Source organism: Odocoileus virginianus, chromosome 2 (assembly GCF_023699985.2).
Source record: "Odocoileus virginianus isolate 20LAN1187 ecotype Illinois chromosome 2, Ovbor_1.2, whole genome shotgun sequence".
NCBI classification, from domain to species: Eukaryota; Metazoa; Chordata; class Mammalia; order Artiodactyla; family Cervidae; genus Odocoileus; species Odocoileus virginianus.
The window spans coordinates 14,230,024-14,361,648 of NC_069675.1; the positions used below are offsets into that span (position 1 = coordinate 14,230,024).

At 36.6% G+C, this 131,625-nt stretch overlaps 2 protein-coding genes and 1 pseudogene across 7 annotated transcripts in view; 1 reads left to right on the top strand and 2 right to left on the bottom strand.

Moving 5' to 3' along the window:
* Nucleotides 1-3,138: 3,138 nt before the first annotated feature.
* MEMO1 (mediator of cell motility 1) lies at nt 3,139-118,054 on the bottom strand. Of its 5 annotated transcripts, XM_070476523.1 has the most exons (10): nt 118,036-118,054; nt 117,253-117,330; nt 68,649-68,730; nt 56,740-56,808; nt 49,766-49,878; nt 47,402-47,513; nt 24,678-24,820; nt 16,672-16,748; nt 6,572-6,676; nt 3,139-5,041 (listed from the first exon to the last, which is right to left on the bottom strand). In XM_070476523.1, exons 2-10 carry the CDS (start codon nt 117,311-117,313, stop codon nt 4,910-4,912), a joined length of 894 nt encoding a protein of 297 aa, XP_070332624.1. In that variant the 5' UTR covers nt 117,314-117,330; nt 118,036-118,054; the 3' UTR covers nt 3,139-4,909. The 5 variants fall into 5 exon arrangements, 4 of the variants coding, with proteins under 4 accessions (XP_070332624.1, XP_070332649.1, XP_070332631.1 ...); XM_070476548.1 differs by lacking the exon at nt 118,036-118,054 and having other exon boundaries at nt 117,253-117,324; XR_011491180.1 differs by lacking the exons at nt 3,139-5,041; nt 118,036-118,054 and adding an exon at nt 19,765-20,064 and having other exon boundaries at nt 6,620-6,676; nt 117,253-117,324.
* Nucleotides 118,055-125,088: 7,034 nt separating this feature from the next.
* The window catches only part of DPY30 (dpy-30 histone methyltransferase complex regulatory subunit), a 9,096-nt gene continuing 2,559 nt past the window's right edge, over nt 125,089-131,625 (bottom strand). For both annotated transcript variants that reach the window (XM_020907969.2, XM_020907970.2), the window contains exons 4-5: nt 127,136-127,278; nt 125,089-125,442 (exon numbers count right to left, since the gene is read on the bottom strand). In XM_020907969.2, the coding sequence (XP_020763628.1) occupies nt 125,370-125,442; nt 127,136-127,278 (216 nt within the window). In that variant the 3' untranslated portion in view covers nt 125,089-125,369. The remainder of the gene's footprint in view (nt 125,443-127,135; nt 127,279-131,625) is intronic.
* Nucleotides 129,572-131,410, top strand: LOC110146896 (transmembrane protein 33 pseudogene; annotated as a pseudogene).

The window sequence follows — 131,625 nt, forward strand, 5'->3', positions numbered from 1 at the left end:
AATAACATCAGTTTATAACCTCTGAAAGTCAGTGTTAAAAATCAAAATCAGTGTTTACTTAAAAATGATTTCCCTTAACAGTTCCCTTAACAGTTTTACACAAATGAATTAAGTTTCATATTTGTCCTAATTCCGTTGCCTGTTTTTCAGCTTGGTGATCCATAATTTTAGGTCTACACAGGTAATACGCCCCAGTGATGCTGATAGTATAGGGATTCTACTTTGAAAACCACTGATTTGGCTTCTGTTTGAATACTTTCAATGATTTTATGAGGACAGGGCCTATTTTCATTTAGAAGTTCTCATATGGAACCTTAAATGTGGAACCAGAAACTTTCATTTCTTATAATTAATTTGTCTACCTAAAATAAGACAGAACAATTCTATTCCTTCTTATACATGGCCGTCACTCAAATGTCTGAAGAAAAACCCCCTCTTTATTTTCTCCAAAATAAATATCACCAATATCTTTGCATTCCACTCAAGCCTTTCTACATTCTGTCTGCCTTCCTATGAACACTACAGTTCATGTCACTCTTGATATGTGGCACTTACAATTTAACACAATAATATAAAAGCTTTAGTCTTAGTATCAGAGTGCATGTGGTTTATTACATCCTCTAGTCAATAATAATTTTATAATTACAGTAGACCTTTCAGCAACTGTATCACAGCACTTTTCAACTGAAAAGTCTCTAGACTGATACCACCCCTTGATGAAGTTTTCAGTGATCCAGAGTAAATAAGAAAAGAATAGTGGAGTAATTTTTCATCAATTTAAAGTCATTCAACTTAAGTTTAACTCTCTTTTATTCTAAGTTTATGTTTTTCCTAAATATGGAGGGAGTATGAGGGGGTCTTAAAATGATAGTGATGGAAGATGGTAGTTATTTTTTCAAACCCTTTCACAATTTCTCTTAACTCTGGTCTAGTGTCCTAGAATATGAAGGTAAAAAGGTTTATCTTATCAGGTAAAAAACTACCATCTAGGTAGCCAAGTGTTTAGAATAATTTATATAATTTTCAACCAATTACAACCTCTATTCTTCACTCTTTTGATTAATTATGGCAGAGAGGAAAGTTCCTAATCAGCTCTAGCAAATAAAAGGACTTCAAAATGCTTTAACACTAGTTCCTAAGAGTTTCTATGTTTCCCTTACCTACTTCCCACTTCTGTTTATAATCCTAAACAACATTCAAACCCAGCAACCAGACCATATATGGAAAATTAAGAGAGGGTTGGGATGACAGAAACTCACAACCATCTGTTGCAGTTTAAAATTACTAACCATCTAGGACAGAAAACTATAACCAGTGGACCAAATTCAGCTCACTATCTTTTCTGTGAAAATAATGTGTCAGTGAGTCACAGACACAATGACTTATTTCCACATTGTCTATGGCTGTGTTTGTGTTACAGTGGCAAAAGTGAATAGCTGGGAAGTAACTATATGGCCTGAAAACCCCAAAATATTTACTGTGTGGCCCTTTACACAAAAACATTTACCAACCTTTAATCTAGGATAGGGCTTACCTGGTGGGTGCAGTCGGTAAAGAATCTGCCTGCAACATAGAAGGCTACCTGCAGCACAGGAGACCTGGCTTCAATCCCTGGCTTGGCAAAATCCTCTGGAGAAGGAAATGTGCAACCCACTCCAGTATTCTTGCCTGGAAAATCCCACGGACAGAGGAGCCTGGCCAGCTACGGTCCACAGGGTCGCAAAGAGTTGGACACGACTGAAGTGACTTAGCATAGCACTGTACAGTTGGCCCTAAAAGACCAACTTTAGGATAATGAACTGTTTGCTACCAAAGAAAAATTTGAGATTTCCAACAATAACCGTTAACTAACTCAGGACACCTACTTTCTCTATTGGAATATCTAAAAGTTGGAATCTGAATGATCCTTTATTCCTACTCTGTTGCCATAAAGATCTGTTGCCCACCCAAGACAGAAAGCACTTACTTACCTGCTCACTGAGCTAAACTCTAACATACATTTCTCAAGGACTCACTATGAGAATAGTGAAGAATCCATAAATATACTGCTCTGTGCAATCTAAGGTTAAAAACAAGTTGCTGCAAGTAACTCAAAAGTATATTATAAAAAAGAAACTATAGAACTACATAAAATTTCCTTTACATTTTGTATTTCAAATAAAAACACTTTTAAAGGCACTTAAAGTAGGAAAGTTTAAGTTCAATAATTTAGGTAATATTAACTGCATTAAGTAATGCAAATTAACTTCCTTTTGTATTAAAAAAAGGATTTTCATGTATGCAGAGTTGAAATCAAAAGATAATACCTCTAATCCAATTCAATCATGTAATTTTTTAAACGTAAGTGACATCGGAATCTCTAAAGAGCAAAGTCACAACATCAAAGAACTTTGAAACTGTAAAGTGTTTAACAGACTACCTCAGTATTTTACAGCTAAAGTTTCAGTACAATATGAAATATTTATGGTGTGACAAATAATTAGTGGCAGAGGCAGAGTTAGAAACCAACACTTCGCTATCAGCTTGGAACTCTTTCTACTTTGTGACTAAGTAAGAAAGATAAGCTCATTCCAGAAAAAAGTAATATTGAAGTACTTCGGATATTTAAATGTACAGTAAACATATTCAGAGGGCTATAGCCCACTCAACTTAAAAACCCTCTTGTGTTTTTTTTATTAATCAATCAACTATAAAATTACAGAAGGGAAAAAAATAATTTATAAAGCCACTCCTAATAGAAAGATCAAAAGAACAACCAACTATTTGATTAACAAATTGTCAATGATTAGAAAAAATAGTAATAGTGGAGTAGGGGTGGTATGATGAGTACTTACATATTGCTAATTTGGTACAATCTTTCTGAAGAGTAACTTGGTCATATTTTAAAGGGCTTTGGAAGTTCTCACCTAAATAGAACTAGTCTAATATAGAATTCAAATTTCACATACAAAGATGTCCATCCCACTATTTATAACTGTGAAATATTAGAAACAACCTAATATCCAAAGAGAGAACCGGTTCAGTTATGTTATATTCATACAATAGAATAATAGGCAGCCATTTTTAAAAATCACATTTTCAAAGACATGGGGAAGTACTTATGATGGTAGGTTATAAAAAGCAGGGTATACAACTATATGGTCAGCAAAATCTCAATTTTGTTATTATGCACACACACAAACACATATACACACCCATACATATAAATAGCATAGACAAAGATTGAAAGGAAATACAAAAAATATTAACAGTGTTATCTCTGGATAGTGAGATTGCAGATAATTTTTTTCTCTTCTTTATATTTATCAATATTTTCTAAATTTTCTGTAATAATCACGTATTAGTCTTATATCCAGAAAACATTAAAAATTTACTCTGTAGTCAATTTTGAAATTTTTATGGTCTATATAATAAATAAGGAATAAATATTTACAATACTCAAAAGTATATCTGAATGATGGGAAATAAATCAATAACATGTAAGAATATAGTTTCCATACATGTATAGGTGGGTAATTTTGAATCCAAAAGATTACAGTATTTCATCTCAGTTCTTGAGTATAGAAAGTTGGTATTTAGTAAGTAAGAAATGCAAATCTTTAAATAAAATTGGTGCAAGGCATCTAAAAATTGTGCTATTCTGGCATAACACTGAAGATATAAATGCTCTCCAATGTGATATAAATACCCAGTGTTATATTAAAATAGGTATAATCTAGTACATACATCATGGCCAATAATTAGCTAATTGAGTTACATTTTTTTTTGCCAAAGTGACTAGGATTGATCTAGGCTAAAGAAATACAACACCATACCATTATTTTAGTTGGAAGAGCCGCACCAAAAATCATGACAAAAAACATTGCAGAACTATAAGAAAATCCAGTGGTTTTCTGTTATTATTAATGACTTCTTGCTAAAAATTCAAGTAAGACAGTCAAATTGCTTGGAGCACTAAAAAAGCATAGCAGCAGTGTATGGTCTGCAATGATTTGAGAAACACTAAGAACATTCTTCACTGTTTCCTCATTTGCAGACTACTGCCTATCAAACACTATCTGAGAATTACGGAACCACATCTGTGTTCTTTACCAATCTTGAATTTATATTGTATTATAATATAGTAATGACACAAAGTGATGTCACACATAAAAATGCAAACTGTATGTAATTTTAAAAACTAACTTTAAAATATGACTCTATTATCTGTGATAAAAAAATCACATAAATATGTAAAATATAAAAATACATCCTAACATAGTTTTACATAAGAACTAAAGTTTACCACTTTTAACATAAAAATTCTGAAATGGAACTAATAAAAAACAATTTTTATATGTACCACAGAGCAATAAGTTTAAATCAGACTATTTCGAGTTGTGTAGCCCTTTATTAGCAACTAAAATAGAAGGTATCTGTTGTACAATATGGGTAGTAATTGACTATAACTGGAGAATTTTATATTCTATTACAGATCATTTATAAATGCAACTTCTTTATTAAAAAGCTTCCACCCTTTTTGTTTGTGTACAATTTGCAAAACTATTCTGAAAGCAGAGTATATGTGCACAAGTCTGCAAAGAGTGCAAATTAGGATATGGTAAATGCTTTACAAGTTACTTTCAAAAAACTGACTGCCACAACTGTGCCTTTACATTGCCTGTTTTTTTTTTTGATCAAAATATTTTGATGCCAGCATTCCTTCCACTGCTCTAAACTATAAAGCATTTTTTTTAATGAGTTGAAATTAAGGAAGGACTACACCTACTAGAAAAGAAGAGAAGAAAGTTCTATTAGTTTGAGGTTTCAGAATCCCCCCAAACCAGGACCAGTATCTTGGTAAGGGTTAGGCTGGGACCCTGGACAGAGTATGAGTATGTGCAGATGGCATTCCTGAGGATTCAGAGCTTCAGTGAACCGTGAGTGCTCCAGCTGCATAACTCACTGAACTGTCTTGCCAGTTTCTACACTGGCTGGACTGGGCATAATTCAAAAACGAAAAACTCATATTCATTCCATTCTTCTGCAGCTCTGTGATAGCCTAGGAAAAGAAAAAAACTGGTTATGACAGACATCACATAAAAAAGTGAGCACTCTCTAAACGCACTGGTAGCTTAACTTTGTTCACTTCACAAACGAAGCCTAGATCCCTCCCACTCTACGTTTCTTGGATTTCACATCACCCCATTTAAATAGGAAAAAGAAAGAATTCTTTATTTCATTCTCTTAAAGAACATATCCTAATCTAGCTTCTTGATAAATACCAGTCATCTTCCACTCTATCTCTCCCTGTATTTAATAAAGCCACTTAAAAAATAAAAAATTTTTAAAGCATAGTATCTTTCTCTCCATTTGCTAAACCAAACCTTGGCCACTTTCGTCTTGAAATGTTGAGAGTCTTTTCTTTGTCTGACATTGATTAAATTTTAAATGTATATAAATTAAGTACCAAATCTAACAAGTATACCAGGAATTTAATCTAACTAAATTGGTTCATCATTTATTTTACTAAAATTTTACTTAGTGAAGTTTTATTTGATCCAATTCAAACTGCAGTAAATTAGTATAATTAGTCTTGTTTAAATTTCAGAGATCAATTTAAGCCCTTAACAGGCTCTTAGAGTCAATACTGCTTAAGAGGAGATCTTTCCTAAAAATCCACAATGTATTATCTTTCAAATTACAGTACAGTAACACTAGACCTTTAGGTTCCTAATGTAGTCTAGACTATTCTAGACTATTCGAGACTACATTACCAATTCCATTATTTCTCTGCCTCTCCAAACAATGAACCCATTATTCCTTCCTCTTTCCATTCCTGAGTACACATTTTCTTCTTTCTGAGTCTCACATTTTCTTCCAATTCCAGTCTTATTAGGGAAAAAATTAATGTTATTATCTCTTTAGAAAATCCAGCTAACCAAAAACATCTGCCTCTTTACCAGTCTTTAAATGAAATACTATTGTCTTCATTATAAGAAGAAAAACATACCATTTGCCTTGCTTTATTAAATTATCAATATCTAAAACTCAAGCACAGAATCTTCCATTTATTTTTTATGGAGTCAAGAACACTAAGCAAAACCCCCAAATTAGAAAGACCGTATCTCTTTTTTTTTTTTCCATTTATTTTTATTAGTTGGAGGCTAATTACTTCACAATATTGTAGTGGTTTTTGTCATACATTGACATGAATCAGCCATGGATTTATTTTCCCGGCTCCTTCCCCGACCATATCTCTTGAAAGCTTACTTTGGTTTATATTTGTAAAAAGCATACTGGAACTGGCTAAGAGTCAAGAGAAAAAAATGGATTTCGACTCTAAAAAACTCTATGTATTGAAAAGAAAATCTTGGCCAGTCATACAGTGATAAATAACCTCAAATAACCAAAACAATAAAATTTAAATTATCTTAAAGGTACTAGAAAGAAAATTGACTACATATACCTAAAACTAAAGCTAATAAGCTGTCACAGATGGTAGCAATTAAGATATTCTGAAACATAGTAAGATTAAATGTTTTCTTTTAAAAAAAAAACAACAACAACAAGGCTTCCTAAGGATACTCACATTTAATAACACCCCAATGGGATGTCTTCCACATATAGTATTATGGTATTTCTTCAAGTAATTGCTAAAAGATACAGGATCTAATTGTTCTATAATACTCATACCCTAAAAAAAAAAAAAAAGAATGAAAGAAAAAAGGACAACTTATTATTTCCTAATTAAATTTAATTACATTTTAAAACAGCTACTTAAAGCTAATGATCATAATTTTTCAATAAAGAAAACACATTACTTAGTGAAGTTAATACTTCACTCATTCATCCAAGGTACTCTCATTATAGTCAACTCTCAACAATATACACATTTTATTAACAAAAACATTTAATCCCCAGTTTAGTTTTCTCTAACCTCCTGGGATGTTTCTACACCACCTTCCCCAGTTGTCACTCAGCTCACAAATCCTCAAACATTTCAGGATTTTATATTTTTCATATGTGTGTGTGTTCACACAAGATTTATACAAGTAAACCTGCTTGAAAATTTTCATACAAAATCTAAAATTATATTTGATAAATGGTTATTTTTCTCATGTCCATTATATTACTCATACCACTGACATAAATAATCAAGAGCCGATTATAATTTTACTATTTCCATTACATATACTTAAATATCAACAGTGTGTAAGGCATTTTAATTATCAGTAATTATTTAGGTATGTGATAAATGAGACCACAAACTAAGAAAATAGTTAATATATTTTTAATCAATTTAAAGCTCATAACAGACTGATAAAAGCTTAAGCAAAATAGGTTTTTATAAACAAGCTGAAAAAATAAAAGTTCTCTCTCTCTTATTAACTAGAATGCTTTGTTTTCAAATTTTTAACTGAGAATAAAAATTTTTTAGACTACTATTGAAACAATCACTATGATTTGGATATTTGTTTACACTTAATTCTGTATTCTGCAAATGCCTTCAAATGTGTTCATAATACATCGACATAGAGCAACTTAACTCATCTAAATCAAGCAAATAAACCAATGATTCTAAACTCATCCATTTACTTACTACCTGACCTTATTTTCTTACCCAGGTGAAATACTTTATACTTATGTTCAATAACTGGATTAACATCCTCTGGGAGAAATGTAAATTGTGGTTTAACTAATGAATCAAGTGACATAATTTAATTGTATTTCAACATATTTTAACAAGCACAATGTAAAAGGATCTATGATAATCAGATGAACACTCATCTGGAAAATGATAGCAATTAGCAAGTGACATAGTACAAATATTGCAGTGGCAACATTTAAATCAAAATTTAATTTTATAAAGAATCTTTCTTGAGAATATCCAAGTTTTTCATAAACATTATCATATTTTTCTACAAATATATCTGAAAGATAAGCCTATGTGTGTGCAGTCAACTTCCAACTTCTTGCACATCAATTAGCCAGTCTCAAATTTATCCACAACCAGTGTTTAATGCTAAGTTGGTTTTCTCCTGTCAACTAGGAGGCTTCCAGGTCAACATCCTCCTAGAGAGAAATATGAACTAATTTAAAAGTTAAACCTAAGATAAATGATTAGTATTATGATTTTTGTACACAGAAAATCACTCAATATGTTTCTAAACCAAATAATAATAGAGAGATGGAGTTATAAATCTCTTTCATAAATATGAATAATCAAGGTATAACTCCCTAAAGATGAGGAAACTATACATTAAAAAGGCTAAAAGTTTGTCTCTAAATTTCTAATCCTAGGCTCCTTCTCATTTACTTACTCTGCTTCATATAGAATAATGAGAAATATCAATAAATCTTTAATACTCGCACATAGCTACAAGTGGTATACATCTTATAATTGAATTTTCAAAGCTCCTGGATGAAGTCTAGGACAGTTTACCCTAAATCAGATTCCACTTTGTAATAAATTATGTAACATTAAAGGTACAATGTGTACCTTAATATTAAAATCTCAAAGCACACTGTGAATAAATATATCACATTTATATATATTAACATGAATAATTCAAAGAGAAAACTAATGATCATATTTGTAGAAGACAAAGAATTCAAAGTGGCCAAGAAATTTCACAGAGAAAATATAAAATTATAAAGAAAACACTACTAAATAAGGTGTTCAAAATGAAGATACAATAGTTAAATTACAAAACAGAAAGCAAAAAATTGAGGTAATGAAAGTTAAGAGATTAAATTTAAAATTTTAATTCCCTGAAGTGCATTATGTACCTACCAGGGCAAGAATCAATTTTATTACAGTCAATTCTCTGACAAATACAACAGTTAAGAGGTATGCCTTTTTACAAGTAAGGGATAGAGAGAAAAATTAAGGCATTTCTCTTGAGTGAACATCTCCAATTAGAAAATTCATAAAGTATGCAAAAACAACAAAAATGATCAGTAAAACTGCAAAATGGAACACCCACTAATTAACACAGAATAGTGACAAATACGCTTCTGTATATATTTATGTTTTGATTCTAACAATTTTAAAATACTATTACCAAAATTCAAAGATAAAAAATGCTAGTTTGATGCTACTGCCCAAATTCCAAAAAGATGAAAAAAAAGTGCTCCCCAAATATGCCTAAAGAACTCTTCTATTTCTTAAAATACTGGAAGAGACGATCAGTAAATCTAATGTCCAGGTGATGGAAAGCTTGGTAGGGCCTGGTATATTGAGAATTTGAACTTAATCTAATGTGATTAAGAACTTAATCTAATAGGAAATAGTGAAGTGGGTCACTACTCATTCAGCTCTAAGATACAAAAAGACATTATAAACACCAATAGCCTATCCATCACAATGACCATATGGGTTTCTGAGGAATTTAACAGTTTTGGCAAGAAATCCTCCGACTGAAAGCTAACTTCCTACCTTGAAGGGAAGAAAAGCGAAGGGAATCTATCATTGTGCTGACTTTCCAAGTAATAAGAGAAGTTTGTGATGTCAAAGCCTACATGGTCATCCTAAACTGAACAGGCAGCTCACCTAGCAAAGCGGCAATTTCAGGACTCTAATAAGATAACAGAGGTCTTCCCCTTTTTAAAAGTCTACCTATATATAATAAATTACTTAAATTATACTTAATTTTAAGTACTATTACCTAGAAATAATCTCCCTCCAAAGAAACAAACACCAAAAAGAGTAGCAAAACATTTTTACAAGTCTTTGAGAAATAAGAACTGAACCGTATCTTTCAATTATTAACACATAACTAAAACTATATTATCATATCATTAAGCCTGTGGCCTTATTTTTTAAAATAAGGATACACATTTATGTTGGAGAGATGAGTACACATTTAGGAAGATGAGGTAGGAAAAGTAAATATTCTAGTTTCTTTAAGAGGTACCAAGATAAAATCTTATAATGAAAGAAATTTTAGAGGGGGAAGAAAACACTCTAAACACAGCAGTGCTAAGAACAAATGTACTAATAAATAGCCACCTTAAGGAAGACATTGTAAAACTAATAGCAACTACTAAAGAAATGACCAGGCTAAGTTCAAGAGAAAGAAGTGTGAGGGGACAAATATGAACAGTTTCACTTTCAAAAGACTAACAGGAAGAAAAGAAGTTAAAAGTTCAAAGTAAATAAATAAAGTGACTATTATAAATCTGGAGGAAAAGAAGTTAAAAAGATGACTACAATGACATGTTCAGATTTTCTTTGCCAATCATAAATGCCAATAGTCATAAGGAAACACTGGTCTACATTAAAAGCAGCACGGAAAAATAACCTACAATCAAATATACATAAAATATGTATAAATGTGACTGCTGTTTCAAGTATGTAATCTAAAAGGTTCACAGAAATCAACATCTTAAAATGTGCTCTGCTTTGGTCACTATACAAACTGAAATTGCAACGTGCTAATTACCAAAAAACATGGCCAGTAGTTAGTAATATTGTAAGGCTTTCAGAATCTACATCTCTTACAACTAGTTACTTTTTTCTTCCAAACTACAACATTTGAAAGATTCAGCTTGTTTTCCTATATTTTTCTTTCCTTATGTGTTTTCTTTACATAATTAATTTCCAAGATATCCAAATGCTAGACATACAATTTCTCCCGTCAAAAATCAGCTATTTTTCTTTTGATTTTGGAGCCTAAAAACTTTATTTTCTAACATTTTATTAACTACATTTAAAAAGACTTTTCTGATAACAAAAAAGGCATCAAAACTTAACATAACTTTCAAAAAAAACCCTACAATTTTATAATTTCTTATTTAAAAATAATCTTTTCACTCTATCAAACTTTCCAAAGGTATAATTACAATTCAGAATTGCTAACATTTTTGCAATACTTGTATAGAAGTATCCTACTACATTCTGCTCTGAAAAGATTGATTTATAGAAATTATGGTATTAATTCTTAAATGAAAGAAATTATTTACAATATAAAATGATACTCATAAAAAGGAATATACTAGGATATTCACCATTTGGTCACATAAACCAATTAGGAAAACACACTGTGTAAGAGCTGGCATAATAGTGAGTGTATAGATACACATACATGTATAAAATCGTATATACATGAGTATATGTATAGAGCTAACCATTCTTATTATTTTAATCCATTTATTCTAACTCCCAGAATGGATTTATAACTTGAACTAACAGCATGCAAATAAAAAAAAAAAAAGATCACTTAAGAGCCCTTTAAAAATTACATAGACATATATTACAGAAGTGTTTTCAATAAATGGACCACAAAAATCAAGTTCAGGTCAAATGTTATCTCAACTATTAAATTCAAGCATATTAAAATGAAGTAAATACTCAATATTTATTCCAAAATTCTATTCCAGGCTATTTAAATAAAATTTTTAAAGCTAACCTCGATAATTTTGGACATGTAAAGTAAGGTAGATTTGGAATTCAACCTAAAGCTTATTGGTTCTACTGAACAAAAATTTCTAAAAGTTTCAAAGCCTAAGAAGTGAGCAGAAGAGGCAAAAATTTTCAGAAGTTACAAGAATCATGCCAATGAGTAAATGTGACTCTTTTCGCTCTTCCTCAAAGTAAGAAACTAGGGTCTAGTTATCCAACTAATCACACACATCAAGAAAGACAAGCAAAGCTAGTCCTTTTAATATAACCTAAAAACCAACAAAGTTAGAAGGCAGGCTAAAAGAAATGTTAAGTATAGATGTTTGTAATATACAGCATACACACAGAACAACAAATAATATTATTTAAATATGCCCTCTATTCTAGAAAATTCCAAAGGATGCTATTATGTTCAGGAACTTCAGAGTACCAGGTAAACCAATGTTTTAGGGAAAACATTTCCCTTGTGCTAAAAGCATCAATTCACTGATTGATGACTTCTTACATTTGCAAAATTAAATGCTGTCTGAGTAACAGCCCACAAATTATCTACATAGCTGAGTAGAAAACAAATGGAAAGAAAATGAATAGGAAATTCAGTTCTATTTCAACAGATCAGGATCCATAATAGGCTAGCTCCAAATCACCTTCAAAAGGGGATCCCCAGGAGCAGGCATGGGCAAGTCTATTTTGAGAAAGTTCCACAAGAGATTTCAGTTGTAAAGATGGGGTTGAGAATTACTACAGTAGACAATCCCATTTCTGCCTTGGCTTTGATTAACAACTACATGTTGAAAACTCCCAAACTTACTCCAGATCTCTTCTCTGAGCTCCAAACCAATACCGTTAATCCATTAGCAAAGCCCTGTTGAACACAAGAACTCAAATCTATGAACTTCTTTCCATCTTCACTAATACCACCCTGGTTCAAATTATTAGCATCTCTCCCCCAAACTCCTGCCAATGCCCACTGTTACTACTCCTGATTCTTTTGTAGAATCCATTCTCTATACAACCAACAAAGCAACCTTTAAAATAATTATTTTTATTATTCCACCATTTCACTTCCCACTGTATTCACATAAATTTCCTGTCCTGGAAGTTAGAGCCCTAAATTATCTGATTCCCTGCCCACCTCTCTTACCTGAGCTGTATGATTCTTATCCCTCTCTCCTCTACTCCTACAACCCTGACCTTTTCCCCTTTCTTCTAACACACGAGCCTCTTCCCACCCTAAGGCTGTCACAATGGCAATTCTGTCTAGAAAGTTCTTCCCTCTGATCTACTTAGTTTGTTCCTTCTTATCATTTACACCTCAATTTAATGTTCCTCCTCAGGAAATCTTTTTCCAAGTATTCAATCTAAAGCAGCCTAGAATTATACACTTTTTCAAAACCCTATTAGTATTTTCTGCATAGCACACATCACTTTTGGAAACTAACTTATATACTATATCCTTAATTCTTTAAAAAAAAAAATGTGTCTCCTCCAGATAGAATAAAATTTTCAGTGAGATCAAATGAGTTTATTTATTGCCTTATTTTCACCAGTGCCTAGAACTTTAAATGCACTCAAAAATAATTGGTGAAAAGAAAATCCAAATGCCTACTTGCCTGCCATCTCCACCTGGATGCCTTGCTATTTGTAATAGCAAATATAACATATTCCTAATATTTGAATTTATGATCACCCTACCATGGGAAAAAAACTAGTCCTATCTTCTCATGATTCTGACCTAAGTGAACAGAACGAAGACATAACGAGCAGCATAAGCCACATAATTAAGAAACATCCTTTTCTTTTTAATTTTTAAAAGATTTTTTTTATAAATTACACCCCATATACAATTATTACAAAATACTAACTCTATTTCCCATGTTGTACAATACATCCTTATAAGCCTATCTTACACCCTATAGTTTATACACTCCCCGACCTATGTTGCCTCTCACCTCCTCCCCACAGGCAACCACTAGCTTATTCCCTGTATCTGTGAGTCTGCCTCTTCTCTGTCATATTCACTAATTTGCTATATTTTCTGGAAGGAGTTACCCTTGACACTTCCTTCTCCCCCAAGTTTTATCATCAGTTTGTCTCTAAAATATACTGGCCACATCCACTCTGTCCCTCTCTTCCCCATCACCAACCCAACCAAATCACCATGTCTCACTTGGATTATCAAACTCATCTACTCATTTCTCCTCCGGCCTCCGTCCAACCCATTTGCTGCAGTACAGCTATACGATCTATTCACATACAATCTGCTTTATCACTTTCCTATTTGATACCCTTTAAACAGCCTGTTCTAGATTCTCCAGTCTAATTTCTCACTCTCTCTCATCCATTCAGCCATTGATCTGACAGATATACATACCAAGTACCACAAACAGGCTGATACAAAACAAAGATCTTGATCTCATGAAGCTTACAATCTAATAGAGGAGGTTTTCACCAACAAATCAACAAATAAAAAGTCACACAGTAATAAGTACTAAGAAGAAAAATAGAACAGGGTAAGGTTTTACACTGAGTGACTGAACAATAAAAGGTCTTAGAATGGTAGATTCCCAGATTGCTCAGTAGTAAGGAATCTGTCTGCCAGTGCAGGTTCGATCCCTGGGTCAGAAAGATCTTCCCTAGAAGGGAAGATCCCCTGGAGGAGGAAATGGCAACCCATTCCAGTAGTCTTGCCTGGAAAAATCCCATGGACAGAGAAACCTAGCAGGCTAGAGTCCATAGGATTGCAAAGAATCAGACATGATTGAGCACATCATAGAAAGGTCTTAGAATAACTGTTTACCACAGGGGCCTAGTGGGAAATTGTGGGCATATTTCTAGGTGCTCAGATGCTCCATCATGTCCAACTCTTTGCAATCCTATAGCCTATAGCCCGCCAGGCTCCTCTGTCCAAGGAATTCTCCAGGCAAGAATACTGGAGTGGGCTGCCATTTCCTATTTTAGGATATCTTCCCAATCCAGGGCATATTTCTAGGTTGTGTCAATAATCAGAAGATGCTACTGGGGGGTTTAGAGGGTGGCAACCAGGGATGCTGACCGTCCTGCAATACAGGACAGTCCCACACACAAAGAACTGCTCTTATCCCTTAACACTTTTGTATGTCCACATACGAGAAAAACCTGCTTATAATTATCTACACTCTTAATACCACTTTACATACAGACACAAAGAAGTTTTGCATAATTTTAATATACAATAGATTTCCCAAAAATAAACTATCACATAAAGTGAGGGAAAACTATACTTTGTTTAATTTACAGTTTTCCTAAGAATTATTCACCATTTTAGAATTGGTGAATTATTCACTCACCAATGCAACTTGGTAATGTAAGTCACAAACATAAACATCTTTAAATAGATGTTTGTGTGCAGCTGTTGAATTAATGATACTCTGTAAGCATCTAACCACTCCACTGTCTCCTCCTGGAATACAGCTACCTGGGCATGCACATTATCAAATAAACACGTATTAATTTACTATAAATTACTTTTATTTTTATTTATTTCTCAGATTACAATTAGGGTATTTGTTTAATTTAATTATGTACACAGAAAGAATATATTCACCAACTCAAATCATTTGAAAAATATTTGCTGGGCCCCTACCTACGTTTCAACAGCTAGTCTGAGCACTTTGGATACATTAGTAAACAAAACATATATCCTTACATAATAAATAAGTGAAATATTTAATTTCTTAGTGGAAAAGTAAGGTGGACTGTGGATGCTGAAAGGGTGGAGTGTAAGATGTGCCAGTAGGCCTCACTGGGAGGGTGAAAACTGAGCAGTCATAAAGTAAGTGAGACAGTCCAGTGCAAAGGGCACAAGCTCTAAGCTAGGGCACATATATGGCATTACTGGGCAACAGTAAGGAGATGGGTGTGTCCATAATGCCTCCTAAACATCTTATGTCTTTATATTGTAATGGTTTCTTTTCTAAGTCTACGTGATGATGAGACTGTAAGATCGATTAAATCAGAGACCATGCTTCCTCTTCTTAGTATCTTCAATACTTCATATAGTATTAGAATATAGTAGACACTCAATAACCATTTGCTTTATGAAGAAAATAAATGACATAGAACCAGAAAAGTTTTCTGAGGCAACTGAGAACTAAACCTCAGAATAGCAAGATTAGAATAGTAGCCAGAAAAGAATTAATTGACTGACATGACAATATAATAAAGCAAAAAAAAAAAAAAAAGTCAGTGAATTAAAATTCAAACAAAATTTCAAAGGCAAAAGTATTAGGCTATAATCAGATTTAAAGTAACATGATAAATTTAAATATGATAAAATCTCCTGAGTAACTGCATTTATTCCACTTGGCTTTTAATAAAATAATATTACTCAATAGAATCTACTTATAGCTTCAGATCCAAAATCCTTACTAAAATGCTTTTCTATTTTAGACTAAATATTCTTATATTAAAACATATCCATAAAGCTTATCACAAACAGACTACAGAGTTAAAGGTTGATAAGGGTTTAAAGATAATTTAGAGACTAAGTCTCTCATCTTAGAGATGACAAATTGAGGACTAGAAAATTGAAACAATCTGTTGAAGATCAGAAAAAATTAGTGATATATTTCCTAGATTTATTATTCCATTATGAGTCAATACCAAAATGATCTGCATGTCTCTAAAACATTAAATATTACCTAAAATATTAAATACTAAATAGTAAAGCAAGTACTCTGACCACCCTACCTCAAGGAAAACTTGAGGTTTTGACTCAATAATCTGCAGGATATTTTGACTGCAGATTTTGACAATATCTGCAGTTTTGACTGCAGGATCAATGTCTACTATATTCCTGGGCTAGTAAAGAATACAATAATGTTTTAAAATTCTAATTTAAAACAAATCCAAATTCCATTTAAGAAAAACCCAAATAGCCAAAAAATAGAATTAAGTAATAAAATAAACTTAGAATTTACTATGGTTGTCTCTGCTTAGCAGTAAGTAATGGCATTAGTATCCTATTATCCCTAAAACCAAGACATTCCCCAAAGAGTATCTAAAATCTGTATCTAATTATTCAAAGTATAATTAATCAAAATTAAGATGAAGGAAATCTCTACTAATAGAACAGGGATTATTTTATAATCAATATTACATGATTACAATATATATTTTGCACATTTAAAGATAGGGAAATTATCAGCCCACTGTATACCTTAACTTAGTAAGTCTTGAGTCACTAATCTGAAATTAAAGAAAAAAATCTTAGAGCAGTAAAACCCCACACCTGAAGGACTTACCATTTTATCTAGATGTTCAATGGATCTATAAATCTCCCCCTGGGATTCATCATAGTAACTGTAACGGAACCTTTGACCTTGAAACAAATATCATGTACAAAATAAAATAGGGAAAAATTAGAAGCTAAAAAGAAAGCAAGCGCTTACCAAATAATTTCAGTTCTCATGGAAGGCAAAGCACAGCTTAAGCCTCTGAGAGAATGATTCCCAAGAGCCCTTGTATGAAAAATAAAAGGCATATTTGGGAAGGTAATAAAGAAATGATATATCACCAGTGTTTTACAAGGTTAAAAACTATTTCAAACTGTAAAACCTTAAAGTCACAAGCAATACAAAAGACTAAGGAAAAACAGTTTAAAAGTTAGAAGCATTGTTAAACATATCATATCGGTCTATAATGGAAAGTAAACCCAAAGAATATGATTCAAGAAAATCTGGCTTAAGGAAACTATCTCAATATAACAAACCAACGAAAGCTTGGCTTTTGTTGTACAAATGCAAAGATTTAATCTCTACTACAGAAAAAAAAAAAGTCAGAGATATATGTGGCTTGTATAATTTTTATGATCTAAATTTTAAAAATTTATGTCACTGTTGCAAATGCTAGAAAAGGATTAATACAAGTGCCTTTAAGTAGGATACACCAAAGTATAAATTTAACAAGTAGTTCTACTCTGACAATAAAATCTCAGTGAGGGTACAAGCACAGAACAGTCAATGTTTAGTTATTCTCCAAAGAACAGAGAGGGTAAATGGAAGAAGTTTAAAAAGGGAGAAACAAAAGGCTCAGGAGGTGAATTTTGCTTCCTACTATAGTCACATAAAAGCCAAAAGTTAAACATATTCATAATTAATTAGATTATTATTCAACTGATTATGTTGTATTTCAGATATATCAAAACTTGTTTTTCAGCAATGCCTTTATTTTCAAGAACTCATTATTTTTATATTCCTTATTTTCAAAGATGCACCAAAGTGCAATTCTGAAGGCATTAGAGTGCACTAATCGTGCTCACACATACCATGCATCTTGTGCTGAAATTTTATAGCAAAGTTCACATAGCCAATTATTATCCTCGCATCTGAGAAGATGGGTTTCTTTGACTGGATAATTATGATTTTTAAGTTCTCTATTTATCTCACTAAAAAATATCATCTTATAGATCACGAGCTATGTAAAATTATAAAACCCTTTGGATGTAGTTTTTGAGAGAAACCACACATCACAGTTTTTAACATTTCATTAACTTGTTGATGCTAATCATCTCTGATAGTCACCTTTCTACAATATACCATATTTCCTTAGCTTTCACATATTCACTTTTCACATACATTAACATGTACAACTACTCAATGTGGCAGTTCTTATCCCCCCACCCCTCCACCGAGCACCATTATTAAATCAATATTGCATCTTACAATTCATGATATCCTAGAATCAAGTAATAGGGTTATGAGACAATTACCTGCATTTTGAATATTAACAACCTTTTCTGGTAAACACTGGAGATTACTGTATGTTGCTATAACTATCAGATCTATTACAGTCCTTGAACTAAAAAAAATTCTTAAACAGTGACAACTCTATCACTCAGCATCTCTATATTAAACAATTCATCAGACACTTCCTTCAAAACTGAGAGTTAGGTACAGCTTTGTTTTTCTTTAAAGAATATATGTACTTACTCCTACCTAACACGCATTATATAATTCACCCTATTTTTCCAATTTGCCAGGTGGCTCTCAGAAGGTTCAAAGCCAAATCTAAAGTCTATCGTAATAACTTACTGATTCAATTCACTGATACTAAATTTCTACTTTTATTTCAAAGTTCTTTTGATAAAGCTGCCCCACATCTTCTGTGAAATGAGTAAACAATCAAATAAACAATCCTGGACAAGAAAAGTCTAACTCACTGTCACTGTAATCAGAGTAATATTCTTGGATGAAATCAAGACGTATATTCTTTGAACCTGAGCTGCTTCAGGTTTATACTAATACATTCTCTTTTTCTTACTTCTGATGATAACTGTTAGTTTTAGTTGTCAAGAATCCCTGTTACTGGGTCATAACTGTCTTATCTCAAGATGGCCACTCTCAAGTGCAGAGAAAAATGTGTGTACTTTGTGACATTTGCTATTCAAAAGTCTTTTCTACTTATTTTCAACTTTAGAGCTGCTGTTTCAAATTGCTGAAGTTGGTTAAACCTGCCCTAACCATATGTCAAAAGTGTAACTATTTTTAAAAAGGCTATCTTATTCATATGGACCATTTTCAATGAAACTTTCACTTAAAAATTACTTCTGAGGACAGAAGTACACAGAATGTTTAAAATAAGTTAAAATACTAAATCAACATGTGATTTAATAAGAATGACAAAATACAAAGAAAATCAATGAGTAAATGTTTTAATATTTTGCTATTTTTTGCTGTGTTTTAGTAGCCATCTCGAATTTAGTAGCTGAAGAACTGAGTAGAAATATTTGATAAGCATTAAAGAATTTCCATTAAGAAGCTAAATTCACACTGCTATAGCTACTACATTGAAAAAAGTATCTTACTTGTAACAGCTCAAACTGTCTCATGATAATTTAATTATACAAACATTTCAAAATTACTTCAGTAATTCATTCTGGTCAACATACTTAAAGAAAGCATCAAATTTAAAAGTAAATAGTTGCCATTATCCTAGCCTAAATGCATTAACATGTACATATGTATGTATGCATATACATGTGCATGCACATGAGTACATACACATAACAAGTTTACTTAAACACCCTTTGGAATTTGAATTCAAAAGATTTTTTGCTTCTAATTATGAAAATAAAGTTTATCAAGATTTATTTACTAAGAAATAAAAGAAACAACACTAACACAATACACTGCTCATTAATGCACCTTCAAATATTATTCATTTAAAAAATATTATGATTTCATGTACCTCATGAGTTTTGTTTTACAGTATTTCTAACATTCAGTAAAGCTTATGCATCTAAAGTGAACAAACACGGTTGCCTATGCACCTGGAGAACTGGACATGTGAACTTTTATATAAGTATGAATTAAGCATAGTAAGAGAAAATTACTTACCTGAAACTTATCCTTTCAGAAGGTACACTGGGAAAATGGATTCTTTGAGCCCCTGTTTCAACTCCAAGTATGAGCTTTCTAGCTTTAAGAGCCATTGACCCTGCCCCTAGGGGCAGCACAAGCTTTGGAACTCCCCTAGTGAGTATGTCAGTAGTTTCTTCAGGTGCCTTCCCTCAGTTCTTTTCAAATTCAAAAGATGAGAGGAAAAATAACCCAAGAAAAAAATCCTGTAAAGCAGAAACCTTACTCTTTGAGGGAAGGAGGGTAGCTCATTTGTGAATCCATTCCAGAGCACGCTTTCTGAGAAAAAGAAATACAGGTAAGTAATTTTCCCATCTCCAAAGGTGACTGGTGATTAATGAGTGGATTCACAGAGTGTGGAGAATAAGCTCCAGGGATGTCTGTTTAACACACAACAATCAACTAATGAGGACAAACATAACAATGAATGGTACAAGAACCAATACTACTTTTGAAATACCTCAAAACAAAAAATAAAAAAAAAAAATATTAACTATCTCAACATTAAGCTATATACTAGATTGCAGAAATAAACAATGAGCTTGGAAAGTTGTTCTATAAAGCCCCCAAAAGATCAGTGAGTAAGACAGACTTCCAGACGTATGTCCAGGAAAAACTGTACTGTTATACATTTACTTAATCACTTTATATGTTTAAATATTTGAGTTCAACCTCACAACACCTGTGAGATAAGACTATTAGATCATTCTACACTAAGGACCTAAACTAGGGGCATTTAATAGAAATCACTAGCAAAGAAAAAATGTTTCATAGAGAAAATATTATCTAAGTAGCATCAACTAAGGTATTCATTTTTATAAGCAAAATACTATAGTCCTTTCATTCTGAAGTCTTAGCTATAATGTAAAATTATTGGCTTTATCTCAAACCCACAAAAGATCAAAACCCTAAATATGTGAAATCACTATGTACCAATATTTGAGAAGACAAATATGATATCTTGAATATCTTGAATAATTCAGGAATTAGCTAACCTAAATCAATTTAAATATTTAGAATATAGTAATACCATCATACCCAAGAGACTAACAACAGAAAGGGAGAAGAGTATGAATAATCATATACTAATACATATTAAACTAGAAATGCCCATTTTAATAAGTAGCATATATTTATTAAAAATTATGTAAATATACAAATGCAAGTTTACAGATAAAACTCCAAACCTGCTGAAGTGACTGCAGTATAAACCTTATTCATATTTTAACAAAATAATTTATCATTAACTTTTACCAAATAAATTTACTGAAACTGATTTGAAATTAAAACTATCATTTAAAAGGAAAATTATTTAATAAATAGAAGTGTGAATCCACTTTAAAGAATCAACTTCTGTTAGATCCAGTTTCATTTAGAAACTTCTCAGAAGTTAACTGAAAGTTATGTTAATGAAAGCTGTCAATAATCTAAATTTGAAAGTATAAAGTTCGGGATGATCAGGAAAAAGCAAGTATTAACAGAATATATGGAAAAGAGCAAAAATAAAACTCAGGAAAACAGAATACAAATTCTACCAACTAGAAAAACTAAAAAGTCCTGACAACAGACAAAATTCTCTATAATGGAGCCATCCAACAGGATGTGGAACTTGGTAAGTGCACAATGCATGGGGACAGCATTAGTTAACCATGATAAAAGTCAAAAACTAGCAGCAAATGTCCTTTCGCTTATGTTACTATTCCTGATATTTAAACGTTATCAGAGAAACACCATTTTGGCCTCCCAAAAAGCAGGGAGATCCAAATGAGGGGACAGAAAGACAGGGCACAGTAGAATCTAGGTTCCAAACTGTCCCTTTGCTTGTCTCATCCAAAAAGAAAAATTGAGAGTATTTTAATCTATTTTTTCTCTTTCTCCAATCTCTCTCTCAAGTGTAAACAAGAGCTAAGTGGAATCAGAAAGATGAACATCTTTAAAGCAAACCACCCCTTTAAAAAAATAATTTTTATAATGGACATTGGCTAACAAATAAGGTTGACAAGGCAAAATCCTTCCAGTTACACACATATAGGTCTCTCAACTGTCTCTATCATCAAATTTTTCATTTTATTTTTCACAGAACCTGGACAGTATAAAAAGAGAAACAACCACCAGAAATAAAGATATCATTACTACCAGTACTCTAACATATTATTCAACAAAAACAAAAAAAAAATTCCAGTGTATATATCTGAGCAATTGGTCAACTGTACCATAATCAAATGACTTCTCTTAAAAAAAAACAGCTATTCAGAAATGTGAAGTGTGTTAAGAGCCTAACTCAATGAAACTTTTAAGATCTCTGAGTACTTGAGAAAATTAATCTTTCCTGTGAAATGATTTTGAATTCAGTGTTATCATTACTTAAGTACGATAAAATCAATCCGCATGGTATCATTAAAATAAGAAGAAACTAAGTATTGTAGTCATGAGAAAAGGCTAGATTTTTGAGCTGGAAATTACTGTTCATTCATATAGGAAAGAGGACCAATGCCACTAGAGCATGAATTTGAAAAATATGAAATTTAATTTAAGTAAACACAGTTTAATCCATAACTAGCCAACGATTCATATTATTTCAGTAAGCACGTAAAGGAGAAAAGGAAGCTTACTTTACAAGAGTGGCCGTCACCATTACAGTGTAGAAAGGAGTCTACCAATTTTGGAATAGTGTCCATGTAACTCTTTCCACTTACACCCAAACCTCCATCAAATTTCCTAACAAGAATTAGTACAGTGCTTTCCATAAGTACAAAATAAGCATTTAATTAGTATTATTAGCGACAGTTATACTGAAAAAATAAACACTTGGACAGGTTCAATTACTTAACCACTAATTGTAAATATAAATATGTTTTAGTCTGCTGACAATTTCAATAGCTAACATTTACCAGAATTTGGAAAGTTTGACTTCTTTTTTGTAATTATAACCAGAAAATTTGATCCTGCGATTTAAATTCCAAAATTTTCAAGAAATCAGTAGATTAAATGGCCTAAACAATTTTCTGAAGATGTAAATAGATACAAAACAAAATTTGTTTTTCTCTCTCAACATTCTACTTAAATACAGTAGTGGACTAGGATTTTCTTTATAATCATCAATGAGGTAAAAAGGATGAGTTCAAACAAAAGCAACATTAAAACATCTACTCGTCTTTTAAGTGGATTTATGTTGTGATTGTACTATACCAACCTTGAGGGAGAGTCTAGGCCCTGAAGAATACTATCATATCAGGGAAGTGAATTATTTAAGTCATGAAGTGATTTTAAACAATTCAAAGAGCCTTAAAAGTGAAGAGGAAGGGACACATGCTTTAGGAACTTTCAATTTCTAAAACATGCTTTATTCATAATGCTAAGAAAATTGCTTTCCCGCCAATAATGATATTCCCTAGTTTTATTACTAAACTTCAAAATCCCCAAAAAAAGAACCCCTTCAGATCTAAGTAATACACTTATATCCATAAAAAATAACGTCTGTCAAAGGTAGCAAACCAACTAGCAAATAAAATTTGTTATTAAAGAATCCTGAGAGCCTTTTAAGGAATTTGGCAAGGTAGCAGACAGAGCTACCTGAGTACCCTAAACTAGGGTTTTCAACCTCAGCACTATCAACATGTGGGCAAGATAATCTTGTACATTACAGGATGTTTACCTAACAGCTTTGCTGGACTCTACTCATTAGATGCCAATAGCATCCCCACCTCCTCCCCACTCCAGCTATGAGGACCAAAACTGTCTCCAGGCTTTTCCAAATGTCTCCTGCGGAGATAAGCAGCCCCAGCTGACAAATCAGTGATAAAATATTTACCTATACCATTAGTGAGAATGGTTCTCTTGAACTGAAATCTCAAGGCCACACACAGTGTAGCATGACGTAAGAGAAGAAGAAACCAGCCTATCCATGCCTGATAAATGGTGAATCAACTCTGGCAATCAATGACAAGACATGCAAAGTCCAGGGCTCCCTATAGCTCATTAAGGGTGTTTTTCTGCCCATTATGTAGCTTAAAATGTATGGTGTTGTGCCTTATTTTTTCACCATAATCAAAGAAACAACTGAAGAATGAACAGATATTGGCATCCTTAAACTATTAAATCAATGAGTCAAAGAGTGTCCTAAAAGGAATAGGATTCAGAAACATTCTATCACAGTAATGGATAAACAGAACAAACTGTATCCAAAGAATTCAAGAAAAAAAAATTTAACTAAAAGAGGCATCCATAAACATCTCACTTCCTTTATGATCTATTCACTGTGAAGATTCCTTATTTTTTTTAATTCATAATAATAACAAAAATCTCTTCGAAGTTCTTTTCCTTATGAACCAGTGAAAACCACAGCGCTAGTAACTAACGTGTTACAATCTTTGGAGGATACTTTGGAGGTATAATCTTTGGAGGCAACTATGAGCAAAAATTAAGCACCAAAGGCAAAAAAAGAAAGAAGAAAGGACTAATTACAAAAAAAAAGAAAAAAAAAAGAAATGTGGAGCAAGACTGGCATAGCACACAGTGCTCTTCTTCGTTCTAAAGAACATTTGTTTTATCTGCCAAAAAACTAACTTCAGAGAATCTATCACACAGCTCTACCTAGAAATGAGGTTAAAAGATCTTAACTCCTACTAACATAAGTGTCTAAGCAAGGATGCCCTCACAGTGTGAATCCAATTATACCAGTCGCCTTTGGAAATGTATCTATAATCCCCTATTACAATCTCATCCTTTTAAAATGACCAAAAGAGTTTTTCATTCACCTTTATATATTATTGCTAAAAGTTTAACTTTCCAAGGAAAGTGATAATAACTGAAGATCAGAGCTTAGAAAGAAAAGATACCTTTAACCACAAGTACATAATCTCTACCATGAAATGTTAAAATCTAGAACTTACCCCAATGGCAGAAATCAGAAGAAACCACAAAGAGATTACTAGGATCCGCTAGGTATTTACTGAAGAGTTTTCCGAATTCCTGTTCTTTTGACTCACTCAGAGCTCCAACCAATACAGGAATAATGGTAAACTCATCCTTATGGCTTAAAGAAAACAGAAGAAAAAAAAAAGTCATTTAAAAAATATAATAAAAATAGGTTTCCAATGCTTGGCACTAAAAAGTGGAACATTTATTAACAGTGGTATGGATAATATACATAATGCTGTTGAATCCTTAAAACCTATAAATTAATATTTAAAGAAAACCATTTAAAAATGAGAGGTACAGAATATTAAAAATATCTGTTTAAATTACAGAAATGTACAGTAGTTCTTTAGGTAAAGGAGCTCGGTAAACAAGGCTATTTTACTACTAACAATATCATCAAATATAAAAGTAACCTCATCAAACCACTATCATCAATCTTCTCAACTACCCATAAAAGCTACAATCATCTCTGCCCAATGCTTCTGCAGTTTAAAAGAGCATTAGATTCTTCCTTACTTAATTCTGATTGTAAACACCACCATTTCTGGCACTAGCTCTATAAACCTGCCAAGTGAGACCCACAAAACTTATCTTGGCTCCCAAAAGATTCACCAGCTGCACCTCACACCTAAACTAATTAAACAGATATAGGACAGTCTGAAGATACAACTCAAATTTCACTGGCATCTAGGATGGACATAGAATTCAAGAAAATAGGTATTAATTTCTGGCAGCAAGAAAAAGATACCACGCCCATCCACAATGTCTACAGCATATTTACACTTTTTCACTCTACAGATTGAAAGAGTATGGAAAAGGAACAAAGCGAATTAAGAATAATTGCCGGGCTACAGAAACAGACCTTTAACATTTTCATGTGGTGAAATTTAACTTACATATATTCAGTACTATTTATATTCTAAATGATCCCAGAGTTGACATTTTAGAAACATGACTCATGCTTGTCTGACTTGTTCTGAACAGGACTTAATAAAAAAAATCTTATAATATATGGTTTTTAATATGATAATTTGGCACTTAATTGATGTAGGGCAAACAGAATTTATAGAAGGGTCTGTAAAAAAAAAAAAAAAAAAACAACTAGGTTTAAGTATTACCAAAATAAATGTTAGCTCAATTTCATAAAGCTAAATTCAGGGCACCCAAGCGCCTCCCCCAAAAAGGCCCCCTTACCCTTGTCAATTGCGAAATAAACAGATCATACAGATCTCCAGTCCCTCTGCAATGCAGGGGCTTCTTGGGCAGAATCTGCATCTATGGAGTAAGAAAAAAACAGGAAGCTGGCAGAGGAAGCTGCCATGGGATATCTCTTTCTATGATTCTTACCACTGTGCTTCACAACTGCGTGAATGAATAGGGGCTTTTCAGTAAGGTAAGAGTGATTATCAAATGAAAGAAAAGAATTTGTACTCTAGCAAAAAATTCAAGAAGATTGTTATGAGTTGTTCTAACTTCAAGTACTACCTACATAAATAAAAACACTAAGATCATTAAAATGACACAGCAGGGAAGCAGAGTATAAAAAACAAGAAGTCAGAAGAAATGGGTTCAAGCATTGTTTCTATCACATACAAACAAATGATGAGTGCAGAGGGAAGTTACTAACCTAAAAATTTATCTTATTTGTAAAATGATCATAATTACAATACCTAATTCATAAAACTGTTACAAAGTGAGGAATACTGTAAGCAAAGTACTTCGTCAGTGTTGGTTTTCCCTGGAGAAACATCACGAGTCTACTCTTTGAGAGCCAACAAACCACCCAGTTAACCTCAGTCTGAGCTATCTACACATGGGCAAAAGTCTCATACTATGGAGAAATTCAACCTTTGAATCAAGATTCATCCATCCACCTCTCTGTCATTTCACTTTTCAAAAAATTATTGTTACTATTGTTCTCTATCCCCACAAAGCATAAATCAAAGAAGACAGCATTTGGCTTTGAAATGTGATATTCCTACAAAAAGTTCAGAACCCAAGTTGTGAAGCTCGTCTTCCCTAGCGAAGGAATATAAAATTCCGCCCTCAAACAATCATAAAACTGAATAAAACTGTCCAAAAAACAACCATTTTGTGCTCTGAAAATCAAGCAAAGACTGAAAAATACAATGAGAAGAGTTAATTCCTGAAAAATACAATGAGCTTTTTGAGAACAGTGCAAGTCTGACATCTTACCAGGAACTGCCTCTATCCTCCCTCCAACATTACGGTAAATGCAAGGTGAGGCTGGCCTCGCTATGAAAAAACCAGCAGCTTCGCTGTTGAAGGAGGCTGACTTTGACTTGGGGCAGAGAGCAGAATACCCACACCCAGCAGGAAACAGAAAGTCCTGCCACTTTTGTAGCCTGAAATGACCACACCATTTGAGGCAAGCCACAAACCTGAGGACTACCTAGAAATCTAACAGGGAGGTCCTGGGAAGGAGAGAGCCATATAGGGACAGGATAAACTCCCATGTTCTGAGAAGATGCCCTGGCTGAAGAGGAGGCAGCACACGTGTGCAGGGGAGGTCCAGAAGGCTGAAGCTCCCCCCAGAAGCCAGGGAGTCGGGAGGGTGGGAGCAAGCACAGAGGGCAGGGCAGCCCAGGGACAGCTCTTAGGGTCCCTGGCTGCCCGGAAACAAGGATGCACAACAGCACAGGGAGACCAGAGAACCCAAGAGAAAGCAAAGGAGGCAGACGCGCAAACTTCTAATGTTCTCCCCAGACAGTCACGGCCCCCCAGCTCATGGTGAAGGCTATATAGGCTCATGGTATTTAACACAACTTCCAAACAAACAGTAGCTAGCACTAAGCAGTGTAGACACCAGGGTGAGCTCTAGAAAGTCGAGGTAAAAACGAGTAAGAATGTTTTAAAAGCTGAGCAGATGCATCAGCAGCCAAACCCTGTGACAAAGATTCTGCAGACAGTCTATGAAAGGTCCTTTTTTTAAAAAATGAGGGCTTCCCTGGTAGCTCAGTGGTAAAGAATCCACCTGTCAAAGCAGGAGGTGCCAGTTCAATAGCTGGTCCAGGAAGATCCCACATGCCTCAGAACAACTAAGTCTGTGTGCCACAACTACTGAGCCTGTGCCCGGAAGCCTGGGAGCTGCAACTATTGAAGCCCGCATACCCCAGAGCCTGTGCTCCACAAGACAAACCACTGCAATGAGAAGTCCACACACCACAACAAACAGCAGACCCTGTCTGCTGCAACTAGTAAAGCCACGAAGACCCAGCGCAGCCAAAAATAAATAAATGAATGAATGAAACCACCACTACCATCATCTGAAGAAAAACATTAATAAAATTACAATAAAGTTGCTATAATATACTGTACTATGTAAAAGTTCAGTTTCAAGGAAAAAAAAATTCTGAGTCAAAGAACAAAGAAACTGTAACCCATTCCTGGAGGCAAGGAGAGAGCTAGCAGAAGTTGTACAAGTGGAATCAGACAGATATTAAGAGTTATGTGCTCACTCAGTCGTGTCCGACTCTTTGCAGCCCCATGGGCCGTAGCCTGCCAGGCTTCTCTGTCCATGTACTTTTCCAGGAAAGAATACTGGAGTGGGGTATCTTTTCCTACTCCAGGGGATCTTCCTGGCCCAGGAATTAAACCCACATCTACTACACTGGCAGGCAGATTCTTTACCACTAGCATCACCTGGGAAGCCCCTAAAGTTATTATAAACATGTTCAAAGAAATAAAGGAAAGTATGCTTTGAAAAGTTTAATGTATACATATATACAATGACTACAGCAAATATCAACAAAGAAATGTAAAACATTAAAAAGAACCAAAGGGAAATTTTGGAATTGAAAAGTATAACTGAAATGAAAAATTCACTATATGGTCTGAAGAGGAAAATCAATATTACATAAAGAATCAATAAAATTGAAGACAAAATAAGTTATCCAATCTGAAGAACAGAGGGAAAAAAATGAATAGAGCACTGGAGACGTGTACACATCAAATACATGAGGATGCACACAATGCAGGTCCCACAAAAGTTACAGGAAAAAAGTTAGAAAAAATAATGGCTGAAAACTTCCCAAATTTCATGGAACATTTATCTAGAGATCAAAAACACTCAACAACCCAAATTAGGTAAGTATAAAAAGATTCCCAACTTAGATATGGCATAATGAACTGATGAAAACCAAAGACAAAGAGAAAATCGTGAAAGCAGCAAAAAGAAAATGACTTGTTACCTACAGAATAGTCTTTTCAACAAATAGTATTGGGATAATTGCATAATCCATAGGACAAAAAGTGAAGTCAGAACTTTACCTTGTACCACACACAAATTGGATCATCAGTTCAGTTCAGTTCAGTCGCTCAGTCGTGTCTGACTCTTTGGGACCCCATTAATCACAGCACGCCAGGCCTCCCTGTCCATGACCAACTCCTGGAGCTTACTCAAACTCATGTCCATCGAGTCAGTGATGCCATCCAGCCATTTCATCCTCTGTCGTCCCCTTCTCCTACTGCCCCCAATCCCTCCCAGCATCAGGGTCTTTTCCAATGAGTCAGCTTTTTGCATCAGGTGGCCAAAATACTGGAGTTTCAGCTTCAACATCAGTCCTTCCAATGAACACCCAGGACTGATCTCCTTCAGGATGGACTGGTTGGATCTCCCTGCAGTCCAAGGGACTCTCAAAAGAGTCTTCTCCAACACCACAGTTCAAAAGCATCAATTCTCCTGCGCTCAGCTTTCTTCACAGTCCAACTCTCACATCCATACATGACCACTGGAAAAACCACAGCCTTGACCAGACAGACCTCTGTTGGCAAAGTAATGTCTCTCCTTTTTAATATGCTATCTAGGTTTGTCATAACTTTCCTTCCAAGGAGTAAGAATCTTTTAATTTCATGGCTGCAGTCACCATCTGCAGTGATTTTGGAGCCCAAAAAAATAAAGTCTGACAGTTTCCACTGTCTCCCCATCTATTTCTCATGAGGTGATGGAACCAGATGCCATGATCTTAAGTTTTCTGAATGTTGAGTTATAGCCAGCTTTTTTACTCTCCTCTTTCACTTTCATTAAGAGGCTCTTTAGTTCTTCTTCACTTTCTGCCATAAGGGTGGTGTCATCTGCATATCTGAGGTTATTGATATTTCTCCTGGCAATCTTGATTCCAGTTTGTGCTTCTTCCAGCCCAGCGTTTCTTATGATGTACTCTGCATATAAGTTAAATAAGCAGGGTGGCAATATACAGCCTTGACGTACTCCTTTTCCTATTTGGAACTAGTCTGTTGTTCCATGTCCAGTTCTAACTGTTGCTTCCTGACCTGCATATAGGTTTCCCAAGAGGCAGGTCAGATGGTCTGGTACGCCCATCTCTTTCAGAATTTTCCAGTTTTATTGTGATCCACACAGTCAAAGGCACTGGCATAGTCAACAAAGCAGAAACAGATGTTTTTCTGGAATTCTCTTTCTTTTTTGATGATCCAGCGGATGTTGGCAATTTGATCTCTGGTTCTTCTGCCTTTTCTAAAACCAGCTTGAACATCTGGAAGTTCACGGTTCATGTATTGCTGAAGCCTGGCTTGGAGAATTTTGAGCATTACTTTACTAGCGTGTGAGATGAGTGAAATTGTGCGGTAGTTTGAACATTCTTTGGCATTGCCTTTCTTAGGGATTGGAATGAAAACTGACCTTTTCCAGTCCTGTGGCCACTGCTGAGTTTTCCAAATTTGCTGGCATATTGAGTGCAGCACTTTAACAGCATCATCTTTCATGAGACACAACTATATTATAAGCTAAAATCGTAACACTTAAGAGAACAGGGTTCAGCAAACATGTTTTGAAATGGGCCATACTTTAGATTTTCTGGGCTATACAATCTCTTTAGCAACTACGCAACTGTTACTGTAAAGAGAAAGCAGCCACAGTCGATAGGTAAATGAATGGGTGTATCTATGCTCTAATAAAACATTACAATACAAGCTGTTGGCTAGATATGGTCTGCGGGTTGTGTTTGCTGAGCATGTTCAAGAAGAGAAAATCTATGTAAGCCTAGATTAGGCAAAGATTTCTTGATACCAAAAGTGGAATCCATATAAGAAAAAAAAAAAAAAAGAAATTGAATTCATCAAGAACATTTGCTCTTCGATAAACACCATTAAGAAAACAAACAAATAAGACATACCATGGGAAGAAATCTTTGCATATCAATAAGAAACTTATGTCCAGAATACAAAAATCTCTCATAACTAAGTAAAAAGATAAATTTTCAAATTAAAATGAGGGCAAAATATATGAACAGACATTTCACAAAAGAAGATACACAAATGACTATCATATGAAAAGTTGCTCAACTTCACAAGGCACTGGGGAGACGGCAAACTAAGAGCACAGTCAGGCTGCTACACAGCTGTCAGAAGGGTTGTAACGTGAAGACTGGAATTACCAGGTACTGGCCAGAACATGGAGAAACAGAACCCTCATGCTTTGCTCCCTAGAATATAACATGCTGCTATCACTATGAAAAACACAGACTTATCGTATGACTCAGCAATTCCATTCAAGTACCTATTCAAGGGAAATGAAAACATATATTCATATAAAGACTTGTACAAGAATGTTTATAACATTATTCCTAATAGCCAAAAATGAAGATGATCCAAATGTCCATCAACTGGTGAATGGTTAAACAGAATGGGGCATATTCATACGATGGAATATCCACTTGGCAATAAAAAATGAATGAACCATTAATACACAGTGCAACCTGGATGAATCTCAAAAACAGTATGCTAAGTGAAAAAGGACAGACACATGTTGTATGATTCCATTTATTTAAAATTTCCAAAAAATACAAATCTACAGAGAAAGAAGGTAAATGGATACCTGAGGTTGAGAACAGAAGCACAAACTGCCCTCAAATGAACACAAGGTTTCTTTTTTGGGTGACAAAAAAGTTAAAACTAGACTGTGAGGGACTTCCCTAGTGGTCTAGTGGCTCAGACTCCATGTCCCCAATGCAGGGAGCCCAGGTTTGATCCCTGGTTAAGGAACTAGACCCCATATGCTGCAGCTAAAGATCCCACATGCTATAACTAAGATCCAGTCCAGCCAAATAAATAAATAAATAAAAGTAAACAAAATATTCTTTTTAAAAAAACTAGATTGTGAAAATGTCTGCACAACTCTATAAACTATCATCTGTCATCCATAAAAACAAGGTTAATAAAACCCACCTTACAAAATACCTATGAGCACTTTAGTAATACAGATGAAAGTTTTAGCCCTTCTTTTTCTGCCCTACGCCTTAATCCATGCTGCAGAAAATTACTGTATCCAAGATGTGTAACAAACAAAAAAACTGAAATCACAGAACCAATAGTGAAGCACTTTTCTTAAAAACAAACAATATCACTCTTTCACCAATGCTTTTACTGGTACAGAGTACAAAAAAGTCTAAATTCTAATGTAAAAATTCTAACATAAAAATGTGAATTCTGTAGCTAACACAGTTCTATAGTTAATGTTATAGTTGATAATACTATATGAACATCTGAAACTTGATAAGCATAGATTTTAAAAGTCCTCATCAGAAGAAAAATATGAATTCTAATATAAGTATTCTAAGTGATAAGAAAATCATTTCAATGGCAGTTTTCACGAAATTAGTGGCACATAAATAACTGAAATCTTAAAAGTGATGACATTTTAAACTAGATCAAATACTGTATACAAATAGTTATTTGCTTATTCTTTTCATGGCATTTATTTGAATATTTTTCCTCTGAACAACATTGATGAACACGAGAATTTTCTTTTCTATACAAATCCTTCCAACTTCCCAAAGATTTTAGAAGCAGTCTAGAGCATCTCAGGTGAGAATTTTTTAAAAATCATAACTAAGCCGGTCAAAAGAAAAGCTATTCTTATCTCTAAGATGCTGAAGCTGTTGCCACAATAGCACTATATAATTTATTCTCCTCTCCTCTTTTAGATAGAAAATATTCACAGGTGGAAAAAAGAGGACAAAACATATATAGATAAATACTAAAAGTCTACTCTGATAGAAATAAAATATATTACAATCTTCTCAAATGTCTTATGGTACCTCTTGCTCATCCTTTTCATGGTCACAGAAACAAAAACTGTTCCATTACAATCAAATACGAAATTTTATTTATTTCAGAGATAGTCCATGCTCTGTAATTCTAAAAAATGCTCTCTTCCTGATATACATGTACTAATCCAAAGGAATCTTCAATGTTCATGAAAAAGAGAAACTGAGCAACATACAAATAAAACATACGTTTGGTCTAAAATCTCAATAAATGAAAATTTAAAAAAAAAAACAAGATATATGCAGAAATACACAACCAGGAGTATAAAAGTCACAGGGTAAGAACACATGTGAAAATCACACCGCTCTTGTGGCTGTCATTTAAGCTGGATGGGGGTAGAAAATCTCAGGCTGTTTTCCATGTCCACAGACAAGTCATTCCACTCTGTTAAAGAGTAACCACACAAGAGCATACCTTACTTTTCTCTGATGATCATTTTAAATAGTTGAAGACCTTGACTGAGGCCAAATCAGAAAGGAAAGAAGAATCTTAAGACCTAGTACAAACCTAAACTATAATAAGGGTTAAAATGGTATTCAGGTGAGTCAAAAATTCACAAAGTTGGAATGGCAATACGGCAGCCTGGAACTGAGGAAGTGGAAAGGGAATTCTGCAACTGGGTTAAATTCAGCGGATTTGTTGCTGAAATCTTTAGAAAGGTCTATGGAGACTGGCCTTTGGGTACCTAGCAACTTGGCTTCTGCAATGTTATTTAGATGGATTAAAGCTCTTTTTACCCACTTGGGACACAGTACCAGCTTGCCTAGATTGTTCATAAATTATGTGATTATGGCAAACACCTGCTTTCCTTCTTGGAGTCTGGAATTTCAGTATAGCTGTGAGTAGTTACACAGGCAATGTGTCTACATGACTAGCCCCTAACAAAAGTCCTGGATTTAGAATCTTAAAGCAGGCATCCCTGACCAGAAACACTGTACATGTGTTACAGTGCTGGAGGAACCACGTTCTGTTCAGCCCATCCCTATGGGAGGGAGAATGTTGGAAGCCTACATTTGGATCCCTCCATATTCTGCCTGACATGTCTTTTGTCCCTTGCTGGTCCTGCTGTGTATCACATCTTTTCTAATAAACCATAGTCATGATACATCTATGAGTCCTTCAAGTGAGGCTGGTCATGGAACCCTCAAAAAAGGTGTTAAAGGCACAGAGACAGAAAGAAATCATAATGTGGAGTTTCACGGAGCCCTACGTGGAAGAATTCAGCTAATCTTTTCCTCTTGATCAAATTCTCCTTCAACGACAGGGACACACATACAGATTAAATGCAGAATACTCTGACTTAAGAATAAACTATAAAGACCCAGAAAACATCAGGCAGAGCCAAAGAAACTGGGGAAAAAGAGAGGGAAAAGGGAGAAGGTAAATTGTCAATGACAACTAAAATTAACATTTAAGTCATTATAAATCTTTACTGCTTGATCAGGTAAGGGAATACAATGAGATTATCAAAATTAATTTCAAAGGGTATACCTTTCTGAATTTCCATTCCGATAGGAAAAATAGTAAAAAAGATTTTACAAGGGCAGGCATATTTCAGGTACCAGAGAATCTTACTGAACTCTATTATTGAAACTCAACTGTTTGAAGCAAAACAGTACTACGATGAACTGGCCCAAGTTAGCTTTCAGAATTATGGTCATTTCAGTATTTTGATAGAAACATTCCAGTATTTTGATAGAAACAAGTCAACATTTCCATGCCCTATGCTCTCCTAAAATTATACCTGGTTTACATCAAAAAGTTAACATCTTGACCATCTCTGATAACTGTACACTCTTAGACATTAAATGTATTTAAAATTATCTTACTCTCCCACACAGAAATATTTACGAAGTATTCTTCATTCTCCCATAATCTGCTCAGTTTGCCATCCTATCCATCATTATTGTAGTTCAAAGCCTCCATGATTTCTAAACTATTTCTATCAGCCTCCTCCAACTCTAATCCATCCTTCACAGTACCATCATGCCATCAAAGAGGAATACTCCTACAGTCAAGTTCTAATCATCTCCCTCTTTTTCTGAAGAACATTTACTAGCTCTATAACAATCATGGAATAAAACACAAATATCTTAAAATGACATTCAAGGTCCTTCATAATCCTGTCACAACCAACCATTCCAGCTTTCTAATCTTGGCCCTCTTTCTCTATGCCCCTACAAGGTTACCTATTCAATGTCTCCAAACGCATGTTGGTACCATATATGTGTGAAAGGTCAGATAAGGTATACGATAACAAGTGGCAGAATCAATATCAAACTAACAACATTCATATCTGTGAAAAAGTTTTTCTACCTATGAAGGTCCAATAAAAGTCATCTAGAGACAGACCTCAGTTACTAAACCAGACTTCTGTAACTCCCACAAGCTAAGTCAAATAGGTTCCCGCTCTTAAAATTAGCCCTGGGTTTTCTGACTTCTGCATTTTATATTTACAGTACTCTGTTTCCAACAAAAAAATCTGCCTCATTCTGTGAAAATTATAGCCATCCTCAAAGTCCACTCAAACATCATCTTCTTCATAATCCCCTAATTCAGCAATCACCTTCACCCCGTTTTTTCTGTTTCTATAAACTCTTTTGTTGAATTTATTACATTTTGAATTATATTACATTTATATACAGTTATCTCTCCAACTGGACTATATGCTAAGGAAACACACAATATTTACTTGTTTTTGCATCACTCATTATTCCCTGCACAATTAAGCAACTCTACTCATATCTGAAAAATTCAGATTAATCAAATTTTTTAATTTTGAAGGTTAAATTCAGTTCAGTCACTCAGTCATGTCTGACTCTTTGCAACCCCATGAATCGCAGCATGCCAGGCCTCCCTATCCATCACCAACTGCCAAAGTCTACCCAAACCCATATTCATTGACTCAGCGATGCCATCCAACCATCTCACCCTCTGTCGTTCCCTTCTCCTGCCTTCAATCTTGCCTAGCATCAGGGTCTTTTCAAATGAGTCAGCTTTTTGCATCAGGTGGCCAAACTATTGGAGGTTCAGCTTCAACATCAGTCCTTCCAATGAACACCCAGGACTGATCTCCTTTAGAATGGACTGGTTGGATCTCCTTGCAGTCCAAGGGACTCTCAAGAGTCTTACCCAACACCACAGTTCAAAAGCATCAATTCTTCAGCACTCAGCTTTCTTTATAGTCCAACTGTCACATCTGTACATGACTACTGGAAAAACCATAGCCTTGACTAGACGGACCTTTGTTGACAAAGGAATCTCTCTGCTTTTTTAATATGCTGCTAGGTTGGTCATAACTTTCCTTCCAAGGAGTAAGGATCTTTTAATTTCATGGCTGCAATCTCCATTTGCAGTGATTTTGGAGCCCAAAAAAATAAAGGTAAATATCTTAAAAGCAATCAGATCTTTACATCAATAACTAGTAAAACTGGACAGGAAGGAATTACCATGATGGAACCAAAATGAGTTTTGTTTACCAGCCCACTTAATTACTCCCTATAAATAAAATACATTATTCTTAATTTGTGATTAACAGAAACACTGGAAAAGGAAACATCTCTTGTGTGTTCTTGAGGAGGTGGCAAAGATAAAAGAAATCCTTTCTCCAACCCAAAATAGCAAGTTTTAAATAATAAAATCAGAGCCATGAACGGGTAAAAAGTCTTTCAGAGAGAAGGAAAACGACATAGTTCATAAGCTTATATCAACACAAAAGAAAAGAAGCACATTAGAAAGGAATAAAAGAATATAAAATATCATCTTTGGTTTATTTCATTTTATTTTTCTTATTCTTAATTGATCTAACATAATGATTTGTTCAAAATAATTACAGCAATAATGTGCTTGAAAATTATAGTTTATGAATGATAACAATGTTATAAGGGATAAGAAAAAAAATTGTGAATACTGTAAGATACTCGCACTGCATGAATCAGTACAGTGTTACTTGAAAGTATACTTGCATCAGTTGCAAATGTATGCTGCAAACTTTACAGCAACAATTAAAAAAGGTAAAAAGAAGTGTAACTTATGCTGAGAGGAAAGAAAATGAATTCATATTAAATGTTCAATTAAAATCAGAGGAAAAAGAAAAAGAGAGTAAGACAAGAAAGAACAAGAGCACTGAATAGAAAATGGTAAAAAAAATAACAGATATTAATCCAACGATATCGATAATCTGTTAATAGGTGAGTGGAAGGGTAAGCTTTTATTCCAATCCCTAAGAAAGGCAATGCCAAAGAATGCTCAAACTATCGCACAATTGCACTCATCTCACATGCTAGTAAGTAATGCTCAAAATTCTCCAAGCCAGGCTTCAGCAATACATGAACCGTGAACTTCCAGATGTTCAAACTGGTTTTAGAAAAGGCAGAGGAACCAGAGATCAAATTGCCAACATCCGCTGGATCATCGAAAAAGCAAGAGAGTTCCAGAAAGACATCTATTTCTGCTTTGTTGACTATACCAAAGCCTTTGACTGTGTGGATCACAATAAAACTGTGGAAAATTCTGAAAGAGATGGGCATACCAGACCACCTGACCTGCCTCTTGAGAAACCTGTATGAAAACCTGTATGTCCAGTTCTATAGAACTGGACATGGAACAACAGACTGGTTCCAAATAGGAAAAGGAGTACATCAAGGCTGTGTATTAGCACCCTGCTTATTTAACTTATATGCAGAGTACATCATGAGAAACGCTGGGCTGGAGGAAGCATAAGCTGGAATCAAGACTGCCGGGAGAAATATCAATAACCTCAGATATGCAGATGACACCACCCTTATGGCAGGAAGTGAAGAAGAACTAAAGAGCCTCTTAATGAAAGTGAAAGAGGAGAGTGAAAAAGTTGGCTTAAAGCTGAATATTCAGAAAACTAAGATCATGGCATCCGGTCCCATCACTTCATGGAAAATAGATGGGGAGACAGTGGAAACAGTGGCTGATTTTATCTGGGCTCCAAAATCACTGCAGATGGTGATTGCAGCCATGAAATTAAAAGGTGCTTACTCCTTGGAAGGAAAGTTATGACCAACCTAGACAGTATATTAAAAAGCAGAGACATTACTTTGTCAACAAAGGTCCATCTAGTCAAGGCTATGGTTTTTCCAGTAGTCACTTATAGATGTGAGAGTTAGACTATAAAGAAAGCTGAGCGTGGGAGAATTGATGCTTTTGAACTGTGGTATTGGAGAAGACTCTTGAGAGTCCCTTGAACTGCAAGGAGATCCAACCAGCCCATCCTAAAGGAGATCAGTCCTGGGTGTTCATTGGAAGGACTGATGTTGAAGCTGAAACTCCAATATTTTGGCCACCTCATGCAAAGAGTTGACTCATTTGAAAAGACCCTGATGTTAGGAAAGATTGAGGGCAAGAGGAGAAAGGGACTACAGAGGATGAGATGGCTGGATGGCATCGCCAACTCAATGGACGTGGGTTTGGGTAACATCTGGGAGTTGGTGATAGACAGGGAGGCCTGGTGTGCTGCAGTTCATGGAGGTGCAAAGAGTCGGACATCACTGAGCCACTGAACTGAACTGAATCCAACGATATTAATAATATTTTAATAGGTGAGTGGAAAGACTGACACAGCCATTAAATGGGCTATTATTCAACAACAAAGAAAAATAAGCTACCAAGCCATAAAAAGACTTGGAGGAATTTTGATAATATATTACTAAGTTCAAGAAATCAACCTGAAAAGGCTATATACTACATGATTCCAACTACACGATATTCCAGAAACTATATGGCTATGAAAACAATAAAAAGATCAGTAGTTACCAGGGGTTAGATGGATGTGGAGTGAAGAGAGAAGATAAATAGGTAGAGCACAGGGGATTTTTAAGACAGTAAAACTACTTTACATGGGACTATTAAAGGTAGACAGACATGAAATGAAGCATTTGGCAAAGCCATAGACTATACTAACACAAAGAGTAAATCGTAATTAAACTATCAACTTTATTTAATAATCACGTATCAATATTGGTTCCTCAATTTTAACACATGTATTATACTAATATAAGATATTAAGAACAGGAAAAACTGTTCAGTTATTAGTAATTAATACCATACAAGGCATTTGATAGTAGTTTTCTCACTCAGGGAACTCAGAAATATAATTAATAAGAATAAACACAAGAAATTACAAGTTAGGCTTAACAATATGGATAAACTATACAAAATCAATATTTTTTAAAATATATTTAATGGTATAAGTACTGAAGTTGTCAAATCTTAACCATAGTGAATTTCTAAGATTGACTTGAACCTATAACCTAAGATGAAAGATTTAAATACACAGTACTGTGCTTTTAAGCCATCCATGTTACAAAAATACTAGCAGTAACAAAAAGTATTATATGGCTAAAAATATAATCATGTTTTTACAGCGAACATAAGTATTCTTACAGGGCCATATTTCTCAAACACTTCAAAAGTTACTAAAGAATTCTACTACTTACTTCGCACATTTTTCTGAACAAAAAAGCACTAGAACTGAAGCAAAGGAATTGTTCTATATCTTGACGGTGTTGGATATTTACAAATCTACATTTATCAATATTTATAGCTTTCTATGTTATAAAGAATACATTTTACAGTGACCCAAAAATGAATTAAAATTTTAAACTGTAAACAAAGAATAAATGGGAATAATACAGAGAAAGGAATAAAAGGAGGGAAAGATAACAGAGTAAAATGCAAAGAAAAAGAAGTGGGATCATGCTGTTAATTTTAAGAGTGTGTATTAGTCACTCAGTCACGTCCAACTTTTTGTGACCCCATGGACTGTTGCCTACCAGGCTCCTCCATCCACGAGATTTTCCAGACAAGAATACCGGAGTGGGTTGCCATTTACTTCTCCAAATTTTAAGAGTAAATAGCTTTTTCAAGATAGATGATTTCTACATATCCCAACTTAACAATATCTCTCAAATGCAATTATATATAATATTAAAAATTATGAATTTCAATAGTAAAGATAATATATGGAAAAAAGGATCAGAATAAAATGCTTAAGATATGACCTCCTGTTTACATTTTAATTACATAAAAATGTGTATGTATAAGTCATATATATACACACACTCACACACACACAAACTTATATATGCATACATATATGTTAGCATTTCCATAATAATCTTCACTGTCAGTAAACACTGCTGAGGAGAATAAAAGAGGCTTTCACTGCTCATTGTGTATGCTTTTAAATCATGTACACCCATTTTTTAAAAGTCAACAAATTTAACTGAGCAAGGACATTACGGGTCATTTTATTTTCTCCTCTATATTACTCACTGTTTTTTTTTAAGAAAGCTCTAATGAATATCACTTCTAAATCTGCTTAATATAAGAGAATTATAAACAATACACTTAAGATATTTTTTAGCACATAATAATTTTCATATTAGTGAAAAATGAGGGAAAAGTTTTAAAATTAGTCAACTGAAGTACTACATAGTCATATACTGTAAAGTCCTATGTATACCTAGTTGAAAGGAGTTAAAAAAGAAACATGTAAATAGGTTCATGACATAAAAAGCAGCTAATTAAAAAAATCTGATCTCATTTTTGGGAAATATTTAATGAAAGTATTACAGACAGATTGCTATTAATTTATTCAACAATTAATTACTGAGAGCCTGTTGTTTGCCAGGTACTGAGATGGGTACAGAAGACAGAGTAGACCAGTTGCCCTGGAGTAGGGAATGGGTTAGGGAAGCACTAGAGAAGGGACACAGACCAATAATCTCCCAAAGAGCCATTTAACTGCAGGGCTACCGTGGTGGGCTACCTACAAACATAGTCAACAGAATTCCTCCCACCTCTGAATGCTCATGCCACTCCTCCCATTAGGTACAGAGTCAATTTTTCCTTGAATCCAGTCTTCCGATTTGCATTGCCAAGTAAAATATGGCACAAGTGATAGGTACTGTGCCATTTCCAAGCCTAAAATTTCTACTTACTTTCTTGCTACCCTGACTTGCCATGTACTTCAGGATAGATGAGCAGGAAACAGAAACCATGTGTAAAGAAAGGCCCTGAAGAAAAGTAACAACAAGCGGAGATAGGACCAAGATGAGAACTAAGGTGCCTAGTAGACAACCTACATTACAGCCCCAGACAGAAAGTGAGAGCACCCTGGAACCTCTAGCCTAAGTCAACCTATCTTAACTGACAGCAAATCAAACAGAGATGACTGGTCACCACTCATCCCTGACCACAAATTTCTAGCCCAAAGAATCATAAGGAATACCAAAAATATCACCAGAACTCATTAAAAAAAAAAAAAGGTACTTTAAGGTGATATGCCATGCTACTACTGATAACTGAGACCAAAAATGGGTGCCTGGAAAAGTGTATTACTAAAAGAGACACCTATAAAAGATAATATTGGCTTTGGGGACAAGAGATAGGTGGAAGGTCAAAGGGCAGCAAGGAGCCTGAAAAGTAGACAAGCAGGAAGGACACTGCTAGAAGGGTTATCCATGTTGCTTCCTGGCGGAAAACAATTAGCATGTAACTGTCACATGACATGACTTAGAAGATGAGAGAATCTATAAGTCTAACTAACATTAACCAACAAAATATTCAGTGTCAATGGCTTCTTCACAGCCAAATATGAGGAGATGTAAGAAGAAAAACAGGAGCCAAAGAACTGTAAGCACAATTTAAAAGAAATATTTCTAACTAGGAGTTTCTTGGTTAAAAAATAACTATTTCTCATCACTAGCTCCTATAGATAGCCAAACACTGTCAAGCAAACAGCCTAAGGACAAAGACCAAATACAAAGTACTACCAAGAACATGGGCTCAGAATCACCAAATCAAAACCACATCTGTAAAAGCCTGTGTTAGGACCGCAGGAAGACTTCAGACCATGCCTGCATGTTCTCTCAGGGAGGTAAAAGGGCTTCTGAGAAATTACACAACCCACGTTAGTGGGCTCCAAGGTGGAGAGAATCCTATCTCAGTAAGAAAGAGGAGAGAATCGTGTCTCAGTTAAGAACTGTGGATGTAACTTTTGTCTAATGGAATGCACTTCTAATCTTATATATAGGAAACCCACAAAGTGGTTAATGGAGTTCTATCAGTTTGTACTAAAACAAAACACTATCTCAAATGAAAAAAGCCTTTAGGCTTTTAACTGTCACATAATGCAGAATAAAACTACTACTCAGATGCAAACAAAGCCCACTTCTTATGAAAAGTAAAAAGGACTCAGAGAATAGAGCCAAGAGCCAGAAAGACCCAGCCAAGAGCTAAGAATAATACAGATCTTCCTCAACTTACAATGAGGTTAAGTCTAAATAAATTGATTATAAGTTGAAAATACATTTACTACACCTAAGCTACTAAATATCATAGCTTAGCCTAGCCTACCTTAAGTGTGCTTACAACATTTTCAATAACCTGCAAATGGGCAAAATTATCTAAAACAAAGTGTATTTTATAATAAAGTGCTGAATCTCTCATGTAATTCATTGAATGTGCTATACTTAGTCGTTCAGTCATGTCTGACTCTTTGCAACCCCATGGACTACAGCCCACCAGGCTTCTCTCTCCATGGGATTCTCCAGGCAAGAATACTGGAGAGGGTTGCCATGCCCGCCCCCAGGAGATCTTCCCAACCCAAGGATCAAACTCAGGTCTCCCGCACTGTAGGAGGATTCTTTACCAGCTGAGCTACCCAGGAAGCCCAAATTATTGAATACTGTACTGAAAATGAAAAACATAATTGTTTCTTGAGTACAAAAGGATGTTTAAGTGTATCGGGTGTTCACCCTCATGATTACATGGCTGACTGGGAGCTGCAACTCCCTGCCACTGCCTAGAAACATGAGAGAGTATCATACATATTGCTAGCCTGGGAAAAGATCAAAATTCAAAGTACAGTTTCTACTTCATATGTATCACTTTCACACAATCAAAAAGCCAAAAAATCCAAAGTGGAGCCAGCATAAATTAGGAACCATCTGTAATGAATTACGAAACCACTATCAGAAGATAGAACCAAGCCATAATCAAGGACATTTTCTGGTTAAATTTCAGAACTGCTTTAGAACAGAGACCACTACACGCTTTTCATTTTTCCACCCTCCAAGAGATCTCCTCAAGAAAATGAGAGATACCAAGGGAGCATTTCATGCAAAGATGGGCTCAATAAAGGACAGAAATGGTATGGACCTAACAGAAGCAGAAGATATTAAGAAGAGGTGGCAAGAATACACAGAAGACCTATCCAAAAAAGATCTTCACGACCCAGATAATCACGATGGTGTGATCACTCACCTAGAGCCAGACATCCTGGAATGTGAAGTCCAGTGGGCCTTAGAAAGCATCACTACGAACAAAGCTAGTGGATGTGATGGAATTCCCATTGAGCTATTTCAAATCCTAAAAGATGATGCTGTGAAAGGGCTGCACTCAATATGACAGCAAATTTGGAAAACTCAGCAGTGGCCACAGGACTGGAAAAGGTCAGTTTTCATTCCAATCCCTAAGAAAGGCAATGCCAAAGAATGCTCAAGCTACCACACAATTGCACTCATTTCACACGCTAGTAAAGTAATGCTCAAAATTCTCCAAGCCAGGCTTCAGCAATATGTGAACCGTAAACTTCCAGATGTTCAAGCTGGTTTTAGAAAAGGTAGAGGAACCAAAGATCAAATTGCCAACATCCGCTGGATCATCAAAAAAGCAAGAGAGTTCCAGAAAGACATCTATTTCTGCTTTGTTGACTATGCCAAAGCCTTTGACTGAGTGGATCACAATAAACTGTGGAAAATTCTGAAAGAGATGGGAATACCCAACCACCTCATCTGCCTCTTGAGAAACCTGTATGCATGTCAGGAAGCAACAGTTAGAACTGGACATGGAACAACAGACTGGTTCCAAATAGGAAAAGGAGTATGTCAAAGCTGTATATTGTCACCCTACTTATTTAACTTATATGCAGAGTACATCAGGAGAAACACTGGGCTGGAGAAAGTACAAGCTAGAATCAAGACTGCTGGGAGAAACATCAATAACCTCAGATATGCAGATGACACCACCCTTATGGCAGAAAGTGAAGAACTAAAGAGCCTCTTGATGAAAGTGAAAGAGGAGAGTGAAAAAGTTGGCTTAAAGCTGAACATTCAGAAAACTAAGATCATGGCATCTGGTCCCATCACTTCATGGAAAATAGATGCGGAGACAGTGGAAACAGTGGCTGACTATCTTTCTGAGCTCCAAAATCACTGCAGATGGTGATTGCAGCCATGAAATTAAAAGGCGCTTACTCCTTGGAAGGAAAGTTATGACCAACCTAGACAGCATATTAAAAAGCAGAGACATCCCTTTGTCAACAAAGGTCCGTCTAGTCAAGGCTATGGTTTTTCCAGTAGTCATGTACAGATGTGAGAGTTAGACTATAAAGAAAGCTGAGTGCAGAAGAATTGATGCTTTTGAACTGTGGTGTTGGAGAAAACCCTTGAGAATCCCTTGGACTGCAAGGAAATCCAACCAGCCCATCCTAAAGGAAGTCAGTCCTGGGTGTTCATTGGAAGGACTGATGTTGAAGCTGAAACTCCAATACTTTGGCCACCTGATGCAAATAGCTGACTCATTTGAAAAGACCCTGATGTTAGGAAAGATTGAGGGCAGGAGGAAAAGGGGACGACAGAGGATGAGATAGCTAGATGACATCACCGACTCAATGGACATGAGTTTGGGTAAACTCTGGGAGTTGGTGATGGACACGGAGGCCTGGCATGCTGTGGTGCACTGGGTCGCAAATAGTTGGACATGAATGAGAGATTGAACTGAACTGAACTGAATGTGATTAACTGTCTTTGTCTCAAAACTGTATACTAAATATATTGAGGGGGAGGGGTGGACAATGTGGTATCCAAATCAAAAAGAGCTGTACCCAAGGAGCCTCATCCACAACCCAACCAAATTCAGATGATAAAATAATGAACTCTGAACCTGATGTCATAACTGAATGAGATTTCTGGGCATCTTAGGAGATGTCCTCCATGTTGGAGAAACATGAATTGTCCACCACAGAAAGAACTGTGGTAGTCCATCAACAAAGAAGCCTGCCAACACTTCCTCCTAATCCTGTATACATATGCTACTCCTCCCATCAAGAGGTGGTATCTATTTCTCCTTTGGGAAACAAAATGCAGTGGAAATGATGATATGCAATTTTAGGCCTAGTCCTTAATAAGCCAAGAAATTTCTGGTTTTGTTGTATTACCCAGAATCACGATGTAAAGAAATCCAGACCATCCTTCTAGAGACAGGCCAAAAAGATAGAAAAGCCCTGGCTGATTAAAAAAAAAAAAAAAAAAAAAAAAAAAAACAGGCAATAGAGAACAAGTGAGGTATCTCAAGTAAAAGTCAGCACTAAAGTCATCTTGGATCCTCAAGGCCTGTTCCAATCATCGCAGCCAGTGTCTTGTGGACCACAGCAAGGTGCTCCCTACTCAAATTCCTGACCCCAAAATTGTGAGCAATAAAAGAGTTATGATTTTAAGTCATAAGGTTTGAGGCAATTTGTTACTCAGTCAAGGATAACTGATACAGGTAACTGTAGGCTAAGTGACACAAGGAGTTCTTGCAGCAAAGGTTACAAAGGAAAAGTACTGGGTACTTTTGAAAGAGTCAGTATTAGGGATCCTAATGTAATCTGAGAGATAAGGAAGGTTTTCCTGAGAAGTGATATACTTAAAAGTGGTAATTTAATGTTATTTAATAGGGAGGAAATTACAAACATAAATTTTGTTCACTGGTTTCAAATTTCTATTTTCCTACACTTCCACATCACACCTGTTTTACTTTTGAAATAACATTTTAGCCAGGAACAAAAGTCTTTTACTGTCCTGTTGCAGTTGAAGAATGGGATGCTCTGATGACACTAGCATTTAAAAAAGTAAACAGGCTATACTGCTTTAAAAATTTCTGAAGAATTAGAATGTATTAAAACACAATTAACCTAAAATTGGTAAAGAATCCGCCTGCAATGCAGGAGACCCCGGTTCAATTCCTGGGTCGGGAAGATCCGCTGGAGAAGGGATAGGCTACCCACTCCAGTATTCTTGGGCTTCCCTTGTGGCTCAGCTGGCAAAGTATCCGCCTGCAATGCTAGAGACCTGCATTCAATCCCTGGGTTGGGAAGATCCCCTGGAGAAGAAAACGGCTACCCACTTCAACACTCTGGCCTGGAGAATTCCTGGAGAATTATATGGGGTCGCAAAGAGTCAGACACAACTGAGCGCCTTTCACTTTCACAACCTAAAATTATACTGCTTATGATTTAATATCACTCTATTTTTGAAAACTTCTTCAGCTTATGTAACCCCTTATAGCTATTTTTGTGAAAAGATGTAGACAACATGAGACTGAGAGAAATAAATAATACTTTGATAATAGAATTAAGAACAGAAATGACTCCCAAAACTGCAATAATGGAATAAGACCAACATGAAAAAATTAAAATTAACTGAGGAGACATTCACTTTTAGGGTTAAAAAGAAATCAACCACTGAAGTACAAGAGGAGAAAATAATCTAGTTTAACAGTGTAAAAAATCCTTGGAGTTTCAGCTGACCACAAATATATCAGACAATAGTAAGTAAGCCATATCAGCATAAAAATTGTTAATCTCATACTTCATTAACACATTTAATTAACAAATATTTACTGCAAACCTAAGATGTACCACTTATTTTCCTAGGAGAATACAGTAATGAGGACCAGAGAAGGAATAATCTCACCATATTTAGAACTAATCAAACTAAAAACATATGGAGTATTAAGTCCATATGAAGGAAATGGTTGAAAAATTTACAGATATGTGACCTTCAAAAGAAAAATGTTCTAATTTGAATACTGCCCTAAAGAAGAAAGCTCTTAAAACAATTCTTTCATTTTACCAAAATAATGACTACTATGTGACAGGCATTGTGCTAGGCACTGGTGTATAAGTGGAAAACAAAATGTCCCTGTCTTCACTCTACTTATAGTCTAGTGAGCATGCTATCCTCAAAGACCTTTTAGCAGGTACCAAGTAATAATGTCAGCATTTTTTATAACAGAGATCTCTTTTATAAGAGATGTATGTTGTATATAGATTATCTCACTTATTATATATTACTATATAATAATTGCTTTTATAATAGAGATTCACATACTTTGATAAAGGCTGAAATAAATTACCTCCAAAGTTACTCCCAAATCTAAAATTTTATGATTACTTACTTGGAGCACTATACCATGAAAGAATGTAATTGTTATTCTGAGATAAATAAATATATAATGAATAAGATAACAGGCAAACCAATACATACAAACACATAGATAGACACACGCGTTTTCTTAATATTTCTACCTAATAAAACAACCATGCCACTTCATACATTTAACCTTCATAGGCAAACTACTCAAAACCAACTTCAATGCACATTCAGAAAAATCTAATCTCAAATTCTTTATTTCACTGTAACAAGAATTTTTAAATCTCTTTATCCTAGTGATCATCTTACCCTAATTAAAATAATTCCAAAGAAATTAATATCCATGATTTCTCTGGGATTTCTTATATTAATTAGTATACCTTTCCATGGCTTTAGCTGTATAAGGCAAATGCATTTCAATACTGTGTTCATCTTCATCTGTCTGCAGAGACATGCGTTCAAACATTCCTGTCTTCCATAGTTCTCCGTAAACTAGAGGTTTCAAAATATAGTAAAACAAATGTATTAATGTATATCCTCATGCTGTAAGACTACCCAGTAACACAAAACTACATGCTTTGGCGAGAGACAAAAGTACCACGTAATATTCTCCTTTGGTTTTAGTTTTTAAAAAAAGGAAAAAACAACTAGCTTCTTATATAAGACAAAACAGTCAGACACGTAATGATTTTCATATGTTACATAGTTACATAAAAAATAATAATTTAAAATTTTCATCAGGTCCTTTCATTATATCTAAAATCACCTCTAAGTTTAAAGTTTTCCTTGACCTTAATCAACCAGTAGATACTAACAAGAACGGCTGATCAAAACTCCTACTGAAATATGGAAAAATCCCCCAGTCTACTTCCTCATGAGGTTTAATAATACAGTTTTTTAGTTCTGTTTTATTTTTAAATAAAATGTATAGGATTATTGTTTTACACCGCAGATTTTGTTATAACAAGAACAGAAAATTCCTACTGAAAATGCTATTGTCCTCAATATTAAGAATTAAACTTGTCAGGTAGACTAGAATATAAATTTACCACAGTACCATGCCTTAATCTTAAATTTTTAAAATGATTTAGCAATTCAGACCCTTCTGATGGATTATACTTAAAACCAGATATTATATAGCAAGAAAACAATGAAATTTAATATGTTGAATTTTTATTTTATCATTGAACAGAACCAGCATTTTTAAAACTACATCCTTAAAGGGGTTTACCAATATCAAAGAAAGAAACAAATAACTGTATGACTTTTCTTCTATGAAACTGTATCTGATTAAAAATTCTCATTGTTAGGCTACCCAAAACCAAAATTTTCTGAATGCTCTAATAAGGTTTTACAAATTAAGTGTGACCCAGAGCATGGATGAAGGTAGTAAAAAGGTACAAACTTCCAGTAATAAAATCAATAAGTACTGGGGATGTTAAGTACAACATGACAAATATAATGAACACTGCCGCATGTTATACCTTAAAGCTGCTGAGAGTAAATCCTAAGAGTTCTCATCACAAGGCAGAAATATCTTTTTGTTTCTTTAATTTTGTATCTATATGAGATGACTTTCACTAAACTTATCATTTCATGATATATGAAAAGTCAAATTACTGTGTCATACTTTAAAATTTATAGAGCCGTATGTCAATTATATCTCAATAAAACTGGGGAAAAAAAATTTTAAGCATTTAAAAAATTTAAAAGTTACATACCCTAAAGCCATTCCAGGGAGTAGGGTTAGAAATATTCCAGTTTTGTTAATAAGCTATATCCTAACAACAAAATGCTAATACTGTATAAAGCCCAAAATTATGAAAATTTAAGCCTAAAGTTTAACTAGAGGTGACCATTTCCTTTGCAAACAACTTCTTTCATTCTACAAAAGAATTTGCTGAAAAATTTCTTAAAACAATAAACACTCAACATAATTAAAATATAATTTGATGAACTGGAAGGATATACACCAAGTTCATGAATGTGGTTACTTTCGGGAATGTGGGAATGTAAAGTGAGTTCAGATGAGAGGAAAGTCTGAGTCAAGTGTGAATGATAAGTACATGAGTGTTTGTTATAGAAGTTTCCATATTGTTTGGCATTTTAAAAATTATGTTTACCCATTCCTCCAAAAATACTATCAAAAGTCAGGAAAAGTTTTACTTTGCACATTCAATGTACAAAGTGAGACACAACTAAATAAAAAATGTGGTGCCTGGAATCTTATTTTAAAAATCAAAATAATAGATATGTTTTATAAATAAAATACACTTAAGATTTATGTAGCACTCTTCTTGCTGAGTTTCACAACTACAGTCTCATTTTTCCCCATAAAAACCATAAACAAGGAAGTAAAATCATTATCCTCATTATCCATTTACAGTGAGGGAATTGTTATACAGAGAGGAAGACTAACATGCCCAAAATCTTTCAACAAGTTGTTGTGGGTACCAATTTCTTTTCTGATGGTACAATGAGTACATGGTACTTCCCTGATTATAAATATAACCACTACAGTTCAGAGACTAGTGAATCTACAGATTTTTGTGGCTGGCAGAAAAACTGCAGTTGTCTTTTAGGCATATGGAAGATTTTCTTAGTTTTTGTTTTTTGCAGACTAGTTTCAACAAATTTTTTTTTAATTCAAATATTACAAAAGTAATACTTTTAATTTAAAATAAACTCATAATTCCTATTTTTTAAAACTTTGTTTACAAGCTTTAAGAGTTCTATATACTTACTCTTTTGGTCAATACGAAGGTCATACAGAGGTGTTCTATATATATCCACACTGGAAAGTGCACATCGAGAAAGGGGCACATGATGAGAAGGCCCAAGGATGAAAATTCTCCGGCTAGGAGATATACAACAAAAAACACAGGACAATTGCACTTCTACACAAACTTTATTAAATAAAAATTTAAAAAGTGATTTTTAAAAATTACGTGTAATACTGTTTTCCTTCTTGATTTCATCACCTGTTACATGTTAAACTGTGTTCCCTTGATATCAGATGTAAAGTCCACCCCTCTGTACCTTAAAATGGAATCTATTTGTAGATAAGGCCTTTGAAGAGGTGCTTAACTTAAAGTCATTGTGGTGAGGCCTGAATTCAACATGACTGGTGTCCTGACAAGAAGAGGAAGAGACACCAAGCATGCACACATGTAAAGCGGTAACTGACCACACGAAGAGACGTCAGGAAGACAGCCATCTGCAAGCCAAGGAAGGGGCCGCCTGAGAAGCCAACCCTGTCAACACCTTCATCTTGGGCTTTTCCATCATCCAGAATGAAGAGAAAATAAATTTCTGTTGTTCTAATCACCTAGTTTATGGTGTTTTTTTATGGCAGCACTAGCAAACTAGTGTACCTGATGATTTGCTTCCCAATTAATTAAGTTCAATTCCTTATCTCTGTCTTTCTGTTGAAAGGGCTTTAAAAGAACCATGTTTAATACCTGGAAATACCAGTTACTAATTATCTACAGTAAACCAACTGACTATGCTTAAAATCACCTCGTATTCACAATGGCTAGAACACAGGTTTTCAATAGCTACATTAATTACATTTTAAATATTCCAGCTATTAAATAAAATCTCAAACTTATAACACATCCTAAACTTACCTACAACTTTAATAAAACTACGTAACAGTATAAAGTCTGAAAATCCAACGTATCACTACAAAGAATTATTCAGATAAAGCTATTTCCATATTTCTTCCATGGCAGAGAAGAAAGGCATCTTGTTGAGAAGAATTCAGTGTAATAAGCTTTCTCTGTTCCTATTCAAGTAGAAGTCATTCTCAAAAACAAAGAAATGTAATTATGTGTTCTTTGCACTATAGGCTAAAGAAAAGAATGGCGCTAACTTGTAGCCTAAATCTTTACAATCCCTTTATCTTAAACATCAAGATTAAAATTAAGACGAATTCTCATTTTATCTCAAACATCTCTACGATCTGAATTCCAAAACTCTCCATTTTCTCTATTCTCCCAGATTTATATGAACAAAACTTTCCCCACCACACACACACTCACAGACAGGAAACTGTAAGAAAAAAGAATATATATATGCAAGCTATATACCTAGAAAATGAAGAGCTACTCATTGCTCAATTAAGGGACAAACACTCAAAGACTGAGACACCAGAGCTCTATCTGTTTCACACCAAAAACTTGCAGGCCAAGGAATGTGTGCTATATTGCAAAGTATTTATTTTGATAAAATTCTATTACAGGTAAAAAAAATTAACCTATGGTTGGGTGTGTCTTACTTGCTATCTGAGCTGTTGGGAGGGGTGAGGGAGATAGGAAAGATGTGGGTAAGGAAAAGGTGATTCTCAATTTAGTCACAAAATCTCCTCAAGAAACTGCAATCCTAAAGATGTCACTCACAGCAGACGTGTTAAGACCACAAGGCATTTCTAGTCAGAAACATAATCCCTTTTCTCACCTCCCCTGCTAATACTCACTTCCTGTCATCATCTCTATGATCAAATCAGTAACATTTAAGGGAAAAAAAGTCAAATCCACAGATTCCTAAATGAACAAAAAGATACCACTATATTCTCATAACTTAATGGCATATAAATAACACCACACTTTTTAAAATTAAAGTCTAATGTGGGACATAAATAATGGTATATCTGAGTGTTTAGGAAACTTGCCTAAGGATAGGTACTATAGTGGGGTGGCAAAAAAATTCCTTCGGGTTTTTCCACAGGATGTAAGCAGGAAACTCTAACAAACTTTTTGGCCAACCCAGTATGAATTAAGAATTAAGTAAGAAAAGAAAAGCATGTTTATGATTGAGGAATGTATTTCTAAGAAAAGAGGACTAGAATACTTAAAATCAGAGCACTCTTGGAAATCCAGGATAATTAAAACATGAAATGACTTTTATAATATCAATTGGGGCACAGATATATTTCATAGGTAAGTGTAACAAGGTTCTTCTGACAGAGACTAAAATTTGAGTATTATTTCAGAAATAAAGACCCGAGGTCAGAAAGCCTAACTGCTTCCTCTAATCTAATACGTGGCTATTCACCTTGCTTGGGTTTCCAGCAGACCCAACCGAGATGAAAAGATAAAGCCTAGGGCGGAAAAGAGCTCCCGTCAGTCTGAATTATCCAGCTGGGTACCCCAAGGGTTGAAACTCACCCAAAAGCAACATAGTGAAGTTCTGCATTTAGTTAAGAGAGATACCAGGAGAAAAAAGAGATTTAAGTCCCATCAATACAAAACCCTTAAAAGTGATATACCAAAAAACAAACCAAAAAAGGCTAGGTATTGTTGAAAAGAAGGAAAACCAAAGTACACACCTAATGAGCACTAGCCTCAGACTGAATCTCTGTGTTAGCTACATGCTAAAAGACAATTAGTAGCATAAGTAAAAAATAACATCTTTTCTCTTTCTTCCCCCCAGATCGCTAGGTCCATAAACACCTAAGCCATACACATATTTTGGAGAGAAATGGATAATACAGGCATTGGAAGTAACGCCACTTTCTCTCCCTTTAATTAATTACAAAGTGCTTTGTCATAAAGGGGTTACTTTTAAAATATCCGCATATAATCAATCACTGTTACCATACATACAAAATAAATTTTTAATATGAAAAAATAGGAAAAAAATCACTAGGCATTCTTTCAGAAATAATGTAGTTTACATAGAATACCTCCAGAGAATCAACATTTGTGGAGTTACTAAGAGAGTAGGGTAGTCTGTGCACTCAACACATGAGTCACCTAAGTGCCTGTTCTCATAAGTAGTCAACTATTTATACTAAATAATTTTTTAATTTTTCATAGTAAGTGGAGATATTTTAACTGAAGAATAAAATGTCATGTGGCCCCAAAGAAGATTCCTTTGGCTCTCTATTTCTGTCCTGCAAGGTTTTCTGAAAGATACGAATCAAAATCAAGTCACTATCTAAGTAACAATCTGAGTTTCAGTTTTTAAAAGTTGTAATAGGAAAAGACTTTACAACTATAAATATGGGAAAGAACTTAATGTATCATTTTAAAAATTCCTTAAACAGCCAGAGTACTCCTTCTAAAATATGAATCAGATCATATCACTCTCCTGCTTAAAACATCTTTCAAAGGTTTTTCATGGTCAGAGGATAAAACCCAAAATCCTTAAAACAGGTTCTAAAGTCTCAAATGAACCAGTCCCTTCAGTGTGATTCTCCCCCACTTAGATCACAGTACTTTATGCACACTGGTCTTCTTTGCAGTGCCCTGATGACAAGGATATCTTTGCCTATCTCAAAGCTTTTTCACATGGCTGGCTTTTTGCTGGCTTAAAGATCATCTCCCCAGAGATGCTGTCTCCAATATCTTATCCACAATATAAATCCAATCACCTTGAATTATAGCAGTTCTCAAAGTGTGAACTGTGGATTCCTCAATACCCTTTCAAGAAGTTCACAAAATCAAAACTATTTTCATAATAATACAAAGAAGTTATCTGCCTTTGCAATGTGTTAATATTTGCACTTGTGGTACAAAAGTGGGACTGTGTAAACTACGGGCTACAATAAAGATAATGGAATAAAAATGTACTAGTAGTTATGTATTCTTCACCTTCACCCATGCTGTTTTTTTAAAGCCTGTTTCGCTTAATTTCATTAAATGCTGAATTCTGAATACAGTTTTATTAAAATATGCTGTATGACAAAATGCATTCAATTTGTGGTAATAAATGCACATAGCACCTCTGCAACATACAGAAGCATGTCTCAAGGAAAAAGCATTTGTGTGCTTTTGAGTTGTGAGCTGAAGTAGACATTTTCCCCATGGAACACAATTTTTAGTTTGAAAAATGACTACAGAGAAATTGTGGTTGTTCCAACTTAGCTAACTGGCAGAAATTTTCTAGAAAACAAACCAAATGAGCCTGACACTTCCTAGAAAACATTTGACTTATTTGTTGCCAATGACAAAAATGAAACTTTTAAGTGAAAGTTAGGACTTTTGCAAAACTTGTATCACTGTGAGATTGACAGCTTCTCAATAATTAAAAATATTTCTAGTGAAATTGATGGTGATACTAACAAATGTGATTTTTTTTTTACATTGTATGATGAAATGTCAACATTTGAAAGACCTGCCTAACTCAATGAACAAGTATTTTCTAAATGTTCATGTAAGATATCTAAAAATCAAGCAAAGGTAAAAGATCCATTCAAATCCTACACACAAAAGATGATCCTGGTTGACATGTAGAGAATGGGAAAGTAAGAATCGAAGCTAGTGGTATCAAGTTCAACCTTCTCTCTTGGACTGTTATTTTTTTCTCTATACTTATTATTCCCCAAAGCATGTGTTCTCTATTTTCTCAAAGGACTCTGAAGACACTGCAAATCTCAGGGAGGGCCACTTTCAAGAGAACACAACTATAACTGTCAATGATTATAACACTCAGACCTTCAAATTTATTTATTCAGAATTCAATTCCAATATACTAATTACAAGAATAAGGTGATCACTCACATCATCCATCATTTGTCTTTCTTTTTACTGATCACCTTTACCATCACCTTCTCAGTCCTTGACTCTCTTTCCCTTTTACCATTTTTCCCCTTCCATTCTTACTGTCCGTTAACTTATTTAACACACAATTTCCACTTATATCAATATACACTCTCTATGTACTTCTAGGTCAAATTAATTCCGGGGTACCCTTTCAGTACATCATCAAAAAAATTCTGCCAAACAGAAAAAGGTTTGAAAAAAGCTGTTATATGAACTTGCCTTGATTATAGATGGTTCACAGACCAGGGTCAAATAAAGGATGTTTCTAAAAAGCTTTACAATCTAATTTCTACTTCACTCTTATTCATGAAACAAGTTAAAGTTATACATTAAATATGTATTATGAAATATCTGTTAAAGATGCTCCTCAAATCATCTGGCAATATTATAGTCTATTTATTATTAAAAATTTACTAAAAATAACTTTCAATAAAGGCCTGATAACAAGTGCAGGACAAACATACTACATAAAAACCAAAGAGAGCAGCTTTTTTAATAATTTGAACAAACTACTACTCAAAGGCAAAGAAGTAGGCTGAGGACGAGATTCTCTTTTTAAACTCATGGCTACTGTGAGTTACTTCTACATCTCACCACAAACGATTATACTTCATCTATGCTAGTACAGGTCTAACCAATCAATCAACATCTGACAGAATTAAAAGTTTCCAGCAGAAATTTTTGAAATTTCACAAGTTTCTTATTTTAGAGAGTGGTATACTAAGCTTTTTAAAGTTCACAAGTTTTTCATTTTATAGAGTACTATATGACTCAGCCTCAATTTGCCAGGAAGATTTTTTTAAGCTAATTTCAGAGCTGTCATTAAATTATTATGAGATAGTATACTTCAAACACCATATTAAATTCACTGTCAGATTCTAAAATAATTCAGATACCTTTTCCTGTCAATGAGAAATTATTCTTCATTCATTAACCAGAATTTAACAAGTACAATAAAAAATTTTCAATTATAAAGTGATTAAAATAGAACAATGGGCTTTGGATTTTTCTTTAAAAAGTGTTCAGGTTTTCAACGAAAATTTTAAAAAGCAAACTATTTAACTGGTAATGTTCCTGGACCCACTCCCACTGAGTGCATTCATGAGGGCAGGAGAGGGGCACACTCAGTTCTGACGTATCTACCTTGAGACAACATCAGATTCCACAGGTTAAGGGTTCAGTCCTACAAGAATGTCCCCACAGCCATCTCCCACCTCAGATGCCAGTCACAAGCCCAGGCTGTCACTTAGGCTTTACAGATTAGCGATTCCAACGACCACCTCCCTGAATTTCAATTCAGATGCCAATCGTAAGTCCAGGTTATTGCCTGTACTTCTGACAGACTGATAACAAGTCAAAGGTTCCCATGACCCCCTCCTTGGGTTCAATTTATTTGCTAGAGCGGCTTACAAAACTCAGAAAAACGTTTCACTTACTAGATCATTGGTTTATTATAGAAAGATGTAACTCAGTAACAGCCAGATAGAAGAGATGCAAAGGGCAAGGTAAGGGGAAAGAGCCAGGAATTTCCATGCCCTCTCCAGGCAGGTCATTCTCCCTAAATCTCCACACGTTCACCAAGCCAGAAGCTCTCCAAAGCCTGCCCTTTGGGGGTTTTAATCAAGATAGTGATTGATTCAACCTCCAGGCCCTCTCCCCTCCCCAGAGGAGGTCAGGAAGAGGGAATGAAAACTCCAACCTTCTAAACACAGGTTGAATACTCTGGCAACCAGTCCCCATTCTTAGGTGGGGTCCAAAAGTCACTTCATTAACATACAAGAAATCTTTTTTGTCAATGTCACCACTTAGGAAAGTTCAACAGTTTGGAGAACTATAGAAGAAGACTAAATACATATGTGAAATATATTATGATCATCTAAATGACCAAATATATATTTCTTACAAAATCACAATAGTGTGTTAACCATCTAACATTTCCAGAACTAAATATTTTACCATCAAAGGGAAGGTAATAACCAAAAGTTCAGATAATGAAAAACAGTATTAAAGCTTTTTATAACCTATATGTTATAATCAAATTGATAAAAAGTCAAATTCTTAATGAAATCAAATATATAATAAATATGTAAAACAAATTACTTCAGTGACAAAGCAAGTATGATATAATCTCCAATCACCTAATCAAAATGGAATCTAGCTATATTACTTACGTAATAGATGGATCCACTTGTTTGTAAGCATGAGCAGCACAAGACCCACAGTACGTATACCCTGCATGGCTACAAAACAAAAAAATGTTTAACTTAATGATCAGATTCAAAAGCAAATCATTCTGGGAGAAAAATAACTTCTGAAAGAAATATAGTAATTATGGTAAACATAACAGAATTATGTGTATAGATTAAAAAGCAATGTAGGGAATGATGCAACTTCTAGAATAGCACAGGGAACACATCATTGTTCTGTGTTCCAATTTTAAATGTTAAAAAGTGTTTTGTAATTTTTCTTTCTGATCTGAAGGAGAATTAGATTTGAAATTTTCTAGGCTTATTTGAAGTTGCTAATGTAACAGTAAGGGGCTTCCCAGGTGGAGTCAGTGCTAAAGAATCCGACTGCTAATGCAGGAGATGAAAGAGACTCAGGTCCAATCCGTGGGTTGGGATCCCCTGGAGAAGGGCACTGCAACCCACTCCAGTATTCTCTCCTGGAGAATCCCAGGGAGAGAGGAGCCTGGCAGGCTATAGTCCACAAGGTCACAAAAAGTTGGACACAACTGAAGCGACTTAACACGCAATGTAACACTAATAATAATATATGAGTTTTTAACATTCCTGTTCAATACCATCAACAGACTATCACATACACAAAAACGGTAAGATCAAAAGCAAGTCAAATCAGAGCAAAACAAATACCCTATAAGAAACAGCTCTTGTCCCTCTGCATATGTAGAGGTAAGAGAACTGACCTTGCCTTTTATGTATTATGCCCTTTCATTTTCTCTCACTATTATGCATTCTATCCTTCTCACCCTCTGGTCTTAGCTTACATTGGTTCTCTGATCACCCATACAATGACTTCGTTTCAGAACTTCAATTTTCTTTCTTGACTCAAGTTATGTGAGTCTAGAAATATTTTCTTTAATGCTTCTAGTGTGTGGCCAGTACATGTTTAACAAATGGCTCTACAGGAAAAAAAAAGTATATACATGTACAGAAGCTTATTATAAATTTTACTGAAATAAAAAGATATATATCACACAATTTACAAACAATGAAAAAATATGTAATATCCTTTACTGCAATGTAATATCCTCACAGGCAATTGACTGTCCCAGAATGCTTTCCCTGATTTTAGCTGACCTCTTTAATCATTAGCCAAATAATGACTGCAAATGACAAGGGTGAAACAATGAAGACATATGTCTGAATTTCACTCATTCAACAACTTGAAAAATGTCTTTGTTTATTAGACAGTAGTTTTTCAAATACTGGAAAGCATATTTCCTTCCTCATTTCTTTGTGCTAGTCACAACTGTAAAGCTTATAGACATAACATAATTAAAATTTAACCTGCATTATTAACCTTTCCCCATTTCTTTTCTTGAGTATAGACATATAATCAACAAAAAATAAAGTCCTGATTTGTAGCAATCTGCCTATTAATGTGGAGTAAATCATTCGCATCATGGCCAATTTCAAGATGCACAGTAAACTGAGAAGACAAAACACAGACTGGGGGAAAATATTTGTAAAGCATAAATCTGATAATGGATTTATATCTAAATGTATAAAGAAAAAGCAAATATCTGATAAAATATTTGTATTTGATATACAAAGAAATTTCAAAACAACCTAATGCTTTAAAAAGACACAGGTAACTATTTTACAAGACAAAAAAGAATTCTGAAGAATGGCTGCACAATAATGTGAATGCACTTAAAACTACTATACAAATGGTTAAAAATCCTTACAATGGTAAATTTTATGTTACGCATATTTTATTATGATTTTTTTAATTTTTAAGTAGAAAAATATGTGAACAGATCATTTCAAAAAGAACACCTGGGACGGCAAAAAGGCACACAAGAGACGGCTCTGCGCAAGGAGTGGCAGGTTAAAGCCACGAGCCCCACGGCACCCCCTAGAGTAGCGACAGTAAAGTGAGTGACCACACCAGTGAGGCAAGGATGCACAACTGACTGGCCTCTACTTGTGGAGATGCAAAATGGTACAACTACTCTGGAAAAAATGGTTTGGCAATTTCTTAAAAAAAAACAAACAAACAAACAGCTAAGCAAACTTCTGCCATATAACTCCTACCAGCTATTCCACTCCTAAAAAAAAAAAAAAAGCATTATGTGCACACAAACATTTATACTCCAATATGCACCCCATTTTTATTTGCAATAGCCAAAAACAGAAACAGTCAACCATCCCTCAAAAGGTGAACTGATAAACAAATTTCAAAATATCCATACAACAAAGTAACTTTTCAGCAATAAAAAGGAACAAACTATTGACACACTCAAAATAATTATGCTTAAAAAAAGGAATGGCAAAATAAAGCAAAATAAATATGCTGAGTGAGAGAAGACAGACAAAAAGCTTCACACTATATGATTCCATTTAAATAATTCTATAATTAAAAATGTTTAATTTTAAAAAAGAATATACACATATATGTGTGTGTAAAACTGAGTCACTCTGCAGAGCAGAGACTGACACAACACTGTAAATGAGCTATCTTAAATTAAAAAACAAAAGTAAATAATTCTAAAAAATAAAAACCACAGTGACGGAAAGGAAATCAGTGGACGTAGGAGGGTGAGGAGAAGGGCAGAGAGGTAAAGAAGGCACAAGGAAACTTCTGAAGATGAGGAGTAGGTTCACTGTCTTAACTGTGGTAATGATTTCACAGGTATATACATATTTCAAACTTATATATAAAACTATACACTTTATATGCAGCTGAATGTTAATCATACTCCAATAGAGCTATTTTAAAAATGGTACTCATCTTAACTAAACACAGAAAAAGAGAGTCACATAAGTCAATCACAGTCATACAAGATAGCAATGTGCTTCCTTAATTAGGACTAAAGTAACATGGGACACATGCTAAGCACACTGTAATCACTGAAGGCTTTACTAATCAGATTAATGGTGGTCACTCCATTCTCACATCTCTGTCAAGGGAGACTATCAAGCTGCCTCCACATACCAATATTCTCACAACCCAGTTCTAATCTTAGCCAGAAGGTAATATAAATTGTCCTGTGGCTCAGCAAACTCAGTTTTGCTGTCATCCTGTACTAATCTTGATACTCTAGACTAACCAGGGGCTCTATTTGATCCAATTACAACCCCCATCTTTCAATGCCCAAGACACCAATACCAACTGGTTCAGATTCTTAACACCTGTTCCTCATCTTAACATTACTGACTCCTTCCAATCAGTTCAGAAATACACTGTCTTGCCCTACCATGTGGACCTTAAAATTCATCTGATCCATCCGGACCTGTCCTGATCTGTCTCAAACGTGAATGACATTCAGATTTTCAACACTGCTTTGCTCTTAGTTGTCACTCACTTAACATTCCTCCACCTCTCAATTCTTATATCTGAAACTGATCTTTTCTCCTTAGATCTGCTTCTCAGACCTTCAGTTACTACGTGCTCTTCGTGCATTCAAAGGCCCTGGACCCCAATCTATGCTCCAATCCCTAACTCAAGCTGTCTTTCTGAGTCTCTCCCAGTTTTACCAATGCTGTTACTACTCAAGCTTAGTACTTTTTTTAAAATATATTTTTTAACTTTTTAGCACAACTCAGCGATTAAACAACAACATAGCCGATTAACAATGTTGTGATGTTTCAGATGCACAGGAAAATGACTCAGCCATACGTATACATGTATCCATTCTCCCCCAAACTCCCCGCCTATCCAAGCTGCCACATGACACTGAGCAGAGTCGCGTGTGCTATACAGTAGGTCCTTGCTGGCTATCCATTTTAAATATAGCAGTGTGTACATGCTAACCCCAAACTTCCTAACTATCCCTTCTACCAACTGAACATCTTTTCATGTACCTCTTGGCCATCTGTATGTCTTCTTTGGAGAAATGTCTATTTAGGTCTTCTGCCGTTTTTTTGATTAGGCTGTGTGTTTTGATGATATTGAGGCGCATAAACTACTTGTAGATTTTGGAGACTAATCCCTTGTCAGTCAAATCATTTGCAAATATTTTCTCCCATTCTGTGGGCTGTCTTTTCGTATTGTTTATGGTCTCCTTTGCAGTGCAAAAGCTTTTGAATTTAAATAGGTCCCATTTGTTTGTTTATTTCTTTTATTTCCATTACTCTGGGAGATCGATTGAAAAAGAGATTGCTGCAATTTATGTCAGAGAGTATTCTGCCTATGTTTTCCTCTAGGAGTTTTATAGTGTCTGGTCTCACATTTAGGCCTTTATTCCATTTTGAGCTTATTTTTATGTACAGAGTTAAAGAATGGTTTCACTTTTTTACACGTAGCTGCCCAGTTTTCCCAGCACCATTTATTAAAAAGGCTGTCTTTCCCCCATTGTATAATCTTGCCTCCTTTGTCATACGTTAATTCGCTTTAAGTGTGTGGGTTCTTAAATGCCAGACTTCTTAGAAACACTAGATTCTTGAAGAACAGGTAGGACAGAAATAGTAAGAGAAGAAGTGTAAGGGCATGCAAGAAGGGAATAAAGGCTGAAGGAAAAACATAAGCAAATGTCCGAATGTATGATGCAAATGAGAAAACATGAAATTGGCCTGAATGCAATAAGAGAGTAGTACTAAGACAGAATGAGACTCTGACTCATTATCAAGTCTGGACTTGATAAAACAAGTTTCTGAAAAACTGATGTATGCTCTTGCGCAGGGAAGTGACCATGTGAAACTGTTATCCTATACTGAAAAACACAAGCACAAAGGACATGAGGGACAGAAGTGCTACATGAAGCTCTCTTGGAAACTGTGGTTTGAGGTAGTAATGTCATGGTCTAGAATGGTGTCAGTGTCAGTGGGAAATGAGAAATCAATGCACTAGAGTCTAAAAAGAAAAACTGACGTATCTTAGTGACCAAGTAGGAGGAGGAAAAAGAGGACAGTTATGACTAACAGTGGTAACTAACATCTACTAAGTGCTCACCGCACTGTCAGGCAATCTTCTGTGTCAAAGCATTTCTTTTAATCCTAACAACTCTCTTAGATAGGAGTTACTATTCTTCTCTTTTTATAGGTGAAGAAACTAAAGCAGAAAGGTTAAGAAACTTGCTTAAGGTCATACAGATAGTAAGTGGTACTCCAGAATTCAAACCCAGGCAGTAGAGTTCCAGAACCCATTCTTAACCACCAAAATAGACCTTTACATATTTGAAGGAAAAAGGGGAAGAGTCCTGGAGTTGGAAAAGTAAAGGTCCTAACAACTGAAGAGTATTTCCAGAATCATAGATCCTTTAAGACGACAGGAAAAGATGATAGCTTTGATAACATGATTAACTAAGGTAAACTTGTTTCATAATAAGAACTCAGAATTCACGGTTTTAGTCCTTTCTGAAGCTGAAGGCTTGAAATTGTGCTTGAACTGAAAGACAAAATAGTGGCAAAGAGAGAGGAGTCTTAACCTGGATAAAGAATACATTGCACTGTATCTTTTTTTTTTTTAATCATTGTGTATACCATCCCTCTTATTCCCCATAGTGAGGAACTCTACTTATATGAAAGGACTAAGATCACAGTCAAAGAAGAGAATATCTATTACTTTCCTTTATCCTGGCCCAGATATATGGTAAAGAATAAAGTCATAGTAATTATCATCAATTCTCACCAGTGAGTCTCTGTCCCTATACCCTTCTCTTGCTAGTAGAACCTAATTCTACATGTATGTAGAAAGAGGTTCCATTAAGAGATCACACACAATAAAGAAGGCTTTGCTAAGGGAATGGCTATTTTCTTTTGTTCATGACAGCCAGAAAAGTAATGAAAATTTGCGCTCTACAGATATTTGACTATGCATCATAAAAGTGTGTCCAGGTCAGTCTTTTTAAAGTTTTTAAAATCCTTAATACAAAGACATCCTGCTAGCAGTTACAGGTCACTCTGATTCTTAATGTAACTTCTCATGAAAACAAATACAGAATTATACTGTAATATCTATAATCTGTCATTAGGCTAAAGCTATGCCTCTAAAAACTGATTCTTCTTTTAATGCAGAGTACTTCTGTTTCTCCCTTTACGCCTACATGGCAGACCCTTTGTATCAGCGAGTCCAGTTCCTAACCTACCAGAATTTGTGCCCCTTACAGAGCTGCTATTAAATGAGGATGCAACATCACTGTCCATGATCATTCACTGGTTAAGTGACAGTTTTCCATACAGCAACCTTGCAGTGTGATATAATTTAAATTCCTACATCAGGAAAATTACCAATCACTACATGGACTTTCACTTGTATCAACCATGAATGCCAAGAGTCTACAAATATTCTATGTAAGGGCAGAATATTCAAATCTACAAATATTCAAAGAGGATATAAGGAATCATAAAAGTACACTTATTTGACTTCAACAAAGTCAGAATCTAGTAGTCCTAGTTCTACTGAACAGCAGCAAAAAATGCAAAATAAAGACCGCACTAGATGAAATGAGAAGACTGGACCAGATAAAATGATACCTCCTTTTTAAGAGATTTAAGAAAAGTCTGCAACCTTAAGTTATGATCTACAAACCTAGAATCTAAAGTTATAAAACCCCTGTGAACATACACACTACTATATATAAAATAGACAGCTAATAACAACCTGTTGCAGAGCACAGGGAACTCTACACAATACTCTATAATGACCTTCATGGGAAAAGAATCTTTAAAAAAAAAAAGAGTGAATATATATACATATAAAACTGATTACTTTACTGTACACCCGAAACTAACACAACATTATAAATTAACTATATGCCAACAAAAATTTGAAAAAACAAAACAAAACAAAACCAACACCCGTGAGCATACAGGATCAAGCTGAGGGACAACTAGACCCAAACAGTTCACAGAAGCAGCAACCTCCATACTGCCCTCTCAATTTTATTCTGCTGCACCTAACTTTGTATTCTTTTCTTTCATAGGCACGGCTCCATGGCCCTAAAGATTCCAGCTTCAATAAAAAATATCAGTAGATTGTTATACCCAAAAAATATCCAAGTAAAACAGCCACTATTCAGGATATTTTATTTTTATAATTGGAACCTCACAAATATTAAGTAAACAGTGTTATGAGCTAAAAAGTCAAGTAAGAATAAACTAACCACAATGTTGCATGTTGAGTTTCTTTTACTGCTAGCGTATATATGATGTGAGATGCTGCCATGAATAATCTGCCACTTAATATTACCAAGGACTGCATATCTCTAAGAAATTAAATTAACTAGATAATTTATTAAGATTCACTGTCTCATGATATACACTGGTAGAGTGCTATAGGTATGCTTCACTATATACAACCTGGTCTTCTATATAAATGTTTCTTGGCTTTCAAATTTTTCAAACTGGTTTTTACACTAAAGGTAATACATGTCCAGAGTAAAAAAAAGAAAAAAGAAAAAGTCAAACAATGAAAAAAGGTACAGAATGAAAAGTAAAAGTATCCTTTATTCCATACTATTCCTACTAGATTAGCCACTAAGAAATCAAACTCTAACAGACTTTTCTGGTGGTCTAGTGGGTAAGACTCTGTGCTGTCAATGTAGAATATGCCATGTTGTGTAGCCAAAAAATTTTTTAAAAAAAATCAAACTCTATTGTAAATGTCTGGTGGGAGCCTTCAATAGTCATTGTCTGTGCATGCGTGCTAAGTCACTTCAGTAGTGCCAGACTCTTTGCAACCCTATGAACTGTAGTCCACCAGGCTCCTCTGCCCTGGGATTCTCCAGGAAAGAACACTGGAGTGGGTTGCCATGCCCTCCTCCAGGGGATCTTCCCGACTCAGGTGTTGAGCCCGAGTCTCTTATGTCTCCTGCACTGGAGGCAGGTTCTATGCTTTACAGCAAAATACAGTTTCATCATGTAAATTCCCTTCCACAGTCATCAGCTTATATTTTTTATATTCAGTAAGAGGTTTCTTAAGTGATGCATACCTGTACAGCTCCATTTTAAGGGTTGCTGAGTTATTCAAGAATACTGCAAGATAAACAATTCTGGCATCAAAGTATCTGGCAGTCATGGCTTTTGGAACTCCTAGTTCATGAAATCATTTCAATATATATCCCTGGGCCACATACTGTCTCCTGTGCCTTAAGTAACCTGTAGTTCTGTTTCAATCAAAGGATAAGGATATTTTTAGTCAAATTCTTTTGAATCCCTCTCCCAAATGTGCCTGCTTATATGTCATACAGATTAGAATTCTTTAAGACTGATCAACAGTTAGTTTACATGTCAATATTTATTCTTCTAATAATGTCAATAATAAATGACATTATTCTATTTAATCTACATCAATATAAAAAGGACCAAATGTTTAAGCATTTTTGAAACTGTGCTACTTAGGTTCTGGGTTTGTTTTTTTAAGGTTCCCCTTGTATGATTTATTCTTATGAAGGCACAGTCTAAGAAAAGGTGGTCCCAGAGAGCTAGAATTTCTAAAATTTTAAAAATGTTTTTGATTTTAAATAAATACAGAAATCTTAAAATTTTAAGTTGTCTAACTACTATATAAGTATGTTCTTACAAAGACCTTTTTGTGTCTGTGTCATGTCCAACTCTGACCCCATAGACTTTAGCCATAGCCATGCTCTTCTGTCCGTGAGATTTTTTCAGCAAGAATACTGAAGCAGGTTGCCATTTACTCCTCCAGGGGATCTTCCCAACCCAGGGATCAAACCCGAGTCTCCTGTGTCTCCTGCACTGGCAGGCAGATTCTTTGCAACTGAGCCACCTGAAAAGCCCTTTGTGCCTATTTAACAATAAAATATTTGTATTTGCTTTTCTATCTTAAAAAAAAAAAAAGGTAACTCTGGAAAGGTTACCTCTGGAAACCATATAATAAGATGAACTTAACTATATTTAAAGTTTTCATATACTAACAAAGTAGAAATTATTTACATATAAGCATTAACTACAAAGTCACCATACGGCAGAAACATGCACACCAAAGCCAAAACTATTTTCAATATTCATTTTGAAACCTCAGGTAACTTAGAAATCTTTTACAAATCAAAGTATTTGTAACTCAGGCCCAAATATCTCATTTTCCAGGCCACTTCCAAAGATTTCAACTTAAAACTAACTACAAGAAGGAAACAAGCATAGCTAGTTTTTCATGAATAACTAACCTCATTTTATGTTGACTCAGTTCAGTTCCCACATTTAGAATAGGTTTTATCTAGGAAGTTAGTATACCATAATAGTCAAATATCAGCATAGACATGGGAATGACAATAGGACATATATTATGAGATACTATATAAAAAGATGATTACTAATCCATCATTTCTCACCCAACCAAGGATCTCATTTATACAAACTTCCCAACTTATCCTTGCATCAATTTTTCTCTACTGGACTGTGTCATCAACATTATAAACACTTTAATAATTCTCATTTTAAATTGATACCATATTCCCATTGCCCTATTTCTTTGATTTATAGCAACATTTCTCCCCAAAAAAACTGTCTATATTCACTATCTTCATTTCCCTCCTTGATTCTTTCTTGAACTCACTCCAACTGTGCTTTCATCCCTAACACTCCACAGAAATTGTTCTTACTAAAATAACCAGCAATCTCCACAGTATCCAATTATCAATTATCAGTCTTCATCTTATTTGACCTACTGGCAGAATTTGACACACCTGATCATCTTCTCCTCCCTGACACATTTTCATCCTTTTACTTCCCAGAAACATCACTCACTCTTGGTTTTCCTCCTTCTTCCGTGGTCCTCCTTCAAAATCTCCTTTGCAAATATTCATCTTCATCCTGACCTCTAAATAAAGATGGCTTGCCTAAGGGCTTAGTCTTTGAACTTCTATTTTACTCCCTAGGCAACTACAGTCCAATTAGAGTTTAAGTGTAATAAGTTACACACTTACCTGTGTTAAGTGTGATACACCAACACAGCCTAGCCCTTCTTCCCTGTACTCCAGATTCACATAATTAGCTGCCCATTTGAAATCCCCACCTGGATACCTAGTAGGCATCTCAACATTAACACAGGGAGAATAAAATGATAGATTCTATACAAACACTTAAAATTCCACTCCCCACCTCCACCCTTGTTTTTTCCTTTAATTAATACAAACACAATTCCATCCTTTCAATTTCACAAGCCAAAACTTAAGTCATCTATCTATGACTTTTTCTTCTATTTTATTGGCCCTACCTTCAAAAATACCCAGAATATACTGCTTCTTATCACCTCCACCACTAGCTCCCAGCCAAAGCCATTATGTCATCTCTTTTTGGTACTAGAGTAATAAGCCTCCTAAACAGATTCCTTTCCTCCACAAAACAAAAAGTCCAGACCACAGCAAAGAGTAATCCTCTGCAAACCTAAGTCAGATGGTACTACTTTTCTGCTCAAAGCTTCTCCTTACTTGCCATACAACTTGGAATGAAAACCAAAGCTTTCATGATCTCCCACGAAGCCTCCTCACAATCAAACCCCCACTGCCGATCTCAGCCACTACTCTTCCCCACACACATGCCTCTCCAGCTACACTGGCCTTGCTTTTCCTCAAACACACTAAGCACATTCTGTCCCAGAGCCTCTGTCCTTGCTGCTTCTCAACCTGAACTCTTTCCTGGGTATCTGCATAACTCCTCTCTCACATCATTTAGGCTCAATTGCTACTTAACAGGGAGAGTTTTTCTTATTATTCTATATAAACTAGCAACTCCCAACCCATGCAGTCACTCTCAATCCTCTTATCTGCTTTATTTTTCTTAGCGCCCAACAGCACTTGACACAGAATTATTATTACTGACTGCATTCCCCAAACACTAAAAGGCAAGCACTATGAGTAGTGATTTCAATTTATTCAAAGAGCAGCACAAAGAAGAGCATCTAGCATTTAGCCTGATAAACATCTGCTGAATGACAAAATGAGTAACAGCAAGTCACTATGCTAAAAGTTTTATAAAGATTAGCTCATTTAATCGTTAGAAAAACCATATGAAGGTAATATCATGATTCTAACTTTACCAATAAGACAAAGGCACAAGAGATTAAATAACTTGTATGTCACACAGTTGGTAAGTAGTGTAGTCAACTTCTGAATCTTTTAAATGAGATCAAGTTAGATCTCATTTAACTAAATGTTTGGCACATAAAATATGCAACATTTATGTAATACTTATTATGTGCCCAACATTAATGTAAGTTCTGTATGTGTATTTACTTGTTAATTCTCATAGTGTTTAATGAGTGGTTACTATTATTATTTTCACTATTTATTATTTATCAAGTTACCAACCTGAACTTGAGAAGCCACATAAAAGATGCTGCTGTGAGAGAAGTAGCAGAAACTCCAACATTTACCAAATCAAAATTAACTGAATTCATACCAAACAAACAGTTAACTGTGTTTGTTAGCTTGTAATTCTCAAAAAGTCCTCTAACACAGACAATAGATTGCCTTCTAATAGGCAATAGACTGCCTTCATTTAAAAAAAATCTACCCATCCTCTAAAATCCTGGCTGCTATTCCATATTGCACCACATTATGTTTAATACACTTTTATTTGTAAGTTTAAAACTATGTGATTAAAGTAGATCTTCTTAATGTTTAAAATAGAACTTACTCATTTATACCAAATACTATTGCAATCACCAAGGTTACCTAATGTTTAAACTGTTTCAACTAATGTTTAACTGTTTTAAAAGTCAGTTTTATTACCAAAAATAAAATTTGAAACTTCTGCATCTGAGAAAATAGCCAATTCCTTTATCCTTGAGTTAAAGTGAAAGCCACAGCAATCATGAAATTTAGTGACTATAACGTCAGCATTTGATTTTTAATTTTTAATTCAATCAATAGATATTCATCCTTTATTAATAATCAACACATGAAAGATTATGGGTAAAGACCCTTAAAACTTACGGTGCAATAATGGCTCTAGCAGGTCTTTTTGTAGACTGCACTTGTGAAAGCCAACCTTCTAGCTGGGCATTCAGCTGCGGTCCTATAAAGAGAGAAAGAGGGAAACTGCAGTGAGCAAAGCAATACAGTACCAATAACCATGCACGACACAAAGTCCTCACTGAACTTATTTGGGACTAACACAGCTTAATGGGCAGTGGATCATCATTTTAGATGTTAATATCTGAAACTTAACCAATTATAAGTTTCCAGGAGCAAGCCATATGATAAAGACAAGTACTGATTAAACAAAATTTGCTTTAATCCACCAGTTTATTTATTTACAACCATCTTCGTTCGAGAACAACACCTCCTCCTCAATCCAAGGTACTGATCAAACAAAATAAAACAACAAACAGAAAACAACAGTATATGAAAAGAAAATAACTGAATATTTCTGGAGCACCAAAACTTGCCTTAATCACTAAAATCACATCCATAGTGTGATCATTACAATACTCAATGACTGTTTCTGCCATCCACGCCAGCCCCTATTCTCGTATCATATCAATAACCAGGAACTATACCACCTCAAAAATCTCAGGTTCAGGCATCCCACTCTCTTTACTTCCTATCATTCCAGTTTACTCTAAAAGTCTGTTGGAGTCATTTTGCCAACAGTCCTTCATCCTCTCTCTCACTCCTTATACCTTTCCTGAGATTTGATGATCCATCACTATAATCATTTCCTTGCCTGTGGCCTCCTCCTTTGCTCCCCTCTTCCTCCATCATAGTCAAATCATAATTAAAACCAGCATTCCACCTAACATGGCACCTCCACCTGAATAGCTGAATAAGACTGTAAAGAAATACAATCATAAGAACTTTGAAATTATGTTCATAAATTTCAGTAGACCCTTAGGAGACAAAGCTCAGAAATCATACCACAATAACCTAGTGAATTTGCTCCTCCATCTTTAAGATAAAGAATTACTTCATATAGCTTCTCCTTTTATTTTAAACTGTCATCCCCTCCCCATTCCCAGCAGATGATCACTTTGTTAAGGAAAAACAAGCAGCAGCAGAATACCCAACCATCCCGGTTTGCTCAGGACTTAGCCAGTTTTAGCATTGGAAGTCTGGTGTCCTGGGAACTCTCTAAGTCCCAGGCAAACCTGAATGTTAGTCACCCTAAACTCAGAAGAGAACTACTTCCTCTTCCTCTTTTCCTGCTCCTATCAAAAGAAAAACAAACTACTTCTGCACTGGGTCCCAATTTGTCTTCCTTATTCAAAGACTCTGCTCTCCCAACTACCCTTTTCTCCGGCCCTAACTTGTCCCTTTGTATGAGATCATTATAATCGGCATGCAAATTTAAATTTTTTTAATTAAGAAAAAAGAAACGCTAAACAAGCCTCTAACCAGCAACTCAGGACCATCTTTCTCAAGGACCCAGTAGCCATCTCTTTGAGGTGTGATCATCAAGGACGATAGGAGCCTAACTTCAGAGGGTCACCTAGCCCCAAGTTGCTAAATTACTTCCTATCATAAAAATACATAAGTTTATTTTTCCTTTGGATAAAGCAATTAGCTAATACATTATGATCACCCTGATTACCAAGCGAATTTAGAATGAACTATGTGTGACAAATAGTTGCTGTCAAGTCCTCTTTCTTGAGCACTACTTATTATTTATCCTAAGAATATGCATGTAATGGATTTTATCTGCTTAGCTATATAAAAGGATAAGTGTTCTTTAGGTCTCTGCAATCTCTTAGCAGACAGCTGGTGATGTACATCGTATTCAAGCTTACTACTTGTCAAAAATAAAATTGTTTCCTTTCTCAGAATTTTTATACTTACTGAAAAAGTTCTTAAATTTAGATATGAATTTTCATAGGACTCGTGTTTATGTAAAAACAAAAGCAAAATGAATTCAAAAATCTTTAAAATTTTTTCATATTCACAATCTGATTTCTAAATTTCTTTTTAACTCAGTCATCAATGACTCTGTTTAATATCATCCTCTGTACCATTTAAGGAAGTAGTGATGTGATATTTCTTTTTAAAATGCTCCTCTACTGCCTCAGAATTCTCCTTCAAGCAACTGAAACACATTGTTCAAGTTGTGATGCTACACCTTTCCTGATGTTACCAAACCAAAAGGTATCACCAGAAAGTGCAACAGGTTTCGGAAGACAACACAGGCATGTTCATCTCTTCCTTAAAAGATATGTTACCTGAAACACCAATGGGTAGCATTATCTAGTCATACCAACAGGATTAATTATTGAGTTTGGGTATATATATGTAGGCAGTGATAACCATTTCACAACTGACAATGATTTAAAGATGCCACTGACTGCAAAACACATTTCAATTTCAGAAATATTAAAATCGGGAAATCTACATCTTTAAATCAGTGAAATATAGTAGCACTATGAAAACCACACTCTCCACAATGTTCTGGTATTTTTATTTCAATGGAGAACAATGAAAAAAATCATCAAGACTAGCATCTGGGAATGCTTCTCACTGTAACCAAAACTGTTTCTCAAAAGGCTTACTGAATATAATCATCTCACTTAATTTAAAAAGTAACATTTCAGCAGTTCTCCCCAAATCCTTTCCCTCCTTACTGTTGCCTTACCTTGATCATATACTTAGAATTTATTGCTATACTTTTTACAAAACTAAGTATCTTATTTTTAGATACATCTCAAGGGGTGCTATTTGTTTTTATGTATCTATGACAAGACTCCTCACACAGAAAATAACATGCCCTTGGGAACACAAGAACTGTCTCAGGGAATCTGACCCCAAGCCCATCCAGAGCCGTACTGCAGCAAACCCGAAACACAGAAACAGTCTTCTCCTTTATACAAACCTCAAACGGTCAGACCAAATCCAAATATCTTGGATTCCGTATTACCCACTAAAATTACAAACATAAGAATTTGTTTATAATTTTTGCTAAATTCTGTAGTTCAGAATACAATTCATCAGGGCAAATAACTATCCAGTGAACAATCTTCAGTGCATACCATCCAACTCACATCTAGCCAAGTGGCTATCACTTAATCACATTCCTGCCCACTCATATAGTCTTTCAAAAATTTTCATATAGTTAATACCAATTCCGTTGGATTTCATACCTAAAAGGGATTCAAAATTTGAAGGATCACAGTGTACTCCTCCCTTGAGGTGATTTACAAAACCATAATCTGAATAATGGGTTCAGCATTGATTCCTTTAAGAGTTTCTTAACTTGGAATCACTATTCTGAATCTATTTATGAACAAATTTCCTATCCCTATCAAATGTTGCCACTGAATTCCTTGAGAGTGCCTGGTTATAGTATCTCACCTCAACTTTTGTTAAACATCAACATATTGATTTATGTCTGCTATTTCTTCATTATAAAAAAAAATATGGGAACACATATAAAGACAAGGGTAAAACAATAATCCTATAATTATAAAAAAACACCAAAATTAATATTTTCCAACTTTCCTGCTAGTCTTTAAAATGATAGATAATTCTGTAAACTGCTTTTATTTAAATAACAGTACATAAGTATTTTCCTATATTACAGACACTTGAACATTTTATAGTTAAATAAGATTTCTTTGTGTAAATGGATCACTGGTTTCCTTAAATGTTACTCTAATATGTTTTTGTGCAGTTATAAATAATTCTGTAACACATATCTCTATTTTCATATTTTAAATTATCTCCTTTGGAGATTCTCAGAATGGAATTACTATGTAAATCAATGTGAATCTTTTTAAGATTTCAAAACATGTATTAAAAATGTTATCCAAAATTGCATCCCTTCATAATTATGCACCATGCATGAACATCACCTGTTTTACCATACCCTCACCTCATTTCTCTCATTTGATAAAAATTAAAATTTAATGCCTGACCTCAATTACATTTGACATTTTAAAATAAATCATTCTATTTCTTCAAAGCAATTAAAATGACTAAAAAAAAATATATATATATATATATAGTCTCTTAAGATACGTATTTTCTACTCAGACCATGGAATAGCAACATGATTGTTAATAACAGATAACTTGTGACTGGCAGGAATGCTTGAGGTTTAGCAAACAATTACCATCTACTGGCCTGTACAGTTGTTGCTGCTGTTCAGTCACCCAGCTGAGTCCGACTCTTTGCAGCCCCATGGACTGCAGCATGCCAGGCCTCCCTGTCTCTCACCATCTCCCAAAGTGTGCCCAAGTTCACGTTCGTTGCACTGGTGATGCCGTCCAGCCATCTCAACCTCTGACACCCTCTTCTCCTTCTGCTCTTGATCTTTCCCAGCATCAGGGAATTTTCCAATTATTTGTCTGTGCACATCAGATGACCAAAATACTGGAGCTTCAGCATCAGTCGTTACAGTCAATATTCAGGGTTGATCTCCCTTAAGATTGATTGGTTTGATCTCCTTGCTGTCCAAGGGACTTTCAGGAATCTTCTCCAGCACCACAGCTCGAAGGCATCAATTCTTCTGTGCTCCGCCTTCTTTATGGTCCAGCTCTCACATCCGTACGGGCCTACTGGGAAGACCATACCCTTGACTATATCGACCTTGGTCAGCAAAATAATGTCTCTGCTTTTCAAAATACTGTCTAGGTTTGCATTATAACTTGCTTACAGCTATCCTTGGATTTGGGTCAAAGCATCTTCCCACTAGAAATAACTGCCAATGGAGAAAAGTTTGTTAGTTGTATAGTGTCCAGTGAAGAATATTACTGTCTTTTAATTTTGGAATATACTATGTTTGCTGGTGCTATTTTTATACAGTGAAGCAATAGCCTTGCAGGAGAATAAACAATTTAATAATAAAATATTCAACTTCTTAAAAAAAAAAAATACTGTCTAGGTTTGTCATTGCTTTCCTGCCAAGAAGCAATCATCTTCTGTTTTCAAGGCTGCAGTCACCATCCACAGAGATTTTAGAGCCCAAGAAGAAGAAATCTGTCACTACTTCCACCTTTTCCCCTTCCATCTGCCATCCAGTAACAGGGCTGGATAACACAATCTTAGTTTTTTTAATACTTAGTCTTAAGCCAGCTCTTTCACTCTCCTCCTTCACCCTCATCAAGAGGCTCTTCAGCTCCTCTGCTTTCTGCAATTAAGAGTGGTATCATCTGCATATCTTAGATTGTTGATGTTTCTCCTGCCTATCTTGATTCCGGCTTGTCATTCATTCTGCCCAGCATTTCTAATGATGTGCTCAGCATATATGTTAAACAAACAGGGTGATAGCAGACAGCCCTGTCATACTCCTTTCTTGATCTTGAACCAATCAGTTGTTCCACACAGGATTCTAACTGTTGTTTCTCGACCCGCATACAGGCTTCTCAGAAGACAGGTAAGATGGTCTGGTATTCCCATCTCTCTAAGAGCTTTCCACAGTTTGTCATGATCCACACAGTCAAAGGCTTTAGCGCAGCTGATGAAACAGAGATAGATGTTTTTCTGAAATTCCCTTGCTTTCTCTTTAACCCAGTGAATGTTGGCAATTTGATCTCTAGTTCATCTTCCTTCTCTAAACCCATTTGGACATCTGAAAGCTCTTGGTTCACATAATGATGAATAGCCTAGCATGCAAGATTTACTAGCGTGGGAGATGAGTGCAACTGTCCGATAGTTAGCACATTCTTTGTAACTACCCTTCTTGGGAATTGGGATAAGGATTGACCTTTTCCAGTTCTGTGGCCACTCCGGAGTCTTCCAGACTTGCTGACATAATGAATGCAAAACCTCGATGGCATCATCTTTAGGGATTTGAGTAGTTCTGCTGGAATTTCATCACACCCACTAGCTTTATTAACAGCAGTGCTTCTTAAGGCCCACCTGACTTCGCACTCCAGAATGTCTGGCTCTGAATGACTAACCACACTATCATAGTAATCCAGTTCATTAAGATATTTTTTACACAATTCTTCCATGTATTCATTCTACCTCTTCTTGATCTCTTCAGCATATACTAGGCCTCCACCATTTTTACCCTTTATTGTGTCCAAGTTATCCATTATACCAGTCACAAGTTATCCATTACTGAAGTTTAGCAAACAGCTACCGTCTACTGGCCTTTACAGGAGACAGGTCAAATGCAAAACCAAGCCTATTATGCTGCTGCTGCTGCTAAGTCATTTCAGTCGTGTCCAATTCTGTGCGACCCCATAGACGGCAGCCCACCAGGCTCCACCGTCCCTGGGATTCTCCAGGCAAGAACACTGGAGTGGGCTGCCATTTCCTTCTCCAGTGCTTGAAAGTGAAAAGTGAAAGTGAAGTCGCGCAGCCATGTCCGACTCTTCGTGACCCCATGGACTGCAGCCCACCAGGCTCCTCCATCCACAGGATTTCCCAGGCGAGAGTACTAGAATGGGTTGCCATTGCCTTCTCCAGCCTATTACGTTGTATTATGCTAAAGCTTTAAGTCACTCACAATCATAAATACTTTCATATTCTCCTACCATTAAATCTTTTTAAATAATGGGTTTTTTTAACCTTTTAGTAACAATAATTCTTTCTCCTATGATAGTTAAAAAGTGGTCTACAGACCAGAATCATCAATGTGTTTATTTTAAAAAAGAGATCACTATGTCACCACAATCTCTGGGGATGGTACCTACAGCTTTTAACAAGCTTTTAACAAACTTTCAGGTGACTGTGATACACACTAAAATGTGGGGGTCACTGCCATAAAGGCATTCATGTGTACAAGAACATGCTATATGAATGAGTATATGAATGAATACAGCTAACATAACAGACTCTTGGTTATAAACTGTTTTCATTACATAAATAAATCACATAATCTATAAATTAACAATATAAAAATGCATGAATTCTTGTCTCTAAACTACTTGAATCCATAAGTGATCCACTATTCCTTAAAATATGCATAAGTTTATTTTTAATAGTGTTTCTAACCTTTCACTTCAATCAATACCTCACCAGCTTTTCCAGTCAAACACCCCTCATGACAAAGGAAAATGAACTCAAGATTCATAGAAACTGGATGATAAACAAACTCTTTTACATCTTCTTAGTCCAAAAATTTATGTGAATGTAATAAACTAAATGATAATACAATATACACAGTAATTTCAAACTCCCATGCTCATACCTGTGATTTAAATGGAGGCCCTAAGAAGATACACCACCTTTACCCTCTAACACCAGGGTCAGTACTCTAATTAGGAAACATGAATCAGAATCATAAAAAGCAAGACGCTAAAGTGGTACAAATGCTTAAAGTTGAGTCCACAATACTTCTTTGATGCATATCTAACCAGGACTTGTTATCTTCTCCCAACTGCAACTAACTTTTTTTTTTTTTAATGTTTCTTTGGGTTACAACCAACCAGTTGCTACTACCCAATCTGGATAATTTGATACCAAATGCAAACACACAATTTATGGGAAAATAAAACAAGTCTGCCTGAGTGGAAAGAATCAGAAATAGGATAAGACTTTCCACACAAGGAAACAATTTTCAGCTAACTGCTCAGAATAAGTTTCTGATACCAATGGTCAAGATGGCAAAATAGGAAGACATGAAATTTTCATCTCCTAACTGGTCAGGGCTTGAGCCTAAGCCCCTCTGGTGGTGGTTATTGCTTACTCAGTCATGTCCGACTCTGCCACCCCATGGACTACAGCACGCCAGGCTTCCCTGTCCTTCACCATCTCCCAGGGCTTGCTCAAACTCATGTCCATTGAGTCAGTGATGCAACCATCTTGTCTTCTGTCATCCCCTTCTCCTCCTCCCTTCAATCTTTCCCAGCATCAGGGCCTTTCTAATGAGTTGGCTCTTTGCATCAGGTAGGTCAAAGTATCTGAGCTTTAGCTTCAGCATCAGTCCTCCCAATGAATATTCAGGACTGATTTCCTTTAGGACTGACTGGTTTGATCTCCTTGCTGTCCAAGGGTTTCTCGAGAGTCTTCTCCAATACCACAGTTCAAAAGCATCTGTTCTTTGGTGCTCAGCCTTCTTTACGGTCCAAGCCCCTGTGGTAGGAGCACCAAGTCCAAGCTGCTGAACTTACAGAGTACTTCAACCCTAAGAAATATGAATCCATGTGAGCTCTTCCAAAGGCCCACATCTCAGCACCAAGACCCAGTTCTACCAACTGCCTCCAAACTCCAGTGCTTCAGGTCAAGCAATCAATAAGACAGAAACACAGCCCCACCCACCAACCAAAATGAGATGACAGAAGGAGCAAGCTAAAAACCTATAAGAACAAATAAATGAAGGGGAACTAGGCAATCTACCTGAAAATGAATTCAGAGTAATATTAACAAAGATGATCCATAAACTCAGAAATAGAATGGAGGCACAGACTGAGAAAATACAAGAAATGTTTACAAGGATCTAGAAGAATAAAGAACAAACAAATGGTGATGAAAACACTAACCAAAATGAAAAATACACTAGAAGGAATCAACAGCAGAATAACTGAGGCAGGAGAACGAATAAGTGAGCTGGAAGACAGGATGGTGGAGATAACTGCCAAAGAGCAGAGTAGAGAAGAAACAATGAAAAGAAATGAGGACAGTCTCAGAGACCTCTGGGACAACATTAAATGCACCAATCTTTGAATTATACAGGTTTCAGAAGAAAAAGAGAGTCTGAGGAAATATTTGAAGAGATTATAAGTGGAAAACTTTCTTAATATGGGAAAGGATATCAGGCAAGAAAGAACTGGCAAGATATATTTAAAGTGATGAAAGGGAAAAACCTACAATCAAGATTACTCTACCCAGCAAGGATAACACTCAGATTCAATGGAGAAACTAATAACTTCACAGATACGCAAAAGTTAAAATAATTTAGTGCCACCAAACCAGCTTTACAGCAAATGCTAAAGGAACTTCTCTGGGTGGGAAACACAAGAGAAGAAAAAAGACCTATAAAAACAAACCCAAAACAATTAAGAAAATGGTAATAAGAATATAATATAGGTTATTATCTTAAATGTGAATGGATTAAATACTTCAAACAAAAAACACAGACTGGTTGAATGGATACAAAAACAAGACCCATTATATGATGTCTACAAGACACCCACTTCAGATTTAGGGACATACACAGACTAAACGTGAGTGGGTGGAAAAAAGATATACCATGCAAATGGAAGTCAAAAGAAAGCTGGAGTAGCAACACTCAAATCAGACAAAACAGACTTTAAAATAGACTATTAGTAATACAAGAGGCAAGGAAGGACACTACATAATGATCAAGGGATCAATCTAAGGAGAAGGTGTAATAATTATAAACATTTATGCACCCAACATAGGAGCACTTCAATACATAAGGCAAATGCTAACAGTCAAAAAGAGGAAATCAACAGTAACACAGTAATAGTGGGGAACTTTAACACCCTCATTTATACCAAAGGACAGATCATCCAGACAGAAAATTAATCAGAAAATATAAGCTTTAAGTGACCCATTAGACCAGATAAACATAATTAACATATATAGGACATTCCATTTGAAAGCTGCAGAATATACTTTCTTCTCAAGTGCACATGGAACATTCTTCAGGAGATCACATCTTCAGTCACAAATCAAGCCTTGGTAAATTTGAGAAAACTGAAACAGTATTAAATACCTCTTCAAATCACAATTCTATGAAATTGGAAATTATAGGGGAAAAAAAAACTGTAAGAACACAAACAAGAGCAGGCTGAACAACATGCTACTAAATACCCAAGAGATCACTGAAGAAATCAAAGAGGAAATAAAAAATACCTAGAGGGACTTCCCTGGTGGTTCAGTGGTTAAGAATCCATCTGCCAATGCAAGGGACACAGGTTTAATCCCTAGTCCAGGAAGATTCCACGTTCCTCGGAGAAATGAAGCCCAAACACCACAACTACTGAGCCCGTGAGCTCCCGGGCCTGCATGCTGCAGCTGCTATGTGTAGCCGAGAGCCTGTGTGACCCAAGAGACGTCTCCTCGGGGAGGCCTGTGCGCCACAGTTAAGAGTGGCCCCTGCTCGCCAAAACTGCGGAAAGACCACTCGCACCAACAAAGACCCAGCACAGTCAAAAATAAAACAAAGAAATAAAACAATTTTTTAAATCTTCCAATAAACAAAAGTCCTGGACTAGATAAATTCTATCAAACATTTAGAGAAAAACTAATAACACCATCCATCTCAAACTCTTCTAAAACAAATTGCAGAGGAAGGAACACTCCCAAACTCATTGTACAAGACCACCATCACCCTAATACCAAAAGCAGAAAAAGAGATCACAAAAAAAGAAAGTTACAGACCAATATCACTGATGAACACAGAAAAATTCTCAACAAAATATCATCAAATTGAATTACAGAACATATTAAAAAGGATCATATACCATGATCAAAAGGAATTTATCGCAGGAACACAAGGATTCTTCAATATACACAAATCAATCAATATGACACTCCATATTAACATATTCTTGACCAGAGACACATTAATACATCTTTTGTTACCCAAATGTTATTGACCAGAGACGTTATCAATACATTTTTAGAGACTGATACAATTAACATCACCATGCCAAGCTATTAGAGCTTAAAACTAACCAAAAGTTCATTATACAACTTGTGATTGTTATTATCATTCACATTCTGTTCATTCCCTTAGGTTTTGGTTCCAACCTTTTGTACACTATAAACTCAAGTTTATTACCGTAAAATTTTCAAAACTGATGAATCACAAAATTTTGAGTGAAGAATATTTCTGTGAGTTTTATGCAGATACTTTCTCTGATGAACCTACCCCAATACAATAAGTACCGTATACAGAAAATCCACAGCAAACATCATTCTCAATGGTGAAAAACTAAAAGCATTTGCTCTAAGGTCAGGAATAAGACAAGGATACCCACTCTCATCACTATTATTCAACACAGTTTGGAAGTCCTAGCCATGCCAATCAAGGGAAAAAAAGAAATAAAAGGAATCCAAAATGGAAAAGAGAAACTAAAACTGTCACCGTCTGCAGATGACATGATATTCACACCAAGAAAATCTTAAAGATGCCACTAGAAAACTACTGGTGCTAATCAGTGTATTTGGTAAAGTTGCAGGTTACAAAATTAATGCACAGAAATCTTTTCCATTCCTATAGACTAGCAAAGAAAGATCAGAAAGAGAAATTGAGGAAATAATCCCATTTATTTACCATTGCAACGAAGAGAATAAAATACCTAGGAATAAACGTTCCCAAGGAGGCAAAACACCTGTCCTCAGAAAACTATCAGTATAAGACACTGATGAAACAGATCAAAGATGATGCAGACAGACAGTGAGATACACCACATTCTTGGATCTGTTTTCATATTCCAAATGAAAATGACATGGAAAAAAGCTTATAAACACTAAATCAAACAACAAATCATTGTTAAACCTAAAATAGTATCTACATTACTAATCTAGGTTAAAATAAATAAGCCCAAATTGTTGAGAATTGCTATTTGACCAATAAAATATGTATCAGAGGGTTGGAATACATATATGTGGACCAATCTGACAATACTTCCCTGTTACCAAGAAGGGATTTCCCCCTTTTAACTTTACTTCCCTGGGTTTGATTGTTGCTGTTTAGTCTCTAGATCATATTTGAATCTTTTGTGACCCCATGGTCTGTAGTCTGCCAGGTGCCTCTGTCCATGGGATTTCCCAGGCAAGAATACTAGAGTTGGTTGCCATTTCCTTCTCCAGGGGATCTTATGACCCAGGGATCAAACCTGTGTCTCCTGCATTGGCAAGTGGATTCTTTACCACTGAGCCACCAGGGAAGTCTTCCTAGGTTTGATATCTATTACCAAATTTCTGGTAGATAGAATCAAAGAATAGAGAAACAATCTAGAAAAGAATGGTCCAGAAAAGAGAACATTAAGCACTTTAGTAGTATTTTTTCAGTTTTTTATTGAAGTACAGTTGATTTTTAATATCTTTGTTTTTATAATTTTTCTCCCTGAACATGCAACACCTTCAACAGTTTGTTTTTTCTTTTTTTTTTTTTTTTTGTCTATCAGGTACTTGAGTTATTGTCCACTCTGACTTCTTCAGCAATCATGTACCAGACAATCTAGATAAGTCATAACTACTTTTTGAAGTAATTAATGATAATCTACCACAATTTTCATTTTTGTACTTTTGCTGTGACATGTTTGAGGCCTCTTTCCTTTTTTCACAATTGTTGGTACTGCATGTGCCAGCTCATCAATCTAAAGACTGTCTCTTATTTTGCAACCATAAGATGCAAACAAAAAGAATCTCAGCAAGTTTTTCCTTGATAACTAGCCAAGAAAATATGCCTAATGTGAACAGAGATGGGCATGCCAGGTATCAGATAAGAAGAAAAGAAAAAGACAATTGGTCAGAAAAGCCATCAAAATAAAAGGCTTTCTAAGGAGTTCTGAGACTGATGATTTAGGTTAAAACTAAGTTTGGAAACGAGTGGACATGGTTGAGCAAGAAAGTTAAGGTACATGTGTGCATCCACTCTGCCAAACACTCTCCATATCCTTTGAACTGTTTTCATCAAACTGCCTAATACTGAAACAAATCTGTTAATCTAAAAGCTGCCCATATTGAAGAATACCTGGTCTAAACCAAAGTGGAACCTCTCCCATTCCCAGAAGATCAAATCAGAAAAGTTCTGAGAGCCTCACAGCCATGCTCAGGCATTAGCTCCTTTAAGAGGCCTTAGATAATATCCCTGGCACTTTCTTTTAAATTATAGCCACTACAAAAACTCTATTAAAGAAATAAAAAATGCTCTTTCAAAACCCTCTACACTTAGCCAATTTGAAAGACATACAGATAACTACTCAACCAATCAATTCTATAAACCAATATTTCCCAAATTTTGTCAGAAAAATTAGAATACAGACCTTTGTGCCTAAATAAATTGGAAAGGGTGAGTGAAAGAATCAATCATGACTAAACTCGGGAGGTAGATGAACGACAGTACCACTACCAGTGACAGAATTAAGACCATGAAGTTTGTTCCGAGATGAAGACTTTGACTTAGAGACGCTGAGTTTTTGGAGACAATAAGGCAACAGATAAAAATACCCAACTGGTAAGAACAAGAGTCTTAACTGCAGAAAAAAAGGACAGGGACAGATTTTGGAGTCATCTCATTACGGTGGTGAGGTATGAACGTGTACATATCAATGCTGACAACACAAACGTTAAAAAACTGAGTTTTAGGACAGAGGTATGAGTACGCAGCTGACCCAGCAAAGGTGGGCAAGCAGATCAACACAAGACTAGGGGGAAATAAAGTACACAGAAAGCAAATCTTCAGGAAGATTAGCAGAATCTAATCCAATAGTCTGTAATGAACAAGCATGATGAGAACCAAAAAATGCCAAGCAACATATTTGGTGACTCTGAGAAACCAGTAATCTCAGAACAATTAGCTTTCAGTGCTTGGGAGTAAAACCTACATATACAAGTAGTTACAGACAAGATGAATTACAAGAAAATGGAGTCATCAAATGAAAACACTCCAAGAAGAACTGAAAGCAACGATCATTGCCTTCTTTTTCATCACTTCTAGGTCTCCTAATTTGAAGTCTCCAACACTTCAAATACATCAATTCACCCACTTTATGAAATATAACCTTAACCTACAGGCATTAGCAATCATATTTTTATACCTCTCAATAAACAAAGCCATCTATTAATGTCATGGGAAAGTCAACATTTGAGTATGCTTTTGGAATATTATCCAAAATAGATAGCAAAAATTTTTGGAAGAGAAACAGTTCTAAGATTTTTTTCTACATATTCACATTTAAACATGTATTACAGGTTTACAATCCTGTAGCTAGCTCTATAGAAATTCAAGCCAACATTTTATATTAAAAAGGAGTGATAATTAAAATTACTAACATTTAATATAGGTAACATAGCTTTCATCTAAGAACATAAAAGCAACGTTTAAACATCCATTAATGCTGACCACACAATCCTGCTTGCTCCAGGAGCATACAAGCATCAGCATGTTTAAAATCTACCCTAACGACACATGAAATAGTTTAAACCATTTGTGATTAATATTCAATAATGACAATAAATAGGAATATGACAACTGAAGTTATTTTGGATAAAATACTTCAGACTAAAAGTAAATCTTCTGAATGTGAACTTTAGTAACTGTCATTCAGAAAGTTAAGAAGAGGACCAGACCAAAATCTGCCTGCCAATGTAGGAGACATGGGTTTGATCCTTGGTCGGGGAGGATCTCACATGGTGCAGAGCCACTGAGCCCTGGCGCCACCGGTACTGAAGCCCACGGAGATCACGCCTGCGAGCCGCAGCTCCTGAAGCCCGCGCGTGCCTAGAGCCTGTGCTCTGCGACGAGAAGCCACCACAGTCAGAAGCCCACACGCCGCAACCAAAGGAGCCCCTGCCTACTGCAACTGGAGAAAGCCCGAGCAAAGCAACAAAGAGCCCATGCAGTCAAAAGAAATAAATAATAAAGGCTTTTTTTTAAAAAAAGAAAACATTTGCTAAGTAAACACCATGAACAAGGTAACAAATGCAACAAAAATATACTGTTTTCATTTACTTTAGATACACTTGATTGTTCACTTCAAAAAGAGACAAGAAAAGAACTGCAAACAAGAAGGACAAGAAAAAACAGGGAATTCCCTGGTGCTCCAGTGACCGACAGACTCTGCACCCCCAAAGCAGGGGAACTGGGTTTCATCCCGAGTCCAGGAGCTGATCCCCACATGCCCCAACTAAGACCTGAAAAGCCAAATAAATAAAGGAATATTTTTTAAAGATTAACAAAGGAGGAGTACAGGAAAACCAGAGCTTATAGTGTACTGGAGATATCAGGTGGATTTCATGCAAAGTAGGCAAGACAAAGGACAGGGACAGTGAGGACCTAACAGAAGCATAGAGATTAAGAAGAGGTGGCCAGAATACCCAGAAGAACTATACAAAAAAGGTCTTTATGCAAAACAGAAAAAGAGACACAGATGTATAGAACAGACTTTTGGACTCTGTGGGAGAAGGCGAGGGTAGGATGTTTCAAGAGAACAGCATCGAAACATGTATATTATCTATAGTGAAACAGATCACCAGCCCAGGTTGGATGCATGAGACAAGTGCTCGGGCCTGGTGCACTGGGAAGACCCAGAGGGATCAGGCGGAGAGGGAGGTGGAAGGGGGGATCGGGATGGGGAACACATGTAAATCCATGGCTGATTCATGTCAATGTGTGACAAAACCCACTACAATATTGTAAAGTGATTAGCCTCCAACTAATAAAAAAAAAAATAAAAATAAATTAAAATAAATAAAATAAAATAAAGGTCTTCTTTTTATATTATTTTAATTGGAGGCTAATTACCTTACAATATTGTGGTGGTTGTTGCCATACACTGACATGAATCAGCCATGGGTGTACATGTGTTCCCCATCCTGACCCTCCTTCACACCTCCCTCCCCATCCCATCCCTCAGGGTCATCCCAGTGCACCAGCCCTGAGCGCCCTGTCTCATGCATCAAACCTGGACTACTGATCTATTTCACATATGGTAATATACATGTTTCAATGCTATCATCTCAAATCATCCCACCCTCGCCTTCTCCCACAGAGTCCAAAAGTCTGTTCTTTACATCTGTGTCTCTTCTGCTGTCTCAAATATAGGGTCATCGTTACCATCTTAATGACCCAGATAACTACAATGGTGTGGTCACTCATTTACAGCCAGACATCCTGGAGTGTGAAGTCAAGTGGGCCTTAGGAAGCATTACTACAAACAAAGCTAGTGGAGGTGATGGAATTCCAGCTGAGCTATTTAAAAGCCTAAATAGCTGTTAACGTGCTGCATTCAATGTGTCAGAAAATTTGGAAAATTCACCAGTGGCCACAGGACTGGAAAAGGTCAGTTTTCATTCCAGTGCCAAAGAATGTTCAAGCTACCATACAACTGCATCATTTCATATGATAGTAAGGTTATACTTAAAATCCTTCAAAGCTAGGCTTCAGCAGTATGTGAACCAAGAAATTCCAGATGTACAAACTGGGTTTAGAAAAGGCAGAGGAACCAGGGATCAAACTGCCAACATCTGTTGGATGATAGAAAAAGCAAGGGAATTTCAGAAAAACATCTACTTCCACTTCACTGACTACACTAAAGCCTTTGACTGTGTAGATCACAACACACTATTGATCATTCTCAAAGAGATGGAAATACCAGACCATCTTAACCTATCTCCTAAGAAATCTGAATGCGAGTCAGGAAGCAGCAGTTAGAACTGGACATGGAACAACGGACTGGTTCCAAATTGAGAAAGGAGTACGTCAAGGCTGTACACTGTCACCCTGCTTATTTAACTTACATGCAGAGTACATCATGCGAAAGGCCAGCCTGGATGAATCACAAGCTGGAGTCAAGATTGCTGGGAGAAATATCAACAACCTCAGATATGCAGATGATACCACTGTAATAAAAAGCCCCTTGATGAAGGCGAAAGAGGAGAGTGAAAAAGCTGGCTTAAAACTCAACATTCAAAAAACTAAGATTATGGCATCTGGTCTCATCACCTCATGGCAAACAGAGGGGGTAAAAGTAGAAACAGTGACAGATTTCATGTTCTTGTGCTCCAAAATCACTGCAGATAGTGACTGCAGCCATAAAATTAAAAGACACTTGCTCCTTTGAAGAAAAGCTATGACAAACCTAGACAGTGTATTAAAAAGTAAAGACATCACTTTGTCAACAAAGGTCTGTATAGTCAAAGCTATGGTTTTTCCAGGAGTCATGTACAGATGTGAGAGTTGGACCATAAAGAAGGCTGAGCACCGAAGAACTGATGCTTTTAAACCGTGGTGCTGGAGAAGACTCTTGAGAATCCCTTGGACTACAAGGAGATCAAACCAGTCAATCCTAAAGGAAATCAACTCTGAATATTCACTGGAAGGACTGATGCTGAAGCTGAAACTCCAATAATTTGGCCACCTGATGCAAAGGGCATCAATGGAAAAAGACTTTGATGCTGGAAAAGATTGAGGGCAGAAGAAGGGAGCAACAGAGGAAGAGATGGCTGGATGGCATCATCGACTCAATGGACATGAGTCTGAGCAAACTCCAAGAAGGTAGTGAAGGACAGGGAAGCCTGGCATGCTGCAGTCCATGCGGTCCCAGAGAGTCAGACACGACTTAGCTACTGAATAACACCACAATGTGACAGGCACAGTACTGGGTTCCTTAGAATGTTATTCTTGGTTAACTGTCATAGTAATCATATCACATAGTTATTATCTCTAGCTTATAAGTAAATTTAAAACACAAAGTTTCCCTGGGACTTTCTTGGTAGTCCAGTGGTTAAGACTCTGTGCTTCCACTGCAAGGGGCATGGGTTCAATCCCTGATTGGGGAACTAAGATCCAAGATGCCACATGGCATGATCAAAAAAACATGTTTGCTCAAGTTAATACAGCTAATAAATGGCAACGTCAAGAACTTTGAGTCATACTGGTCTGTCTCTGAACGCCGCTGCACACTGCCAAATCTGAATGCAAGTGATCCAGGTGAGCCCTAGCTTTCCTACAGAGCTAAGCCTCAATTTCCTCTTCTGAAAAGGGTAAACTCAATTATGTCTGTAGTTCCAGGTTACTGAAATATACTAAGAGGTAGATATTTAGGTTGATGCTTACAGAAGATAATTATCAATTATTTGTATGCATTTTACTAGGTATAACTCCATGCCATCAGCTTTCATTCCGTACTTTCCTCAAATGTTATATCAGAAACTAAGAAAGATCAAGGTAGGAATGACAGAACAGACAGACATCAAGAAACTCTTTCCCAAAAGTGAGAAAATGAAGACAATTAAGTAACACTGAAGACAATTTAATTACTCTTAAGAAATTATATCTTTCTTTTTTTATTTATTTTTAATTGGAGGATAACTGCTTTAGTTCCCCAACCAGGGATTGAACCCAAGCCACTACAGTGAAAGCACCTAACCACTCAACTGCCAAGGAATTCCCTACAAAGCCTTTTTAGTAAAGTTTTGTGAAGTATGAATCTCAATGTATTTTCATCATTAAAAGAATCATCAGATGGCACTTATTAATTAATAACATTATTTAAAAGACTTTGCTACTTCACTTCAATTTTGTTTAGGAGAAGATCTGGGCTCCTTGGGAAAACAGTTTATTTCACACCTGGGACAGGAAATGTAAAATTAAGCCTGGAACATCTTACACCAGATGTAATGGTTAATTTAGTATGTCACCTAGACTGAATCATGGGGTGCCAGACCTTTGGTCAAACATTATTCTGGGTACATCTGTTATGGTGTTTCTAGAAGAGATTAACATCTGAATCTGCAGACTGAGTAAAGCAGATTACCGTCCCTAATATGGGTGAGCCCCATCCAATCAGTTGAAGGCTGACCCTTTCAAAGGAAGAGGGAACTCTACATCAAGCCTTCAGGTCTGGCTTCCCCTGGGTCTTGAGTTTACTGAACTCTCAACTGGAACTACACCCATCACCCTTCCTAGGTCTCCAGCTTGCCTACTGCAGATCTTGGGATTTGTCAGTCTCCAAAGCTGCATGATCAAGTTCATTATAAGAAGTCTCTTTCTACAGATATAAAGATAGAGATATATCCTGATATATTCTATTTGTTGTGTTTCTCTGAAGAATACAGACTAATACACCAGAAAGCAGGAAAGTCATCAAAGACTATTAAGGCCATGTCAAAAGGATTTAAGAACCAGAGGCTCCCACTGGCTAAAGACAAGACAATCTGAGTATCTTTTAAATCTGTGTGTTTCCAATGACATGTGAAGAAATTTGCCAGTTTCCTTTGGATATTGCTAGGGAACCAATTCATTATTTTGATAACTGGTAAATAAAGAAAAATAATCAAGCATTATTCACCCTACTTCTATATGAACTGTTCCTTTGGACAGCCAAAAAAATCAAGGATAGAAAGTATTCCTTTAAAGTATTAGAGATAATAAACAAAGGTAGAATGATAAAAATATCACCACTTTACAAGCCCTAACACATTAATAAATCTAAACAATGATCAAAAATGACTACCAATATCACCAAAAAGAAGACAACCAGACATTTCTTACTTCCTGACAAAACAAGAACTCAGGGAACATAATACTGAAGGAGAAGAACAAAGTTGGAGGGCTAAGGATTGACACTACCCAATTCCAAGACTTAATATATAGATAGAATAATCAAAACAGCGTAGTATTGATCAAAGAAGAAACTGAGTAATAGAATAGAAGGGAGAACCCAGAAAAGGATCCTCGTGCACACCGTCACCTGATCTTCGACAAAGGAACAGAGGCAACACAACAGAGAAAAGATTATCTGAATTTCCGACAAGTGGTGGTGGGACAACCGGACAGCCAGCGGCTATACAGTAAATCTCTGTTCCTTCTGCTCAATCTTGCTATGAACCTAAAAGTGTTGAAAACAAACCCTATTTTTAAATAAAACAATAAAATAAATGTTTAATACGTAAGAGATATATCAACCAATTGAAATGTATGGCCCTTATTTAAATCCAAACTTAAAAACAGTTTTAAAAGAAATTATGAGCAATCCCACTCCTGGGCATACACACCAAGGAAACCAGATCTGAAAGAGACACGTGCACCCCAATGTTCATTGCAGCACTGTTTATAATAGCCAGGACATGGGAGCAACCTAGATGCCCATCAGCAGACGAATGGATGAGGAAGCTGTGGTACATATACACCATGGAATATTACTCAGCCATTAAAAAGAATACATTTGAATCCATTCTAATGAGGTGGATGAAACTGGAGCCTATTATACAGAGTGAAGTAAGCCAGAAAGAAAAACACCAATACAGTATACTAACACATATATATGGAATTTAGAAAGATGGTAACGATAACCCTATATGAAGACAGAAAAAGAAACACAGAAGTATAGAACAGACTTTTGGACTCTATGGGAGAAGGTGAGGGTGGGATGATCTCAAAGAATAATATTGAAACATGTATATTATCAAGTGTGAAACAGATCACCAGTCCAGGTGGGATGCATGAGACAAGTGCTTGGACCTGGTGCACTGGCAAGACCCAGAGGGATGGGATGGGGAGGGAGGTGGGAGAGGTGATTGGGATGGGGAACACATGTAAATCCATGGCTGATTCATGTGAATGTATGGCAAAAACCACTACAATATTGTAAAGTAATTAGCCTCCAACTAATAAAAATAAAGGGAAAAAAATTAAAATAAAATAAAAGAAATTAAGGCGGCTTCCCTGGTGGTTCACTGGTAAACAATTCACCTACCAATGCAGGAGACATGGATGTGGTCCCTGACCCAGGGAAACCCCACACGCCACAGAGCACCTGAGCCCAAGCATCACAACTCCGGAGGCTGTGCGCGAGGGCCCGGGAGCTGCACCTGCTGGAGCCCCGGTGCCCGAGCCCGTGCTCCACCAGAGAAGCCGCCGCACAGCACGCACCACAGCGGGGCAGTGCCCCCACTGCAACCAGACAAAAGCCTGCACAGCAACAGAGACCACCACGGCCTCCCCAAAACAAGACAAGCAACTACAAAGAAATTATGACAGGACAATGTGAGCAGAAACTGGGTATGAGGGAATTCTGGTTTTCTAACAGTGATAGTATTAGTATGGGTATGTTTTAAATTTTTTAAAAATAGCTTTCTTTTACCGATGCATACTGAAATGTCTACAGATGAAATGATATGCTGGGATGTGTGTTAAAGAAATGGGGGAATATGATGTGCAGGGCAACTTTAAGTGGTACAGATGAAACACAGGCAATGGGCTAATAAATGTGTAGTTCCATGTTGTGTGTTGTTAGTCATTTCCATGTTGTGTGCTGTTAGTCACTCAGTCAAGTGTGACTCTTTGTGACCCCATGGACTGTAGCCCACCAGTCCTCTGTCCATGGAATTCTCCAGGCAAGAATACTGGAGTGGGTTGCCATTTCGTCCTCCAGGGAATCTTCTTGACCCAGGGATCGAACCCATATCTCCTGCATTGTGGGCAGATTCTTTACTGTCTGAGCCGTAGGTAAGTGAAAATTCATTATATTGTTCACTTCATTAAAATCAAAGATTTTTAGAGCTAGAAAGAACTTTAGAAATCAGAGCACCATAAACATGAGGGAAAGAAAAGGAGACAAAGCCAGAAAGACCTGAACTATGTGACCTGAACGATGTGACCTGAACTTTCTGACTTTGTTTCCTTTTCTATGGAGATGAGGATAAAACACTTGCCTTCCAGGGGTGGTTTAACATTAGATGGAATAACACAAAGGAAAACAAGTGTTTCCTTAAAGCTAACTCTCTTAACCCTTTCTTTCCTAAAGTATTAAACAAACATTAGCTCAACTGGTCCAATCTCATTTAAAAAGTGAGAAAAAATATCTCCAAATTCCACATGCAGTTAGCTCCTCTTTTCTAACAATACCATCTCTTCATGGGCAATAAGCTTTGTATAAATACAGGATAATGCAGGACTTCATTCTATAAAGGAAGATGAAAAATAATGAATACTAAATTGTTTTGTAGTTATCGGCCCAATTTCATTAAATGAAACTGCCATGTAGAAATGTTAACAGGTCCCAATCATTTGGTAATCAACAGTAACTACTTCTAATAAAAACATAATTCCTAAGTAAAACTTTATGGTTTTTTTAATGTGTTGGTGTTTAGCAGAGGTTATAAAATTTTTGATTTGTTGTTTATGTATGTTCTGAAAACAGTTATTGTGAAATTACTCTCTGACCTCTGTTCTCAAATATTATCTTGGAGAGCCACTTTAGGCCTCAGAACAATGAGGGGCAGCCGAGGAGGACTAGCTAATAGGAATCAAATTCACAAATGCTAACCAAGTGTCAAGAGTCCTGCCTCTATGTCTCAATCCCTGGTCCAAGAGCCATATTCAAGAGAACTGCTGATATAATTAATAAAAATTCAAACACCGCCCGCCCCCACCAAAGCCTAACTCAAAAAGACTAAATCAGAGTATATAGGAAAATATCAAGCCTAAACCTAGCAGATAAAAGCACTTCATTGCAGATTATTCTATTTCTTCCTATTATCCTTAAATATCTTTCCCCTGGCCAACCCGTGAAACGATCTTACCTCATTCAAACAGGTCCAGGTATCTCACCTTTGAAGTATCTGATTCTGTCTCACCTGGCAATAGGATGCATCTGCAGACCTGAGCTCTGCCTGGCTTCAAATTAACACCAAGGGGCCCAGGGCTACCAACACCCCAGCAGGGCAGACTGCAAACAGCTTCTACCCTGGTTCCACTGATTCTGCTCAGAACTCTCTCTTGCTGATCTCCTGACCTGGAAGTCTGAATATTGCACAGACTGCTACCCTATTAATATTCGCAGATTTCCATCTCCTGGTAGCAAAGAAAGTGAAAGTGAAGTCACTCACTCGTGTCTGACTCTTTGTGACCCCATGGACTGTAACCTGCAAGGCTCCTCTGTCCATGGGATTCTCCAGGCAAGAATACTGGAGTGGGGTGTAATTGCCTTCTGCTGATAGCAAACCTTCCATTTATTTGGCTCTGCTTTGTCAAGAGACCAAACTGCAGTGTGATAAATCTTCCAAGTGCCTCAGATTAATTACAAAGGAGGCCTCCTCCTCCTCCTCCTTCACTTTTTATCTCATTGATTACAAAACTGCCTTCAACTTCATATTCTTACATTCCAAACTCTATGCTTCCCCCAGAATTCTTGACAAACTGTTTTGTTTCACAATTTAATCTCTATTTGTGTTTTTTGTTTTCATCCTAATTTTACTGTCAGTGTCCATAGTAGAATTTTAGATAGTAAATACATTCTCTCTCTAAACAGGACATTTCAATTCCAGGTTTTTAACGTTTTTTTCATCATCTAGAAAAACTAAGAGTCCTAGTTCAATTTACAGTATATTCATAATAATAAAATTTTAAATTTTAAACTAAAAACAAATTGGAAAAATATGGGTTTGTAAACTACTAAAAAATGTAAAATACCAATTTGACTTGATCTTATATGCATATTTTCACAAGTATGTATTAATAATGTCTACTTTAGATAAATGTTATAAATAATTCAATACCATCTACCTTTTATATAGGAAAAGATAGTTATTAGATCCAGTTAGCCATTTAAGACTGTATTAATTACACAGGAAGCTTCCTGGGAGGATTCCCAATACCCAATATTTCAGCAGAAAGTTTTGTGAAACCACCACCTGTACCAAGTTCCTGAACATCCTCAGAATCCCCAAAGAAAACCCTGTACCTACTAAGCAATGACTCCTCATCCCCACCTACTGTCAGCCACCAATCTGCTTTCTGTCTCTGGGGGTTCACCTCATTGGGATATTTCATGTACATGAAACTGTAAAATTTGTGACAGTTTAAAACAGCTAATTTTATATTATCTAAAATTTACCTCAATAAAACAAAGATAATTTAGACAAATCTTCATTCACAGTCTGATAAAAATGAAGCCAGTAAATCTGAAAGTGCTAATGATTCCCCCTCCTCCTCTAACTCCAATTTTTGTACCTGCTTAATGTCACAGAGGGCTTCCCTCCTAGCTCAGCTAGTAAAGAATCCTCCTGCAATGCAGAAGACCCCGGTTCAACTCCTGGATTGGGAAGATCTGCTGGTGAAGGCATAGGCTACCCACTCCATTATTCTTGGGATTCTCTGGTGGCTCAGTTAGGAAAGAATTCACCTGCAATGAGGGAGACCTGGGTTGGGAAGATCCCCTGGAAAAGGGAAAGGCTACCCACTCCAGCATTCTGGTCTGAAGAATTCCATGGAGTCTATAGTACATGGGGTCGCAAAGAGTCAGACAAGACTGAGTGACTTTCATTTTCAATGCCACAGACATCCATAAAATACACACCTTGCTCTGCAATACTAAATAAGGGCACTTTATCCACTACATTTGGGCAGTTTTTTGAGTTTTTGGTTTTTGTTTTTGCTGCACCACACAGCATGCAGGATCTTTGTTACCTAACCAAGGATGGATCTGTGCTCCCTGTAGTGGAAGTGTGGAGTCTTAACCACGAGACCACCAAGGAAGTTCCGACTCACTATGTTTTTCCCTGATACTCAACAAAGAAGCAAGGTCAGTATATCACACCATTTGCAGTTAACAATTTAAATATGTGAAAATTAGTTTCAATTAACATGATATTGGTTGGAAAGCTATATTTTGTTTTCATAGTCAAGACATAACTGTTTCAAAAAATTACATATACCTAACAAGATGATTTATGTAACGGATACTTACAAATCCATTATGCACCTTTTTAATGACTCAAATTGGCTTCTAAGTAAAAATTAAAATATATGAACACGTTTGTTTTCTCATGGCTTCAACATCTCTATAAATTCAGCATTTCAAAGTACAAAATACCAATAAACTGATAAAAATTTTATGGACAGATGCAGAATACCAAAATCTAAGTTAACTCAATCTTGTGTTCATAACCACATGTCACCAAGAAAAACAAAACAATGGTCATGAGTAATAGAAATGGATAGTGAAATCTTAAAAGTTCTAAGAGGTACACTGAGTTTTCTTAAACCAGAACAAGAACACCACTAAAAAAAAATTTTAAATAAAGTTTTGCCTATTTAGACAGTCAGCAGCAGGAAAGTAAAACTAATGTAAAAAACAAACACCAGCACATTTGGTGAGTTTAATGACTACTAAATTATGCATTCTCGTGGGACAACACTCCCTTTAACCAGATCAAGTTGGGATTTGAGGAAAATCCTCAACTTCAGATCCAAGTGACAGAGAGAAGACAACCTCTTTAACAAGTGGTGTTGGGAAAACTGGTCAACCACTTGTAAAAGAATGAAACTAGAACACTTTCTAACACCATACACAAAAATAAACTCAAAATGGATTAAAGATCTAAATGTAAGACCAGAAACTATAAAACTCCTAGAGGAGAACATAGGCAAAACACTCTCCGACATAAATCACAGCAGGATCCTCTATGACCCACCTCCCAGAATATGGGAAACAAAAGCAAAAATAAACAAATGGGACCTAATGAAACTTAAAAGCTTTTGCACAACAAAGGAAACTATAAGCAAGGTGAAAAGACAGCCCTCAGATTGGGAGAAAATAATAGCAAACAAAGCAACAGACAAAGGATTAATCTCAAAAATATACAAGCAACTCCTCCAGCTCAACTCCAGAAAAATAAATGACCCAATCCAAAAATGGGCCAAAGAACTCAACAGACATTTCTCCAAGGAAGACATACAGATGGCTAAAAAACACATGAAAAGATGCTCAACATCACTCATTATCAGAGAAATGCAAATCAAAACCACGATGAGGTACCATTACACGCCAGTCAGGATGGCTGCTATCCAAAAGTCTACAAGCAATAAATGCTGGAGAGGGTGTGGAGAAAAGGGAACCCTCTTACACTGTTGGTGGGAATGCAAACTAGTACAGCCGCTATGGAAAACAGTGTGGAGATTCCTTAAAAAACTGCCATATGACCCAGCAATACCACTTCTGGGCATACACACCGAGGAAACCAGATCTGAAAGAGACATGTGCACCCCAATGTTCATCGCAGCAATGTTTATAATAGCCAGGACATGGAAGCAACCTAGATGCCCATCAGCAGACGAATGGATGAGGAAGCTGTGGTACATATACACCATGGAATATTACTCAGCCATTAAAAAGAATTCATTTGAATCAGTTCTAATGAGATGGATGAAACTGGAGCCCAGTATAGAGAGTGAAGTAGGCCAGAAAGATAAAGACCATTACAGTATATTAACACATATATATGGAATTTAGAAAGATGGTAACGATAACCCTATATGCAAAACAGAAAAAGAGACACAGATGTATAGAACAGACTTTTGGACTCTGTGGGAGAAGGCGAGGGTAGGATGTTTCAAGAGAACAGCATTGAAACATGTATATTATCTAGGGTGAAACAGATCACCAGCCCAGGTTGGATGCATGAGACAAGTGCTCGGACCTGGTGCACTGGGAAGACCCAGAGGGATCGGGTTGGAGAGGGAGGTGGGAGGGGGGATCAGGATGGGGAACACATGTAAATCCATGGCTGATTCATGTCAATGTATAACAAAACCCACTACAATATTGTAAAGTGATTAGCCTCCAACTAATAAAAAAAAAAAATGTTTATTTAGAAAAAAAAAAAAGAGTCAGCAGGCAATGCATATATGATAGGGTCTTACTGAGCCCAGTTAGGCGAAAGCCTAAACACCTAAACCCATGGAGGAGATGCCACCCATATTTAAAGAACACTTAGCTTACACATCCTTTAGTGGTTATCCAGAAAAGGGCAGTAGTGACCTAGTTCCATTTCTTCCCCACCCCCTATGTGGGCTGCGTGCTAAAAAAACAAACTGGTTTTGCCTAGAAACAAACTGTCTCTGGAGAAGGAAAGGAAGCAAGTACACTGCAATGATGAGCTGAGAAAGGAGTCTAGACTCCAAAACATGTTTAAATATGGTAGAAATAAAAAATGCTGAAAATAATGTAAAAAAATACACACTGTCACAACCTAGCATTAGTGGTCACATTTCTAAAACTTACTAAACATATATATTCACATACTAAGATTATGAAAAGACAACTGAAGAAAACAACCCAGTGTCCAAAAAGTTGGATTATACATGCAAACCACTTTCTCTTTAAATGGCCCATAAAATGAAAAGAGGGTTAAGTTTAACTTCCATCTGGACTTTTTTTTTTTTGGCTGCACCATACATCTTAATCTTAGTTCCCTGACCAAGGATTGAATCTGAGGCCACGGCAGTGAAAATTACAGAGTTCCAACCACTGGACTGTCAGGGAACCCCCTCCATCTAGACTATAATATAGCTAATTTCAACTACTTTTAACAAATATTTCTCCTAAAATTAGTGCTCCTCAATTGAACACTTTATAGGAGAAAGATAAAGTGGCAACTGAGGAAGCAAACTCTCAGTTTAAAAATTTTAAATAGTTCAAAGTAGAAAAACACTAAAGAAGTCAAAAGTTCCCTCATGTATATTCCAAATTTAGAAAGTATAAGTCAAAGCTATAAAGACTATATTTTTAAAACCAATGTAAGTTATTCAAGAAAACTGCTTTGAAATATCAACAACTAAATATATCAAATGTCAAGGGAATACCCAATTCTAACTACTCACAATATTAATTACTATAAGCATATTCTTGCTATTTATACATACCAACACAAAATACATTTGGTTTTTCTTTCAGAGTTTCAACCTCTCATTTCTTGATGAAATTAAACACCAAAATCCTCCAAAAGAATATAAAATTTCAGATTATAAACTTAAGCTATATAATAAGATAAACAAAACAAAAATGTTTATTAAAAAGCATCATTAATACTGCCATGTATAGCTTTTTATCCTCTTTTTCAGTAGCAAACAATTATTGAGCTTCTTATGTGTATAAAACACTAACTACATAAAGGTATCGGTCACAGCCACTTCCATCAAATGGCTTATCTAGTTGGGGAAACAGCTAAACCAAACAAGGTAGGATATACACAATGCCTAGGGAGGGATTAAAAAGTTCTGAAGAAGAAAAAATGCTGGGAAGAAAATGGACTTAAGTGTTAACTAGAACCACAGGAGAAGACAGCAGGGTATCTCCAAGCAGAAGGAAACTATGAACAAAATCACAGAAGTGAAAATGGCAATTCCAGCTGCTTCAAACAAAAGCCTGCACAGCTGAGAAGGGGAGAGCTAGAATGGGTGACCCCCTAAGGCCTGCATAAAGGAGTTAGCGTGTTATCCAGACAGACAGAAAATGGGGAGCTACTCAAAGTTCTCCTGCTTAAAGGTATGTTTGAACTAAAAGAGCTACATATCAAAACATGTGTACATGTGTGGGTGCTCAGTTGTGTCCAGCTCTGCGACACCATGAACTGCAGCCTACCAGGCTCCTCTGTCCATGGAATTTTCCAGGCAAGAATACTGGAGTGGGCAGCCTTTCCTTTTCCAGAGGATCTTCTCTACCCAAGGATAAAACATGCGTCTCCTGCATCTTCTGCACTGGCAGGCAGATTCTTTACCACTGAGTCACCCACGGTCACTGTACAATTTATGCACCATGCATGGCTAACACTTTACACATTTGGAGGTTTTTAATGATTATTTTTATCTTTATTGATATTACACTCTGAAACTCCACAAAATAAAACTTGTTTTAAAAGTTAATTACTTCCTAATATTTTATTTTCAAATGAATATATGTTTAATAATCTAGAATATTCATTTATAAAAAACCTTGTACAGGAAGCAATATGGAACAGCAGGTAAGAGCTCCAACTGTGGAGCCAACGGGTCAGAACACAATCACAAACTTCATAATCTCAAACAACCTAACACTCAGCTTCTTCATGTGCTTGTCATATTAAAAGAAAAGTCCAAGTGCAAATGCCTGATATACAGTAAGGACTCAATAAATGTTGATTAATAGTCATTAAGCCAAATCCAGAAGCCCTACTTTTATTAGAGGCTGGCTCATTTGAACATCGGTGAGAGTTCATTTGCACTTATTTTCTATTCCCCAAAATTCTTAGTATAAAGCTGCGATGTATTTCATAAACACTTCCTTATTAACTGGTATATAGAACCCAACTGTTACTATATTAGATGATGGGCAAACTGGTAGACAGACTGTATCTAAGTCCATAACCCAAAATACCTTAACTTGGTTACTTAAGGTGTTAGTTGCTCAGTCGTGTCTGACTTTTTATGACCCCATGGACTAAAGCCTGCCAGGTTCCTTTGTCCATGGAATTCTCCAGGCAAGAGTCCTACAGTGGGTAGCCATTCCCTTCTCCAGGGGGTCTTCCCGACCCAGGGATCAAACCCAGGTCTAATGCATTACAGGCAGATTCTTTACCACCTACCTGGGACAACAGAGAAGCTCCAATTACTTAAAAACAGCACTTTAAAATTTAAAGAAAATTGAAAGCTGGTGATTAAACTATATTGAAATTAAAGTTCCAATGCTAATGTAAATTACCAGTGAAATTTTGAAATATTTTAAGGACTTTTTTTAATTTTTAAATCATGGCTCTTCATTCAATATTTGTTTTATTATAAACATTTTAATGCTTGATCAAAAGTTTTTGAGTTCTATCTGCCTTCACATGGATTCCCATTATAATTAGGATAAAACGCAAACCAATTTACCAGCCCTCTAAGACTCTACATGATGTGGTCCTACTCTCCCTCTCTGACCCTCTTCACTGTATTTCAGCCATATATAGTCTAACGAGAAATCTCTCCCCTCAGGAACTTCACAGCATTCAACATTTCAACTTATTTACCTCTGCAGAAAGACCTCTTCTAATCCCCATGCGTAGCTGTTTCACTTCTACTCACTTCTTCAGTACCTCTTCACTACAGTCCAATGCAGAGAAAAACAGTAACAAGTATGGCTACAAATGGCATAATGCCAAGTAACCTTTCCAATCTGGTCACAATTGACCAGAACAGGAATGGGCATCTAGAGCCAAGAAGAGTCCATTCATAGACTGGCCAACAGCTGATAAAGTAGCCTCAGGAGACAAAGAATTCTACACAAAGCAAAGATGGAGACTAGATCACCGAACAGTCAGCTCCGTGCCTTCTACCTCTTACAGCTCATTGATTTAGAATTGGAGTACAGTTGATTTACAATATTGTGTTAGTTTCAGATATACAGCAAAGTGGTTCAGTTTTTTTTTTCAGGGTATTTTCCATTATAGATTACTACGATAGAGTGTTGTTCCCTGTGTTTTACAGTAAATTCTTGCTGCTTCTCTATTTTACATCCAGTCATCTGTATCTGTCAATCCCATACTCCTAATTTATCACTCCCCCTCCCTTCTCCTTTGCTAACAGTAAGCTTGTTTTCTATGTCTGTCAGTCTGCTTGCTTTGTATATAGATTTGTATTACTTTTTAGATTGCACATATAAGTGATGTCATATAAATTTGTCTTTTTCTGTATGACTTACTTCACTTTAAGAATAACATTTTCTAGGTTCAACAGTGTTGCTTCAAATAGTAATGTTTCATTCTTTTTCATGGCCGAGTAATATTCCATTTTGCACACAGCCATTTGGGTTGTTTCCATATCTTAATCACCATAACTAGCACTGCTATAAACACCACGGTCCATGTATCTTTCTGAATTATAGTTAACCCCATAAAACTCTTAGAAGACATCATAGGCAAAACATTCTTGGATATAAATCACAGCAACACTTTATTAGATCAGTCTCTCAAGGCAAAAGAAATAAAAGCAAAAATAAACAAATAAAACTTCAGCAAACTTAAAAGCTTTTGCACAGCAAAGGAAGCATCAACAAAACATTAAGACAACCTATGAAATGAGAAAAAGTATTTGGAAATGAAGGGCCCAACAAGGGCTTAATTTCCAAAATATTCAAACAGCTCATATAACTCAATATCAAGAAGAAAAAAAAAATCATGAAATGGGCAGATGACCTAAATAGACATTTCTCTAATGAAGATACACAGATTACCAAGAGGCACATGAAAAGATGCTCAACACTGCTAATTCTCAGAGAAATGAAAATCAAAACCACAATGAGGTATCACCTCACATCTGTCAAAATGGCCATCAGTTATAAATAAGTTCTGGGGATCTAATATACAACTATAGTTAACAATACTATATTGTATACTTGAAAATTGCTGAAAGAGTAGATCTTAAATGTTCTTACCAAAAAAGGATGTGGTAATTATGTGAGATGATGGAGTGTTACCCTTCTGTGGAAATTATTTCACAACATATAAGAGCATCAAACCATCGTGTTGTACATCTTAAACTTACACAATGTTATATGTCAATTATGATTCAATAAAGATGGAGGAAAAAGGAGCTATGTCATGTACTTTTCTATTTCCAAACCCTAAAAAAAAAAAAGCTATAATGCTGAAAGTCATAATGTGTTTGTCGTGGTCCGAGCACAGGTTGGAAAAGACTTTCCAGACACGAGGCAGAATGAAAGAAGAATAAAGTTTATTGGAGTAGGTAGGGGAGAGTCACTGCCAGCACAGCAAGCCGGCTTCCTGATAGTCAGGGAGAGCCGAAGGTGAAAGACAGTGATTCATTTTTATATCCTGGGGGTAAGGAACGGGGTAGGGGTCTTACGGGTCATTTGCTGACTGGATGAGGCATGTTTACTGGGGAGGAGGAAAAGTAGGGCAAATACCTTCTCCCTATGGGGTAGGAAGGGAGATAGGTTATACTGTTCCATTAATAGTTACAACATGGGGGAGGGAAGGATGATAAGGGTCTGGTTTTTCATTCCTGCATTCCAAGACCCTCCTTGGTTTTATCTGCTCTTTCGTCCTTGGGTCACCACATTATCTAAAATGACTTATTGGATGGTTATAAAGAGCAAAAGTTATAAAGAGCTTTATTTTATTTACATACTAATTTTAAATCAGCAACTTCCCTGGTGGCTCAGATGGTAAAGCATCTGCCAACAATGCGGAAGACCCAGGTTCAAACTCTGGGTCGGGAAGATGTCCTGGAGAAGGAAATGGTGCCCAACTCCAGTACTCTTGCCTGGAAAATCCCATGGACAGAGGAGCCTGGTAGGCTACAGTCCACAGGGTTACAAAGAGTCAGACACAACTAAGCGACTTCACTTTCACTTTATTTTAAATCAGAAAACACTGTTGTTCCCTCTTATATTAGTTTTAACAACTGTTTAAATCACATTTATTTATGAAGAGAAATGTCTAATCCACAGGCAATTTTATAAACCAGAAACCATAATCTGTGATATTTAACTTAAAAACTAGTAGAACAAAGTTATTCACATAAAGTCCTTAATTTATTAATATAACCATTACTTTTATGTATTAAGTTAAAGTCATTTCTTGTATGATCAGATACTTTTCTTCCATATATTCTTTTCATTCATTCATTCACCTATTTGTTTGATAAATCTTATAAAATGTCTATTATATGCCAATACTATTTCTGATACTAGTACTGTAAAGACAACAATAAACAAGACAGGTGGGTCTATGTTCTCATGGAGCATATATTCTAGAAAAGGGAAGCAAACAGTAAACAAGTAAACAAAGTAACTTCAAACTGTGATGAATGCTATGAAAGAAACAGACTATTTCATTGCCACTTTATGTGCAGTAAAGGAAGGATAAGTAAAAATGACAGGAAAGGCACCCCAACTATGTGACAATTGAATTGCAATCTGAAGAAGAAGAAAAGAAGCAAGAAAAGAGCTGGAGGAAGAGACTTCCAGGAAGAACGAACAACAAGCACAATGGCTCGGAGGTTAGGAACCAGGAGGAAAAAGGATCGGTTTCATGAATCCTAAAATACAGTGAACAAAGGAGAGAATGACAAGAGATAAGGGAGGACAGCCAGGCATAAGCCACATCAGGTAGGTTATCTAAAATCAGAAGCTTAGAAACAAGAGGAAATCACCAAAGCAGCAATCGTTACGCAGTACAGCCATATCATCTGACTTAAATATTCTTAAGTTCTAAATACTTAACTAAGCACACTACAAAATATAATGAAAGACATAATTTAAGGCTAACTCTGTCATCATATATTTAACATTTAGCAAGTTGGTGTCAGACAAATAGAGTAATAATCTAGTCAGATTAGTCATTCACTCACTCATAAAGCATTTAGTGAGTTCCTGCTCTGTGCCAGACACTTCTCTGGGTGCTAGAAATACAAACATGATAGTGGTGATGTCATCTTCCACTCTGAGCAGTAAATACAAAACTAATAATGGTGATGTCATCCTCTACTTTGAGCAACCCAGTTTTCGTGTATTAGAACCAACTCTGGTGTGTGGTAAAAATGCAGACATCAAGGAAGAAAAAAAAGCAAACATCTGGGTCCCACATATCAGCAAATCTAACTCAAAAGTTTTATGGTAATCCCTCAGCACACTTTGAAAAACAGAAGTGAGGAAGTTTATCAAAATCACATGTAATCTATAAATTACATCTCCCCATTTTCCTTGAGCCATCATAATTAGTAGGAGTATGTAAGATGGCATTGGGTGTGCTGGGGTGTGTGTGTGCGCGACTAGTAGAAGGTATAATAGTAATAGGGTGTGGTGGGGGTGTGGGTGTGTGGGGGTGTGTGTGGGTGGGTGTGGGTGTGTGTGTGTTGGGAGGTTTAATCATAATTGCCAAGGAAGAAGTAAGAATTTCTGCAAACCAGCAATTCTCAAAGTCCAAGACCCTTTCAAAAGGTCCATCAAGTCAAAAACATTTTCAAAATACCAAAAACATTATTTGCTTGTTTCACTGTATTGGCACTCATTAGGATTCACTTACTGGCAATGACTGATGGTTCAAAAGTAATGGTAGACACCTTAGCATTAGCACCAGACAGAGGATGAGATGGCTGGATGGCATCACCTACTCGATGGGCATGAGTTTGAGTAAACTCCGGGAGCTGGTGATGGACAGGGAGGCCTGGCGTGCTGCGATTCATGGGGTCACAAAGAGTCGGACACGACTGAGCGACTGAACTGAACTGAACTGAATACAAGTAGTCATTACATTCTTCACCACCCCACACTAACCACTATTCGAAAAAAGTTTCATTCAAAAATACCTTTGATAGAACTGTAGCTATAAACATACACATTTTATAAAATCTCTAGCCTTGACTACACACTTCTTTAATACTAATACAGGGCACTTACACAATTGCACTGCAAGCCATGTTTTATAGAAAATTATTTTTCTTGAAAGAATGATTCATAGACAAATGGTTACTTAATCTTGGGTATTTAGCAGATATTTCCTTGAAATAACATCAAGGAAAACAACTGTCAATATCTATTGCTAACTACAAAATTTGAGCTTTGAGAAAAGCAGAATTTTGCAAACTTGTTTCTGCCACTGTAGATTTAAAAGCTTCCTACTTTATCACTTTTCTGATGAGTATGTGAAATTAACAAATGTGATTCTTTAACAATGAATAATGAAACATGTAAACACTCGTAAGAACTGCACAACCCAAGGAACAAATATTTTCCAAATGATTAATGCAAGGGGTTAAAAAATCCTGCGTGGATGGAAACATTCAAAGTGGAGGACAGACCAACTGATCTTGAAAACGTCATTTCACTGCCATGATTTCAAATTTCACACTGCAATAAAATCTTTCTGAAACTAGAGTTCACCATCAAGGAGCACACCGTTTTGATTTTGCTGACAGGTTCACAGGTATGTTAAAAATGTGTACCTGATTGTATGTGAACTATGTGTCTGTAAAAGTTTAAAAAGTAATAAACTACCACTTGAGTTTTTGTATAGCATCAAAGAATAGCCACAATTATCTGAACAGTCTATTAAAATACTCTGTTCTTTTCTAACTATATGTCTGTATGAGACCAGAATTTCCTCATATGCTTCAAGTAAAAGAACATTAGTGAATGCAGTAACAGATATGAGAATCCAGCTGTTTTCTATTAAGCTAGACATTAAATATATTTGCAAAAATGTTAATAAATGTCAATCTCCTTATACCTGAAACTAACACAACACTGTAAATCAACTATGCTCCCATAAAATTTTCTTAAAAATGCTACTTATGTTAACATGGAATGGGCTTATTGTTGTTATTTTAAATGAATTAAATATAAATACTTCTATAAGTTCCTCAGTTTCAATTTCTAATTGGATAGGTATTAATAGACATAATCCACAAAAAAAACAAGTTCTGTGAGGTTATCAATAATTTTGAAAAAAATATCTGTTCTAATATGAAAATTCTGAAAGTGTTAGCCACTCAGTCATGTCCAACTCTTTGCGACCTCATGGAGCTCACCAGGCTGCTCAGTCCATGGGATTTTCTTTTAAATATTTTTATTTATTTGGCTGCACCGGGTCTTAGTTGTGGCATGTGGAATCTAGTTCCCTGACCAGGGGTCAAACCTGGAGCCCCTGCATTGGGAGCACAGAATCTTAGCCACTGAACCACCAGGGAAGTCCCTGTCCAGGGGATTTTTCAGGCGAGGATGCTGGAGGGGGTTGCCATTTCCTTCTCCAGGGCATCTTCCCAACCCAAGGACAGAACCCGAATCTCCAGCACGGCAGGCAGATTCTTTACTGTCTGGGCCACTAAAAAGATCTTCAACTATTAAAAGTAAGTACAAAAAGTAAAGACAAAATATGAGAGATTGGCATTTTACACTTTAGCTTCCAGTCACTGAAAAGGGGGAGAAAATGATTGCATGTCCATATGTGCCTGTGTATGCATGAACACTGGGCACTCAAGAATCCGATAAAGGGAAGCTGAATATAAGGTACACAAAAAGGCACCAGAATGAGACTTCTCAAAGAATTATCTTTAATCTTTCATCTTTAAAACACACAAAATGTATTTTAAAACTTTAAATTTATAGTCTAATTTAAAGAACATAATCCTAAAGCCAGTATTAAGCCATAATTCAAATGCCTTTTCAATTTCTAGGTTGCTCAGAAAATAAAAAAATTTAACCTTTTTTCCCACCTCTCTGAAGCAAAACAGTATCACGAGCAACTATTAATAAATACTTATGCCAGAAGAATAAGTATCTGTTTTCTAGAATGAAAAGGGAATTTTTTAAACCTATAAATTAATCCATCACCTAAAAGAAACAGTAAAGAATAAAGTAATTATTAAGAAAATACTGGGAGTTCCCTGGTGATCTAGTGGTTAGGATTCAGGACTTTTCACTGCCTTGGTTCCACTTCAAACCCTGGCCAGGGAACTGAGATTCCACAAGTCGCAGTGTGGAAAAGAAAGAAAGAAAGAGAAATATTCAGGTGAAACCATGAAATCAGCAGTTATTTTAATTCTTTTATACTTCAAAGATGTCACTGACAGAATTAAAAGCAAAATTAGATCTTGTACAAGAAAAAAAAATCAGTGAACTTGGAAGATAAAGCAAAAGAAATTATCCAAAAGTAAGCAGAGAGAAAAAAAAGAATTCTCAGTGAACTGTGGTTCAATATTAAGCTATCTAACATACTTTTGTTTGGAGTCTAGAAAACAAAGGAAGTGAAAAAGAAAAACATCTGAGATGATAATGATGACTGTTTTTCCAAATTTGCTGCAAACTACAGCCCACACATCTTGAGAAACCTGACAAATCCGAAACAGGACTAAATTCAAAGAAAATTATTCAAAGGCACATGATAACAGACTAGCAGGAAAATGGTAATAACTTTTAAAATCTTAAAGTAACCAGATGAAAAAAAGACACCCTGTATTCAGAGGAACAAATATTTAAAAATCACAGAATTCTCAGAATCTGTGCAAGCCAAAATACAACAGAACATTTATAAAATGCTAAAAGAAGTAATGTCAACATAATTCAATACCTACCAAACTAATTTTCAAAAACAGAGTTAAAAAAAAGCTACAGAAATCAGGGACTTCCCTGGTGGTCCAGCGGCTAAGATTCTGTGCTCCCAATGCAGGGGGCCCAGGTTCAATCCCTGGTCAGAGAATTAGATTTCACATGCCAGAACTAAGACCCCCCGCAGCCCAATAAATAGTACCAAAAAAAAAAAAAGCTACAGAAATCAAAACAGTATGGCTGTGCATATTCCCTGGTGGTCCTCTGGTTAGAAACCCACACTTTCACTGCCAAGGGTGCAGATTCGATCCCTGGTTGGAAAACTAACATCCTGCAAGTCGTGAGACAGTCAAAAAAAAAAAAAACACAAATAAATAAAATAGAAGATTACGGTAGTGACATAGGACAGACAGAAAGACCAATGGAACAGAACTAAGAATCCAGAAATAAACCCAAAAATCTATGAACTATTGATTTGAATTTTCAATAGGTAAAGAATAATCTCTTCAACAAACAGTGTTGAGACAGCCAGACTATCCACAAGCAAAAGAATGAAGTTGATCTTAACCCACTCCATTTACAAAACTTATATCAAAATGGATCAACAACCTAAATGTTAAAACTAAAACTCTCAGAATACAGAGGCAAATCTTCATAACCTTGGATTTGCCTATGGTTTTCTAGATATAATATCAAAGCATCAGTAACAAACAAACAAACAAACAAAAAAGACAATACTAAATTTTGCAAAATTAAAAACTATATGTGAAAGAATATTATCAAGAAACTAAAAAGATCTGTAGGATGGGAGAAAATCCTAGCAAATCATATATCTGATAAAGGATTTCTTTCCAGAATATTACAGATATTACAAACTCTTACAGATCAACAACAACAAAAAAGCAAACAACCCAATTCAAAAATGGGCAAAGGACCTGAAAAGATACTTCTCCAAAGATGATTACAGATGGCCAATAAGCACATGAAAAGGTGTTTAACATAATTAGTCATTAGAAAAATACAAATCAAAACCATAATGATACAAACTCAGTCTTTACGATGGCCATTACCAAAAAAAAAAAAAAAAAAAAGGAAAATAACAAGTGTTGTCAAGGTTGTGGAAAAAAATGGAACCCCCACCCACTGCTGGTAGACATGCAAAATGGTGCAACTGCTGTGGAAATCAGTTTGGTGTTTTCTCAAAAAGTTAAACACAGCATTACTATAAAGTGAAGTTGCTCAGTCATGTCTGACTCTTTGCGACCCTATGGACTATAGCCTACCAGGCTCCTCTGTCCACGGGATTTTCCATGAGTACTGGAGTGGGTTGCCATTTCCTTCTCCAGGGGATCTTCCCAACCCAGGGATCAAACTACATGACCCAGCAATTCTACTTCTAGATAGACATAAAAAAATAACTAAGAGCAAGACTCAAGCAGATACTTGTACACCAACATTCACAGCAGTGTCATTCACAAAAGTCAACCGGTAGAAATAACTGAAATATCTGTCAACAGATAAATGAATAAGTAAACTATGGTATATCACACAATGGATAGTACTCAGCTTTAAAAACGAATTCTGATAACATGCTACAACATAAATGAACTTTGAAAACATGCCAAGTTAAATAAATCAGACATAAAAGGACAAATATTGTATGCATTCACTTAAATGCACCACGGTTATGCACCAAGGCAAAATCAGGATAAAGAAAAAAGAGTGGCTGCCAAGGCTGAAGAAAGGAGTCAACGGGGAGTTAACTGCTTAATCCGCACAAACTGCCAGCTGGGAAAGATGGAGACATTCCAGAAATGGGTGCTGGAGATGGTTGTGAATAACACAAAAGAACTGACTTCAGGAAAGTACACACAGAAATTGATTAAATAGTACATTTTGTTACATATACTCTACCACAATTTTTTTAAGTGTCTTTGTATACCTGGGGCCTTGCCAGATAGTTTATGCCAACAATGTGACTTACTGTGAACTCCTATTTTTGTTCTCCTGCTAACCTGGGCCACATTGTATCAGTATGACCTCTGCAGGAGACAGGAGGGCTGGAGACTGAGTAGCTAGTCACAAAAGTGCCCCATGCCTACAGACTGACCCTCAATAAAAACCTGGGCAGCAAGGCCCGGCCGAGCTTCCCTGGGCAGTACCTCACGCTTGCTGTCACGCAACACTGAGGACACCGGGCGCTCATGCCTGGTTTCTCCTGGACTCCGCTGGACGTGCTCTTCCCCACTGTAACCTGTGTTCTTTCTCAGTAATAAACCCCATCTGTCAGCAGAACAGCTCTGATGCTTCTAACAAATCATCAAACCTGAAGGTGGTCCTGGGGACCCTTGACACACATGGAAAGCATATAACATGTAAACATTAACCACAGGGAAGCTGGACTGGCTTCATTAACACAAAACAGGGAACACTGCAAAGTAAGAAATACTACCAGACAGAAGAGCAACATATACTGTGCTGCTCAATTCACCAAGAAAGTGTAACTCCTAACAGGTATATCAGAAAACAGAGATTCAAAAAACTTGAAACAACAAATCAACAAAACTAAAAGAAAAAAATAGACAAACCCAGAATCACAGTTGGAATTTTAATACTCCTCTCAGGAATGGACAGACAAAAAAGGAAAATCAACAGGAATGTGAGAAGATTTAAATACAACAACCTAACTTAACCTAATTAATATTTAGAGCGCATTCTACCCCATAACTACAGAAAACATACATTATTTTCAAACAAACACAGAACACTCACCAAGACAGACCATGTAATGAGCCATAAAACAAGTCCATTGTTAGATGTCTGAGCCCAAGGGAGAAAAACAGATGCATCATTTCCTAAACTTATCTGACCATAAACCCTTTCTGCAAAGGCATCTCCAAGGACTATTGTTTCTCAGAACACTTTGGGAAAACCTAGTCCATTCATTTTCAATGTCTCCCCCTAAGTCTCCTCCTAACTGTGACTAATAAGAGAGTCAATAAATAACATACTTTCCTTGACTACCAAGCCACGATTAGTTAACACTTTGTTGCTAACCACTTTGTTAGTTAACAACTTTGTTGTTCAGTAGCTCAGTCGTGTCCACTCTTTGCAACCCCATGGACTGCTACTTGCCAGGTTTCCCTGTCCCTCACTATTTCCCGGAGTTTGCTCAAACTCATGTCCATGGAGTCAGTGATGCCATCCAACCATCTCCTCCTCCGTTGTCCCTTTCTCCTCCTGCCTTAATCTTTCCCAGCATCAGGGTCTTTTCCAATGAGTCGGCTCTTTCCATCAGGTGGCCAGAGTACTGGAGTTTCAACATCAGTCCTTCCAATGAACACTCAGGGTTGATTTCCTTTAGGACTGACTGATTTGATCTCCGTGCAGTCCAAGGGGCTCTCAAGAATCTTCTCCAGCACCACAGTTTGAAGGCATCAATCCTTCGGTGCTCACCCTTTCTTACTGTCCAGCTTTCACACCCATACACGGAGTACATCATGAAGCACATGCAAAGGTCCTAAGGCAGGTGTAAGCTTGACATATCTGGGGAACAGGAAGGGGGCCTGAATGGCTGGAACAGCATAAGGTAAACAACAAGCAATACAAGATAAAATGAGAAAGTTGAGCAGAGGTCAAAGCATATAAAACCTTCTAAGTCTTGGCAAGGATTTTTAAGTATGATTTTAAATATTAATATGATAGGATTTTTAGAAAAGAATATTATCTTATTTACATTTTAAAACGATCTCTCGGGCTGTTGTGTAAAGAATAGAATGGGAACTAGGCAACAAGTTAGGAAGCTCTGGGAGCAGGGTAAGAGATGGCTAAGACCAGAGTTGCTTAAACCAGATTAAATGTGCTTGTCTAAGAAAAAAACTATATAAATTGTGTTGAGATGCCTTAAAGCATTTTCCCTATTTGGCTCCCAGGACACCTCCTCCTCACCAGAAGCTTCATCTATCTTCCTTACATGATAACCCTTACCTCCTCAACCTCTTCAAGTGGCGAGTGTTCTAAGGCTCACTCACAAACCTCTTTTTTTCTGACCACATTGATTCCTACAGTGATCTCATCCAGACACTTGGCTTCAAATATTATCTGCATGCATGCTCACATGCTCAGTCGTGTTCAACCCTTTGCAACCCCATCGATTGTAGCCGGCCAGGCTTCTCTGCCCACGGAACTTTCCAGGCAAGAATACTAGAGTGGGTTGCCATTTCCTCCTCCACCGGATCTTCTCAACCCAGGGACTGAACCCATGTTCCCGCCAACTCCTGCATTACTAGGCAAATTCTTTACTGCTGAGCCACTTAACATGATGATAATTCCCAATCTAATATCTCCACACTAGGCGTCTCCCCTCCACTCCAGAGTCACATATTCACTTAACTATAAAGTAAACATCTCAAACTTAACAGACCAAAATTAAGCTTCTAACCTTCCCCCTCCAAACCTGTTTCTCTTCCTTATCTCAGATAACAGAAACTCCATTATTGCAATCTCAGAGATAAACCTTAGAGCTATCCATGACTCTTCTCTGCCTCTCTTCTCTCACTTTGAGTATGTCAGCAAATCCTCTGGACTCTACCGTCAAAATATATCCAATAATCAACTGCTTCTTATTCACCTTCACAGCTATTACTCAGTCCATCACCATCGGTGAGATGGAGGCTACTTTCCTCTTCAGTGTTGGTGCAGGCCTTGCCACTGCTTTCCCCATGCCCCAACTCTAGCTACTCTTAACATGGCAGCCAAGCAGTTCGAGTGAGTCCAAATTAGACCCTGTCACCAACTGCTCAAAACTTTCCAGTGGCACTCTCACTCCAGTCCTCACCCTGGCCCTCCAGACCTAATGCCATCTGACCACACACCTTTGTGCCTCTACTCCAGCTATCTTATTCCTCTCTTAACCTCATATCAAACCACCCCCTGTCACTTCATTCTGGTTGCAATGACCTTCCTGCATTCCTCAAATACTCCAGGCCTGCTCTAGCCACAGTACCTTAGAACTTGCTGTACCTCTGACCTGAAATTATATACAATGCAAGGCTTGTTCTTTCACCTACTTCATCTTCACTCAAATGTAGGTCCAGTGAAGTCAACCCTTTCCTTGCCATTTAAAATTTCTCCCATTCCTTAACATTCTTCATGCATCAGCTCTGCTTTATTTGCTTTGTAATTCTCCAAAGCACTTTCCTCTATCTAACATGCTTTATGTTTTACTTACCTTATTTATAACCTGTCTCCAACTAGAATATAAACTCTATAGAGATTCTGTCTGTTTCATTTTCCACTATGCACCTAGTCCCTAGAGTACCTTTCAGACAGAATTGAGTTTGTCCAATACTGACAAATATGTTAAATAAAGCCTCTACAGAAGTGTCAAGTTTTGTTAGGCCCAAATTCAAATCCTAGATTTGATTAATCCTAGGTTAATTAAACTCTACCAATTCTTTTGTCAGTTTTTATACCATATCAATAATATTCAATATTCATAAGTGTTTTTACTCATGCTTTTATTTTATAATATATTTACCTGACAATTATAGAGGTGTTTACTGATTCCAAATAGCTCAACTTCTTACTTACTCTAGCATTACTATAATTAGAAAGAATACTAGGCTTCAGCTAGAAGTCCTAGGTTCAAATTCTAGCTCTACCACTTAACAGTAGATGACTCAGGCAACTTAGTTTCCTTCAAGTCTTAGTTTCTCATGAATAAAATAGCAAAGTGGGGGTGGATCAAAGACCCGCCCACCCTACCTGTCCTACACCTAATCATTATTGTGAACATAAAAAATGTATGAGACAATGCTTTACAAACCATAAATGATACATAAGTGCCAGTTAAATGCAAATATTGTAGTGTAAGAAAAACCGACTGCAACAGAAAAGCTCAGTGTTTGGGAAAGCATACCTCCTCGCTCCTAGTTTCGGGGTCAGACTGGCTCTTCCACTTACTTTCTATGCCTTAAAACAACTTAAACGAGTTTCTCAAACTCTCTGAGTCATGGTTTCCACATCCATAAATGCAGATAATACCAAACTTGTAGCAGCCTTTTGAAGATTAGAGGTTACATACACATATATGTAAATGCAACTACAGAATACATTTAACAAATGACATCTTTACTTGGTGTCTTGATTTTCTTTAAAATGGACAAAAACCCAAAAGTAGATAATATAAACTACACTATGGAGGTAGGGAGATTTTTGACTTGGAACCTGCACGTGAAAGGACAATGGAGAAAGTGAGAGGTAGTTAAGCAATAATCTCAACAGTTTACCTAAGAAATTTGTTCTCTTTCTTGCCCTTCTCCAAGATAAAATAACAGGATGACGAACAAAGAAAGACCATCATACAGAAAAACCATATTAATAATATAAAAAATCTCATTTCAAAATGAAATACTATATAGTATTTTCTTTTCAAAGGAGAATATATTTGTTTCTCACACACCAAGATATATTTTGACACTCTAGAACTCAAGATACAAGCAATAAAAAAAGGTTGTGGTTTTCCAACAATAGACCCCTGATATAATTCTATTAAATATATTCCTGAAATATGACAGAAAGAATTAAAACAACTTAAAAAAGCAAACTGCTATTAAGATATATCAAACAAACATTTCAAGAATGCTTTATGAAATCATTAGATGCTGATATATTTCCTTACTTCTATGACACTAGTGATTATAAGCTATAACAACCAATTTCCAGGGGGGAAATACTCCCACATTATATATACACTTAAGATATAAAATATACCAATTTCAGAAAACACTAAAATGTAATAGATCCCTCAGAGATGTTGAAAATGTTCTATTCCTTGAGCTAGGGGATAGTTACAGAGTATGTTATACTTCTGGATATTTCTGGATATTCATCAAAGTATACCCCCATTTTGCACACTCATTTATACTTTTTCTTTATTTTTTTTATACTTTTTCTATATGTACATTTCAAAATAAATCTCTGTAACCTACCAAAACCATACAGATACAGCTATCAAGCAGATGAATTACTGATCTTACTAAGAAAGGTGAAAAGAAAGCTTTTAAAAGAAAACATAGGAAAGTTAATTTCATGACACTAAGGTAGGTAGAGATTTCATAAATGGAAACAAAAGAACACTAACCAATTGTTAACCAGACTTCTTTAAAATGAAGAACTTTAGGGTCACAAAGACAGTAAGATCCTGAAAAAGCTACAGAATAGAAGATATCTGCAATACTCCTATCTAAAAAGACTATATCCAAAATACATAAAGAACTACATCAATATGGAAAAAGTAAATACCTTAGTAGAAAAAGGGCAAAAGACTTAACAGACACTTCACAAAAGCAGAAGTTCAAATGGCTAATAAACATGGGGTCCCTAATAAAAAAAAGATGCTCAATGTCAACAGTCATCAGGAAAATAAAAACTACAATCAATGTCACTATACACCCTTCCAGACATAACTAAAAATAAAAATACCAAGTGTTGGCAAAGATGTGGAACAACTGGAACTCTCTCACACACTGCTGAGGGGAGTATAAGTTTATGAAACCACTTGGCAGAACTTCAGCAAAATCTACTAAAAATGAATATATCATAGCCATAACTATGACCTAATAATTCCACTTAAGGTATATACCCAACAAAAATGCATATATGTGTTCATCAGGAAATAAGAGTACAAAAATTTTCAAAGTGGCAAAACTGTATGTAAATGTCCATCAACAGTAGAATGGAAAAACTGTGGTTTACTCATAGAGCAAACAAACCACAGTAAAACATGAATTAATCTCATAAACATAATGTTGAACAAAAGAAGCTCAAACAATATATATTACACGATTCCTTTAACACAGAGTTCAAGAACAGACAAAACTTCCCTGTGGCATTAGAATACAAGGAACGCGGTGCAAGGTGAGACTTCCAGTACTGATACTGGCCGAGCTGGCTGCTACTTACAATGATATGCCTGTTTTGTGAAACTTCAACTAGCTGTACACTTCTATGTATGTCATATTTCTTTAAAAATTTTATATTAAATACAGTCCCCCCAACTAGTGAATCAAGATTTCTAATCCTCTTCTACCAAGATTCTTCACCTACACCATGCTCAAAGACTTAACTAGCAATGGTCCTGTATCACGCCCAATGCTCCTAGAGATTCAGACATCAATATCTTTGTCCAAGTCTCCTATGTGACAAGTACTTTAATGTTCACTTGTTCAGATACTTAGTGAATATCTACTAAGTTGTACAAAACCAGAGCTGAGAACTTAGGGTATTAAAAAAATTAGTAGAAAATGATCCCTGGTTTCTAGTTCATAATCTTACAAAAGACCACACACACAGATAACAAGGTAAAAGTGTAGAGATAAACAGAGCAACACAAAGGAACATCAAAAACAGACAGTGGGAGGAAAGGCATCAGGGTAGGCTTCTAAGAGATGCTAACATCTGAGTCCTTAAAACATTAGAAGTTATCCTGGTGAGGTGCATTCCAACAGAGGAAACAGCTTGAATGAAAACACAGTGATAAGAAACAGCATAGTGTGTTTAAAGAAACAATGAACAGCTGTTAGACATTGCTTAAGAGTAGTAAAAGGGAGAACTAGGATGGGATTGGGGGAAGTGGCAAGAGATAGAAAGATGCCAAGTCATGAAAGGACTTAGACCTTATCCAACAGGCAAGATGGGCCAGTAAGGTTTATGCAAAGAAATTATGTGGTCAGAGAGATTATCCAGGGAGCAATGCAGAACATAGACCTAAGGGGAATCAAGCTGGCAGAAAGAACGGCAGTTAGGAGAGAGTTATAACTGTCCAGACAGAAGATAAGGGAGGGCCTGAAACAATCAAATGAAAGATACAACACACCCAGAAACAAATACAGAGTACAGTCATCATGCTGCTGATCAAGAGGTCACATTGAGAACCACTAACATACACTATGTGTCAATGATTTTTTTTCTGTAGGCCAGTAAATAGTAAAAACTTTATGCTTTACAAGCCACATACAGTCTCTACTGCACTTCTTGGTTTTGTTTTTTTAAACCCTTTAAAAATTAAAAACCATACTTCACCAGTGGACTTTACCAAAAAATAAAAAAAAAAAAAAGGTCACAGGCTGGATTTGGACTGCAGGCACTGTGAGTTTGCTGATCCCTGCTGTACATCAGTAAAGAAGCGAGGATTAATCGTCCTATGAGATTAATTTTCCTAAAATGTTTCTTGTGTATCAGTCCCCTACTCAGAAACTTCTGCACTGGTCCTGACTGCCCATTGCGTAAGTGAAAATCCCTATGAATGCGTAGGCACCTACACCCTAGCTTCAACCAGGTCCCCGAACCACACCCGTGTTAGAAGCGTCCATTCTTATCAAACTGACCTACTTATACTCACCTGCCTCTGTATCTTTGTGGTGTTCCCCAATGTACTTTCCCCTTTCCAAAGCTACCCAAACACCCTTCCTTCCAAGCATAATTCAATCTTTGAAGTGATTCCACCCTCCTCCTAGCCCCTAGAAGCACTGCTTCAATTTATCTGATATTTACTTGCTGTCTTGAGTTACTACTTACTTCAAATTATCTTCCTGGAGGGCAGGGAATACTTGATATGTCTATCAGTGGATCTAGCATATAGCAAGGTGTAAATTAAAATGAAGATGTGTGTTATATATACAAAATACATATATGTATGTACACACTTTTTTTCCTGAACTAGCTATATAAATGAAGCATATTTTATTTATCTCTTTTATCAATAATTAAACACTTTAATTCTACAGACACAATCATTTGAATGCTGTAGGAACTACAGAATGACAATCCAAAAGCACATGCCTCCTATTATATGCTTTTAAGGCTAGTTTAAGGGAACAACAATAACACAAGTAAAATTTTTCCAATGGTCAGTGTTACCAATCGAGGTACACTGGGGTCTAGGGATCAATAAATTAAGTCAAAATTTACTTAGATATATTTTTAATCATTGTTAAAACATGCAATCAGCTTTTAAAACTAAATTGCTTTAAATTCACCCTTAATTATTACTTAAGTCACACACACACAAGCGACACATGGTCTGAATTTTTTTTAACAATAAACTTCTCCATGACAACTCACATTACCAAAATGACATTGATTTCATTCAGAATTGAGGGAAATAAGAATATAGTTTAAAAAAAATTTTTAAGTTGCCCATTTTAGTTCACTATTGATAGTTTTAAAAACACAATGTCTTGAGCTAGAGTAAAGAATTCTTACATTAAGAAGATTATTGAAGGAGTCTTTTCAAGTCTGCAGTGTGAACTATGCCTTATTTTACTATGAAAAGAATGTTCAAGAACATATAAAAATTGCTCTGGAATCATTTGCCCACATTTCAATGCAAACTACAAAAGAAGTTTAAAACATTTTTGAAAGGTATAGAAGACAAAATAACCAAAAGATGGTCATGAAAGTGAAAACTGAGACTCTGTAGTGCTTCAGAATACACTGAAGAAAAAACGTTCAGTGACTTACAACCCTGAAAATACTATTATTCATTGATAAATGTAATAGTAATAGTGCCGTGATTGGAGGGCAAACCCAGGAGCCAGTGACTCCCATTCCTGTTCTGCCACTGGTCTGTACAGAATCATGGGCACATCTGCATAAACTGAACAAGAAAAGCTTCGCTGACATTCTAGGTTGTGAGACCTGATGAAATATTTATGAAGTACTTTGGGACCATGAGGGAAGCCACTGTAACCATGAAAAGTCATCTGCTTAATGCAAAACTATAGCTACCTGTTAGGCCTGCAAATCCTTTGTGTCTTCTTAACACAGGAAATTTTCAGTGAGTCAGTAAAGTGCATGCATTTAATGAGAGAGCTTAGCAACCTCAGAGAAATGAATTATCTTGCAAATCTTTGTCTTCTCACAAACCATGTCACTGTCCAACCCAACTATTTGCAAAGGAGAACATGATCTGCCTCACATTAAAGAGCTGGGTCTCCTTATTGATAAGCCAATACCAAATGACTGAAAATTCAGGAATCACAATGGAACTTTGTCAACTTAACAGAAATGTGACTCCAGAAAGTAATCCCCCAAAACAGTCGTTCCAACCACAGCTTTACTAAAGGGAAAGTCCCTACACTCTCTTACATAAAGAGCTCTAAAATGTTTTTGGACAGAGTCAACAGAAGATTAAATTCACTCAAAATCTGACCCACCGCGTTCGCTATTTCCAGCACCTGCTCGGTGTTGAGGCTTGAGGCTGTTCAGGAAAGGCGCTGATGCCATCTCCAGCTGCCCCTTTCGTGAATGACAGTAACAATGAAAACACTGACAAAAGAGCTGGGAGGCCACCCCGAGCCCCTGCTCACCAGTACTCCTAGTCTACCCCCAACGGGCTGAGCTGCAAATCCCAGGAAAGGGCCTCCTCTCCCAGGTCTCCCAAGCCCAGACCTTGCCTCCAGTCTGGCAAGTGAAAAAGTACTACCCTCGACTCCTCTCAAGACGGCAAAGCACCTCAAGAGGTGCGGGGAAATGCGGCCTCCCGTTCTGAACAGTCGGGGGAGGAGGGGTGGAGAGGGCGAAGGCTGCCTGGCAGGAGGCGGGCGAGCAGAGCCCGGGAGCGCCCGGGAGGCTGAGAACTCCCCGGGTCGCGCGGGCGCCGTTCGGGGAGGAGAGGAGAGGAGACGGGAGGGGAGGGGTGGGGAGAGGAGGAAGGCGCGTCCCTCCCGCGGCCGGAGGGTCGCGCGGAGGAAGCGGGGTTCGGACGCCGGGTGAACGGTCCTCCCCAGGGCGGCTGCGGCCGGCCACCCGCTTCCCGGGAACCGGAGGAGGCTCGGTCGGGTAGCACATTCTTTACCCAAGCCGGGTCCCGAGGGAGGGCGCAGGCTGCCGAGGAGGCAACTCTCCCTCTCGCCCAACTCCCGGCAGAGCGTGAGGGTGGCCGGCCCCGGGCTGCCCGGCAGGATGCCGCCCGGGTGGGGGAGGCGGCGAGGCCGGCCTCCGGCCCGCTCCCTCCCCACGCGGTCCGCGGCCGGCGGCCGTCCGCGCCCTCGTCCCTCCCGCCGCCGCGCGGGGCCGGGCCGCCGACCTCGGCCGGCCGGGCGCCGGGCCAGGCGGCGGCAGCGGCGGGCGGGCCGGCCGGCCTGGGGCCCTACCTGAGGCTGTGTACCAGCTCCCGGCGTGACTGGCTTCCCGGCAGACCACTCGGTTGGACATCTTGGTGCCTGTGCCGCCTATGGTGCACGAGGATGAATGAGGAGGCGGCGGCGGCGGCGGCGGCGGCAGGAGCGGCTCCGCGAGGGGACGAGACACCGCGGGCCCAGCCCAGGAGGAGGCGGCAGCGGGGAGGGGATCGGCCCGGCCCAGGAGGAGGAGGAAGAGGAGGAGGCGGCGGCCCCGGAGGAGGAGGAGGAGGAGATGGCAGCCGGGGCGGTGGCGGCGGCGGCGGCAACAATCACCACAAACTCGGGCGGCCGCCGGAAGACGGGGCCCGCGGCGGCCTCACGCCGAAGCTCGGAAAGCCGTGGCCCCGGCCCCCGGAGTCGCCGCTGCTCCCCAGCCGGGGCTGGTTCCGCCGAGCCGCCCCCACGGCCCCCTCCCTTCCCGGTCGGCCTCCCAGAGCCACCGCCGGTGACCCCACCCCCGTGACTCCACGCCCGCCCCCTCCCCCCACCCCCAGCGGGACTCCCCGCACCCACCCCCACCCCCGGCCGGGCCCTCCTGCCCGCCCGGCTGCCGGCCCGCCGGCCCCGCCCCGCCCCGCTCCTCCTCCGGCCGCGCGGCGAGGTTAACGGCGGACACCGGACAGGCCAGACGGCATCTGGGGTCGGGCGGCCCCACGAGGAAGCAGCGGCGGCTGCGGCTCTGCGCACACAAAAGCCCAGGGCCGGGGCCTGAACCGGGGAAGGCAGCCTCGAGCAGAGCCAACGCTTCCTTACTCGCCACTCTAACGGGTCCTGCCCACTGAGCATGCCCAGCAGCCGCTGCCAGGCCCGCCGAGGAATCTCACCGTGCGCGCTCCGCTCTCCGGGGTTTAGCGGCAGCAGAGGCGGGGAGGGGGAGGGCGCGGGGAGCAGGACGCAGCCGCAGGGCAAGCCCCCTCCCCCAACCAACTTCCTTAAACCGGGAGCACCGGGGGCTCTACGGTGCAGCTTTCCACGTGGAAAGTCCCCTGTCTTCCCCGCCACACGCAGGAACCCTTAGTGGGTGCTCACCCCCTAAGGTTTCATTCCTAGGCACGCAAGCCTGTGGCCACGTTGGGAAATTCATTTGTAGAAGCAGGTGTGCCTGTGGTGCGGCAAATGCTTTTACTTCACCGGGCCACCCTTACCACCTAATCGTGGTATTTGTCTTGTTTCGATTTATGTTTATGTAAGTGCATATCTTAACTCTGTACCTGGGCTACAATGTGACATAGCTAGCCTCAGTTATTCTCATCTATAAAATGGGCATAACAATACTCGAGGTGTGTCCCTAGGGTTATGAGTTAATAAATATAAAGAGCCTAATAGATGGCCTTCTCTTATAGCTCAGTTGGTAAAGACTTTGCCTGCAGTGCAGGAGACCAGGGTTTGATTCCTGGGTTGGGAGGATCCCCTGGAGAAGGAAATGGTACCCCACTCCAGTAATCTTGACTGGAGAACCCCATGGACAGAGGAGCCTGGCAGGCTACAGTCCATGGGGTTGCAAGAGTCGGACACGACTTAGCGACTAACCCCCCAAACATTATTTCTAACCCTCAATTATCTTTTAAATCCCACCGCAAGTGTCAGAAACAATTACATTAAAATTATATAATAATCACAGTAAAGTAGAATATCTTGGACCTCCAAGAAAATGTTATGGAGTAGACCATTCCAAAACTAGGAAGAGAGTAAGAGCAAATTGCATGCCTTCAAAGATAGACTTGGCATTAAAACTATAACATTGTTATATCTGAAATTCACACTAAACAGATCCGTGTAGAGGCCAAAGCAAACGACTGTGCTTAATTTTCAAGTTTTCCTAGTGTCATAGTAATAGAATTTTTTTTTTCCAGGTACTACACTTTCTATTCTCACCTTTTCGACTTTAAGTTCCATGGATCTTGCTTGAGATCCCAGTCCTGGTCAATTACTGGAACATCTCTGACTTTCACACCTTTGTATACACTTTTTAAGCTGCAAAAAAGAAAAAGGAAAAAAACCTCCACTCTATATAGTTCTGTATTCAATTTTTAACCCTCTCACTTCACTGCTAACCTGCTCAAATATTGGAGGGTGGGGGTACACATACTAAGTAATCAATCTAGGGATAACAGAAAAAGGAGGGCTGAAGCTGATTCCCTGGTACTCTCTGAAGTGACAAAACTCGGTGATAACTGATGAAATTGTAAACACTTCACTGTAAATTCCAAGAAAAGGAAATAGTTGATATGGTTTATATGGTGTGAGAACATTGATTGCTCTGTCACTCATCAGCTGTGTGATTATGGATATCTAGTAATTTAACCTTTTCAACCCTGTTGTCTCATCTCTGAAATGCAAACAGCAGTCATATTTAACTGCCTGTGAGAATCACTAAGTAAGGCACCTGAAAACAACTTATAAACTGTTCTTTGTAAATGTTTGTGTTCTCATTATCCTCTGCTCCTAGCAACAATCCTAGGTCTCGTTCCAAGCTAGTAATCTAATCTAAAATTAAGCATCCTCCCTATTAAAATGCTCAGTTGGAGGCTTCTTTCCTCAAAGGATTTTTCTTACTGATCAAACTCAGGAAAGACCACAATGCCAAGTGAAGTCAAAGGTTAGAGGATCTTCTATTATCTCTAGAATGCTCAATATATCCCATCATTACTCCTCTTGTCCATCTTATTCTGGCTACTTTATTCAAGGATAAACTCTTGAAAGACCCCAACCCCTAAATTAAGGAAGATCCATATAATGGAAAATACTTGATATCCTAGAAGCCTGTTTGGCAATACTGTACACTTCATATTAACAATTCCATTATATCCACCAAGGATTTGGGTTTGACACTCCATAAACATCATCCAAAGTAAAGGGCAAGGAGGAAATCTTCATTAATAGTCTTCATGAAGCACAGACTTCAACAAATAAAGACACCTAGAGCCCAACATTAATAACTATCTTCTGAAATAGCATGTCAGAGAGTCACTGCATCAGTCTGTACTAACAAGTAGAAACAAACACAGTACCTGTCAATGATACTTGTTAATTTAGGATATATCCATATGTATGCACCCTTTAAAAACAATAAGGTGGTCTTATATACTGGTATGGAAAGAGCGTCAAAAGAAATGCAAAAAGCAAATTGCAGAACAATGTGTAAGGTTATGATATCATTTGTGTAAAACCAAACACTTCTCACACACTTGCATATAAGTGGGATACTTCTAGAAGGATACAACAAACTGCTAAAAGTCAGTGTACATCTTTGTGTATCTTTTGAACTTTGTGCCACATATGTATACTACCTATACCCCAAAAGTAATTTATTAGGCTTGATTTTTGGAGCTTATATGGCAGTATTAAACTGACCATTTTTAAATCTTATACACAACTGGGCTTCCCTTGTGGCTCAGCTGGTAAGGAATCCGCCTGCAGTGCAGGAGACCTGGGTTCGATCCCTGGGTTGGGAAGATCCCCTGGAGAAGAGAAAAGCTACTCATTTCAGTATTCTAACCTAGAGAATTCCATGAACTGTATAGTCCATGGGATTGCAAAGAGTCAGACAGGACTGAGCGACTTTCACTTTCACTTTGTACACAACTGCTATGTTGAGGAGCCCTCTAATTACTGAAGTTCTTTACCAGAAAAATATTCTAGAATTCCACAGGGTTTTGAAAAACTGAAGCTTGAGAGAAGAGTTGAGCATAAGGATGCTCTTTTAATTTCAGTTAACACTATAACCTAGTATCAGTTGACTTAGCCCTTTTCTTCTTTAGAAACCATTCTTCATAAGGAATATTTACTAAACCCTTACTATGTACCTGACACTAGGCTAAATCTTTACATATTAAATGATTCCCAGAAGATGAAAACTTGTTCATTTCCAATTTTTTGGAGTAAATTTTGTACATAGAGTTTTCTGCAAATTTGTTAATTATTTAGGATTAACAAATTAAACAGAGAAATTAAACTGAGGCAAAAGATTTAAAGTGTCTAAAGGCTGATGAGTTTTCCTATAAAGAAAATTCTTATTCATTACTGACTGCCCCCTTTAGCTCCGGTGATCTATTTCCCTAGATCACCTACTTTAAATCCAGAGATTTTAAGCAAGCGGATTGTCAGAAGTAGTCATTTACACCATCCATCTTTTTCCCCTTGTTGTTATAGTTAGACATATGTATCAGGCCTATTTGTTAATACCTTTTTGGAATGCAGTCCAGGAACATACCTGGCTACAATATTTAATGCAGTTCCTACAACCATTCTATCATGTTGCTAATGGGAGGTTATCAATCTTAAAATCTCCTATGGTGTATGTGTGCGCTCAGTTGTGTCTGAGTCTTTGTGACCCCTTGGACTGTAGCCCACCAGGCTCCTCTGTCCATGGGATTTCCCAGGCAAGAATACTGGAGTGGGTTGCCAGTTCCTACTCCAGGGGATCTTCCTGACCCAGGGATTGAATCTGTGTCACCTGTGTCCCCTGCATTACATTTGGCTTCTTGACCCACTGAGCCACCTGGAAAGCCCAAAATCTCCTATACCTTTTCCTAAATGAGATTTATTTAAACAAAGGTTCAATATTCTCCCCATAGGCTCATCAGAATTAGGAAGACAGTTTAGTTTCCTTCTATTAAAACTTTTATTTTTTGGTCCCACCACGTGGGAATCTTAAATTCCCTGACCGGGATTAAACCTGTGCCCTTGGCAGTGAAAGCGTGGAGTCGTAACCATTAGACCAACAGGGAAGTCCCTGTTTTTCCAATTTAAGGTCTCTGTATCCTCTAGGAATCTATTCCTGATTTACTGTACTGGTCCTCTCACTTATCCACCTTTTTCAAGAAATTCACTCTATAGGATATAGTACTTTTACTCTATTATTGTAAAATTTGTTTCCTAAACATTATCTTCCTAATCAAAGGGTAGGAATTGTTTCTATAGTAAAATTGTCAGCTACACATGAAATACCTCCTCAAAGTGTAACAGAAGCTTGCTTAAGTGATTCCTATTTAACCAACTTACTGGAATAAAGCGATGTTCTCCATCTCCATAGAAAATACACTGAACCATGTCCACCACAAGCTGAATTCTTAAAGCTGGTAGATTACACCTAGGAAATTCACATTGTTGCAACTCTTCTCCCAGGTGTGTGCGCATCACTAACAAGGCTTAATCACGTTCTCCAACCTATTTATACCAGATGTACAAGGTACTGCCATTACATAATTTAATAAAATATTACATAAGCCAATGAAATAGAAATACATAATACAAAAGGTATTAGTACAAAAATTAGGTGAAATGCTTTGGACTCAATAAAAACAATTGTCAAATGAGAGGCAGATAAGATGACCAAAGGCAGGAGAAAGAACTCATGAAGGATCATTATACACTTAATGCCTTAAGGTGTTAAGATCTTATGTCTAAGATCTTACTCTACTTTCAAAAAACCTGAAACTGCATACATTATAGGAGTGGTGTGTGGAAGAAATACAGAATTCCAATCAAAGAACCCATACCCAGAGCAATGGCTGAAATCAAAAATATTACCAATAATAGATTAAGATTTTTAAAAAAAACTATCCAGTGTCTTTTATGATTCCTTATTATGATTCCTTTTAATCTATCAACCAGATTAGAGGGCTTCTATTGTACACACAAAGACAGACTGATATTTTTCCCAAGGAAAAATTTTAAGCACACCTGAGGGCAATACAGCATTAAGGGGGAGGGAGCCAATACAGCATTAAGCTTGGTTTGAATCTCTGCCCTGAACTTACTTCCCCTGTAACTTTAAGCAAGTTAATTCAATCTCACTTTTCTCATCTAAAAGTGAGTTATTAAACCTCCATCATAGGGTTTTGAGGATTAAATGACAATTCATGTATTTAGAATGGTGCTTGGCATATGGTACATGATAAGCAGGATGTGCACTGCCAGCAAAAGACACCCCTATTCTCAGCCCTTACTGAAAAAGGTATCAATTTTAAGATTGAATAATTTAAGCCCTATCTTGAAGATAACTCAATAGAACACTAAAATTAATGCAGTACTAGGCAGAGTACTGAATTACTTCTAAGTAGTCAGACACGACTAAGCGACTTCACTTTCACTTTTCACTTTCACTCATTGGGGAAGGAAATGGCAACCCACTCGTGTTCTTGCCTGGAGAATCCCAGGGACGGGGGAGCCTGGTGGGCTGATGTCCTTGGGGTCACACAGAGTCGGACACGACTGAAGTGACTTAGCAGCAGCAGCAGCAGTCGCTAACCAAAGGTGCTATGAGAATGCCTTAGAGTTTTTCCCAAATTGAGAAGCCCAGACTCTATCCCAGTTGCATCAGGCTCTCCAGGGTCCAGGCATGCATAGAGATATATAACAGATATAATTTCTATTTACACTTTTAATATATGTATGTATATATTTCTATATGAAAAGTTTCACAAGTGGCTCTGATGTGAATCGCTGATGGACTGTTAAAACTATATTTTAATAAAAGACTACCCAATTAGTACTTACTCAAATATGAAAATAACACTAAAAAAAAAGGTAGATTAACATATTAGTCAAATCACCAAAATAAATTTAGTGAAATTAATACTTGCAAAAACTATAAGCAGTGTATGAGTCCAGTATTTCCAGGTTTATCCCATTCAGACCTATCAACCCACATAGATACATCAAAACCATATCACCTCCCCAAGCATCACTCCTTTTTTGCTATATTAAAGAGAACTTTAGTAAGTTTATGCTGTATTAAAGAGAACTAGAAGACATACCATGTCAGCATTACATTTCTAACTCTGCCTTCACATGTTTAGCTTGGAGGCATGTCTCTAACGTGCTTCCAAAGCAGGGTTTCTCAACCTTAGCACTACTGACATTTTGAGCTGGACGATTTGGGGGTATGCATGGGACACCCAGGTTGTCTATGCATTAAGATATTTAGCAGCGTGCCTGGCAATTATCCACTAGATGCCAGTAGAATCTCACCTTACTCCAGTTATGACACCAAAATGTTTCTGGACATCCCCTAGTGTCCCTTGGGAAAGGAGGGGAGAAGGGTGCGAAATCACTCCCAGTTAAGAAACCAGAGCTCTAGTGAATGTTCTTCCTGCCTGGCTCTCTGCAGACAATTTTCTCTTTACTGAGCTAGCGCATTATCTCAATTTCTTCATACAGGACAAAGTGAGCAGACCTGAAAAAAAAAAAAGGACTAGCTTTTTAATTGCAAAAAGCAGCAGTATGTTAACTAGCCCAAGAATTTCTCACTTAGCTATCAGCAACACATTGGTAGAACTGCGTCTCAATGCCCATTCAAACACTTACCAGCTGTGTGGCCTTGAGCAAGTCACTTAACCTCTCCCAATCAGTTTCATCTGCAAAATCGGAATAGCAAGATCTACTACTTTGCAGAGTTGCTACATTAGAGATAATTTAAATAAAATAGTTCTGTCCCTAACACATAGTAGAACTATAATAAATGATATCTACTACTATATTAATAGCATAAAGGTTGATAGCACTGAAGGATATTGGACACCCTCTGCAGTACTTATAACAGCACTCCAAATTTATTGTGCATTAGAATCACCAATGATATTTGTTAAAAACTGAAAATGCCCAAATCCTATTCTCTGAGAGATCCAGGAACAACACTAGAAAAACTGGCTGAGAGTTTTCTATATTCGAATTGACTATGGTGTATTTTTCACACTGTTGTAAAACTCTGCAGCATGTTAAGACACATGGGAGCAAGACACATGAAAACAACTGAACCGCATAAAATATTTGCCATACAGAACAAAAACTACTGTAAAATAATGATGTTTTAACAGTTTATTTCGAAGGTCATTTTAAAAACAAAGTTAAAGACAATCTGAAAAAAAATTGCACGGAACACACTCATTAAATAAGTTTGTGATTAAATCAATAAGGGAAATGATGTCTTCTTCTGCAACTCCGAAATAAGTTCTGTTGTCCTGAAGGTTCTTATTCTTCCAAAAAGGGTGGGGTGGGGTGGGGGGGGATCATGGCAATTAAAGCTGCCTCTTAATCATGTAAATCTACAGTAGAAACCAAATTTTTCTGTTCTTCCCAATAAGTCAGTTTCGATCTTCAAACTGTGCCTTGTTTTTTAAAAGATATGATGCTAGAAATTCAATGGGATTTGGTGGTCTGTAAGGGAAAAGAAATCCAAATTTTAGAAATTTACATTCTAGATGCGTTAAATGTATTGTTCCATAAAATCTCTTTTCTTTTGGCTGTGCCATATGGGACATGAGATCTTAGTTCTTGGACTAGGCATTGAATCTGTGCCCCCTGCACTGGAAGTACGGAGTCTTAACCCACTGGATTGCCAGAAGTCCCTTAAACATATTTTAAAATTAAGCAGTGGGTAGGAGGCGGAGCTGGAAGAAGGCGGTCAAAAGGTATAAAATTCCAATTGTAAGTACAAAGGATGTAATGTACAACATGACCATAGCTGACACCGCTATATGACATACAAGAAAGTTGTTAAAAGAGTAGATCCTAAGAGTTCTCATAACAAAAAGATGTTTTCTTTTTTTTCCATTGTATCTATGTATGAGATAATGGATGTTAACTAAACCTATGCGGTAAAACATCATGCTGTATACTTTAAACAGTGATGTATATTTTTCTCAATAAAACGAAAAAAATTTTAATAAAATAATGTTATTTCACATTTATCACCTTTACATATGTACTTTTTGCTGATAAAACAGGTCCAAAGATGAAAAGTTGGGGGACCATATATTTTAAACTCCATTATAAAAAAGCATATTTAGAACTGATTTACAACAATCTCTAAACATTCTCTTAGCACTTTAAACAGCCTTTTGAGCTAACTAGACAGAGACAATACTTGTTACATAATAATTTGATGGATTATTTTGCTAAAATCCCTTACAATAAATGCAAAAACTTTCATTTATTAATAGAATATTACTTTAAAACTTTTTCAAATTTTAGGCTTCTAGAATTTAAAGTAATATTTAGAATTTCCAATATACTGGAAATTTTACAGTGTTCATTATTAGTCTTTTGAGAAAAATATCCATGCAAGAACAATGGAGTGGGTTGCCATTTCCTTCTCCAGGGGATCTTCCCCACCCAGAGACTGAACCCCCATCTCCCATTTCTCCTGCATTGGAGGGAAGGTTCTTTACCACTGCGCCACCTGGAAGCCAGTTACATCCAATAAATACTGACTAATGTAACTTACAAAAAAATTTTCTTATTGATTTACTTATACAAAAATAATTTAGGTAGAATTACCAGGGGAAAAAACATGTACATAACAGAGAAAAAATTGTAATCTTGCTAACAAAAAAAATGTAAATTAAAACAACTTCATAAAAAAAGTTTATAACACACGTGTAGTTAAGGCTATGATGACACTGGAAGAATCTTAAGGATAAACTTTTCGATGGAAATATATTATTATGGGTCAAACACCATAAAAATAGTCATGTCATTTGAAATAGTAAACCAACTCTTGGGTGTTTATCCTAAGGAAGTAATTAAACAAAAACAAAAAGAAATGAAAGCAGATAAACTACCTAGTGACCAACAGTAATAAAGGAAATTGGACCTAAATGTTCAAAAACGAGATATAAAATTACATGTATACCATGATTACAAATATGCACATGATCTAAGACTAGTATAAAAATACAATGTCTGAACTGAGGTTATGTCTGACTTCTTTTTAAAGAATCTTTAGTATCTATAAGTTTCTTATACAGTAAAAGAAATAACTACACATAACTAATGATATTTCAACCAGGGAAGTTTTTATTTTGCTTTCTCTGGTAAGCCCATTTGCAGAGAGACACTATTATCTTACCTTTCCTTTGCAAGTACAGCAAGTCCTTGTAATAAGATAGGCACAACTGTCTGATCCAGATAGGCACGAGTTGGCAAAGACTGGAGATCCACTTTCTGTTTTGATGACTTTTCTGCATTAATTTTCTCATTTTCTACTATCCTCTAGAGAATTCAAAAAAACATGCATAAATATTAAAACTGCAAATCTCTATGCCAAAATAAAATCAGACCCATTTCTAAATGTCACTCAAGAATTTTCTAAAGGCACCATTATATCTCATCCTTTTAACGTCATATCTCCATATCCTACACTTACTTTCTCTGCCTTTTTTAGGAGCAAAAATAAGTACTTTTTCTCTGAGAATACCTTCCTACAGTGTGCTTCAAAAAAAATCTGGACATGACACTAAGTAGCACGGAATCACAGTGAGAAAACTAATTCTGTTTCAATTTTTTCATCACATAATATCAAGGACAAAGTCTCAGTTTGATACTAACATGTCTCTAACACTTCTGTAACACTTGCTAACCTCCCATCTTAAGACAGGGAACAGGCTTCAGGCTCAGAGGCTTCAACAGGCAACAGTCTAGCTAAAATTTATACCTGTTTTGTAGTCTCTGTTTTGTATTTCCTGTTTTCATTTTTACAGTTACCTCTACCACAATGAGAATGCTTTTCCATTTATGTTTCTTTTTAAAATAAATGCATCTGATTTTTTAAGTAAATTTAAGGAAAAATATTAAGTAAAAATAGCCAAAAAACAGATGACATGACTAATATGGGAAAGATCATTACTGTGATATTTAAATAATGTTTAGAAAATGATGACTTATACTTCCTTCACCTAAGTATCCCCATGCGAAAACCTGGGCCTTTCATATAGATTATCTGATATCCAGAGTATCAAAAATGGCTTTACTAAAAGCTGTGCCTTCTGAAAATCTACCATTTCAGAAATTTAGAAATAAGTGGCTATCTCAAAAGACGAAACACTATTAAGAGCACTTTTATTTAAAGAACTTTTATTCCAATCATACTAGAACTGGATATAAATGAGTCAATAATTATAAAAACAATTTTTCTGTACTTAATTTTTTTAAAGAAGATTTTATTTTGTAAAAACTGAGAAAAAACTTTAAGCATATAACATACATACCGTGCTTTTCAAAACATTTGCCAGAACTATCAGATAACTTGTCTAATTTTGCTTATGACTTTTCAGTCTAATTTTTGGACATAATAAAAATAATTATATACACTAATGAATAGAATAGCTATTTTATTTGCCTATAAATTAAGAAACTTTCTTGTTCATCAGTAAATTGCAACAAATATATGATAAAAACTAGTCATTTACATGACATCCCGATACCTTAACAAAAAACAGCAATACCTAAGCAACTCTAATAGATCCTATAATAAGGTCCTTGACAAGTTCTCTCATTTATATCATTTAAACATTCACTAAATACTTATTATGTACTGTAATGCTTAATTTTAGTAAAGTCAAAAATCCTAAATTAATCTAAAAAAATTTACAGCTGACCCCTGAACAACATGAAGGTTTGGGGCACCAACCCGTTCTGCCCAGCCAAAAACCCACCTACAACTTACAGTTGGCTCCTCCCTATCTGCGGTTCTCTATCTACAGTTCTACATCCTTGGGTTCAACCAACTGGAAATCATGCAGTACTACAGTATTTACTATTGGAAAAAATCCACATTTAAGTGGACCCACCCAGTTCAAACCTGTGCTGTTCAAGGGTTAAACGTATATCCAAATACACACACACACACTCATGAGAGATGAAGCTTTTAAGAGTGTAGACCACAAAAGTGGGAAAAAGTCAGGTGAATCCTATGATTGCCACGCTTCCTGCATCCTGCCTGGAGAACTTACAATGATACCCAGGAAGAAGGAACCAAGCAGAGCCCTGCAGTCTCCCTCAGCTGAGAGGACAGAGCTGAAAAATCAGAGAGACCAAGGGAACTAGAAATCGCAGAGCAGAGTGCTAAGAGGACAATTTCACAGAAGGGGGTTGATCAGAAAGAGACAAAGAGACTGTCTCCCAGTCTTCAGGTGAGTACTAGTCAGAGCATGAGTGTGAGGGAACTACCCAAGGCCGGAAGAAAAAACCACGTAGAAGAAGCACATGGCACAATCCCCAGAGCTCAGACAGACCAGGAGTAGTTCAGCGTCCTATGATCCAGAATGAAAGCCTCATGACACGTGAAGCATTGGGCAGAATACACAAGGAAGAAATTAAGCATGAACTAAAGGCTAGTCGGTTAGCCACTCAGTCCTGTCTGACCCCATGGAGTGTAGGCTCCTCTGTCCATGGAATTCTCCAGGCAAGAAAACTGGAGTGGGTTGCCAAAGGCTAATCTGGTCCCATCTAAAAAAGCTTAAAGGCAAACTTCAAAAGGATCAAAATGTTTCCAAATAACTTGACCATGTCCCAGAACAAAGCTCAAGAAGGTCTGAAGAAACGCAAAAAAAAAAAAGCACCAGCACCCAGCAAAGTGCACAGTGCAAAGCCTTCAGTCAAGATTACCAGACAGATAAAGAAGCAGGAAAAAACTACCCATGATGAAGAGAAAAACCAATTCACAGAAACAGACTCAGGAATGATACAGATAGCATTGGCAATGCATTAAGCTAGTTATTACAATATATTCCATATGTTTAAGAAGACAGAGGAAAGAATGAGTAAATTAAGCTAACAAAATACTTGAAAATATTTGAAGAAATGTCTGAATTTTCAAATATCATTAAAACTCTAAATGCAAAGATCCAAGAAACTCAATCCTAAGAACAAGAAACATTAAAACAAACAAAAAATTATGTCAAGACACATCAAAATCAAGTTATCTAAAACTAGTAATAAATAAAATCTTAAAAGCACAAAGAGAAGACATTTAAATATGGAGGAGCAAAGAGAGTAGGGATAGAACACTTTTCATCAGAAACAACATCAGCCAGAAGACAGTGAAGCATATCTACACTCAGCAAATATACCTCAAAACAAAGGCAAGATAATTATACCTTTTTAGACATTCAGAACCTTAAAGAATTCCTTACCAGCAGATCTCCACTACAAGAAACGTTAAAGAAAACCCTTCAGGAGGATGGGAAATGATGCCAGATGGGAAGCTGGATCTACACAAAAGGCTGGAGAACCCAGAAACAATAACTATATGGATAAACATGACTCCTTCCTCTTTATGTTTAAATCTCTTTTAAAGAGATAATTAGACAGAAGTGAAGGGAGCACTTCTGGGCTCCACAAACACCTGGAGCAGGTGGCGTCAGGTCGACCCTGCTGGGCCTCTTTCTGCAGTTCCGCCTTTGCTCTGGTCTTTCTGGAAATCTTGCTGGTGCCAGACAGCATCCCAGATGTGTGTGAGGGACTCCCATAGTGCATAAATGCCCCAAACGGCCCCCAAGGAGCAGGCACAGTGCAATTCTTGACGGCCAGTGAACTGAAGACAACAATGTGGCTTTCTGGCTTGTCCAGTTTACTGTTCTGTTTGCTTGTTCTGCCTCTTGCTGGGTTGCGTGAAGCGGCAAGCTGTTACCAGCGTGCTTTGCTGGCAAGTGCTCTGACTAGGGCTCTGAGGCTGCACCGAAGATGACTTCGCTTCCAGTTAAGCAGAGCCTTCCTGGCCCGAGCTCTGTTAGGGGACTGCTGGCGCTACCTGTTGTATTCACTCATATTTGTCAATTCGTCCCGTGACAATGAATATGCTCCCCGTCTTGTTATTCTCTTGGCTTCAAGCTGCCACATACTGGGAAAAGGCACTTAGTGCAAAGGGTTCAAATAGTTTATCTCTACTGAGACCTCTCTTGCATAAATTAAGCACTAATCAACAGAATATTCTGAAATTCATTGCTTGTCATTAAATAATCTTGATGCCTGCTACAGTTTTTATTCTTTTTTAGTAGCCAAGAAAGTTTGCTCCAGCTTTTTATATACTATAGACTCCTCAATACCGCTCTCAAAGAATTGAGGGCTGTTGTTGACTATCTAATAATGAAACCTGCTTGCCCAGGGTTTGTGAGAAGACTCTGTCTCCAGAGCATTGCCTTGATGAGCAGACTAGCACAAACAGTTGCATAGTTTAACATCCAGCTAAGTTATATGTAATCTAAATGAGTATTATTAGCCACTGGTACTTCTGTTAGAGATGATTAATTCCAGCTGTAAAACTGACCTCAATGCAATTTATAGAAATGCATCTCAAAAGAAAAATAATCCTTTTCCCAGCATGCTAAATCAAACTTTTAAATACTGAGGAACTTTACTGTACTGTGTTGTTAATGGTTAAGTAAGTTTAAACCTTGTGACAAATGTATCAAAAGTTCTTTAGACTGGTGTGCCTTAATCATGAAGTACACCTATTTCTCTTGTAAAAATAGCTATAAAATTTGTTTTCATCTAATTGGTAACCTTAGTTCGTATCTGGCATGAGTTGATTACGGTAATATTAATGTGTAAATTCAGCAT

Coding starts and splice junctions, on each gene's coding strand:
- MEMO1 (XM_070476523.1), bottom strand. CDS start 117,313: ATGTCCAACCGAGTGGTCTGCCGGGAAGCCAGTCACGCCGGGAGCTGG. Junction 56,809..68,648: donor GCTAGAGCCATTATTGCACC/GTAAGTTTTAAG, acceptor TTTGTTTTGTAG/CCATGCAGGGTATACGTACT. Junction 49,879..56,739: donor CAAGTGGATCCATCTATTAC/GTAAGTAATATA, acceptor TATATCTCCTAG/CCGGAGAATTTTCATCCTTG.